Source organism: Stegodyphus dumicola, chromosome 1 (assembly GCF_044657685.1).
Source record: "Stegodyphus dumicola isolate Sdum_Otavi_A_Nest chromosome 1, ASM4465768v1".
Classification (NCBI taxonomy): Eukaryota; Metazoa; Arthropoda; class Arachnida; order Araneae; family Eresidae; genus Stegodyphus; species Stegodyphus dumicola.
In genome coordinates, this window is record NC_140768.1 from 272989035 (window position 1) to 273110930 (window position 121896).

General features: G+C 34.7%; 1 protein-coding gene across 1 annotated transcript; it reads left to right on the top strand.

Annotated features, from left to right (window-relative positions):
- The first annotated feature begins 40601 nt into the window (after positions 1-40601).
- LOC118205160 (zinc finger C4H2 domain-containing protein) lies at positions 40602-121450 on the top strand. The gene is made up of 6 exons (XM_085806931.1): positions 40602-40994; positions 49525-49696; positions 53526-53698; positions 73845-74013; positions 84904-85021; positions 116944-121450. The coding sequence occupies exons 1-5, from the start codon at positions 40936-40938 to the stop codon at positions 85015-85017; spliced, it is 687 nt and encodes a 228-aa protein (XP_085663057.1). The 5' UTR covers positions 40602-40935; the 3' UTR covers positions 85018-85021; positions 116944-121450.
- Positions 121451-121896: the final 446 nt, after the last annotated feature.

Genomic DNA, 121896 nt, shown 5'->3' on the forward strand with positions numbered 1-121896 from the left:
CTCCAACCATCCATTAAAATCGAACCCACTTTTAGAATGTGATGGCTCTCCAACCCTCCATTAAAATCGAACCCACTTTTAGAAAACAATGGCTCTCCAACCCTCCATTAAAATCGAACCCACTTTTACAAACGCTACTTTTCCAAAACGCCGCTTTTACAAACGCCACTTTTCCTCTTCATCGCATGCTTCTTTTGCAAGGGGACATTCGTCCCCCACATAATCCACTGGCATGGTATATTTAGTGAGGGTATTAATTTATACCATCAGTGCACCATTATGTATGGCTTCTAGAGCGTCAAAGGAGAGACAATGGGTAATTGATTAATAATACCTAGTGAATAATAAAAGCATTTAAAGAGAAGGTTTGTAGTATATAGAAAGACAAAATGGATTTTCAATCAAAAACAGTTCGACAGTTACAAAATTACTGTCGAGAAAATGATATTCGAGGATACTCGAAACTTAAAAAGGTGGAACTGATCGCCCTCATTCAATACCACAACGGCTTTTCCAGGTTCCACAATGACTTGTTTATCAAGCGAAAGAAGAAGAGGGAGCTAAAAATCAGGTGTTGCGGAAAGTTAATAAAGGAATCTAGCATAAATAAGCACTTACAAACTAAAGCTCATCAAAACTATAAGCCTAAGAAGGCCAGCCAGGAGGTTCACAGAGATGATTTTGACAATATGCAGGGGCTGCATCATATGACCATTAACCAACTACGTGAATTTTGTCGATCGCGTGGCATCGCAGGCTATTCCAAACTACGGAGGAAGGCAGACATCAAAGCATACATAGAAAGCGTTTTGTTCAACCGTCACTTCGAATTTGATTCCGACCTGTTTTCAGATTCGCGAGAGAGAAGGCTATATACCCCCAATGAAATTGATACGGCTTTTGAAAACCGTTTGGTGACGTATGATGTCCAAAATGAGCACAATCTGATGCTTCCCAAAGACTTCTTGAACGATGTTTCATCACTGGTCCGGGGTCTTATTACAAAACATCTGAAGAGGCTGCATGGCTTGAAGGTTAATTTCCAATTTCTCTGTGACTATGAAAAAGGGAAAGATGAAACGATGACAGAAATGGAGAAAAACTTCAAAACAAAAAATGAAGTCATCTTAGAATCAACTGATTTGGTAGCTTATTACAGATCAGTTATCCAAAAATTATTGACGGAGATGGAGGAGTTTGTTGCAAGGGGTTCAGGTTGGACGCTTGCTAGAATCAAAAGTCTTGAGGTGAGGATCAATAAGTACACCCCACTGAGAGGATCATCCTACATTGATTTGTCAAAAGTGATTAAAGCTAAAAAAGCAGTCATAAACGTAAAAAATGAGAATGATAATGAGTGTTTTAAATGGGCGATACTGTCTGCACTACATCCAGCAGAAAAAGATGCCCAAAGAGTCACCAAATATAAGCCATATGAAAATGAGCTAAAGTTCGAAGGCATTGAATACCCAGTAAAGATGGAAGACAGAGTACTCGAAAGGTTCGAAAAATTGAATAACATATCAGTGAACATATACTCATACGATGAAAAGACTAACATATACCCCTTAAGAATAACTAAGCATAAAGTAGATAAGCATGTCAATTTACTTTACATAAGAAACGAGAAAGGGAACAGTCATTACTGTTGGATAAAAGACATGTCCAAATTAATATGTGGGCAATTAACCAAGCATAATGGAAGAGTATACCCATGTGAAAGGTGCCTGTTATTTTTTCACTCTGAGGAAGATCTTCAAACGCATGAAAAGGATTGTAAGAAAAATCAGGCTGTTAAAATAGTAATGCCTGAAAAAGATTCAAAATTAAAGTTCAAACATTACCATAAATCGCTACGAGCACCTTTTGTAATGTATGCAGATTTTGAAAGTTTAACAACTAAGATAGATACATGTCAGCCAGATCCCAAGAGCTCTTACATGCAGAAGTACCAAAAACATGAACCCATGAGTTTCTCACTTTACATTAAATATAAGCACGGAGACTACAAACCGCCTATCACATATAGAGGTCCAAATGCAACTAAAGTATTTTACGAAACGTTGAAAGCTGAGGCCTTAGAGATAAAGAAAATTTATGATAAGAAGCACCCAATCAAAATTACTGATGAAGATGACAGGCATTTCAAGAGAACCCATATATGTCATATCTGCGGGTTTAACATCAAAGAAGTACCATCACCATATTCGCCGAAAGACTCTGAGGACTTCCAAAAAGTAATGGATCATGACCATTTACTCGATCCATCCAAACATGAATCAAACTATAGAGGGCCAGCTCATAAATTATGTAACTTAATGTACCAATACCCTTCCCTCATTCCTGTCTTCATTCACAACTTATCTGGGTACGATTCTCATTTATTCATAAAAGAGCTAGGTGGTGATAATGGGAATATCGATGTCATTCCAAACACTGAGGAAAAATACATTTCATTCAGCAAAGAGGTTGGAGCGGAATGGGTAGATGCAGGTGATGGTAAAAAGGTCAAGCTACCCGGAATAAAGTTGAGGTTTCTGGATTCTTTTAAGTTCATGGCTAGCAGCATTGATAGTTTAGCCAAAAATGTGAAAGAATTCAGAGAAACAGCCAAATTCTTTCCCAAGGACAAATTGGACCTCGTTACCAGAAAAGGCGTGTATCCGTATGATTATATGGACTCGTGGGATAAATGTGACGAAACACGACTACCCAACAAAAAAGAATTTTACAACAAAATGACTGAGTCGGATATATCACACGAGGACTATGCACATGCCAAAACAGTATGGAAGACCTTCAACATTAAAAATTTAGGTGAGTATTCTGATTTGTATGTGAAGACTGATGTACTGATCTTAGCTGATATTATGGAACATTTTAGAGATGTCTGCATAAGGACTTACAAATTGGATCCTGCATGGTACTTCACTGCACCCGGTCTCTCTTGGGATGCTATGTTAAAAACCACTGGAAAGGAATTAGAATTATTGACTGATTATAACATGATTTTAATGTTAGAAAAAGGAACCAGAGGTGGGATTTCTCAGTGTTGTAATAGGTATGGGAAAGCTAATAATAAATATATGAAAGACTATGACAGAAGTAAAGAATCTAATTATTTAATCTACCTAGATGCCAATAACTTGTATGGATGGGCAATGAGCCAATTTCTACCATATGGCGGCTTCAAGTGGGGGGATACCGATATAGATGTAACAGCGATCCCCGACGATTCAGATGTGGGTTATATCTTAGAATGCGACTTGGAATATCCTGAATATTTGCATGATCTCCATTCAGACCTCCCACTAGGAGCTGAGAACAGAGTTCCTGATGGCTCAAAACATACAAAATTACTAACAACCTTATATGACAAAGATCATTATGTGGTTCATTACAGGGGTTTGAAACAATTTTTACAAATGGGCTTAAAATTGAAGAAAGTACACAGGGTATTAGAGTATAAGCAAGCACCTTGGCTGAAGACATATATCGACTTGAACACTGAAATGAGAACTAAAGCAACTAATGACTTTGAAAAAGATTTCTATAAACTCATGAACAACTCTGTGTTTGGTAAGACAATGGAAAATATTAGAAAAAGGCTTGATATCAAACTGTGCTGTGATGCGGAGAAAGCCGAAAAACTTATTGCTAAACCAAATTTTAAAGGAAGAACCATATTTGAAGAAAATTTAGCCGCTATACATATGCACAAAACTGCAGTACTCTTTGATAAACCTATCTATGTTGGAATGAGTATCTTAGATTTATCCAAAACTTTAATGTACGACTTCCACTATAATGTGATGGCACCTAAATATGGGAAAAACATTATACTGTTGTACATGGATACGGATAGTTTCATCTATGATATAAAAACTGATGATTTCTATGAAGATATGAAAGGAATGCTTGAACATTTTGACACGTTTGATTATCCGGAGGATAATAGGTATGGAATGCCGCGAGTTAATAAAAAGGTTTTGGGGAAGATGAAGGATGAAAATGCAGGGGGGATCTTGGAAGAGTACGTTGGCTTAATATCTAAGATGTATGCCTGTAAAACTGAAAAAGACTTAGTTAAAAAATCAAAAGGTATTAAGAAATGTGTAGTGAAAAATAGAATTACTTTCGAGGATTACAAAAACTGTCTATTCTCACATCAAAAACAGTACAGATCTATGAATCTCATTAGAAGCACAAAACATAATATTCATTCCATACAAGTAAATAAGATTGCCCTTTCAGGAGATGATGACAAGCGGCACATATTACCAGATGGTATCCATACCTTGGCTCACGGTCACTATGCGATAAAGAGCAACCTCAAAAAGTCACCTGTACAGACGCCAGGCGAAGGATCAGCATTTTGGTAAGGCCCCCAAGAAACCTCTCCTCTATAATAGCTCGGCTACGTACTGAACATTTCAAGGGTATCACCAACTGGTCCTATCCCAACTGCTGTCCTGAATCCCTCATGCCTCTTCGAACTCCGCCAATAGAGATCCGCCTCCAGAACTGGCAGCACCAAGACTTTTTGATTTTTGCACCTCATGCACTTATGTATAGACATGGCAACAACATTATCAATCAATTTAAAAGGGGTTAAAAGGAAGACTTATTAAAATAAATATGGACATGACGGAAGAAATGGAGGAAATAATGAGATTGTTTAGTCCAGACACAGAAGTTTCTTCAGACTTGAAAACTAAAGAGTGTGAACACAAATATGTAATTGGTGATGACTGGTACAATTGCCAAGCATGTGGTGAAGAACTGAGATATAATCCAAATAAACCCCCTATCAAATTAGAAGATTTATATTTCGAAAAGGCGCAGACAGCTAGAATGAAAAGCAGAATGACAAATCTTTATAAATGGATAAGTAAGTATAACTTTCCTTTCGAAGAAGAGCTTATGATTGATTTGTCATCTTTTATCTCTAAATACATAGAGTTGTATCCGAAGCGTAAGAACTTAATTAGCAAAGACTATATTTTATACCAAATGTTACGGAAAAGAGGTGGTTATGAGGTCCCACTTAAGCTACCTAAACTGATGACAACGCTAGCTCAGAATGAAGAAATCTGCAGAACCATCTTCGATGCATTAAATTGGAGCACAAATATGGGTGCGATGACCCCAATGAGTGAATTATAATTTTTAATAGCTTTCGTCGGCTATTAAAAATAAACTAAATCCTTCTTATCAATCCAGCTAGTCTCAGGATAGCCTAACCATTTTACTAGATATTTGTCCCCTTTCTTTTTGATGACTTTTTCAATCTTATATACGTTGTCTTTCTTATCATACTTTACCAATTCATTTTCATAAAAAGTACCTTTAACCTCTTCATTATTTAAATCCTGAACTCTATAAGTGATTGGATCAGTTTCTAATACTTCAGAAATGACAAATATTTCTTCTGTAAAAGTTGCTTGATAACCTCTTCTGAAGGCAGACTTATATATTGATATTCTTACTTTATCTCCTACTTGGTATTTAGGTTTATGTATGACCTTTTCTTTAAACAAATTGTGATACACATCACCACTGTTTTCTTTTAGACTGGCTTCAACAGGTGTCATTTTGATACTTCTGTGGTAGGAATTGTTATAATTTTTTACTAACTGACTCAATACATCTATGTATCTTTTTGTATTGTTTGCTGCTAAATATTTTCTAATTTTACCGTTTAAAGTTCTGTTGAACCTTTCCACTATGGAGCACTTGATTTCGACATTTTCAGTAGTAAACCAGTGAATATTATTCTCTTTAAACAGTTGTTGCGTCTCTTTGTTAATGAACTCGGTCCCCTTGTCTGTCTGAATTTTTTGAGGAATTCTTTCCTTAAAGATCTTTTTAAACGCTATAGTAACTTCTTCTCCCGTTTTTCTGCGAACTGGTATAGCCCAAGCATATTTGCTAAAAATGTCTATGACTGTTAGTAAGTAGTTGTTACCATCATTAGAACTTGATAATGGTTTTAAAAATAGCAAGTCTGCTTGCCATTGGTCGTCAATGTGTGATACGTAAGTTCTCCTTCTTTTGAATTTACGGATAAGTGGTTTGTGTTTGGTATAAACATCTTGCTGGTGTAAGAACTCTTCGATATCCTTTCTAGGAACATGCACCTTCCTCTGAAGCTCCTTGATGCCGCAATATCCAGTTTCAGGATCATAGTACACATCTCTCAGTCTAGGGGTGTTCTGAGTTACCCCGTCAACTTTAAAAAAGAACTTTTCCTTGATCCACACTTTTCACACTTTCCTTTCATAATAGGCCTTCCGTTGCTTGTTACCGAATTTTCAACATTTAGTGTACCTGTCTTCTTTTTACAAATCAAGCAATATGTCACAATAGCACCTAGTCCAAAAACTCTTTTGGTTTTTATGATAGGTCGGATGATAGCCCTAGCTTGTTTTTCTCCGAGTGGATAAAATCCGCTGTTTGGGTTTTCAATGGCATCTAAATCCTTTAAAAGCTCTTCATCTGCAACATGTCTCTGTCTAGTGTCTTTTGTTTGACTGTATGCTATGTCATGCTTCTTACATGCTTTATCTACTCTGTTAACTCCTGGATCCCCTCTAGTCAATCTTTTAGAAAGCTTTGTAAAAGGTCCACAGTACTGATAACCAGGAAGATGCATTTCTGGTGGATTGAGCTTATCTTGCATCCAACCGACTAAATCTCCACCTTTAATCTTTCTATCTTGTTTGCTCATTTATTAAGAATAGAAAATTATTTTTCGTACCCGTTCAAACCTTTCTCCTTTAAATATTTTTCCATGGGGAAGTACTTCAAGTCCTTAATAAATTCTTGCTCTTTAATCAAAGCTTCCTCCTCCGAAATAGTCTTTGCTCTCAAGCAATTTAGTAAAGACTTATAAAACTTGTAGGCAAACTTGTATTCTTCTTTCCTTTCTGCGACATGCAAGGATTTATCAATAATCTCTATGACACTGGCCACGATGCTCAAGGATGCTAAGGGAAGCAGAGCGAAAGCTGTCAAACTCGAAGTACCAAACAAGAACTTCGCAATTGTCAGAGACAGACTAACATCACTGTAGAATTTGTAGCTTTTTCTGTATGCGTACAAGCATGACTCTAATTTTTGTTCCATGTTTTATTTAAAGAAGAAAAACATTTCCTATACCTCATTTCAGGGTTAACTAAATCAAGCATGAAAAAATCATGAGGTTTCGTGACACACTTTTTGTACATACTATCGAACTCCTCGCTGGTGAGACTACCATCGATTTCCCTCAGGATTTGTTTAACCTCTCTTGGTTGGAGTCTAAAGAAGATAAAGTAGTTACAGTTCTTGCGTATGTTGATGGGTGTTGAGTAATATGATTGAGATATATAGATGATGGACGCATTTTTCTTCCTACCTCTTATGAATAGGTCCTCTATGACTTTTTGCTTCTTTTCTGTCACGCAGTCATCGAATACAACTAGATTCTTAACGTTAGGATCAAGTTCATCTACTGTTATAAAATCGCCCAACTCTGACGTGAATAATGTTTCCTTCTTGAATTTGTGAAACATTTCTAAAACTTTTTCTTTATCAACCTTCTTAACTTTTTTAAGGCTAAGAATATCATCTTCCTCTATATCATTAAACTGCGTGTATGTTTCTTGTAGAGATGAATACTTGGGCTCAAAGATGTCTTTAGCACATACGTAGAGATTGTCAAACTTCAACCAATCATAGATGAAGTTAAGAAGCAAGTTTGTCTTACCACACCCTGAAGGTCCGGTGATTAAAAGTCTGAAGGGATGTTTGGGTAGCAAAGGATGCTGATCAGCATATGCAAACTCTTCAGGTTGCGTGTAATTCTTTATTCGAATCATATCTTTATTTAAGGTGAAAATATTTGCTTTAAGGCAAAAAATATTTACTTTAAGGCAAAAACATTTACTTTAAGGCAAAACTTTATTTGCTAAGTAATAAAGATGAATCAATTAGAAAAGGAACGCATTGAAAAGATAAAGGGGCAGATACTAGCCCAAAAAAGATTGGGTGAGTTACAAAAAGATCTTAGAAGAAAAAACGAGCAGCAGCTTCAAGAAAAATTAGGTGTTCGAGAAATGTTAACAGAGTTTCATAAGCCTGTGACAGAAGAGATGACTAAGCAGGAAGTATCTAGAAACAAACACCTTAAAGCTGTTCAGGATGCAATACAGGAAATATCCTCTCCATCGTTAGAGTCCACAACAATTCCAGAATTGGATTATGGAATAAAAGATTTGGAGCGCAGGATTTATAATTTAAACTTAAATAAGGATATCGACGAGTCTTTCATTCGGGAAGAGGGTTTTGAACTACCATCGGAATTAGTGAACAAAAGTGAGGGCGAGCTGAATGAAATCATAAAACGCGCCAACGACAGAAATAAAGAATTCGGAACTAGAAAAGGGCCTATGAAAAAAGAATGGAAGAACAGTGCAGAAGATAATGAAGATAGGAAAAAATATTTAAGAAAAGAGTTGGACAAGTTCGACTACAAAATTCAAATGATGAGGAACTATACAAAAGCACTCAAAACACTCAGGGATGGAAATTATTATTCAGGCGAGGGTATCGATAGGGTGGAGCTGCTTTCGCGACTGACGGATAAAAGATGTGGAGGGAATAAAAGTAAAACGCTCTACAATAAAATCGTTACTCTGTTGGATGCGCTTTTGAAAAAGGGTGAGCTAACTAATGATTTTGTAAAAAGCTACTACGCAAAGTTTTTGAGCTAACTAAAATTTTCTCTACATATAATAAATGAGTAACTACATTAAAATAAAAGTGCATCTGACTGATCATCAGATCAACAAGTTAAAGACTGCACACAAGAAAAAAGAGGAGGTCACTCTACAGATCAATACCTCCAAGGCGCCAAATCATGATCTATATCTTACACAAACACAGATCGAGCAACTAAAGAAGGGCAAACGCATAAAGATCAGCAAAACACAACTGGAGACAAATGGTGGATTCTTGCCTTTTCTTCTTCCCATTCTTACTACTTTAGCTACCGGTGCTCTTTCGGGGGCAGCTGGATGGGGAGCCAAAAAGATTATGGATAAAGTGAGCGGATCCGGTTGCGGGGGAAAGAAAAAAAAGGGGAAAGGCGTTCTACAAAACTGGGAATCTCGAACAAAATGATTGAGGAATGCATGAATGGTGAGAGAGGATTTCGTGGCGTCTTCACATCAGACTTGCTACCCAAAAAGATGAGAAAGTTTGAAAGTGGAATTATTAATTTAGACTTGTCGACAGGGCCTGGAACACATTGGGTGGCTTACTACAACGATCCAAAAAATAATTTTGTAGAATATTTTGATTCATTCGGAGACTACAAATATAAAGGTACTACTTTAAAGGATGACACTATCCCGGCAAACATATTTCATTACCTGAGAACATCAAACAAAGAAGTTCGGTACAATTCAAGCTTCCTGCAGAAACCCACATCTGAGCGTTGTGGCTACTTCAGTATGACATACATAAAAAAGAGAAATAGAGGACACCCTCCTTGGGACATCTTATACTCCCTAACTCAAGAACCAAGTGATCATAATGAGAAGAAAGTGCTACTTTAATGAAACATGTGTGTTATTTTAATAGGTAAAAGCCCATTAAAATAAAAAAAAAATAAAATGCTTATAATAAAATGACTCTGCTTATATTAAACTCAAAAGACTACCCGAAGTCAGAAGACTTTACTGTCGAATACGCTACGCCTCTGAGAATCAAGAGGGTTGCTTTGCAATCATTTTCCTTATGGGTTTCATGGTACAACATTTGCAAGGCCTATGAGAACAACATGCTTTCATTCTATGATGGAAGCCTTTGGTATGATCTAACTATTCCGGATGGAAATTATACTCTGGGGGAGCTAAACAATTACATGATGCAGTACTTCAAGGACGAAAGTCCTCCCATACAGTTTGGCGTGATATTCGCTCGACAGAGATTTGTGATAAAACTGAAAGAACACTACAAGCTTGATTTATCAAAGAGTAAGCTTCATGAGATTTTAGGATTTGAACCAAAGATTTACGAAGAAGTGAAACAAGAAGCCAAGTATGTGGCTAATATTTCTCGAAGCATCGATGATATTCATATCCATTGTGATATAATAGAGGGAGCTTATTTGAACCAATTTGCATCAGAAGTTATCCATTCTTTCACACCGGCTCAAGAGCCAGGCAGTTTGCTCTCTAAAGATTTTGACAGACCTATCTTTTTTAAGACAAAGAGTAACCACATATATAGGATCAGGATGCGTCTGACCAATCAGGATGGTGAACCTATTGAGCTCAATAATCAAAGGGTACTTTACAGGTTGCTGGTGGAGTGAAGAAAATTTTTGTACTTACAATAAATGAACAGACATAGACTTTACGGAGCAAGCAAGAGGATACAAGGGCGAGGTTTCTTTGGGAGAAAGCTTTTGAACCTAGCTAAGAAAGAGGTTGAACAAGAGGTGCAGCAAGCAGTGAATAGTAAATTGGAGTCAATCCTTAATAAAACGATTAAAAGAGGCACAGGTTTAAAAGTAGTGAACGAAGCTAAATTAGAAGCTATCCTTGGAAAGAATATGAAGCGAAAATAATTTTACTGCATATAATAAAGATGAACAATATTTGGGAGTTGAAACAAACGTCAGAAGACGTCATCAGAGATATAGAAAGTTTTGAGTATAGAGAAATCAAAGAAACGCACAACACTCAAGATACGAGTGAAGATGCCACGTATAACTTTCACATACTCGATACAAACGCTAAAATTCTCTACTCCAAAGGATATATTCACCAAGAACTCAGAGTCCTAAAAGCAAATGGAGATTCTGTAGGGGAAGAGAACGTGACATTGGTGAATGGTGGAGGTTTACTCAGGAGAAGTATCATGACCATCGGTGCCTACGAGATAGATTCAGATGTGCATGACACATCCTTGATGTTACAGGTTATGGGTTTAATTAACTTCACACCTGATTATGCAACTTCGGAAGCGACCAATATGTTTTACTATATAGATACCTCCGATTCTACCGAGAGAGGATCGTTCAAGTTTAACGGTGCCCTTACCGACGCTACAACAATAACAAATTTTTTCGCTAACTTAAGAGTGAATGATGACCATAACGAAGGTTTTACCAAAAGATGGATGTATACCCGAGATAGTCAGTCTGTGAACATATTTATACCGCTCAAATACATTTTCGGCTTCCTCAATGATTATGAAAAAGTCATTACAGGCTTTGATGTAAAATTTCAGTTTCAAAGAAACAGTCACAGGAACATGTTGTATACAAATGTACCTAATCCTAAATATAAAGTACAAGTCAAGAAACTTTCGCTTTGGCTACCTTATGTTAAATTCAATTCTTCTGTTGATGGTCAGTTTACAAAACTGATTCTGTCGGACCAATCCATCGACATTAACTGGAGGCAACCTAGAGTAGTCAAGTCCAACATTTTAGAAAATAGCAGCGGATCATGCAACATACCCGCCACTACTGATGAAGTGATGAGCCTTTACGTTGTGCCCCAATATGATAAAAGAAACGAAAACTTTTCTCAAAACAACATGCTGTTCGATAACTTAAACATGATTGATTGCTGGCTTATGGTCAATAACGTGAGGGTGCCAAACATCAATTATACTATGGACTTTGAGAAAAAAGATTATTCGAGACTCTACACCGCTCTCTTAGATGCAGGGCTTAACAATATCACTTCCGAAGCCGGATGTCTGATCAACTATGAAACCTTTAGAAGTCTCTATCCAATCATATGCTTCAACTTATCTTTTCACGAGCCGTACGTAAATGTTAGCAACCTGATGATTGAATTTCACTGGAGACTGAAGAGCAGCCCTGATGATAAGTATGTATTTTACTTTGTTTTGAATGAGAGAAAGAGATGCAAACTCAATATGGTAGAAAAGAAGATCATAGTGTTGAATACTTTAAGGATGTAATATTTAGAGATTATTTTTAGATTTTAATAGATTACAATCTATTAAAAACTTATTTATATAATAATAAAGATGGCTTGGTATCCTTTTGGAATATACTATCCCAGAAAAGCGGTGGGTCTTCGCGGTCCACCTGGAATAGGGTTTAAACTCACAAACGATGGGAATTATGATATGGAAAACAAGGTGCTGAAAAACTGTAAAGATCCAGTAGACGCCAACGATGTCACCACGAAGTCCTTCGTTTCCGGAGAATTGGAGGATTTAAAGCTGGAAATTAGGACACTTTATGATGTTATGACCAACAGAATAGAGGAATTAAAGCTGGAAGCTAGGAGAAGTAATGATGCTATGGTAAACAGCTTTAAAAATTATTCGTCAGAGACTTCGAAGAAGCTTAAAAGCTTGGAAATAGGATTCAAGCATACTGAAGAAAAATTACAGGAATATACTCAAAGTGTTTATGTATGCGCAGATCCTCCTGAAAGCGGGTACAGCAGCTCAAAATTTCAGAAGGTGACATTTACTTCGTTCAGTAATAATTTACTGAATGGAGCACTCATGACATTGAATGAAAGTGTAAAGGCTAAAATAACCTTCTTCGCACTCATAGATAATAATGGTACTTATCTTGAAAGTGTGGTTGAAGCTCAAATTTTTAACGGTAATAAGATGCTGCGGGAGTTCAATTATAACACCGAACAGGTATCATTTATAAACTATATTAAGAAAGATAAAGAGATACAAGTATTCGTTAAGACTAAGGACCTAAAAACTTATGTATACTTGAAAGTAGAAATTCTTTTGTGTTTATAATAAATGGCTGACGTAAATTGGAACGATATTTCGAAGACCGGTTTGTTGGAAGGACAAATCAGGGCATTACAACAGAATATAAGTTGGTCGCTCGTGAGTCGATACTCGACTCTTTCGGAGGAGTTCATCGAAGAATTCTCAAATCAGGTGAACTGGAAGGTCATTTGTCAGTATCAGACGTTATCAGAACCATTTATAGAAAAACATGAAGGTTTAGTTGAATGGTATGAAATCTCCAAATACCAGAAATTGTCGGAACCCTTCATGGACAAATATGCCTATAGTTTAGACTGGGAACAAGCTTGCAGGTACCAAAAGATGACAGAACCTTTCCTCGATAAACATATAACAAAAGTGCATTGGATAACAGTTTCCCACTACCAAGTACTGAGCATAGACTTCATGCGGAAGCACAAAGACTATATCGATATGGTTCTTATCTCTTCCCAACAAACACTCACTGAAGATTTCATGAGGGAATTCGCAGAACAGCTGGAATGGGAACGAATTGTCAGATATCAAACCTTTAGCGAAGAGTTTATCTTAGAACACCAGGATAAGATAGACTTTTGTCATCTGATGACTTATAAACACCATTTACTATCGAATGCCTTTTACGAGATGCACTATAAAAAACTGATTTGCATCCTTCTAACTAACATATGCAACAGAAATTTATATAGATATAGCAGCGAAAATGAACCTTAAACCTAGTAATTTTTTAATGCTGTGTAGCATTAAAAATAAAATAACTACCCGCAATTTGTTATGATCGTGTTTCCGTTTTCAACGTCCCGCGTGGGGAAAAAAATCGAAGCGAACGCTGATGAAATGACCTTGGAGTGAAACGTGTTCCTAGCTTGAGGAAATGATAAGTGCTTTTTTTTTTTTTTTATTCTATCGTATACGTCACGACCTTGACTGCGTCTAAATGCGTAGTATTAGAAAGTGACAACAGATGGCAGCACTTCACAAAACATGTTTGATATGTTACATTTATAAGACAGTTAGCAATTATTGAATACGGGTACCCTGGCTGAACGGTTAGCGCGCAGGACTACTAACATCAAAGTCCCAAGTTCAAACCCCGACCTCTCCCGGATTGATGTCATTCAATCCGGATTGATGGTCTTAACCTAGCCAAAAAGACATGTCAGCTTACTCTCGCCGTTGAACCAATAGAGTAGCATTCACCGTTATCCCAGCTTACTCTCGCCGTTGAACCAATAGAGTAGCATTCACCGTTATCCCAGCTTACTCTCGCCGTTGAATCAATAGAGTAGCATTCACCGTTATTCATAAGTGGGATCCCCGACGCTAAAGCGTCAGAGTCTTACAGTGTATGTCCTCTATGTGTCTTATATATGTTGTGCGAGAGGTGGCCTGTGGAGGTGCAGCTGGCGCGCCTGTGAGCCCTGTGAGTCCAGTCAGACCACAACTCCAGGTGAAGGGCGCTGCGCCCTCCACTGAGAAAAAGTTGGAGGGCGCTGCGCCCTCCAACCTCTACATTGGGAAAAAGTATGATAGCTTATCTTATCATGATGGTAAGGCCGTCTATATTTACTGTGTATGTGCGTGTTGTAATGGCTGTTCGCTCAAAGTTTAGTTCAATGGGGGAGAGTGTCCGCGGGGTCCTTCGGTCATGCTTGCGGGGCCTTCCTGGCTTTCTTCTCGGTACCTCGGCGAGCGAGTCCTTGGTATCGTTGGTGAGTGTCATCATAGTTAAATACTACAGCTTATGAATATACTGATCTCAGAGTCATTTCAAACGAAGGTTTCGTAAAATTTCGAGGGGTCTGATGAAACCTAGTGAATAATAAAAGCATTTAAAGAGATGCATTCTATATGTAAAGATGGCAAATATTTATGACTTATTCGGTGATATTAGAGCTTTATATAGCTCAGGTAATAATAGCAGAATGTGCGGCCTTGCTAGAATGTGTCAGCATTTACTGACTGCTGTTGAAGAAGAAACAGATATGAATAATAATTATCCTGAAATTCATTCGCTAATTTTAAAATATATTATTCAAATGTATCAAATACTACACGAAGAAAAGAATAGTAAGGTACAGAATATGGGTTATGACACTCTATCAAAAATGACCAGATTTCTTTTGTGTAACTAAGCCTACTTTATTTTTTAATGATTCTAAAACCATTAAAAAAAAAGTTATTGCTCAAATTTAAACATGTTTCCAGGTTGGGCTTTCCCGACATCTTTACTTCCTAAATAAACAAAATAAAGAGGTTTAATGCCATTGAGCTTTAAATAATCAGATGCTTTGTTATCACATCGCTTCGGTAAAGATACAACACACTCAGGTAAATGGACTATTATTTTTTTTACCATACTTTGTGTTTATTTCTCTAATTTCTGTAACCGGATACTTTTCATTGATATTAAGTTCGCTCATTTTCTTGAACTCATTGAGAGAACTAAATGTGTTTAATTCTTGTAACAATTCCATCTTTACATATAGAATGCATCTCTTTAAATGCTTTTATTATTCACTAGGTATTATTAATCAATTACCCATTGTCTCTCCTTTGACGCTCTAGAAGCCATACATAATGGTGCACTGATGGTATAAATTAATACCCTCACTAAATATACCATGCCAGTGGATTATGTGGGGGACGAATGTCCCCTTGCAAAAGAAGCATGCGATGAAGAGGAAAAGTGGCGTTTGTAAAAGCGGCGTTTTGGAAAAGTAGCGTTTGTAAAAGTGGGTTCGATTTTAATGGAGGGTTGGAGAGCCATTGTTTTCTAAAAGTGGGTTCGATTTTAATGGAGGGTTGGAGAGCCATCACATTCTAAAAGTGGGTTCGATTTTAATGGAGGGTTGGAGAGCCATCACATTCTAAAAGTGGGTTCGATTTTAATGGAGGGTTGGAGAGCCATCACATTCTAAAAGTGGGTTCGATTTTAATGGAGGGTTGGAGAGCCATCACATTCTAAAAGTGGGTTCGATTTTAATGGAGGGTTGGAGAGCCATCACATTCTAAAAGTGGGTTCGATTTTAATGGAGGGTTGGAGAGCCATCACATTCTAAAAGTGGGTTCGATTTTAATGGACGGTTGGAGAGCCATCACATTCTAAAAGTGGGTTCGATTTTAATGGAGGGTTGGAGAGCCATCACATTCTAAAAGTGGGTTCGATTTTAATGGAGGGTTGGAGAGCCATCACATTCTAAAAGTGGGTTCGATTTTAATGGAGGGTTGGAGAGCCATCACATTCTAAAAGTGGGTTCGATTTTAATGGAGGGTTGGAGAGCCATCACATTCTAAAAGTGGGTTCGATTTTAATGGAGGGTTTCGCAGTCATTGTTTCGCCCCCAAAGGTCACTGCGCCAGCTCTCTCATTTGTACACTACTTCGGGGAGGGGTTTTAATTTTCGGTCTTCCCAGTAAGCTGAACGAGGATGCGTGACGAGAATTCTAAAAAACAATTTCATGTCGCGCTCGGTCCAAATTTCATAGACTGAGGTAAGGAGGGGGATACCTTCGGGATGCTGCGTCGCATCAAAAACAGCTTCTCGTCCATCTATTTTATATCGCGCTCCATGTTCCGGTACAATACGACTCAGCTCTTGAACTTCAAGTCGAAGGGTTAATCCAGCCGGTAAAATCCCTTCATAGGCTTCTTCTTTGGGTACGCATACGTGATACCCGTACAGAGTGGCTCGAATTCATTCTGTGGAGGAAATAGGACAAAAGACAAAAGGTTGACGCCAATTACAAGTGGCGTATAATACGGAATCAGGAATAAATCGTCCCGATCGTATGCGATGGCCTTCACGACACGTTTCGGGAACACTATAAGTCGAAGCCTGTTTCACGAATCGCTGCGACGAAAATTTCAAACCTTGCCGTCGAACGCGTTTCTTTCGAATTTTTCCCTTTTCGAAAAGACACATGTGAGGAGAAGTGGGTAAATAAATAGCCGTTTTCAATTGTTTGAGGAATGGGTACGGCGTGCAGTCGGGATGAGAACAAATATTATAGCCGGGAATATAAACTTCTTCGTTGGTTTCGTCACAAGAGGCACGAGGTTCATGATCAAGAGTCGTCCAAGGCCGAATCCAATTCGCAACGATCGATAAATGATCGAATTTAAACACATCGAGATGCCGATACTGAAACGCGCCGGGGATGCGCGGTCGACATTCATTTCCGTCAAAAAATGTTTGAGGAGGACACGTTTGAATTTCCCTCCGAGCGCAATCAAAATATCGATCGCTCGTATCGCCTATCGCGAGTTTCGACGATGACGACTTATCCTCACAAGCCCATTCAACCGTATATTGATCCGACACTCGATAGCCTGGTTCTAAAACCGTACGTTTTCGGGTTGGATCACACGTGTAAGCTACAGCTCGATCTAAGGATGTTGAAAATGGATAGGACGGGAGATGTTTCGTATACTCGTGAGCGGGAACGACAGTTTCTTTCGAGGTCGGTTGAACATTTTCACAGAAAAGAGGCGGTTGACATGTTTGGGACGTTTCGTCGTACACCATCGGTAAATGGAATAAGGCATCGCCGGTCCATGTGTCCCAGGAAAGAGGACAGAATATAGTGTCGCGAACCATTCCGTTTTCACAAACCGCGTAACCCGGAGAGTACAGAAAAGATCCTTTTTGGACGATGGGGAGAGGTCGTTGCGTATTATCCGGAAATCCGTCGCAGAGATCAGACACGCATCGCCGATAATGTGTCGAATATTTTTCTCCGGGCGAACATCGAATCATTTTCGGTCGATGGCCACGACACTCGATATACGTCACCTCGTCAATCGGAAAATGTTGACCGTCTTCACAGTAAGATACGAAATGTTTTCGCGAAGTGCAAGCGTCGTAGTAGAAAAATGTCTTGGGCGGACAGGCGATTCGAAGCGGTTGTTCGTTCTGGCATTCGTAATAAAAACGTCGATTGGTTGGATCGGGTAAAACCGATCCGTCATGCTGATCGATGCAGGGATTGACGGAAATGCAGGTAGAAGGAGAATGTTCTTCTTGACACATGACACGTCTAGAACACGACCGTGCCGACATCGATAATAATAATACATCATGGACTTTTCGCGGGGTACAAAACTCTGCGATCGTAATAAAAACAGGTAGAGGTTTTTCCCCGTTGCGGGGAGCTGAGTATCATCGGGCTGTCCAAAACATTCATCTTTTTCCCAAATCCGTCCTTCCGCGAAATAATATTCGGGTGGGAGAGGAAACGTCCATGTTTTTCCCGTGGAGGTGTGAAACGAAACCTCGTTGTCGTTTGAGGTCTCGATCTGATATTGGAAACGCGTCGTTGTCGTCGGAGGAGAAGAAGGATCTTTCGGGGATGGGACCGAAAAATTATAGAAATACAAGTAGCAGTAGTATAAACCCAAAACGAATAAAAGTATGACGAGCATCCAGCCTTTATTCATGAACGAGATGTGCCAATTATGGAAAGAGCAAAAAATTCCGAAAAAGGACGCAGCAGCGTGTTGTTCCAAACCGAATTATCGACATTTTTTAAAACAAGATCGCGCGTTGGATGAAATGCCGGCTCTGTATCGTGAATGTTTATCCTGTCAACAAAAAAGAAAGATCTTGGCGCGATAAAAAAGTAAGTCAGAATGGATTCGTATCGTCTAACCCGACGTTATTTTCGTCAATTGCAACGGCTTCACTTCCTCTCGCAAATGCGGCAACGCGATTGGTATCATCATATCGTCATCCAATACGTGATGGATCCCCAAAAAGGACGCCATTTCACACTTTTTCATCCGGCTATGGATACCCATACAGAAGAGTCGCTGGTTTTCTTTGGAAAACGTCGCTTGTTTCTTACGTTTATGTTGAAACGGATCGTTCACCAAGGTTTGAATGCCGAACAACGGTTACAACCGAACGTGTTATTACCTCTCAAATCGCTCGACGATCCCGTCTATGAAACACAACGCAAGGCTATTCAAAATATTTGGGAGGTCGATGCTCATTGGTATACTACGGAGAATAAAAACGATATTGCCGTGAAGAATACGGCTCCTTTCATCAAAACCGAACCTCAAGCTCTGTAATTTAAAATATCCATCGGATGGGTGAGATGATTCGTATACGACACGATTTCAATCGTATGAGGCCATTTTAGCATGTATTTATAATGTAAAAGATCGTGCCGCTTCAGCGTATCGAGCCGGATAGCTGAAATATAGGTTTTTTCTTAACAGATAACAAATACCTTGATCGACGAACACGTAAACATATTGAGGAAACAGTTGCAGAAGCGACTTGTCCTTGGAAAAGTGTCGAATCACAGTATAATGAGAACTCGTAGGGATCGGAACCGGTTCTAATTTATAAAGGAGGAAAGAAAGAAAAATGATACACCCGAGCGCGATCATTCTATGCATTGTATTTCTAGTGACTCTCTTGAATCTTTTTTATAAACCCGATCTCCGGATGCCTTCTATTCCTCCCTCATCATCATTAGCCTTACCAGAAATTTCAACCGAGACGTATTGCCCTTTCCAAATCTTTCAGTGTCCCGATAGCCATTGCGATTGTTCTCAGCTCTGTGAAACAAATCCCACGTTTTACGAAAAACTCACTCTTTCTGATAAAACATGGAATCATCTCGAACCGGGTACTTATTGTATTCCCCAAGGAATCCGGACCGCTTGTCTTTCTTCCTCGGAAATTCCTATTTTTTCGGCCTCGGGATGGCTTTGTGCTCCTCGTTCCTCTTTCACCCATCCCTGTCAACATCCAGAAGCCCGTGATCCTTCTCTCAATGTTTTAATAGATCGTCGAACCCAACAACCCGCTCAAGAAGTAGCCGATTATTACGAAACGTTAGAAGATGGATCGTTCCGATACCAATGTCAATGCCATTCTTTAGATCGACGAGGTAATCGAATGATTCAAACATCTCCGTGGGTCTGTTCTGTCGATTACTGCGTTCGAGATTTGTGGAACGTGCCCGGACTAGGATGGGACGCCGAACGACACGTCTGTGAATGTGGACCCTACGTGCATCGAGTCCTGGGCGATCTATCTTCCCCCTGTGTTTTGGAATATACACACATAGACGAAAAGCATAGGTTAACGGGAAAACGAGAATGTATGACCGACCAATCTGTTGAATTCCGACCGATTTATTGTCCAGAGAATCAGTCGGTGTTACGGTTCACAAAACGGGTCTTGCGAGGCAACACAGCGTACGATTATGTCATTGTACATGGAACAAGTGTTCCTAAAATTTCGAGAGGTCAAGAATGACATCTCATTTCAAACGAATCGAGAAAAACTTTCAAACGGACCAAGAATTGAGTCGGTTTGAAAAGGAAGACGAAAGCCCCAAAGAGGAAAGATGGTCGAAGAGACAAACGTTCGCCATTCATTTACTACTGGTAACGGCGGGTCCTACGATTCTTTTCGCTTTACTGGGCAACGTATTGAAGATTCATTATTATGTCGTCTGTTTAATTCTATTATTTTACTTTGGAGCTCTGGCCTACTTGATACGATACCGATTTCAGTGGCTATTGCAAGCTTTTAAAGAAAGCCAGAAATATATTCGTTGAATATGGGACTTGAAGAGTGGATTATATAAAAAAACTTTGAAAAAAAATGAAGAGGGAGAAGAGGAATAAAAAAGGAAGAAGCAATAATTTAACCATGGCGATGGATCCTGTACTTATTCATCTATCTCCCAAAAATTCTGAAGGTAAAGAGTTAGATTTGGAAATATGGATAAACCCCGATGATACGGATGACAAGATTATAGAAATACATCGTCATGATCGCAAAGACAAAACGAAAGAATTTGAACCCTGTTGTCAAAATCCTTTTTTAACTCCCGCTATCCTCCAACGTAGAGAAAATGAAAAGAATAAAACGATAAATAAAACATTAGAATTGACCAAAGAAGCCATCCACATGTTGAAAGAAGTCTTTTCGGGAAATGGAGAATTCAGTACAATGGAATTTGATGCATCGTCCACTGAGGTAAGAGCTGATTTTAGACAGCCGACCAAAAAACCTGAAGTTGAGAAAGCAACAAGTTGTCAAGGTCGTAAACATAAGAAAAGAGTTAATAAAAAGAAATAATACATTTAAAAAGACCTCCCCATCCTTCTATGAATTTCTTGAACAATGAAGTGTTTTCACGAGACTCAATCCACATCTTTGCTGGATCTAAAGAGAATCTTGAGAGAAGACATGGCTTAAACTGTTTCCAGGAGAGTTGAAGTGCAGGCTTTTTCAACAGCACAGAGGGATCTGAAGCAACAGTTGAAATGCTGAAATATATAGAACAGAAATTCCATTCTTAAAAAAAAACTGGGATGTCTTGTCAATCGAATCGGGTAGAAAAAATTCTTGGCTGAAAAAAAAAAAAAAAAAAAAAAAAAAAACTTTTTGTTAATTTTTATCATGTCTTTAGACATAGTCTTTAGACGAGCTCGCAGTCGATAGGGAATCATACGATACCCGTCGGCTTCTGATTCCATTTCCCATCCATAAAGACGGATAGAAGCTTCTCCGGTTTGAAGAATATGAACCCACTCGGGTGAAACGTAAAACAGTTTTAAAAAGGTTCCAGCATCGACGGCGATCACATTTTACCATCGCAGATAAGCGTGTAAGCGAAAGGTTCCTGCCTCCATCATCGATTGGAAAGCAAAATGCTTGAAAGCTTCGATGGACGAAAAATAATGCAGGATTTTTATATCGTAACAGGATAAATAGCACATGGTTTCTTGGACGATTTGTTCCATACGCTCCGGGTCCCGAAACCATTCCTCGAAACGGGAGAGAGGTTCCCATTGATGAGCTCGTTCCGGATGACAGACGGGCGTGATTTCCACCAGGGTAGGTAGAACTGCAACAGCATCAGTCGACATTTTAGTTTTGCTCGGTTGGGAAGGAAGAACGAGAATGAACCCTGTAGGCAGAAAAACTTGGATCTATATAAATACTAGTGGAAAAAAGGCGGGGGGAAGGGAAGTTCTTCCTTCCTCCCAAAGAATAAGAAAAGTGGGTGGAAAGAAAAAAATCAGTTTGCTCTCAGGAAAAACAAAGAATTTTTTTCTTGTCAACATGTTGTCTAGACATGTTTCTAAAAATAGATTTCCAACAGAGGTTCATTCTTTTCTTAGAAATCTATTTTTAGAAAAGAATTGACATATCCTTCACAACAAATTTCTTTTTTTTTCCTCCCTCCAGCCAACTGGATGGGCAAGCGTTTCGGGTCAGATCAGTCCGTGCTGACATTATTTTTTTTAAATACAATGGAATTAGTATAGGAATGTACTAGAAACTGACCCAAGGTTGAAAAAAAAATATCAAAATCAATACTCACTTTTTGACGATTTCTTTTTCCAAAAACCTGTCGAAGAATTCTTGATGGGTTATCCAATCTCTAGACCTGTCTGAAGGGAATTCAATCTAAGGTGAGCGCGCATTTACCTGACGCGAAACTCGGAATATCTGCATAAATAACAAAACGTCCATTCTTAAAAACTTATCGTCTAGTCCATTGAGTTGGTTGGGGGGGGAGAAAAAAATTCTCAGAGCTCTGGAAAAAATTTCTGAGTAATAAAAAAAAAAAACTTTTTGTTAATTTTTATCATGTCTTCTAGACATGATAAAAATTAACTTATCCCCCTTTTTTCTGGGTATGTTGTCTCACAGTTTCTAAAAATAGACCAGAACCCAGTCTTTTCTTAGAATTCTATTCTTTAAAAGGATGAGTCATGGTCTATTTTTAGAAAGTGGGAGACAACATTCCCAGACAAAAGGGGGGGTGAGTTAATTTTTATCATGTCTAGAAAACATGATAAAAATTAACAAAAAGTTTTTTTTTTTTTTTTTTTTTTTTTTTTTACATCTCAGAATTTTTTTCTGAGCTCTGAAAAATTTTTCCTAGCCGATCCCATTTCGTTTTTCGACTTTCACTTTCAACTCTTCACTTTTCCTATCCACTGTCGTTGGAATTGTGTTCACTGGAGGCTATTTCTTTTTTTGCAATCTCGCTTTTAGTTTTCTCTGAGATTCTTTAGAAATGGCTATACAAATTTCACCATCTATATAGAGATGATGTCCAAACAAAGTCGTCCCCGGACCATCTTGATGACCGAATATGTATAGAAATAGTCTGAAAATGGGCTTGAGGGCTGGTTTCTGGACGATTCATCTACAAATTCGGCCGCATCCAAAAAAACAAAAATACATCGTTTCTTTTTGGGTGGACAGGAGATGATAAATTTCTTTTCTCTCTCTCCCAATATTGGAGGAGAGAGTGGCCCAAAAAAATGGGTCTCGGAAGGAATCGAATGCATTTTGAAATGCACTCATTCCTTCCAAGACCCATTTTTTTGGTCTCCTGATTCAACTCTCCAGTCTACGGTATAGGGAAAGCGGAGAACGTTTCCCCTTCCTTAAGCGACTGGAGACCATAGCGCATCATCATCATCATCATCATCATCACCATCATCCTCTTTCTGATACTTTTCAACGAAGGCTTGATGTCTCTGGATGATTTTGGGGAGATGATGGATCCCGAATTGAGTGATGAAAAAGAGAGGACTCTTTTTCCTTTCTTGTTCGTCTTGCACAGTCTCTCGGAGGGTGATATACGTTTCCCCGTCCTCCTCAATTTTCGTCAGAGGTCTCATGAATATTTTACACATCCAAGGGAAGAGCGACTTGGTATGCAGGGATTTCGAAGCGACGAAGGCCGCTTCATTCGAAGTGAGGACAATCTGGTTCGGTTGACCCCATTCTTTGGAGTAGTTGTCCAAATCGCCTAGTCGAAGAATATGGTGTCGATTAGGAAAAACGACTTGGAGAACACTCGTCGTATGCGAGACGTTCGTAGGCAAGAGAGTCAAGATATCTTTGACATTCCAGTACAGGAATCCTAGATCCACATACGCGTGCACGTAATAGTCATCGTTGTATTCCAGTTTGAGCAGCATGGCTTTTGTATTTTTTTTCCGTTCTCAAGGCGAAACACTCGTCTGATATGAACAAGAGCTCGCTGGCGATCCGTTTATATAGACTCCTCAGAGAGAGAGAGAGAGGGGGGGAGGAGGAACAAGGTTGATGAATTCTAAAATAAAAAAAAATGATAAAACATGAGTCTTTGTGAAGGTCATAGAGAGATGATTATAAAGTTGTTTTATTTTTTATTTCCTCAAAAGAAAAAACCAAAAGGGTCCCATTCCATACGACATAACCTTTGAGAAGGTGACGGGGTCATGTGTCTACAAAGTTGATAAACTCTAGAATAAAAAAAAAGCTTTCATCACGTAGCTCTCGAGAAGAAAATGACAGGGGTCTCTAGGAGAAGGTCATAGGTAGTATACAAAGGATGGTTGTTTTTTTTCTTTCGTTCCTCTCAATCCCATGACCTTTGAAAAGATGCCGGGGTGTCCTTTAGGAAAAAAAATAGAAGGTCATAGAGAGAGATAGGTAGACAAAGTTGATTTTTTTTTTCTAGAAGTCAACCGTCACGTCGCCCATCACGTGGTCTTCTCGTATATATAGAGAGGCGAGTGGAAGACAGACTCTATTTCCCAGAGAGAGAGAGAGAGAGAGACTGCTGTGCGTATCCGTATTTCTACTCAAGATGATGATCCGCGTCTTATATAATGAGTTTGTGAGCATTCGCTGTTATGTGGATGACGGAAGATTGTTTTGGAACGCTACGGACATTTTGCCTTTGATTCATACTTCCAGTAAAAGAACCTGGGACATTGTCTCCGTGTTTTTCGACGAACACCACGTCTTCAGGAAAATAAAAGATCTTGAGAGTCTCGGCAGTTCTCAAGAGGGATATGTCCTCTCCAGCGAAGAAATGTTACATCTGGCCGAAAAGAATCCTAAAAATAATCAGCTTCTGGCCTGGGTGTATAGCATTTTAACTCAGCCGCTGGTTCGAGTTGTACCCAATCAACCCGTTTACCGACTGCTCTATCCGGGGGAGAGATTTCCCTTCATCACCCTCTTTAATCTGGGAGTGCGCTACATACCGCCTCATCCAGGCATGACGGACTCTTCTACTTACCCTAAACAATATGCCAGCGCTTATTGCCAGACAGACCCCCGTCAAGAAAAGGTCGTCGAGACTCAAACGGATCCTCTGGTGGTCTCTTTAAATGTCACTAAAGTCATCACCTTCTAAAAAAAAACCACCACCACCACCCAAAAAAAATTCGCTCCTCCTCCAAATTTTTTTTTATCTTCTCGAAAGAAAAAAAAAAGAAACTTTTCCATCTAGCCTCTTTCTTTCAATCCCTCTTAAGAGAGAGAGGGAGGAGAAAAGAAAGAGAGTTCTGAGGAGGCAAAAGAAATGGGTCTGGAAGGAAACGGGTGCATTGCGAGAAAAAGAGGGTCCTCTTTTCTTTTCTCGAAATGCACTCTTTTCCTTCCAGACCCATTTTTTTTATCACTTCTTCAAGCCAATCTTGCAAAGGGGGGACACAATAAATTGTGCGTAAAGTCCATTTCGATCAAGACTGGATTTTGTTTTTGAAAAGAAAACATAATGTTATATATAGATAGCTAAATCTTTATCATGATATTCTTTAAGAATTTCTTAGCCATTTGTCAAAGAAGGGGACTATAATTGAAGAAATTATGAATTTGGGAACATGTCACCCATGGAAAATCTAAAATCTTGGAAGTGGATACTGGAAAGCCTCGCTCTGATTATAATTCTGAGTTCTAGCATGGGACATTTTTTAGATCAATAAGCTAAACTATTTTTCTAGTCTCATATTCTCTCGTGACTAGGGTTTCAGATTTGGGTAGAGAGAGACACTGTTCTGAACAGAAACGTGGAATGCTTTTAGCTTTTATAGAAAAGTGAAGAGTTGAAAGTGAAAGTCGAAAAACGAAATGGGATCGGCTAGGAAAAATTTCTCAGAGCTCAGAAAAAAATTCTGAAATGTAAAAAAAAAAAAAAAAAAAAAACTTTTTGTTAATTTTTATCATGTCTTCTAGACATGATAAAAATTAACTCACCCCCCTTTTGTCTGGGAATGTTGTCTCCCACTTTCTAAAAATAGACCATGACTCATCCTTTTAAAGAATAGAATTCCAAGAAAAGACTGGGTTCTGGTCTAGTTTTAGAAACGGTGAGACAACATACCCAGACAAAAGGGGGATAAGTTAATTTTTATCATGTCTAGAAGACATGATAAAAATTAACAAAAAGTTTTTTTTTTTTTTTTTTCATCTCAGAATCGTTTTTCGACTTTCACTTTCAACTCTTCTCTTTTCTATAAAAGCATTCCACGTTTCTGTTCAGAACACTGTGGGCTGTTGAAAAGGCAACACGCCTCCCTCTCTACCCTAATCGGGAATCTTCATCCAGGTGTCCCCCGCTTCACGCTACCCATCTTCACCCATTTCTAAAGAATCTCAGAGAAAACTAAAAGCGAGATTGCAAAAAAAGAAATAGCCTCCAGTGAACACAATTCCAACGACAGTGGATAGCTTTTTGGGGTCCTTCCAGATATATTACCGGTGACCGATAGGTTGTTCAGGGTCTACAGCACAGACTCAATGTACGCCCTTTTGTCTGGGAATGTTGTCTCACCGTTTCTAAAAATAGACCAGAACCCATTCTTTTCTTGTAATTCTATTCTTTAGAAAGAATGAGTCATGGTCTATTTTTAGAAACGGTAAAACAACATTCCTAGACAAAAGGGATTAGTTAATTTTTATCATGTCTTCTAGACATGATAAAAATTAACAAAAAGTATTTATAATATATATATTATATAATATATATATTATATATTTTTTCTTTTTTTTCTGACTCAGAATTTTTTCTCGGCTCTCAGAAATTTTTCCCAGCCGATCCCATTTTGCTTTTTGACTTTCACTTTCAATTCTTCTCTTTTCTATAAAAGTATTCCACGTTTTTGTTCAGAATAATACGGGCTGTTGAAAAGGCAATATGTCTGGTCATCAAGATGGTCCGGGGACGACTTTGTTTGGACATCATTTCTATATAGATGGTGGAATTTGTATAGGAAGAGTTTAGAAACCGACTCGAACGCCTGTTTTCAGTATATTGCAATACAAATAGGACTGTCCACACAATAAAAAAAGACATCATTTTTTCGTAAATAGAGCTCCATTTGTATAGAAATAGTCTAGAAATTGACTCGAAAGCCCGTTTTCAGTATATTACAATACAAATAGGAGGCACTCTCTCATCCAATCTTGGGAGAGAGAGAGATCCGGTTTCCATAGTCATCCTGTCCATTCAAAAAGACATTCTTTTTGTTTCTGAATGCAACCGAATGTATATAGGAATATACTATAAAGCGCCCTCCCCTCCAAGCCCATTTTAAGTATATCTCTATACAAATTCGGTATAAAATTGTCCGGGGACGACTTTGTCCGGAGACGACTCTGTCCGGGGACGACTCTGTTTGGACTCAACCATGACGTCATTTTAATATAGTGGAATGTGTGTAGAAATAGTCGGAAAAAGGACTCGAACGCCCGTTTTCAGTATATTCCAATACAAAATTGATTGTCCACAACATAAAAAAGACATCATTTTTTTCTTGGATAGAGCTCCATTTGTATTGGAATATACTGAAAACCGACTCGAACGCCCGTTTTCAGTATATTCCAATACAAAATAGGGCAGTCCACAACATAAAAAAAAGACATCATTTTTTTCTTGGATGGAGCTCCATTTGTATTGAAATATACTGAAAACCAACGTGAACGCCCGTTTTCAGTATATTCCAATACAAAATTGGCTGTCCACAAAATAAAAAAAAGACATCATTTTTTTCTTGGATCGAGCTCCACTTGTATTGTAATATACTGAAAACCGACGTGAACGCCCGTTTTCAGTATATTCCAATACAAAATAGGGCAGTCCACAACATAAAAAAAGACATCATTTTTTTCTTGGATGGAGCTCCATTTGTATTGAAATATACTGAAAACCGACGTGAACGCCCGTTTTCAGTATATTCCAATACAAAATTGGCTGTCCACAAAATAAAAAAAAGACATCATTTTTTTCTTGGATCGAGCTCCACTTGTATTGGAATATACTGAAAACCGACGTGAACACCCGTTTTCAATATATTTCAATACAAATAGGGCAGTCCACAAAATAAAAAAAAGACATCATTTCTTTCTTGGATCGAGCTCCATTTGTATTGGAATATACTGAAAACCGACTCAAACGCCCGTTTTCAGTATATTTCAATACAAATAGGGCAGTCCACAAAATAAAAAAAAGACATCATTTCTTTCTTGGATCGAGCTCCATTTGTATTGGAATATACTGAAAACCGACTCAAACACCCGTTTTCAGTATATTCCAATACAAATTGACAGTCCACAAAATAAAAAAAAGACATCATTTCTTTCTTGGATCGAGCTCTATTTGTATTGAAATATACTGAAAACCGACTCAAACACCCGTTTTCAGTATATTCCAATACAAATTGGCAGTCCACAAAATAAAAAAAAAGACATCATTTCTTTCTTGGATCGAGCTCCATTTGTATTGAAATATACTGAAAACCGACTCAAACACCCGTTTTCAGTATATTCCAATACAAATTGGCAGTCCACACAATTAAAAAAAAGACATCATTTCTTTCTTGGATCGAGCTCCATTTGTATAGAAATAGCCTAGAAATCAGTTCGAACGCCCGTATTCAGTATATTGTAATACAAATGAAATGACATGAAAAATGCAAAAAGAGGAAAAGTAGCCTACCTTGACGGAAATTCTATTCCAAAAGGGGGAAACCTGTATCCAGGTGGGCCCACAGCACGGGCGGAACTCAAGCGAAACTCGATAGGTTGAAGTCGATCCATTAAATAACATTCTTAACAAACAGTAAAGTTTTATTCACATCGAGTCGGCTGGGAAAAGTTTCTGAAAAATAAATTACCTCCCTTTTTAGTCTGAAAATTTTCAGACTAAAAGGGGGGTATTTTTTTTTTTTTTTTTTTTTTTTTTCAGCCAGAGAAATTTTTCTCCGGCTCTCAGAAATTTTTCCGCACTCCACTGGATGAATAAAACATCCCCGTTTCTTTAAGAATGGGCTCACTGTTAACTATTTCAGCATTCGACGTTTCGCGTCCAATAATAACTGCCGGGTGTTCAAGAATGCAGATGCACCTACTAGAGTTTCTACAGAGAAGCTTGACTGGATGGAGAGAGTGGATGACTTTTTCCAAGATTCTCGACTTTGGACCGTCAAGAGGTAAAGGATCTTTTTGTTTTTTCTTTTAAGAAAATTTATGATTAGATTCATTTCTTTTTGAATGGACCTAGAAAAATAGGACAAAGTTCTTTTCCAAGATTGGATGAGAGAGGGACCCCAAAAAAATGGGTCTCGGAAGGAATCGAATGCATTTGCACTTATTCCTTCCAAGACCCATTTTTTTTGGTCTCCTGATTCGTCTCTCTCTCTCTTCTTAGTCCATTTCCATAAATATAGGGAAAGCGGAGAACCTTTCCCTACTTATTTCTAAAAATCTTTTCTTTTTTTTTCTCCTGAGTTTATGTATATATCAATTCAAATACTTTTGAGAACGGTCATCCCAATTCTCTGTCGTCTTTTCGGTTTCATCGTCCCAACATTCAGTGGACATAGTCTCAGTCGATTTTGGAGCATAGGTCGTCAGTTCATTGTCCCAACATTCAGTGGACATAGTCTCAGTAGATTTTGGAGCATGAGTCGTCTGTTCATTGTCCCAACACTCAGTGGACATAGTCTTAGTGGATTTTGGAGCATGAGTCGTCCGTTCATTGTCCCAACACTCAGTGGATTTTGTCTTTGGATCCTCTGAAGTTGGGGTTCTCATGAGATTCTTTGGAAGGTTCGTCCCAACAGGCTTCTGGATCGTAATGGGGAATATTTTCAGGTATGTCTCCCCAACCCTCCGTCTTCCTCGAGTTATTGGAGGAAGTTGACGACAAAGAAGAAGTAGAAGAGCCCATCAAGTTTAAAGGCGTATGCTCATCCGGATGTTCCATCACTTGGAAACAGGACAGATTATCCCATTTCTGGATGAGGTTATCGTACGCTTTTGGGGAGGGATCCTTCTCTAACTGATCGTAGGCCTTATCAAAAGCTTGCAGAGGATTGTCTGCTTCCTTCTGAATCCTTTCCTCTTTCTCCGTTCCGTCTGGATAGACGTGATTGATATGAAAATCTCCTTCCGTAATATGCCATCGATATTTGCGCACTTTGTTTTCGGCACAATGGAAATATTTCCTCCTTTGATGATGTCGGGCACATTTTTCCCGATACTTCCAAATGATTCCATCTGGCACATAAATTTCCGTCACGGGTTTTTGATAATCCAAGGCTTTAGCAAAGAAGTTAGCTTTCTGGCATCCCACCACATAAATCGTGGAGAAGCTGTGAGTGAGCGATTGGAGAATGCGTCCTAAATGGTTGTAGGGAATATGACCCTCGTTCCAACGAAGTCCGTGCCGGTTTCTCGTCAGCTAGGCATTCGTCTTTTGGTTTTTTTCACTCAGTTGGTGGAAGGGGTGAGGAGGAGCAAACGTCAACGATCCCACGGTCAAAAAATCTTTTGTCGCATAGCCCAATTCTTTTAAAACGTAGGTAAATTCACCCTTCTTGTGGTTGTAGGACTGGAAACCCTCTAGATCGAGCACGATAAAGTTTTCTGAATACGCCATGGCGATGAATACGGTGATGTCTCCCACAAACAGGAGCAAAAAAAGAGTCGAAAAGGTATATATGTATAACAGGGAAGATCTAGAAAGGAAAAAAAACAAAAAAAAACAATAAAACGTTTTAGAGTCGTCGTCTTGAAAGAGACATTTTTCTTTTCAAAGGGTTAAGAAGTTTCAAAGTTTCAAAGGTCTTTTTAAATGAAGTTATGATTAAACCATATTCATAGGACCAAAGGGACTTACCAGCTCAGTTCACGTCTTCTTCTGTTCTCTGAAGAAATCTCGCGGACGATACACACTTTTATACTCGCGCGACATCTGTCGGGATCGCGACCCCATCTAAATGTCAGGGTCATTCCAACCTCTTAAAAGGATCGGAATGAAAGAAACACTTTGATAAAAAAATATATTTATGAAAAGATATCTGAGGGTCGTGAGAACATTTTCTCTCCCCACCCCCCGCCTATTTCAAAAAAAAATAAAAAGTCTTTCTTGGATCGCGTCAAGATTACAAAACAACTCACAGGACTTGTTTATCTCGATCTCGTCAGGGTCACCGTTTCACATAAGAAGATGGATGGACCCTGAACTTTAGACATGATAAAAATTAACTCTACCCGCCTTTTGTCTGGGAATAGGGTCTCACCGTTTCTAAAAATAGACCAGATCCCATTCTTGGAATTCTATTCTTTAGGAAAGGAGTGATGGTCTATTTTTAGAAAGTGTGAGACAACATTCCCAGACAAAAGGGGGGTAGAGTTAATTTTTATCATGTCTAAGACATGATAAAAATTAACAATTTTTTTTTTTTTTTTTTTTTTTTTTTTTTTTTTTTTTTAAGGCTGAAAAATTTTTCTGAGAGAGCTGAGAAAGATTTTTCTCCCAATCTTTTTCGACGATGAAAAGGGAAAAACTACTGATCCGATCTCCCTACGCTTTAGGGAAAAAAACAAAAAAATACTTATGAAATATTCATGTGTTGAAATTGGCTATTCAAATAAGTGACATTTTGTTTCTCATTGGAACTGTTCAACGGCGAGTCCACTCGTCTCATTCTTTGGGGTAGAGGATGAAAGTACAGCGGTTTGTTGAAATCGATGATAGTTTCCTCTTTAGTCGGCGGAACTGTAAATCTATCCCGTCTCAACTCTTCTAATCTCTTTGAAAGTCTTTCCACTTGCTCTGCTAAGGTTTCCTCGGTACTCATGGTCTCTCTTAGTTTAGGGAAGTCTTGACGTATTGGCTAGAGAACAGAGGGTCTTTTTCTCTCTATACATATATCATGTGGGAGCGTGTGATTTATAAATCCTTGTGAAATCTTTCTACGTCTTGTGTAACTTGGAAGATTCGTCTTGTGTAACTTGGAAAATTCTTCTTCTTCTCGTCGATTGGGCTGGAGTTATGGAAAAGAAATGGGATTGGAAAGAAATCAACACATTACAAAAAAAAGGAACTTTTTTTTTCTATTTTTTTCTCTAGGGATTTACATACCATTTCATTCATGAACATTCAAGGGTTCTCTCCAAGACCAAATTTTAGAAGAGGACCACAAAGAGTACACTTGAGGATCCTCTTTCAGGTCTAGGTGAGATAAGGGTTGAGACCAATATTCTTGGGTCTCTAAAGCATCCCAACTTAGACATTTATTATTATTATTATTAGAAAGTTCATCCTCCTCCTCCTCCTCCTCCTCATCGTCGCACGAGTTCTCCTGGGGAGATTTTTCCGCCTCCTCTTCGTCTTCGACAGCTTTGCTCTCGGAGGGGTAACAATGTAATTTCCGGAAAACGTAACTACCCTCCATCAAATGGTATCGAAAATTTCTCACCTTGTTCTCGGCACAATGAATCATCTTTTGGAAATATTGGTGTCGCGTGCATTTCGACTTGTTCCGCCACTCGGTTTTCCCTGGGATGTAAAACTCGTAAACGGATCGCTGGCAGAGCTTGCTGAAAAATTCGGCTTTATCGTATCCATTGACGTAGATCATCTCCACATTTTCGGTCAGTATTTTCAGGATCGTAGGAAGATGCTCGTAGGAAAGACGACCCTCGGTCCATTGCAGGCCGTGTCGATTATTTGTAGTCTGGTTGACCACAGCTTGATTGCGGGACGATAAGTCATCGTAATGGACAGGAGGGAGAAAAATCATGGATCCGCATAAGGTTAAATCGCAAGTGATGTAGCCCAGTTCTTTCAAGATGAAACATATATCTCCCGTCTTTGGATCATAACAGTGAAAGTATTCCATGTCCAGAACAATGTAGGAATCTTTGAGAGGTTTGGCACTCAAAATGTCCATCTTCTTCAATTGAGGAAAAAAAGAAAACAAAATTCTCTCTCTCTCTCGCTGTGTGTCCTGAAGGAAAAAATGGATAGCGTTCTCTCGCCGTCTCCTCTTTTATATATATATAGAGAGAGAAGGTTGCACGTGACAGGTCGTATGAATTCTGGGAAAGGTCACATTCGTATATATATTTGTTTTTTGAATAATATCGTGCGTATCTCAATACACATCCATCATAATAATAATAAAGGTCACCTTGGAAAGAAAAAGAAATAAAAATCATGGAACTCGTGCTCGACTTTGAAGGTTTCTACGATTCTCAAGGAGCCTTTATTGTGAAAGAATTGGCTTACGTCACATTGGACGGTACTTCTCGAGGGGTATTTGTTTTTAAACCCCCGTTTCCATGGCAAATGCTCACCGAGAAAGAAAAACGAACCGCTGTGTGGGCGAGTGATTATTATCACGGCTTGTCGTGGTACGAAGGAGAAATTCCGTACAGTTATTTTCCATGGGTGTTAACGATGTTGACGGAACCTTTTTCCATGATTTGGGTGCGAGGAGAAATGAAACGGCAGTTTTTAGAGAAATGGTTGCAAAGATCCATTTATTGCATTTCGGGATCGACGCAAGAGATTCTCAAATACAATGGGATCGAACACATGAATTGTCCTAACCATACAAAAGGTTTTTTCCATTGCGCTCTACAAAAAGCGGTTCGGTATCATTATTATTTAAAGACACAGAGAAGAAATTCGCAAGGTCGATCCTGCACAATTCAATCTTGACAGAATTCGTTAAAAAAAATACATATATCACGTTACTTCTTCAACAGCACAGATGGTTCTGAAGCGAAACTTGGAATTTTGAAATAATAGATCAGGGAGAAATCATTCTTAAAAACAAATGGTAAAGTCTCGAATCGGCTGGGAGAAAAAAAATTTCTCAGAGGTGAGATAAAAATTCTCTAATGAAAAAAAAAAAAAAAAAAACTTTTGGTTAATTTTTATCATGTCTTTAGACATGATAAAAATTAATGACCCTCCCTTTTTGTCTGGGAAGGATGTCTCACCCTTTCTAAAAATAGACCATGACTCATCCTTTCGCTAATGGCAATCATTCCATGAATGAATCACGATTTGTTTTTCAAAAGAGTGAGACAACATTCCCAGACGAAAAGGGAAGGGGGTCGTTAATTTTTATCATGTCTAAGACATGATAAAAATTAACAAAAGTTTTTTTTTTTTTTTTTTTGAGTTGGAGAATTTTTCTCAGCTCAGAAAATTTTTTTCCAGCCGACTCGAGACTTTACCATTTATATTTACGAATAGTCTTTGGATTATTTATTTATTTTCTTTTAAAAAGAAAAATTCTGAGCTAGACCTATCTATTGGCTTAACATTCTGGTCATAGAAACAGTCTACAATCTCATTTTTTTTTCGAGGCTAATGCACGGGTTCTCCAATCAAAAGAGTTACTATAAAGGGATTGGTTTGAATGCAATGTTGTAGGATTCTGTTGTTGAGAAGGGGGTATATTATTATTATTATGATGATGATGATTGTGGCAGATTCGTTTTCTACATGGAAGTCTAATCTCCTCCGAAGACCTTTTCTGGGGATCGTCGATAGATGGTTTTTCAATAGGAATCGTTTCCCTCGGATCCTCAAGAGATAGAAAGGGGTCCTGTCTTGAGACATGAAGCGGTCTCTCCTCCTCCTCCTCCTCGAGAAGTCTTGAGAAAGGGAGAGGATTTTCGGTTCCCTTATTTTCGAGGGGTCTTGACAAATTGAGAGGTCCCTCCTCTTCGAAAGAGAGAGAAGTTTTGGTTCCCTTATCCTCGAGGGGTTTTGACAAATCGAGAAGTCCCTCATTTTCGAGGGGTCTTGATAAATGGAGAGGTTTTTCATCTTCGAGGGGGTTTGATAAAGGAAGAGGTCCCTCCTTCTCGAGGGGTCTTGAGAAAGGGAGAGGTTTTTCATCTTCGAGGAGGTTTGACAATGGGAGAGATCTCTCCTTCTCGAGGGGTCTCTCTTCCTCAAGGGGTTTTGAGGAAGGGAGAGGTTTTTCATCCTCGACGGGTTTTGACAAACGGAGAGGAATCTGAACAGGCTTCTCCTCATCCCCATCATTATCGAGGAGGATGAGGATAGGCTTTTGGAAAGGTTTTTTCTTTTTCTTCTGAACAGGCTCCTCTTGATGCTCGGGGAGAGGGATGGGGTAGTTGTTCCACCATTCTATTTTTTCTTGCTCGAGGATTTTTTCAAAAGTCGTGGCCTCTTTAAGATGAGACGAAGGAGGAGAGTCCTCGAGAAGAATATAATAGGTATTCTTCCCAGTCTTCTCGATCGAGAGAGGTTCGTGCAAACATTTGTGCAACCATTCACTAAAATGAACGAGAATCCCTTTTGTCTTCTCAAGACGATCCATAATCCTATTCATTTGCGAGACGGTTAGAAAGTGGGACGTGTAAAAATATTTGGCTCGTTTCATTAACAAAATTTGTGCATCCAAAGGTGGAATGTCACGAGCCATCAACACGTTTTCGTCGGATAAAAATTCGTCCCGCATCTTTTGATAACTCCCCACGGTATGACAACCCGCACACTTTGAAAAATCGGAGGCTTTCAAGTAAACGACTCCTTGGATGATATAAAAGGAAAGATCAACATATTTATATTTGAAAGGAATACACGTAGTGAGCTGGGGATGCCTCCTCATGATCCACTTGGACAAAAATACGACTTTGGGGCTCTCCCCTTTTATTTATAAAGAGAAAGAGAGTGTGACCTTCCCTTCCCTCCTCCTCTCTCCCTGCTTCCTCTATCTCTGGACGTCTTTGGATTGGAAAGGGTGACTTTGAAAAAAAAAGAAGGTCATGGTTGGATAATTTTTTGTTTATTAAATTATTACTTTCACTTCCTCATTCCCACACACATTCATCTTTTTAGAAAAGAAAAAGAGGTCATGGAGATAAGATTTCTTGGAAAGAAGAGAGAGAAACAAAAAAAAACAAATAAAACGGCCGTCATAGAGCCTCTATGTGTGTCTGTGTGTGTCTATATATATAAAAAGACGAGAGTACTGGGCGAGATCATTTCTTTTCCATTGGGAGCCATGTCGCTATTAGACGTTTTTCCAACTCAACGGATTTCGAACGGGGAGGATTTGAAGACGCTAAAGCAAATCTCCAACTTGAAAATTTTTTTGGCGTGTCATTGTGCGACATTTATTCCGCATTTACCACCTCATCAAGCGATCGTTTCTTTCAACCAAGATGTCGAATCCTCCAACCTGCTCGTTCAGAATATATACAGAAATTTATTCGAATCGCAACAAACGAAAGAGGAATCTCCCTTCTCTTGGAATCGGATGGATCGAGCTTTGAGACGGCCCATTCAAACAGACCGGCGATATACGGATCCGCGCACGAGTTTTCGGTGGAAGAATATTTTTCTCACGAAACGATATTTTACGTTTGGAGTGAGAACGACGGCTGAGGACGAAGTTCATATTGTTCAAACCACAGCCGCTCCTCTCGCCTATTACGAATCATCGTCCCCCAATCTGAAGGAAAGAAGTTTTAAAGTCAGCGACAGGATGAAATATAAGAAATATATTCTAAGACCTTTTCAAAACTATGTCGTTCCCCGAAAACGCAATATCTCATCGTCACAACCCAGAAGAATCTCTTTCTCGTCGATCGGTGCTCGTACTCGCTTTGGAAACAATTGAAAGAGGAGATTTCTTTCCAATTGCCGATGGTGTTTCAAGAAAAAGAAGAAAACCCTCCGCCACCTTTACCCATCCCTTCCTTAGATGATAAGAGGAGCTGGACCAAACCGTTATTTCCCGAAACAAAATTGACCCGGCAACGGAATGAAATTGAAGTCATCACAATTGAAGATGAGGAGGAAGAAAAAAAATTACCTCTTAAAAAACGGTCGACTTACCGGAACCTACCTGGCGTGCAAGATCCGCTTCAGAATCCAGAAGCTTCTTCTTCTTCTTCTTCCCCGACTTGTTCAAACAGGCAGCCTTTTTCGGACTCCTCACAGACAGAACCTCTTCCATTATCATCTTCTTCTTCTTCTCCTCCAACCTGTCCCGACATCGTAGAGGTAGAATGTCAGACGGGTCCACAAGTTCCAACGGGTCCAGAAATCATGGAGGCAGAATCACAGCCGGGTTCACAAGTTCCAACGGGTCCAGAAATCGTAGAGGTAGAATTTCAGCCGGGTTCACAAGTTCCAACGGGTCCAGAAATCATGGAGGTAGAATCGCAGCCGGGTCCACACATCCTAGATCCCTCCACTCATCCCAAAGAGACTCCAAGTGTTTCAAGACAGCCTTGTGAGGATCCAGCCCTTCCCGTATGGAATGATTATATGGACTTACAAAATTTGGTGCAACAGGAAGGAGAAGAAAATAATCATACGGATGGGTGGGTCAAAGACTGTTTAGATCATTTAACCTCGAATGAAATTGAACTGTTATGGAATTGCATTTCTGAAATCACATCGGAAATGGGATAAAAACCAAAAAAAAAAATTTTTTTAATAACAAATTGGAGGAGGGTCATGATGTCAATTAAAAAAAAATACTATATAGAGTCCAATCTTGGTGGTTCACTTCAGTTTTCCAGCATGAGGTGATCCACGTTTCCCGAAATATGGATCCCATTCCAAGAGAGATTGTGTAGAGCCTTCACTTCAGTTCTTTCTTTTTCCTACCAAGAGGAGAGGGTCCCCAAAGGGCTACCCATGTCCAAAGAGAGAAAGTGTAGAGCGTTCATATCAGTTTTTTTTTCCAAGTTTAGGGGAGGGAGGTCTCAAAATGACACCCCCCATTTTCAAAGAGAGATGGTGTAGAGCGTTTATTTCTGTTTTTTTCCAAAGTTAAGGAGTTTTCAAATGGCTACCCATTTCAGAGAAAGAGAGAGAGAGAGAGGTGTAGAGCGTTCATTTCAGTTTTCCAACATTAGAAGGTCCCAAAATACCTTCTGAATTCAAAGAGAGATCGTGTAGAGCGTTCATTTCCAGTTCTCCAAGATCAGAAGAAGAGGGTCCGCTTTTCCCAAAAGGGCTTTCCGCATTCAGAGACAGCGAAATGCAGACTTCAGTTTTCTCCCCCTCCAAGAATAGAGGGTTCCAAAATGGCTTCCCATTTTAAAGAGAGAGGGAGAGGCGTTCATTTCCATTCTCCAAGATAGGGTCGTCTGCTTTTTCCCAAAATGGCTTCCCAATTCAAAGAGAGAGAGAGAGAGTAAAAGGGTATGTAGAGCGGTCATGTTCATTCTCCAAGATAGGGTCGTCAGCTTTTTCTCAAAATGGCATCTCCCCATTCAAAAAGAGATCGTGACCAATTTTTTCCAGTTTTTTCCAAGATGGGGGGGAAGAAAACCTAGGATGGAATAACACGACACACAGAGAGAAAGAGAAAAAAAAACGCCATCTTGTCATTTTCTGATAGGGTACCGGTGTTCGAATACTTTTCTGACCGACTGTTCATATAACCTATGCGTTTGATTTTGAATACTTCCTTATTTTGTTCTGATTTTGGTATATGTACTAAGAAAAGCGGCATTGGTTTGTTTTCTTTTCTGTTTCTTAATAGTGTTATAAAGCTAACCTTAAATCCTTTGTCAAGAAGTTCTTGAGTGATGGTTTGGGGATCTGTGGTGATGGGTAAGCCTCTTATTATGACTTTTAAACCTTTATATTTGGGCAGTAAGTAGGTGTGGGCTTTAAGCTTAGTTTCTTCGACTATTCTGCGAATGAATCGATGTGAGTCAGAGGCTACAGGCTGTATTTCAAGGCGGCGTCCTTCTAAGGTGCCAGTTATCTCTTTTCCGGTTTGCTTGTTTAAGTTTTTTAAGAATTCATCCGCTTTCGGTACGTCATCTACGACAATAATTGGCACTTTATCAATTCTGCTTGTTTTGGGGCTGGAGTTTGGTTTTCTATTTGCGGGACTGGTGTCGCTTTTGTTTGGTTGGTCTTTTGGGGTGGTAGTGAGCTGAGTGGCTGATTCATTTTCGTTGTCCAAATGCATGTCGTCTATTTGGTTCTCTAATTGTTTATATCGATTGCTGGTTTTGAGGGAAGTCTCCTCATCGGAGTCAGAATTCGTTTGTCTATGGCGCAATTTTCTTTTTCTTTGAAACCACTAGTGGATTGAAGTATGTCGCAGAAGTTTTTAATCTCTTCAAATTGCTTAGCGAGCTTTTCGTTAGAGGTTTGTAATTCGTTTATTTTTGCATTGGCCATCTCGTTTTCCTGCATACGCAGTTGATTAATGGCTTTAACAAGGAGAAAGTTTAGTTCTTTTTGATCACTAGCGGACAAAATCACAATTGTGTCGTTACGGATATCTTGGATATCTTCCACCAAGGATTGGTAGTTTCGACGTCATTGGATAAAGTAATTTTGTGACTTAATATTTGGGGAACGTTGGGTTCATCGAGATGTCTCATGTGAGGATTTTCTGAGTTTGGAGGTGAGTTTTCCATGTTTATGTTATTATTAGTTACAGTTATGTTTGTTGTGTCATATTGATTAATCATGTGAGGTAAATAAGTTGGAAAAAGGCCTAACTAGAGACCGTACCCGAAGGTACCCTTATCAGCACGGTAAATAAAGAAAATCAGAAGAAAGAATAAAATACGACCTGTTTTATCCAGCGAAGGGTGCAGCAGTGGAGTTAAGGCAGGCGAAAGCCGAAGAAGAAACAACCCAGAGCCCGTGAGGCGAGGTCGATGAACTCGGTACAGTAGCGGGGGTGGTAGCAAAGCAAGGAAACGGAGAGCGAAGCGATAAGACGTCTATCTCGAACGCTGTCCCACCTCGGAATGTTGTACGAAGTCAGATCACAAATACTAGCGTCTACATCCCAAAACGGCAGCCTATGAGAGAGGCGATTCTATTATTTTCATCGGGGAGTATTGAATTTAGAATGGTTTTCTGAGGAACGACAGCGGCAGTGCGCGATGTTTGCTTACATTAGGAAGTTCAGAAAATTGCAAAGGTGGATTGCCTTAGTTTCTGCGGTTACTTTCAGGGAAATATTAGGCAGTTTTTTTGGTTTGCTGATAGATGGCAAATAGATAATTTACCTTTATAAATCCGTGTTTATCTATTTAAACTTCAGAAGATTTAAGATCAAGTGAATATATTTAACACAACAGAACCAAGCTTAAGACTTGTAAATCTTTTAAAAAAAGAATACATTGATAATTAAAAATATTATTTATAGTTCATCACTAAAAACTTTTTATAAATGCATAGTTATCATATAATTAACAATTCATCCATGCATTATCTCATTATTTATTATAATTAAAAGAGAAGATAATTTTTACAGTAATGTTTAAAAATTTGCTGTTGTCTTTTAAAAGATTTTCAAGTCTTAAGATTGCGTTCTGTTGTGTTAAATATATTCTCTTCATCTTAAATCTTCTGAAGTTTAAATAGATAAAAGCGGATTATAAAGGAAAATTGTCTACTTGCCCTCTATCAGCAAACCGAAAAAAACTGCCTAATATTTTCCTGTAAGTAACCGTAGAAACTAAGACAATCCACTTTAGCAATTTTTTGAACTTCCAAATGTAAGCAAACATATAGTCCACTGCCGTTGCATTCCTCAGAAAACCATTCTAACTCTCCTACTCCCCGATGAAAATAATAGAATCGCCTCTCTCATAGGCTGCCGTTTTGGGATGTAGACGCTAGTGATCACAAATCAAAATACCGATTTTAATCGCCATACTAATGCGTGAAAGCGCCACCTATAAGTGAATTGAATCGCGGATAATAATGATCCAAGGAACTTTAATTTTTTCTGCCAGTGTACTAATATGGGGAAATAAATATTCTACTAAAGTATAAAATTTCATACATTTTTAAAATCTTTTTATAAAATAATACTTATAAGAACATAGATAGATGAACTTCCCCCCCCCCTCAAAAAAAAAAAAAAAAAAAAAAAAACCTTCACTGCAAGAGAAAAGCCATCTTTTGTTATTCAGTGAGTTACTCAATAAACTTCTCGACTTCATTCAGTTGTCTGACATTTAATTCTTTTGTTTGTCTATCTCCGGTATTGATTTGTTTACGTTGCGGTTATTAAACCACTTCTAAACTAAGATGAAAATGGAGGAGGATGCTACGATAATGGGTAAATTGGAATGTTTGAAAGAAATAAGGTAAACTATGTGTTAATTATTAATATATGCGAGTAGCATATGATCAAACATGTAAATTACCCAAGCCATACTAGCCAAAATAAAAGACAAATTTTGCTAGGTGTTAAAATTCATGTATTAAATTCGTGTATTTTACACTTCATTAACATGATGCTTTTGGCTTCTGAAACTTCCTTAATCCTTCCACTGTATTAAGAATTCCTGAATAATTTTCTTTTTAACCTTTTTGTTGAGCATATTTATGGACGTTCAAAATCGCTTATTCTTATGTAAATAATTTTATTAAATTTTTTTTTTTTTTTGTTATTGCAAGTTTTTATGTCGTTTTTAGCCATTCTATTATTATTGCTTAATTATTTCTCACTATTTTCTGTAAAATCCTAGTATACGGTGCAGCCTTGGCGCGATTTTGAAAATTATCGCCAACACCAAACATGACCCAAAGAACGTCTATATATACACTATATACTATGTGTGTATATACATAGTATATACTATGTATAACTATATATATTCTTTGAATGACCCGTTTACTACTCATCGTATATGTCGCGTTTTTACTGCTCATCATAAAGTAGCCAAATCCCGTGTGTACCGGATACTAGAATTAAACCCTATCTATTTTCAGTTAATAAATTCCATATCATCTGTTAGTTTAGTTGATTATTCTATACATTAGTAAGAACTACACGCTAATAAGAACTGGAAATTTTATCATTCTTTTACATTCAAACAGCATTTATTGAGTAATATGCATTTGTAACAAGTGATTTATTTAGAGCTTTTCTCTTTTATTTGTCTGTGTTTGATTGCCATAATATTTATAAATAAGTAAATTAGGTACTATTCCGTTTTGAGGACCGTAAAAAATTGCAGCGAAAATGTATGGGCAAAAGCGCCAAATCTAGCAAACGCGCCCCGCCAAATCTAGCGTACGCGCTGATTTCAGATTGCGTAAGTTTATGTAGTTCTATATTTCTTAAGACGACATGGAAATACTAGTTTAATTTTTAAATCCTTTTTTAATATCCTATGGATTTAACAATTTACAAATTGACCATGACGAAAAGTCGCCAATAGAATTTTAGGTAAAGTGCAGAATCACCCACTGTTTGAAGCGTTTTTAAGAATTGCACATACTCGGCATCCATGTGCACATCGACCTATTTTCACTTAAAAAAAAATCCCAGAATTGCACAAAAATAGCAGTGCGCACACCCTTGGCTTTATCTATGTACACATCGACCTATTTTCACTTAAAAAGTAAAATAAAATTGACAAAAATCCAATTGTTTTTATGATTGGAAAAAGCGGCAAACAAATAAGTGAGTGATTCTGCACTGTACCGAGAATATTTTCAAAGAAAAGGCATCATTCATTATAGAAAATTACGTTTGAACAACCAACGAGATGAAATTATGCTTTAGCGATAAGTCGGTAGTGAAATAGCGATGCAGGCATCCATTCAGTTATGTTTTTATATAAATTTTTCAGTTTTTATATAAATTATAATAATGATCTGAAATAGTTATTTACTCTTATGCTTCCATTCAGTCACGTTTAGCCTTTTTCATATAAATTATAATAATAAAAATGTATTATATGAAATTAACCTTTCATCTAGATTAAAACATCAATCTTAAATAGTTATTTACTATTATACTTCCGTTCTTGCTGCAATTATTAGGGTTGCCGCAATTATTTTTGGCAGCATTGGCATCAACAACAGTTTGGCGATTTTTTACGGCCCTCGAAACCGAATAGTACCGTAAATTAAAACCCCTTAAGTATTTTTTTTTCTTCTAGCCCAATTATTGTTCATGGCTAATCTTTTGAATATGGTAACAGGTAGTTTGGCGACATTTTGGTAAGGCGATAAAGGTTACTAGCTAGGACTTTAGCAGTATACATGGAAGTCAAGAGTGTGCGCAATGCCATTTTTGTGCAATTCTGGGATTTTTTTTAAGTGAAAATAGGACGACGTGTACATGGATGATACCGTATATGCCATTCTTAAAAATGCGGCAAGCAGTGGGCGATTCTGCACTTTTTCCCAATTTTGCACCTAATCTTCATCATGATTAAGCTCTTTTGTTCCATAAAAGTTCTAGCACAAGCGTAATTCGGCTAGCAGATTGTTGGAAAAAAATGTTGAGTAAAAAAAAAACATGCCTTTACTTCATGAAAACAAAATGGTGTCCAAAACAAAATTATCAGGTTGCTGTAGCAGGGTTGGTTGCCAAAGTTTTCGCCAAAAAATCGCCAAGTTACCATAATGTAAAGATTCACCACAGTTAATGTTGATCATTTTTTATTTTGGTAAAAATATATTTACAGGTATCTCTTGGCGAAAATTGACAATTGAAGCGGTGATTTTGGCACCAGAAATCACTGCTACACAAAGCCAAAATAACAAGACAAAGAATTGCATAAACTTGGTATCCATGTACACATCGACCTATTTTCACTTAAAAAAAATCCCAGAATTGCAAAAACTTGGCATTGCGCACTTCCTTGAGTTTATCCATGTACACATCGACTTATACTCACTTAAAAAGTCAAAGGAGCAGCCAATAAAAAAATATATAATCTCAATAAACTGCATTTAAATTAAACAATGAAATAACATAAAAAAGGATATTCATCTTTGCACTACACAAAGGAAATATCCACTTACCTTATTTACGAATTAACAGGTCTTCGGTCAAAGAAAATTCCTTAATAGTATCCAAGGTTATCTTTGAATTATGGTAACTTGGCGATTTTTGGCGAAAATTTGGCAACCAACCCTGCAACAGCAACCTTCTACTTTTTTTTTTCGCCACCATTTTGTATTCACGAAGTAAGGACAGGTTTCTTTTTTTTTATTTACTCAACATTTTTCCCAACAATCTGCTAGCCGAATTACACTTATGCTAGAAATTTTATGGAACAAAAGTGCTTAATCATGACGAATATTAACTGCACAATTGGGAGAAAGTGCAGAATCGCAAACTTCTTGCCGCGTTTTTCAGAATGGCACTTACACAGTAACTATGTACACGTCGACCTATATTTACTTAAAAAAACATCCCAGAATTGCACAAAAATCACATTGCGCACACTCTTGACATTATCCATGTACACTGCTTTTTTCTCATAAATTAGAAAAATTTGCACGAAAATGCAGGAAAATTTTGTGAATCTTTAAAGTCGGTAAAAAGGACATATATGAAATTACATGATCGCAAAAAAGTATATACCCTTTCGAAGGATGAACATTTGCACGTATAAAGTAAATAAAATATTCAAAAACTTTTTCCTCTAAATTACCTATTATAAACGTCACCTGCGAATTTATGACGCAAACATTAAAAATGGTTGCAAATACTTAGTGCCAAATATTTAAATTATTTCCAAGCACGTTTACTTCTACTGAAACATATTCCAAAATGCTACAAATATATAATTCACAAAATAACTATCATTTAATTAAAATATAATTAAATTAAAAGAAAGTGCAGAATCGCAAACTCCTTGCCGTGTTTTTAAGAATGGCACATGCACAGTAACCATTTACACATCGATCTATTTTCACTTAAAAAAACATCCCAGAATTGCACAAAAATGGCATTGCGCACACTCTTGACTTTATCCATGTACACTACATTTTCTGATAAATTAGAAAAATTTGTATGAAAATGCAGGAAAATTTTGTGAATCTTTAAAGTCCATAAAAAGGACATATATGAAATTACCTTATTGCGAAAAAGTATATACCCTTTCCAAGCTATCATTTAATTAAGATATAATTAAATTAAAAAACACTAAATTAAAATATAAGCCGAATTACGCTTATGCTAGAAATTTTATAGAACAAAAGTGCTTAATCATGGCGAATATTAACTGCAAAATTGGGAGAAAGTGCAGAATCGCAAACTCCTCGCTGCATTTTTCAGAATGGCACATACACAGTAACCATGTACACGTCGACCTATTTTTACTTCAAAAAACATCCCAGAATTGCATAAAAATGGCATTGCGCACACTCTTGACTTTATCCATGTACTCTGCTTTTTTCTCATAAATTAGAAAAATGTGCACGAAAATGCAGGAAAATTTTGTGAATCTTTAAAGTCGGTAAAAAAGACATATATGAAATTACCTGATCGCGAAAAAGTATATACCCTTTCAAAGGATGAACATTTGCACGTATAAAATAACTAAAATATCCAAAAACTTTTCCCTCTAAATTATCTATTATAAACGTCACCTGCGAATTTATAACGCAAACATTAAAAATCGTTGCAAATACTTAGTGTCAAATATTTAAATTATTGCCATGCACGTTTACTTCTACTGAAATGTATTCCAAAATGGTATAAACATATAATTTACAAAATCGCTATCATTTAATTAAAATATAATTAAATTAAAAAACACTACTTAAAATATAAATAAACACATACATTAATAAAAATTAGCTTAAAATCTTAATTACTTTAAACTAATTCATTGCTAATAACAATTTTCCAATAATAGCATATTAATTTATTTATTCCTTGTATTTAGAACAATGCATAAAACTACTATCCTCAAATGATTAAAAATACTAACTTACCTAATCTTCTTCAGAATCTCAATCGTATTCTTATGTGCGGCTGTTTCAGGATCTTTAAAATGATACTTATGGTTAATAGCAAGATGTTGAAAACCTTCATCCTCCAAACAGACATATGACTTCCAGCAATCAGATATTATTATTATTGTACCCGGTAGAATATACTGTTTAATAAAACTTAAAAAGCAATCTTTACTTCTATCTCGCACAACCTTAAAAAAACACTTATTACTACCCCTTTCAATTCCACTAAATACCCATTTCGAATTCACTTTACACAGGGCCATTGGATCCAAAAATTAATCAACACTGTTTCACACAACACAGAATGAAGCTAAATACAAAATGCTTAAGTACTGCAGATAGTTTTCCAGATTTCCCCCCTTTTCCAATTAAAAGAACTGTAATTCTTCCATATATGTCACATGACATATATCATGATCTCTCATTTCTCTCAGACAAAATAATCCATATTTGGAACTGTGTACTTCTCACATTATTGCCAAAGTCCTAGGTAGTAACCTTTATCGCCTACCAAAATGTCGCCAAACTGCCTGTTACCATATTCCAAAGATTAGCCGCATCCAAAAACTTCCTAAAATTATCTGATCTAGAATCTGTGTACTGGCGTCACCACGTAAATTCACAAAATAGAGTAAAAAATATCCTTCGTAGCGACGTTCGACCGTACGCGTTTCAGACATTCGATCATACGCATATCCTTCCTACAAACAAGACATCTAATAATGGCTACTAAGTAAACCTTCATTTACACACCAGTCAAGTAATGCTTTTTTCCCATTTCTTTCCAAATCGTACAGAAACTTCAAATTTACCATACCACATTCAGCCATTCTACTGTCTAAACCAGAAAACAAGCAATGTACTTCCTAAACAACACACGCGATGAGCCCTTACAAATTCACCGCAATCTTGCGACCGATTACATCATAATAGGGTTTCTATAACATTAAACTACTCAGGCTACCATAAGTAAACTATCACTTGGCGATAAATGAAACAGCAACTTCCTGATTATACTTCTCTCTACTCTAACCTTTATTTTCTTTCCCTCAGTAAATATTCGTTATGATTATAACTAAAGTAACACATCAAAGAACCAATGTTGCACCAAGTATCAGCACAAGCTGCCTAAATTTGCAATGCTATAATTTTGAAGGTTAAATAGAATTTTCTTTATCAACATTAAATAGAACCGTTTTTTGTTGTATAGGAAAACCTTTCAAGTTATTTCTTACAATTATATAACGTAATTTTCCAGCACTAGAATTTTACACTTTTATTGAAACTTTTGTTTTTTAAAAGTGTATTGCTTTAGTTTACATGTTCGCTGCTGCATCAACTATAAGTGATTAATGCCAGTAGCCAGTCAGGTTTTGTTTGTGTTATGTACAAATTTCTTTTACAGTAACATTCTTGTATAATTAGTGCAATTTTTGTCCCTAATAGTAAAATGTTAGCTCTGATATGTGTCAATGCCATTGATGACAGCATTTGATGATTTTCTGTTGCTTTTATCTCCCCCTATCTTAATTACTATTGAATTAAGATAATTTATGAAATTTTAAATCAGGTTTTTATTGGCATAATATAGCATAATTTATTAAACAACAAAAACTTTACTTATCATAAGTACATTCGCAAAAAGAATGGAAAATTTTCATAAGAAAACGGACAGAAGTATAAGAAAATTGCCTTTCAGCTGCAATAAAGAAGGGTATTTGTCAAAATATTCTGCACAGAGTTCTCTCTCCACAATCTTTGCATTTGGGATAAGTTATTTGCTTTATTCTTTTGTAAAAAAAGTGACATCTTTTTCTTTTGATTGTTTGACAGCTGTCTTTATTCTGAATTTTTTACTTATAAGAGAAATACGTTTTGGTCACAAAGGTGTAACAACTTATCCTAGCAATGTTTTAGATTTTAGATTTTAAGGGGAAAAAAAAAAAAAAAAAGCTTTTGTTTGGTGTAGATCTTGAATAAAACTATGAATTTCAAGGCCTTTTCTCTTCTTTTTATTTTCTTTTACAGAAGAGAGAAATATCCTACCTACATAGAGCATGATTTCTTAATTTTTTTTCACAAGGCAGTTTCCTTTGATCTGATGGAAATTTTTTATAAATCCTTCTTTCTGTTTGTAAACCTTTCATTTTTGTAAAAATATAATTTGTCTAAAACTGTAATATACTATTATTAAAATTTATGTACTGCTTGATAAAAAAATAAAGAAATGTCTATTAAAGTAAATTATTTTTACGTAATCAAACATTAAGTTGAAAAAAATAGTTTCTTAACATGCATTTCGCAAAAGAATTAAAAAATTTCCTAATTATTAATAATTCATAAATATTGTATAAATTTTTTGCATTTATTTTACTAATTTTTTATGCATCTACGTTCACATAATTTGCATATTCTTACATTTGTTTAAAAAAAAAAAAACTTGAGATTTTATTAGTTGGAACGAACTTACTTTCAGTTTTCTGTATTTTTCCATTATGTATCTGCCACACATTTGGTGGTTAATTGTAAAATTTGTGGTAATTGTAAAAAAATTCTGGTCACAAGTGGGGGGGGGGGAAGTATCAAGTGCATAATGTAAAAGCTCCCAGTTTTCAAAGTGGAAGTCACTGTGCTGCTTTGAAAGCTCCTAGAGAAAAAGAGAAAGGAAATTTCAGGTATGTCTATTTGTTGATTCAATAGTTCCTTTTTAAATCTGCCACTGCAAGTGCTTTGGTGACAATAAAACTAATTTGGCAAAAAGCAGAAAAATGTTATTGCAAACTTCAAAAAAGGAAAAACTGCAGTGAATGGAAAAAATAATGTTTATTTATATTTTATAGAGGCTATAATTTGGTAGCTGCTGTTATTATAGTATAAAGTATTGGTATTTTCACCCCTCTGTATTGCACAATCTGATGAAAGTTAGTATTTCAGCCTGAACATATGTGAAGTGCAAAGCAGTAAGGAAAGAAATCCTGGAACCATGAAGTAAATTATCAGCACAAAGACTCCCCTCCCTCTGCAGTTTTTCACTTGCATCTCCTAATACTTCACCTTTGAACAAATTGGTAGCCGGTTTTGTACTTTCATCAGTATACAAAATTCTGTGCTGTTGAAGAAAAAAAAAATCTCTGCTTCTTTTCTAGTTGATGCTAAGTTAAATAGGGACAACAATTTAAAGTGGAAAAATAACAAAAAATTTATTTTCCACTTGATAGTATGGTAAAAATGGTCAACATTTTAGAAGGGGAAAAGTAGCAGAGGAGTGATATCACATGGTCTAAAGAGAGCATAAAATCAAATACGTTGCTGGTTTTAAATTTTGGGGGGGGGGGGGAAACTGTTTTTTTTTCAACTGATTATATAAATTAAAAATGTTAAAGGTTTTAGGAAAGGAAATATATTGAATTAATAATATCACATGAACGACTTCATAATCCAAACAGTCTGGAAATTAAACATGTTGCACATTGAATGTCCATCAATTAAGTTTGCTATTCTGGGGAGTGATCTCTTAGTTTTGGTGACTAACCTGAGGCAACTGCTTTAAGAAGGAAGTATCACTCATTTTGCATGTATGGATGGAATTTTATATTTTAATTCATAAAAGTTTATCTTATTAATATTTTCAGATGTTCAGATGTCACTTTGCACACACAGTGACTGCAAAACTTTTTGTGAAAAAATACCTCTAGAGAATTTTTTAGTCATTTGTACCTGCCCATTAAGTAGATATTTTCATGCAGCAGTGCATATTTGTTATATATTTTATTTTTTATTAATTTTAATCAATGACTATATTTCTTTTTTGAATATTGTAATTATTTTATTTACATCTGCTTGATGAGCTGACATTTTTATGAAACAGTGCATATATGTGATATAACTTATGATTTATTAATGTAGGACTCGAACAATTCATTTAGAAAAGCTAAAATCTCGTTTGAGACAAGAAGTTGAGGCAACTGAAGGAGAGGAAAAGTGTTTGATTGAATACAGACAAGAAATGGAATCATTGCTGCAAGAGAAAATGGCTCATGTTGAAGAACTTCGTCAAATTCATGCTGACATAAATATTGTAAGTTTTGTTTTATATATTTTCTGCCACCATGATGCATAAAAACTCGGAAATCTAGTAGTGACTTTAAAATAATTTCAATGCTATAAATTTAATAGTTTTTTTTAATTTTTTTTAAGGTAACTCTCTCTCTCTCTCTTTTTTTTTTACTTTCAACCTTTCTTTGCTTTTTTTTATACAGAATGAAAGCATTCAAAATATTTTTTGGCCAGTTTACTCAAAAATCAAATAATGATTTAACTTGATTATGTATCAGTTATAAAATTAGTTTTTGAATCACATATTTCAGCTTTAAAAGCTACATGAAGGAGTTATTTTATAGCAATGGTAGTCTATTGAAATGCATATTTTCTCTTTTTTTAACCTTCTAAAACCGGGCCGAAATTCTCATAATATAGCCTTTAGACCGGCGCGATCCGAAACAGTTTTGCCCCCTCTTTGATATTTTCCTAATGAGAAAAGTCGTTAGTTCTCCTCCATGGATGAAGTAAAATTTACATATTTATCGGACGCTTACGTCCCATAGTAGAGGGGTTGCTAGATTTGCAATTTTTTCGATGATTATTTTGCTTTCATTTAAATGAAGTTCTAAATAAATAGTGCATAAATAAACATGCAGTACTGGATATATATCCAGTGCACACTTTATTTAGAACAAAATGTATGCAATGTTTATATTTCACTCACTATTTCTAATCAATCTCGTAAATAATTTGTGAGTTTTTTAACTTTGTTTTCACTCTTCATTTATATTCGCGTATTTTCGTATTAGAAATTAGAAAGCGAGAACAAAATTTAACAAAATATACTAAATACGGACTAGATTTGTAAGTCTGCAGGCTGGAATGCGATTTTTAATAACATATTTTCATTAATAAAATAATGGTAATGATTAATTTAATGAAATAATAATAATAATATTTATTACCATTAGATGATTAGAATGAGATTCAATACAATTAGATTTTGAGATGAACTTACAGCAATAATAAAGCTTTACATAACAATAACAGAGATTTAAATCTGCTTTTTTCGATAATTTTGTTATTATAATGTAAAAATCAAAATCCGAGATACATTGGTTGCGTTTAATCATTTAACTTTAACAAATATTACATTGGACTATCAGGCAAAGAAGGTATATCTTTAACGAGAATTTTTCTTTGTAAAATTGGCTTTTGTTTATGTTAGCAGAGAAAAAAATCCGTGACTTATACATGCAATCATCAAAAAAATTTTGAGAACAGTTTTAAATGTTCATGAAGAATTAATTATACGTCAATTTCTTTTCATAGGTAGAAATTTCGTCTAAAACCATCGTTATATTCAAAAGTTGAAGTCTATTTCATTTTCCACGAATATTCTATTTGCACACAATATGTTTTCTAATTTATTTTAGAAAGAGTAATCTTTCACGTTTTCAAAAGAATAAGGAAATATTGGATGTTGACACAATGTAGTAAATCTGTTTTTCATATTTCTTCCAGTAATGAAAACAATTACCCTGGAATATTTTCAAAGCAAAATTAAGAAAACCGTTTACGCCAAATTTTGCATAAAGTATCTTCTTGTGTATTTTTTTTATTTTAAGTGTGGAATTTTCTCTTTGAAAATATCAAAAATCATGAAGAGCAAACTTAATTCATGAGAAATAACTTTGAAATGCAATAATTCCATCGTAATATGAAATAGTGGAGAAAAGTGCAATACAGTTTATTTATTCACAAATAATCCCCCCTCATATGCGTAATTTATGTACTGTCATTTGAGAAATATAAGTTAGTAAATTAAACCGGTTATTTCAATACTTTTCCTTTATCAATATTTTTACGAGCTTTCAGTAGAGCGGTAAAGGTGACTGAACACTTGTAGCTCGCTTGGGTTTGAATTCCGGATAAATAGTTGGATTCACGGTTTTTGTGTAACATAAATGCAAGCCAGCTTCTCTTAGAAAGTATCTCTTAGTAAAGTAGTTCGAAGGCATAACTCCCTTTATACAGGTAATTGTTGTGTGCTTTGGTGTAATTCAGTAAGCGAACAAAATTAATCCAATCAATACCGAAGAACGAGTTGATTACATGTGGAGTTTTCCACCAGGAACGTAAATGCGAGCAATTTTCTCTTAAAAAGGTTTACACGAAAGCATCCATCCCCTTAAGCAGATAGCGTTCGCGTGCTTTTCCGTAATCCAATCCTAATTTTCATATATTTAATAGTAAGTTGACATACACCATATTACAGACAAAATAACAACCTTTTTTAAAGATATTTTTTTATCAACTTGTCTGAATTCCCTTTATCTCTTGAGGAGTATAAGAATTTCAGCAAATAAAACTGCCCGAAATTTTATAAAATGTAACTGTTGTTTTGATTCAATTTAGAAGTAATGTGAGCTTTACTGATATTTAAATACTTTTTGGCAGATCTCATCCTAAAATAGGATCTAAAGATAAATTGATTTTATTTAATTTACAATCAATGAAAATCATTGAAAGCAATCACTGAATGAATGAAAATCACAAAACTATTATGCATACAATTGTCTCTTATTCCTGATAAATCAGACAAAATTGCCTGCATAATAGAAGCACTTTGAAAGAGTTAACAGTTCTTAAGGGTTTTATGCACTCCACAAAAAAATGTCAAAATAAAATCTTATTATTCATAAGTATGAAAAGGAAGTAAACGATAAAAGCGGTTTTACCTATTTTCTAGAAGGGCATTAAATCTAAAATATTAATCTATTCTTATTTGTTATGATTAAAAACATTAAATATGGTAAGCTTAAAGAGCGTGCAAAATCGCTGACGTTTTAATCATAGCAAAAGTCAGTACTAAAAAAAATTAGCATTAAAATTATGAGACAGATTGAGAAAGAGATGGCCTCTATTTAATTTTCAAGTATATTGGCGCGAGACGAAACCTGCGGTTTTTGCCAAAATGTAGCCAAACTGATAAGAAGAAGGAAATAATGCATAGCCAGTGGCTACTCTGGAGCAGCGACAATGGACCACCCAAAGATCTACAGATAGGCGATTCTCTAAAATGGGGACAGCATGGATGGTACGACAGTTGTACCAATGCCGGCGTCTGAGAAAGTCATTCTCCTGGTACAACTGCTGTACCAGCCGGCTTCGAGAGGTTAATTAGCCTTAGTGTTTTAATCTGTTCTTTTTATTTAATAATAAAATTTTTAGAATAGTGTAATCATCTTGAAATTCATCACAAATATTATTTTATTTTTATGTATAGAAGAAGCTATTTTAGAGAATATTTATAGTAATAAATTTTATACTAGTAAAGTAGCAGGATATAATGGCATGAATATCTGTTTATTCAAAAAAAATTAAATTCCTGTCTGATCAGTTACACATTGATTGTTGTACATTATCTTTTAAGTTTCATGATTTCACATTTATATTACTTGTTTTAGTATTAGTGTTCATAATTTTCCGAAAGCTAAGTTTAACATCTTCAATCTTTATTCATATTTTCTTAGTTGTAAAATTTCATGCAGTTGATTTAATGTCTTCATAACTAATACATTAAAAAAAATGTGGAAATAAAATATCTTAAATTGGAGCATATCCAAATTTTGTCTTGAAATTTTTCTACACCTGATAAAGTTTTCTATAAAATAGCAAATTTTAGTGCAATATACTTCTCTTTGAGATCTTATCTTGAACTATTATTTAAATAATTAAAAAATATGTAGTACAAAATTAATTTAAGTAATTAAAAAATAAATTTCAATATATATCTATTATAATTTAGTTTTTAAACTAAACATATGTTTAATTTTGAAAGGCTTTATATTCATCTTATTTAGATGGAAAATGTTATAAAGCAGTCTGAGGAAGATCGCAACAAGCACTTGGAGAATGCAAAGCAGCTGCATCATGAATTCAAGCCTCTTAAAGAGCTTGTTGATTCACTGAGACACGAAATCGGACTCACTAAATTGCCTGAACTTCATGAAGAAGATGAAAACTTTAAGCCAGAGTATAAAATTAATTTGTTTCTCTATGGTGAAATTGTTTCTAAATTTTTATTTGTTGTTTGTTATAAAAATCTCAGTTTAAATCAAATTAAGAATAGTTTCATTCCTTCAAATTAGATGCATTTATTAGATTTTCAGCTCACCGTATATTTTTATTGCAGTGATATTCTTAGCAGTTCATTTCTTTTTACTTCCTTGTACATAATGGAGTAAGTATTGTAATCACGAACATTTTCGGACATCATATTTCAATGAAAATATCCATTTTGACTGCTATCGAATGCAATTTAACGATGTTTTTGCATGACATCTGCATACAGAGGCGTAGCTAGGATTTTCAGCACATAGGAACAACTGAAAATCTTTCGCACCTTTCAATGTGCCAAGAATGAAAAATGTTTCATTCTAGAATTTCGTAACATCAATTTGGCGCTCTTGGATGCTGCGCCCGGGGACAGGTGTCCCTCCTTGCCCTACCCTAGCTACACCACTATCTGCATGTAAGAACAGAGTAAAGGACTCTTTTTCCCAAAACTAGTTGTAAAAAGGATTTAAAATGGATTCAGAAGAGATTCTTTTCATGATGTCTGTAGTACATACATGCGTGCACATGCATATTGTTACAAAATGTACAGGCGCGGTAAGATGGCTTCCCCGCAAAGCAGTTTTAGGGTTGTCATAAAATAGAAAGGAAGGCAGGGTTGCCATATTTGGCGAAAAATTGCCGATATGCCATGGACAGTTGGAGAACCTTCTGGAACGAATTATTACCGGTTTAGCCCAGAATGTTCTCAAACTCAAGCCGAAAGCTATATAAACCCTGCTGGCCTGCAGTCAGTTAGAGAGTGCCTTGCATAGAGTGCGAGAGTGTGTGCCTCGTCTAGCGAGCTGATAGTCAGTCATTGAGTGAGTGTCTCGAATTCTAGTGCCGAGTGCATCGAGAGAGTCTTTTTAGTGTATTGTGAATTAGTGCATTGTCGAGTTTTGTCTTAGACTGTGCTGAGTAGAGAGCTATACTCTTGTGTGTCGTCGAGTGCATCGCGAGTTGTAGTGTCGAGAGTACATGGAGTTCCGAGAACAACCAAGCAGAGTTGGGATCTGTACTCTGGTGCTTTGTAGTGAAACTGTCTCTACTGTTATTGCCTGACAGTCTGAAGGTTGTGTCGCTGAATGTGTCAGCATGTTTATAACAGTTCGACGACTGTGAAAGTGATTTTGGAGCTATCAGTTTAATATTGGTAAATAAAGTGTGTTTCGATGCTTCATCAAGTGTTGTCGTTATTCACTCCAAATCTACGAACCCCATATGAATATGAAGAAAGGAAAAATGCAACAATATGTACATACCCGTCTGTACATACATATGTACGCATGCATTTTGTATAACTTGAAAATGAGTAGCCTCAGAACATTGAAATTTTGTATATAGGACTGCTATAAGATGTAGTTATGCCCTTCCCTGTTTGGTTGTAAACGGCCGCACCAAAAGTATATAAATTTATATATACCCACTCTATTAATATTATAAGAATTATAAGAATTATAAGAATGTAATGTCTTATGCACCATGGTGTGCATATTCACTGTGCACACTGTCGTATGTTAAACGTTACTTAGAACTGTATTTTTTTTTTTTTTAACTGTTACCAGAATTATTGTCATATGTATGATGAACTTAGGTGTGCATATATAGTGTGCTGAACATTACTTGAACTATTTTTGGGAACTGTTACTAGAATCATGAGTATTATATTATACAGGGTTCGTACAGTCCTTAAGAGTCCTTAAAAGTCCTTAGATTTTTTTGAATCGATTTTTGGTCCTTAAAAGTCCTTAATTTTCGCCAGAATTGGTAGAAGGTCCTTAATTTTAATCATCTGAAATTTCTGTTTGTTTTTACGACTGCCATTTCGAGTGTGAATTAGCATTTTGGAGGAATATTTTTGGCGATTCACAGACACATATGGTTATCTTTTGAATGGGTTCATGGTTTATAATTTGTCTCTATTTCTAATATAAATGATGGAATACTTGAATTTCTAAGCAAGAAGTGAAACATAAGCATTTCGAAATTCAATTTTTCTAATAAAGAGCTCTTAAACAACTTTTCGCTTTGGGGATGTGAATTCTTTTATTGAATGGTTCTAAATTTCGCGACTTATCAACAGTTTGGCGATTTTAAGATCAGCTTCTATAGAAAATTTTTAATTCCGAGATTTTTTTTGACAATTTTTTTAAACATCGTATCATTGATAAATTTCATTAAAATAATGTAATATATTGAAATTATATTTAAAAAATAAGATTAAAATAAAACATTATTATTTTTTGCTGTCATATTATAAAGTTTCATTTTGGCAACTTATACAATATTTTTAATCAGAAAAATAAATGAGGTATAATGCTATAAAGCACAATTTACGAAACAGCTCTTAGCAAAAGCAAAATTAGCTATGTAATAATTTTAAAATGTATTCTTTTTAATTTTTCATAGTAAAGGGTTTTTCCCATGTGATTGTCTCAGAATATTCAAAATTCTTAGAATATGCACCAGTTTTCTCTATAAAATTAATTTTACAATTTTTCCCTCCCTTTTTTTTTTCCAAAATATTTCTGGCTTTTTGCTGTTGCAGAATTGGTAGGTATAATTTTTCTTTAGGATTTTAGACATTGCAGCTTGGAAAGTTTAGAAGGATTTGAAGGCAAGATTTATGGACCCACGATTCGAGAAATATGTGACAAAATGAAAAATGTCTCCATGGTATCAACATATAATGGTTGTATTTTACAGAAAGTTTGCAACGAATTTCTTACTTTTTTTGAGTATGTCTGGAAGAACAATGAAAACATAATATTTGAATGTTTTACTTCTGATTCTAGAATCTTAACATGTTTATTTTGCCTTTATTTTCTCTACTTTTCACTAGACACAAGCATGGAAAATATCAAAAACACTTCTAATCTTATCACATGGGCAGGCATTATAGATAGAGATATTTTTATTAATAAATAAATTGAAAACTTACAATTTAAAAGATTCATCTAATATGTCTTAATGCATCATACACAGAGCTGGTACACATTTTCCCACCTGATGCAATCTCTGTGGATCCTAAATTCTGCTGCCTAGTGCCCTTCTAATTTATGCTTCCAATGTCTGCTCTAAATTCTAAAAGTTTTGCCATTTCTAGATTTTGTTGTTCGGTGTGTTACTAAATTCTAAAAATTCTGCCACATCAGCTCTGTAACCTGCCTTTACCATATATATTTCATATTTCTTCTGAATGTTCATATTACTAAAGAAATAAAATTAGCCGCTTTTTGTATAAATTCTAAATGCATTTAGTGTTTTTTAGAATAACAGAAATCCTTAATTAAATCCAAAAATTCTAAAATGAAAAGGAAATGTGTTGAAGAAAGAAACTGAATACGTAAAGAAAATTATTCTTCAAAAATATGTACAGTTATTATTATGTTAATTACCCAATTGTTTATGATATGAGCCTTTACTATAATTTCCCATTTCTATTTCCTCATATGATAGAGTTACTGAGCCAAATTAAATTGTGTAATCTTTGACCGCTAGTCCACATTTTTAGTTTGAATTAGACTGTTCTTGTTTAATTACGTCACCGTGAGCTGTAATTGATTTTGTCAGCATTAGAAAATGTCTACGTTCCTTTTAAATAAGAAGCTTATTTAAACTTTTGTCTGATATTGTAAATACTTTTAGACATAGCGATAATATTCTTCACGTCTGTCGGGGGATTTAGGCCTATTTAACTTTTACCAGATCAATTAAACCCTCATATGTACATTGTGGAGAGGTTGACAACTTAGGAGATAGTGTACGCAGAAACTAGTCAGAATATTGGTTTGTGTATTCACACAGATTTTTAATTGGAAAGATGTTTAAAGAGAAGAAAATTGATATAAATTAAGCCAAAATGTCTGGGAAGGCTTCAAATTAAAAAGATGCATAAATATTTTGTTGAGTGTTGTTGCTACAAGACATAAATGTTTTGTAGCTTTTAATGTATAATTATCCTAATATCGTTTAAGAATCAGTGGCATAAATTGCATGTATTTTAAAGTGTGAAATTTTATTAGATTGTGATTTTAATAGGGACTTTTAACAATATTGTTAAAAAATAAGTAAATTATTTATTATTAATAATATTTTAATTGAATTTATTAATTTGCTATTTGCTCATAGGTCCTTAATTTTTTTTCAGTAATGGTCCTTAAAAGTACTTAATTTCCATGTGCAGAAATGTATACGAACCCTGTTATAAAACCGACTACAGAACTCTAATCTTTGTTAATATGCGGAACCTTGTAATCTTGTACAGACTGTTACACTCTGCAAAATATTAACACTGCTGTGGCTACTTGGGGTATAAGAACAGCGTGGAGCATGCACTCGGCGCTGGGCTTCCAAGAAGTGAGCTGACTGTGTGACTGTGTTAACATCTGAGGGGTTCTCTTGATTATAGTGGACGTGATTCTATACTGATTAACCATTATGGCAAAGGGATAGTGCCCATGTCCTACATTCCTTATCCCTATAGAACTGTTAATTTATGAAGATATATTGTTTTTCACAATATGGAGTTTTATGTATAGACCAATTTATTTATTATTTGCTGTTTCAGCCACCAGAGCTCTCTGCCTGTCTGTTAGATATTATTTCGCAATGCGCAGATTGTATGCGTAGTTCGCATTTTGTTCTTGCATTCTTAAAACCGATCATTGTAACTCTGTCGTTTTTACTTTGTGCTGTGTTGTGTTCGAAAGTTCAAACCGCCGAATAAAGGTTAAATTTTACAGTCCACTCGCAGTGATGTATTCTTAGGTTTATTAATTTAAAGTTAAGATACCGCTTCGCGACATTATTTGGTCGTCATACGCCGGAGCTTCGAGTAAAACCCGCGCTTGTGAATAAGAATTCTACGTGTCCGTAATGGAGTTGATAATGCAATTTCGGTTTAGAATTCTCAAGACTTTCGGAATGCATACAATGTTCGAGGTGAGTGAAATAGCTAACGCATTTTAATTGCATTTGAGATTTCCTTATTGCTACTATTGTTGTGTTTAAAGTATTAGTAAAATCGAGAATTTAGAATATTTTCAAAATGTCAGATATAGAAAAAAAGCGAAAGAAAATTTTGAAAACACAGTTAACTAAATTTATTGAGAGAATAGATTATGATAACTTAGATAATGCTGAAGCTGAATTAATCTTAGAAAAATGTAAAATTTTTAAGGAAGATTTTAAATCTCTATTTAGAGAAATTTATACAAATTGTGATGATGAAAAAATAGACACTTTCGTTGACGAAGAACAGTCGATTTTAGAGAAAATTGAGGAGGTTCACTTAAAAATTATTCGTAAGTTACAGGTTTACAAGGTCGTAAATGCAAATGGCGACAAACCTGTCGTACCTGAATCAATCTCTGAAAGTTTAAAGTTTTCAAAATTATCTTTACCCACATTTAGCGGAAATTTAACTGAATGGATAACATTTAAAGATTTATTTAACGCTAGTGTTCGCAACAATTCAAATCTTTCTGGAGCTCAAAAATTACAATATTTAAAGAGTTCTTTGAAAAATGATGCTTATCGCATTATTCAGTCAATTCCCATAGCTGATCAAAATTTCAGTATTGCTTGGAATTTACTAGAAGAGAGATTTTCTAATAAGAGAGAACAGATATTTGCTTTTATTAAAAGAATTCTTAACGTTTCACAAATACAAAAGGAATCTGCATCCTTGATATTAAGTTTAGTAGATAACGTAAACGAAATAACTCGCTCATTGGAAATATTAGATCAAAGGATAGATAATTTTAGTGATACTTTGTTGTTGTATATTATTTTGCAAAAACTTGACGTTTCGACAAAGTTGTGGTGGAGCGTCAATTAAAAAAAGATGAAATACCAAAGTTGAATGACTTGATAGAATTTTTGAAGAATTACGCTAGAACATTACAGAACAGTAAACCTTTAGTTAGTAAAACGCATAAATCAGATAAACCAGTGTATAATAGGGTTACTTCTCTGATTACTAATTCTACCTGCTTATTTTGTAAAGAAGATCATTTTTTATACAGGTGTTCTAATTTTTTAAATTTACCAGTGCAAAAATGAATAGAGTTTGTTAAGACTAATAAACTTTGTTTTAATTGCTTGTCTAATGTCCATAAAGTTAAAATGTGTAAGAGTGCAAACACCTGCAAGCATTGTTTTAAGCATCATCATAGCATTTTGCATTTAGAAAATAATTTCAAACCAAAAAATGCATCTAGATTCCCTTCATCGGAAGCACAAGTGTTTGTTCCGAAATCGCAAATTAAACCAGAAAACAACTTGAGTGAGGGTTCTCCAACTGTTTGTGCAAACAACTATGAAAATAAACATTTTGGAGCTCATGCTAATGGTAAATGTAGTCATGTACTTTTGTGTACTGCTTTAATTAAGGTTCAAAACTCAAACCAGGAATTCATAAATTGTAGATGTTTACTAGATTCAGGCAGTGAAAAATCATTCATTCGTCGGAAAACAGCTATCAATTTAGGATTGAGCATAAAGGATTCGAAGATATTAGTGTCATGCTTAGGTACTTTCAATACAACTACTACTGGAGAAGTTGAGTTGTTGTTTACACCTCATTTTAATACTAATTACAGAATTTCAACATCCGCTTACATAATAGACAAAATTACAGGAAACATTCCAAGTGTAACTTTACCTTTGAATTTATATGAAAATTTCCAAGATTTAACTTTAGCAGATCCTACATTTCATGAATCGGGAGAAATTGATATTTTACTTGGAGTTAATGTATTCCTTACTTTAATAAATGGCGAGGTAATTAAAAGGGGCAAAAATCTTCCATTTGCATGTTGTTCTAAGTTAGGATGGATAATTGCTGGAACTACACATTTTGAATTCCCAAACCGTAAGCAGGTTTCAGTCAATACGCTAAACGTAAACACGGAGGAATTAGTTAAATCATTTTGGGATTTGGAACAAATTCCCACATCGAAACCTTTAACTAAAGAGGAAAGATTGTGTGAAAATCATTTCGTGGAAAATCACGTGCGTAGTGAAAAGGGTCGTTACTCAGTAAAACTGCCATTCAAGCCTAAAAGAAATGAGTTGGGTAATTCCAGACCATCAGCCTTTCGCAACTTTCTTAGTCTGGAACAAAAATTAATAAAAACTCCTGAAGTATATCAACAGTATAAAGACTTCATGTCCGAATATTTATCACTTGGACACATGGAAGAATTATCCGATGATAATCCAGATAAAGTAAATTTTCATTATTATATACCTCATCATCACGTGCTAAAAGAATCCAGTCTTACCACAAAATTACGCGTCGTTTTCAATGCTAGTGCCAAAACTACATCAGGGATATCACTTAATGACACTCTAATGAATGGTCCCAAGGTACAAGACGACTTATTTACTATTCTTTTGAGGTTTAGATGCTATCCCATAGCCATTACTAGCGACTTATTGAAAATATATCGACAAGTTCAAATTCATGAAGATCGCGAATTCCAAAAAATATTTTGGAGAGATGATCCATCGAAGCCGATTAAAACTTACAGGTTGTGCACAGTTACGTACGGCACTACTTCCGCTTCATACCTGGCTACTCGCGTACTCAAACAACTAACAATTGAGGAAGGAACTAAATTCCCAAAGGCAGCTGAAATAATATTACACAATTGTTATATTGATGATGTCCTATTTGGTTCAGACACAGTAGAAGACGCAGTAGAGTTAATTTCACAACTGAAAGAACTTTTACAAAAAGGTGGCTTTCAATTGCATAAATGGTGTACTAATGATCGCTCGATTTTGGAAACTGCTTTGAGTGCTCGGAACTCAAATTCTTCATGTGCAGTAGTTGATACTAAATCAATAAAATTATTGGGTTTGGAGTGGTATCCAACGCAAGACGAGTTTACTTGCCACCTTGGAAATCTCGAAAACAGAGAGTGTTCTACTAAAAGAATAATTTTATCTTCTATTTCGAAAATCTTTGATCCACTTGGTTGGTTAGCACCTTTTATAGTTGCAGCAAAAATCTTGCTTCAAGACATATGGAAATTACAAATCTCGTGGGATGATCCCTTGCCAGATGAAATCAATCAAAGATGGAAAATCTATTGTGAAGATATCGCAAATCTTGAATGCATTCATATTCCTAGGAGAGTATTATTGCCCAAATCTACAAATGTAGAACTTCATTGTTTCTGTGACGCATCAGAGAAAGCTCACGCCGCAGTGATTTATTTAAAGTCTTCAAATCATTCTTCAATTTCGGTTCAGCTACTAACATCAAAAACTCGCGTAGCTCCCCTGAAAGTAATCTCTATTCCTCATTTAGAACTCTGCTCTGCAGTTCTATTAGTGCATTTGGTTCAAGCTGTGCAGAATTCATTGCAAATTCATGTTGACAGTATTTACGCATGGAGTGATTCAATGATAGTTTTGTCCTGGATACAATCAGAACCAACACGCTGGCAAACCTTCGTAGCCAACCGCGTTTCAGAAATTCAATCAGTCTTACCTTCATCGCATTGGAATCACATAAAAGGAAAGGAGAATCCAGCTGATTGCGCATCAAGAGGTCTTTTGCCTTCAGAGCTTTCTACTCATGACTTGTTGTGGACAGGTCCTCAGTGGCTTAATTCAAATAATATTCCGTTCTCTATCAACTTACCATTTTCAGAAGAGTCTTTAAGGGAACAACGGAAAAATATTTCTTGTTCAATTGTAACAGTCGCTTCGCAAATTCCAGTCCTTAATGAAGTTTCATCATTTTTGAAACTTAAAGGAATCATCACATGGTGTTTTCGGTTTGCGAATAATTCAGCTAAATCTACCGCAACAAGGATTAAGGGTTGCCTTAAAACCGAAGAATTGCAATACGCTAGAAATGCAATTGTTAGAGTAGTTCAAATGGATGAGTTTTTTAATGAATATAATCTTCTGAAAAAGAATCAACCGTTAAACTCAAATAGTAAGATCCTTTCTTTGAACCCGTTTATCGATAAGAATGGACTTATACGCGTTGGAGGAAGATTAAGACAATCCAACATCGCGCAGGACAGAAAATATCCTATTTTGTTGCCCAAGAAACATCACATAACACAGATTATAGTGAATCATTTTCATGAATCCCATCTTCATGCAGGCCCCCTGCTATTGCTATCAGTAATTAGAAGAGAATATTGGATAATCCACGCTAGGTCAGTTGTAAGACAACAGATTTGGAAATGCGTGAAATGTCATCGTGTACGAGCTAAAACATCTACCCAGATAATGTCTGATTTACCATCGTCTAGAGTCGTTCCATCAAAGGTTTTCTCCAAAGTTGGAATTGACTACGCCGGGCCATTTCAAGTGAAGCCCAGGCAAGGTCGAGGAGTAAAACCAATGAAATGCTACATTTGTGTTTTCGTGTGTTTTACTACAAGAGCTATACATATTGAATTAGTAGGTAATCTTACATCAGAATCATTTATTGCCGCTTTAATGCGCTTTGTGTCTCGAAGAGGAAAACCAGGAACTTTTTCCTAGCTCAGATAATATTGTGCGTATCGTGAAGATCAAAACCGCTAACGGAGTTTTCAAAAGGCCAATTCACAAACTTAGTGTTTTGCCTATCAATGATTAAGTTTTTTTCCTAAAGCATTATAACTTTGTACTTTGCTTTAGTTATATAAGTTCCTGAATTGTATCAAGGCTTCTGTGCATCTGTTTTGAGAATAATTTAGTTTCATTGCATAATTTCATATTATGTTTTCTTGTGAATATTTTAATGATACATTTTTGCATAATTTAATATTGTTATGATAATTTCATTTTGTAAAAGCTATTTATTTTGAAACGATGTTTCAACGCCGGGCGGAATGTTTCAGCCACCAGAGCTCTCTGCCTGTCTGTTAGATATTATTTCGCAATGCGCAGATTGTATGCGTAGTTCGCATTTTGTTCTTGCATTCTTAAAACCGATCATTGTAACTCTGTCGTTTTTACTTTGTGCTGTGTTGTGTTCGAAAGTTCAAACCGCCGAATAAAGGTTAAATTTTACAGTCCACTCGCAGTGATGTATTCTTAGGTTTATTAATTTAAAGTTAAGATACCGCTTCGCTACATTTGCCTTTGATATCAGAGTGGTGTCAGTATCCAAGATGATGGAATATATATGAATGTGCATCTGAAATCAGTATGTTACAAATATTACCATTGCAGATGCTCTGGGAAATTATTAAACAATGAAATGTAGCTCATTAAACTAACAAATTATATTTTTCATTTTATTCATATATTTGTGGAAGGTACTCTGGCATCCCAATGCACCCAGCTTCACAGGTCGAAACAAAAGTAAACACTCTTTCATTAACAGTAGCGATGGCAGCACTGCCTCACTTCAAAGGGATTTAACACTTCCCAGGATTGAAATTATATAATTTCAATAAACTATACAAAAACATTCATTCTTAAAGCAAAAGTAGTATACTTGATTGTGGTACACTTACAAACAACATAAATTATAATGGCATTAACAGTACTGGAAATAAATACAATTTTTTCTTTTACACATACAGAAGTTTAGTTTTCTATAGGAAGCATTGCAATCTTTGTGATCATCTTTTTCAATATCCTGATTTTGTTTTCATTTTAACAGTTCTTACTTTGTTATCCATGATGGACTGCAACAACATGCATTAAAATCAATTTGCAAACTGGTAGGTTTAAATTGGTAGGTTCAAACAAAACTCTAGACAGTTTCCATGGTACCAATAGAAATATTGTTTTTCTCTACTGTCCACTTGGTGCTACTAGAGTTCCTAAATAATCTGTTGGCCATTTTTTCCAGATTATCCGAACAACCTTTGTTTTTCTCTGTCAGTGACTTAAGCAATTCTCGTTTACGTCTATTATCATCAGCTCTGGAATCCCTGATATTATTCCCATTAAAAAAATGACCTGGTCAAATCCTCATATTGCCATAATCATTTGAAATGGGTGTGCTTTGTGTACATGGAGTGCAGTGCTCTTACTCTTGCTTAATAAGTGTTTTCTAAGCCCCTCTTCTAGTTTAAGAGGTCCTGCCATCTTAGATTTGTTCCTGCAATTATAAATAAATCTAAAAATATGAGAAAGAGCATTAATGATTTCATTATAATCATTAGTGTATAATAATTCAGTACTTAATTTAAATCGGTGGTACCCAAACTTTTTTTACCTTTTATATAATCAAAACTTGCCCACAGACCCCTAAAAGAAAAAACTACATAAATGCATACTATAAAAATGACAAATTAAAAAAAACATTTTATTGAAGAAATATTTATTGAAATTGTAACTTTTGTTTAAAGTAAATAATAATAATAATAATAATAATAATGACTTGGTTGAATTTGATGAGATGTTATGAGTGTATTTATGTCCAGCTGAATGTTTGTTAGTAGTAACTGCAGATCCCCATGAGCTCTAATTTCTACTCGGTTTCTTTTTTTGTTTCTTTGTGATGAGTTTTTTGTGTTTTTTTTTTTTTTTTTTTTTTTTTTTTAAATTTTTTGCCTGAGTAGCATCTCTTTGTAACATTATACTAGCTCAATTATAGCATGATACGGTTCCTGCATGCAGCAATGCATGCAAATTTGCTAAAACTTTTCATAAAATAATAATATTGAATTTAAATCACTTTAAAAATCTTTTCACCCTTTTACATAAGTATATTCAGCTGAGTGGCATCATCAAAGTGCGAAAAACATAAATTTTATTTTCTAATGCTAAATTTAAAATTTTTTTGCCTTCAGACTTATATAACTGTACTCATGTACCCATTTCTATAGATGCAAATCAGAAGTTTGCAAAAAAAGCTGAAAAAAAAAATAAAAATTAACAATTGGCAGGTACGTGGGAAAAAATGTTGTAGAGGGGCACCGGTTTAAAATATATACCGGCCCTCAAAATTCAGGATTTCACTCTAGGTTTTTTTTGAAGTCTAAATTTTGTGTTCTAAGGGTCTATAAGTTACAATTCATTCAAAATTTTACCACAATTTAAATTATTTTATATATCTGGTTAATAAACCGATATCATATGAAGAAGCAAGTCGAATAATAAGAAACGTATCTTTTCACATTTTTTTATTGAAACTTAACAACACGTGCACAACATTACAACGGCATCCATAGCTCGCACGCAGAGAAGAGACTTGGTGTTGCCAACATGGTAAATATAAATGTACCAAACTAACACACCTCCTTACATTTATATTTACTAATTACAAATAAACATAGATATAAGCAAGCTTTTCATCTTTACCATTTACAATTAAGCATAGATATAAACAATAACATTCAACACTTAACACAAATTATTTAAAAAAAAAAGGTTTCTTTCATTAACTTAAATGTTAAAATCAAAGTTTGATTTAAACACAATTTAGCTTACATAAGGACATTACCAAAATCTATTTCATTTCAAGCAAAAATATTTAAATAAACATCACTTAAATAAACAGTATACACAATTTATTTCAATTTCAAACCTTCTCTGAATTTCATAAATTTAATCTTTCCTAAAGACTTAGTAAAGATATCTGTAATATTAAAGACTTAGTAAAGATATCTGCAATATTTGATTTTGAATCAATCTTTACAATTTCAATTACTCCATTTTGAACATTTTCGTGAACATAATGATATTGAACTTTTATGTGTTTTGAATTTTTAGTGAAGTTCCCATAATTAGCAATAGCCAAAGCTCCTGAATTATCTTCATAAATTTTAATGGGGGGAGTTATATCAGCAAAAACATCATTCACAACATTTTTTAAGAAATTAATTTTTGTGACAGCCTCGGATAGAGCAATATATTCAGCAAAAGTGGAAGATTTTGTCACACAATTTTGCTTTTTGGATTTCCAGTAAATTGGATTACTAAATAATTCAATAACAAACCCAGTTATTGACTTTCTGTCAACAATATCACCTGCCCAATCAGCATCAACATAACAATTCATAATATCAGTTTTAAGATTTTTACTATAGGTTAATTTTAGATGTTTTGTTAAGTACAAATACTTTAAAACTCTCAAAGCATATTTGAAATGTGTCTCATCATAACAATTTTGAAATCTACTTAAATAATTTACGCTGAAAGATATGTCTGGTCTAATACCATGACTAATATGCAAGAGTGCTCCTATTAGATTTCTATATTTGACATTTTGATTTAAATTAGACTGGCTTATTTTAAGATTAGTCCCCATTGGTGTATCATAAAGTTTTGAATTTTCAATACCATACAGTTTAGTTAAAGATTCAATATAATTTTCCTGACTCGGTGTTAAGATATTACTTTTCTCATTATCATATTCAATATCAATTCCAATGTAGCTTTTTACTTTATTTAAATCCTTCATTTTAAATTTATTATGTAATTGTTCCTTAATATCATTAATTACCTGAGTATCTTTGCAACATATCAACAAATAAAAAAATATATACAAATACATCATTTTCAGATTTTACATAAAGACAATAATCATATTTACTTCTACGAAATCCTAGACTCTCAATATACTCGTTAAAACACTCATACCAAGCATGAGGGCTTTCTTTCAACCCGTATAGTGCTTTCTTTAATTTATACACTCTATTCGAATTATCATTGTAGCCTTGTGGTTGTTTAACATAAACCTCAGACACAACATAGCCATTTAAAAAAGCAGTCTCAACATCCATTTGATGAATATTTAAATTATACTGACAGGAATATGAAAGTAACAATTTTAAGGTTTGCATCTTGATGACAGGGAAGTAAGTATCCTCAATACTATCTTTTTGCTAAAAACCTCGAACCACTAATCTAGCTTTAAAAACATTACCTGGTTTTCTTTTGAATATCCACTTCACATCTAGAATTGCTTTATCCTCTGGTTTAGTCACTAGTGTGCAAGTGATATTTTTAACAAGACTGTTCATTTCACTGTCCATTGCCTCTTTCCAATGTCCAGCCTCACTGCATGTTGTCGCCTCCTCAAAGTTACCTGGAACTGTAGCATCACAAAAATTTGCACTAACACAGTAGTACCCGAATTCTTCATGAAATCGAACTGGTGGTTTGATTTGCCTTCTTGGTCTCATTCCATTTTTTTGTTTCATCTTCATTTATCACACTGTCCTTGGAGTTATCATTACTCGATTCCCATGACACTTCTTGAGGTTCATTCTTATTTGTATCATCATTCTTATCTTCATCATCACAACCTACACACATTATGTCTTCTTCAATAATATCAACATGCCTGGCAACTATTATTCTGTTATTCATCAAAACTCTATATCCAACTTCTGTATATCCAAGTAAAATTCCAAATTCAGCCTTTTTATCCCACTTAGACTTTCTCTTTTCTTCTGGTATTCTTACATACACTCTACTTCCGTATAATTTCAATTCATTAGCAGATGGTTTCCTATTCAAAAATATTTCATATGGTGTCTTTTTTACAACAGTATTTGTTAATGTCTTGTTTTTCAAATAAGCAGCAGCTTTAACCCCTTAACTGCCGCGGGCGTATATATACGCCTTGCTCAGCCGATGCGTTAACTGCCCCAGATGCGCAGCCGATGCGTTAACTTTGCGAATAATTTTAGGTGTAGCAGCGCAAAGCAAATGATAGCAGTTTGGAAGGACGTATATATACGCCTGGGGCAGTTAACGCATCGGCTGAGCAAGGCGTATACATACGCCCGCGGCAGTTAAGGGGTTAATTACTTCAGGCCAGTAACGTCTGTCAACTTTTGCTTCGGCTAAAAGACATTTTGCCATATCCATTATAGTTCTGTTGTAACACTCAGCAGTACCATTTAATTCATGTACATATGGTGGGCATGACTTTATCTTGAAACCTTTTTCTCTTGCAAATTTGTATATCTTGCTATTCATATATTCACTACCGTTATCACATCTTAGTTCTTTGATAGTCTTCTCTGTTAAATTTTGAATTTCATTTACATATTCAATTAAGCAATCAGAGACTTGATCCTTAGATTTGATACAATAAATTTTTGCCAACTTGCTATAATCATCAATAAAACTCACAAAGTATTTCTCACCATTACATCCACTTGTTCTGTGAGGTCCATTTACATCTGTATGTATAATATCCAGAATATCTTCTGCTTTTCTTATATTATTCTTGAATGGTAAATTGTGCATTTTATTTTCAATACATATGGCACACTTCATATATTCGGTTTCTCTTTCTTTAGGGATTCTTTTTAATAGCTGATCTTTGCACATAATATCCAGATATTTAAAATTTAGATGTCCAAATGAACGGTGCAATTTTTCTTTTAACGTTAACTTACTGTTGGTTAAATTTGCAAATATTTTACTATTTTTAACATAACTCTTTACTTTATATAATCTTTTTTCTTTCTTTGCTATTGCTACTAATGAACCATTGACATCATATATTTTAGAGAACTTTTCTTTTGAAACTATTTTATGATTATCAGTAATCTTCGAATAACTTAATAAATTTGCTTTCATTTCTTTTACATAAAATACATTCTTCAATGTTACGATAGATTCAGAGTTATATACAGGAAAATAAACTATTATATTGCCAACTTTTGTAGCTTTAAAAATCCTTCCGTCACCGACTTTCACTTGAATAGGATCCTTCAAAATGACTTGCTCTTTGAAACATTCATCACTGTTTATAATGTGGTCTGTGCATCCGCTATCCAGTAACCAATTGATTTCATTTTTATTCGTCACAGTATTTGCACTGGAACTTGTCATGTTACTTTCGATAACAGTGGTGTGAAAACTATTGCCTTGATGACTGTTTATTCGATGATTAGAGTATGTTCCACGTTCACAATGTCCACTAAAAGCACGACTACATCCTTAATTGTTTGAAGAACTTTGACCGCGATAATTAGTGGAGCCATGACCACGATAGTTCCTTTGATGGACATGCCAACAATTCTTCTTAATGTGATCAAGTTTTCCACAATTACAGCAGACATTCCCTTGTGGACCCGATTTGCTTGTTTCAATTTTGAAAGCATTTGATTTTTCTGCTGGTGCACAATCTTCATAATCATTTTTCTCTTCAAGTAATTTAGATTTGATTTTGCTCTTTAGGTAATCGACTGTTCTGTCCTTCTCTGGTAATACATCTATTAAGTCACCAATGTGACTGTGATTTGAAGGTAATGCTCTTAGCATATAGTTCAATTTTTCTTGTTCTGTTACGGTGGCGCTGGCATGTTTCAGTTCGTTCACATACATCTCAAAATCATCGCAAAATATATTTACATCAGGATAATTTTTCAGTTTCACACATTCTAAGTTATTTTGACAAACAATTTGTAGAGATGTTGAAGTTTTTAAATACATTGCATCAAATTTCGTAATTATATCAATTGCAGTCTCACACTTGTGAGTATATTTCAATTGCTTGTTTGTTATGGCGCCGTAAAATGTAATTTGTAGCTTGTATATCCTTTTCTTCCCATTTTTCCACGTCATTGTTTTCACTGACTTTTCGCTGAACCACATCTTTACACTTTTTAAATTGAAGAAATTTCATCATACGCACTTTCCAATTAAAATAGTCCGAACCATCAAATAGCGGTATGCCGATATCACTGCTTCTTGTACATGCCATTTTTACGCTAGTACCGGTAACTTTTAAAACAAATTATAACTACTAAATTCTTCATTCATATTCACAAACCACGAGAACTGCTACCATGTTAAATAAACCGATATCATATGAAGAAGCAAGTCAAAAAATAAGAAACATATCTTTTCACATTTTTTTATTGAAACTTAACAACACATGCACAACATTACAATGGCACCCATAGCTCACACGCAGAGAAGAGACTTGGTGTTGCCAACATGGTAAATATAAATGTACCAAACTAACAATACTGCCCCCAAAAGGGTTAAGGAAATTACGTTTTAGTTTTCTTGTTTCATCAATAGATAGCACCAGTAGATTAACTTTTGTCCAGCCATTCTTATCTTATAACCATATCTCATCTCATTCATTTGCAGTTTGGCAGCTGAGGAAGATGGTTAGGTAGTTAAACCATTGAAACCAGTCCTCAAAAATTTACTAATATAATGCTGATTCTTGTTGTTTGACTTCTTCCAATAATCCTACTGATATATTTGTTTACATTTTCCCTTTGTAAATGAAACTTTTCAGCTAATTCTGATAAACAAAGATGGATCATGCTTCCATTGCCTGGGTTTCAAGCCGAGTTCTGGATGAAAATATTTTCCCTTCATTTTCCTTAATGTAAACAATTACTGTTGATTAGAAGAATCTGTTTCCTCTATCACAATGTTTATTTACAGCTGTCATAAAACACTCATTATCCTAATTTATGAATGGCTTGGCATGAACGTTGAGTTCAGTTAGAGTGATTGGCTTTTGACCTTTGACCCAGTGTGTATGCAATTTCACAATTATTCTTATTTTGGAGAAACAAAACTTTTTCTAACTCATAACAAAATAATGAATTGTACTGTTTTTTGCACAGACGATAAGAATAATTCAAAGGGCAGTTTCTTAGTGCATGATTTCCGAAACAGCAAAAACATAAGTTTTGTTTTTTGACATACTTGACTCTAATTATATAATTAAATATTTATTTTCTGCATTGCACAGATTACAAATATATACATGTTTCTCGGTCACTATTGAAGAAACCTTTGGTTGATTTCATGTATGCATTATTGAAATTCTGGATGCATTTAATGTCCTCAGATGTTCTTTCAGAAATATTATAAATCCGTGATGATGGGTATTTTTCCTTTCTTTAAATTTCTTTCCCACCGTAATTTAGTATTCTGATCAAGTTTCTGGCTAAGAAAAAAGGCAAATAAAGTGAGCAAAAACCCATCTAATTTTTGTTCTAGACTTTCTAACAATCTTACAATTTCACTTGTAACATCAATTAAATTTAGAATTGCAGAAGCCGACTCATTTTGAATAATAAGAGTGCTCACAAATGTCTTTAAATATGTTTGCATTTGTTCTGTAGTGTTTTAATATCTCTCCTCAAACCAGCCCAGTGTCGCATATATGTAACTTTGAAACGGAACGATTTATTTGAATTTTTAAAAGCCAGTAGATGGAGGTAAGTGGTAACTGTTTTCGCATGGGTTGATTCCTAAGTCATTTGACCTTTATGTACTGGCATTAGTTTTTGTTTTGTGCTTCTGGTTTTGACAGATTTATTGAAATAGTCAAACTGGGAATCATGGCTCTTTATAAGTGTGCCTGTGAATTAAAGGAGGCTCAGGTGTTTTTGTTTATTTCATTAGGATTTTTTGTTTGTTTGTTTTTCTATTTATTTTGAAACTTAACATAAGCTTTCTTGGTTAATTAAAAAGTAATATTACAAACAATATTACAGAAGGGGAAAGACTATCAGTTTCTTCGACATGTAATGCATCTTACTCGCTCGCTGAGTTGGTCATCGAGTGCACCGAGAGAGTCTTTTAGTGCATCGTTGAGTTGTCTTAGACTGTGCTGAGTCGAGAGCTATACTCTTATATCATCGAGTGCATTGCTTGGAGAGTCTCGAGAGTATGTGGAGTTCCGAGAATGACCGAGCAGAGTCGGGAGCTGTACTCTGGTGCTTTGCAGTGAAGTTGTCTCCACCATTATAGCCTGATAAACTGAAGGCTGTATCGCTGACCATATCAGCGTGTTTATAGTAGATCTTTGACGACTGTAAAGTGTGTTTTGGAGCTGTCCTGACAATACTGGCCAATAAAGTGTGTTTCGATACTTTATCAAGTAGTGTCATCGTTATTCACTCCAAATCCACTCGAACCCTGTACAAACGTGAAGGAAGAAAATAATGTAACAACTGGTGTCAGAAAAGAAAAACATAACAATTGGTGACTGAAGTACGATTAGCGAGTGAATGCCATTGACCCGCCTGCAGAGGAAAGCTATGGTGGAAGAAACGAAGACTTTGATGGACCTTTTAGCCGAGTTGAAAGCCAGACAGGAGGAGATAAAGGCTGAAATCAAAGCCACGATGAAAGAGATGAAAGCGGGACTGGAAGAAAAGAAAGCCGGGTGGAAGAAATAAATGTCGCCAAGAAAAGGTGCGAAAGCAACTCCAACAATTGAAAGTGGAGCTTGCAGAAGAAACTGGAGCTATAAAAGAAGATGTGAAAATGACAGTAGTGGCATCTGGAGAATCCAAGGATGAAGAAATGAATGAAATAGCTAACAACCTGCCTAAGAAAGATCCAGAAATGATCAATGAAATATCTAACGGGATTAAAAAAAAAGAACGAAAACAGAAAACATGAAGAAATAAAGGACGGGAAGGAAGATTTTGATTCTCACGTGCTTGAAGTAGAGATAGAAGAAAGTGAAAATGCAACTGTCAAGTTCGTAGAAACTGATAGTGAAGTTATGAAAATGCAGTCAGCAAGTGTTGAACCATCTAAAAGTGTATGTGATGCAGAGATGGGAGAAGCTGATGTACAGCTTAAGCAGTGCACTCCAGTATGGCAAGAAAATTCACCCACTTTGCAAACTATGTGTGCATCTCATACCGTGATTTTGCAGACAAGGACTTGATTCTAAACCTGGATACTTGTGTTTGTGAAGAATTGGGTTCCATTCATGACTCTGATGCAGAATTTCGAGCTGGTCCCCAGGAAATGAAGGAAAATAAGCATGTACCATCTGCTAAAAATACCGAGGTGAATTGTATACATGATGCGAATAAACCACAGAGTGGTGAACGAACTGTTTTAGATCTTCCAATAGATGAAAAGTCTGAAAGGACTGAATTTTCAGACTGTGACATGAAAAATAGAAATGCATTTGAGAACTGCAGTAGTAAAGTATTTGACCCGGGTATAAATTAAGGAAAAGACCAAGACTGAAATTCATTCAGAACCTTTAATTTTGTAGAAATGTAAAATTGTTGTGTTTAATTAATTAACATGAAAAATGAAAAGGAATTAAATCCATGTAAAGTATTTGAAAATGAGAAAATGCTTTCACAAATTAGATTATTCAGAGTCCTATTATTTTTCAGATTTTTTGAAAAACAGAAAACTGAATGGCAGACTGAAATTCCAGAACAAGCTTTACCATCATCATTGTCTGCTAGTGCTTCAAGTCAGCAACTTCAAGCTGGTCGTAGTAAACCTCTGCAAGATCGACCACAACCTGCTGCTTTTCGACAGCAACCTCCACCAATGAAGGTATGACATTAGTAATCACAATTATGTATTATAAATTTAATGCAATATTTTTTGACTGTATATTGCATAATAAGCATGAAAGATTTTTGACTGTATATTGCATAATAAGCATGAATGCATCCTTTTTTTAATATAGGATGATTAAAAAATATCTGGCAAAAATATAAATGCAGATAGAGTGATAAGAAGATTTTGTAATGGAGTTTGTGTGTGAGAATGGTGTATTGAGATAATACATGCATCATTAAACAGTAGGTAAAAGTGCTGGCATGAATCATCATTTCTCATCTGAATTTCAAGTGATAAGCATCTTGATATAAATGCAGAACTCATTTGACATGCATTTTATGCATGGAGTTGCGACTAAAATTGAGCGATTATTCAAAACAGAGAACAATTTTGGAATATCTCCTTTGAGCAGCAGCTGCTTCATTTCCATCCTCATAGGTAAAATGCAGTTTGCTGAGCTGCATTCATGTTGCAATACATACCATTGAAAATTTGCAAGGAAATGAGGATTTATACAAGCAGAATACGTTTACCTACTATTCAGTAGTGCTCATTACTATTTCTACATACGATTTCCACACACCAGCATTTCATTATAAAAATCTGCTTATTTTGCTTTCCTTACCTGCCTTTAATATTTGTAATTTTTTTTACCCCTTTATATAAATATACTGTATATCTTAGTTAAATGTATTTAATCTAAATTTTCACATAAAATTTTCATTTTGAGAGGAAACTTAGAAAATTTTTTCTTTCTGGCAATTGATAAGAGCATGTGCATTTCAGTCTTGGATACATTGTACAGCTTTTATAATGCCATCCACTAATAATTCACTAATTAGTTTCTAGCGTTCTCGTATTTTTTTATAATAGGAAAATAATTTTTGACTCAGGATTTCAAAAGAACTTGTTATATGGCAACATTACAACGTTTTTGATCATATGATTTGAAATGGAATTTATGCCTGACATAGATTCTCCAGTGCTTCTTGTTTTGCCAAAACAATTGTCATCTTATTTTGACAAAGAGTCGATCAGATCACACTTGGATTCAATTGATATTGTCATGCATTGTGGGTTTAGATGAAGGCATTTGCTAGTATGTTGTGTGTGCGTTCCCCATTCAGAACCTTTAATTTTGTAAAAATGTAAAATTGTAATGTGTTTAATTAATTAACATGAAACATGAAAAGGAATTAAATCCGTGTAAAGTATTTGAAAATGAGAAAATGCTTTCACAAATTAGATTATTCAGAGTCCTATTATTTTTCAGATTTTTTGAAAAACAGAAAACTGAATGGCAGACTGAAATTCCAGAACAAGCTTTATTTCATTAAATCTCCATCTAAAATAAGGGAAGAACAGAATAATGAGCAAATATTTAATTCTTATATTTTTGGGGTGTGATAATTTGAAAATAAATTAGAGAAGAATATTTTGCCTTAAATTTCATTTCTGTTTTAAAATACTTACTTTATTGGCCAAATCTGTGTAAAACTTTTGGAGAAAAGTAGTTTTGAGGTTTGATGAGTGTATATCAGTGAAACTATAATTTAATCAAGAATATTATTTATAAAAGCATGATCAGTAATCTGTATTCTTTCAAGAGCTGTATCCAAATAACCAAAAAAGAAGCACAATTTGCTTAAGCTCATGTGAAGTAGCTTTCTTTCTTGTAAATGTAGCCAGTAGGTATAATAAAAGTGTTAAGTGAGCCACTTCGGTGTCAATTAGCGTTGTTTCAATTAAAGGGTTCTTAGGCAAAACCACATCATCAAAGATTTAAAATTTACTGACAAAGATGAGCATCGCAAACAGGTTGAATGAAAAAAATGCCAAAAGAGTTAAAATGAAATGTCAAAAATTTATTTCATAATATTAGTGTCCTCCGTAGGGAAATATGCCAGAGATACATGTAAACAATAGTGGACTCTTAAGTATTATATTTTAGATTTTGGTCAAATATCTAAGGGCCGGAATCAGGTTTGAGGTGGAAGAATGGGTTTCATCAGTCATTGTACTTTGCAGTGGGGGCACGACAATAGGGAATGAGTAGTAATGAGAAAGATTGATTCACCTGGGGCACAGAGTTCCCACGACAATGTCTCTTAGAATATAGGCAGTCATTATAATGGTTAATTCAAGACTACTTGGGGGAGTTTCTCTGAAGATGCAATGGCTACATCATTAAAAGGCACTTCATGTAAAACTGAGTTTCCTACAAGGTGATTTTTTTTTAAATTTTTATTAAAAGTTGCTGTATAAAGTGACATACGGGAAGAATTTGGGTATCATTATGAATGTCTTCATTCCTCATGAACCAAGGAGATTTCAGTATTTGCAGAAGAATGATATCTTGAAAGTTTTTGGGTGTGTTTTCTGTTAGTCAGTGCAGCTGAGCTCCAAACAGGACTAGCATTAATAATTTATTCCTTAGCATTATCTTGTAGAGCAAAATCCTTCTATCAATGGTCATTATTTCTAGTGAAGAAGGGATGCAGTTCAGCTTTGAGAGCCTTCCCATTGAGGATTATTTCCTCAGCATGAAGTTGTTAAGCTAATTTTGAATCAAAAATTACTCTTGAGATATTATTTATAATTTTGAATCCAAGCGAACAAGTCACCAAAAAGTAAAAGATTATCTAAAGCAGGAATATTTCTTCAGATGAACAAAGTGGCAGCACATTTTGTGAGATTAATTTTAATTTGGCAGAGTTCTAGGCTTGAAAGGTAACTCTGTGATACAGAAATTACCATGGATATGATAACTGTATTATCTGCATATAAGGCGAGATTGACACTTGATGCTTTGGGAATATGATTTAAATAAATGTGGAACAGTAGAAGTTCGAGTAATGAACCTTGAGGCACTCCTGCATATATTAAGTGAGGGGGGATTAATTTTTAATTCTTAAATAGAATAATTGTCCAGTCAAGTACGAGTGAGTTAATTTAATAGATTGTGCCAAAAGGGAGAGTCATATGAACTTGTAAATAAGTCCCCTATGCTGAGTCCTTTCACAATGTCTAAATAACAATTCTAGTTTTCCTGCGCTTATCTTTCATAAGACAGGAAGAATAAATTTGATTACTTGAAGCAGTTGATGAACCATGGAGTAGGCAGATTTTGATTATGGCTGAATTCATTCAGGAGTTTAAATAACACAAGCTGATAAATTTTAGAGCGATGAGAGTAAGCTAATAAACATATAAGGGATACATAAATTGTCCTCGTTTTGGAACTAATAGATAAATTGAAATTTTGTCTTGGCTTTTGGAGTATATATGGCTGCTACAATTTTCTAACAGTCAGGAAAATAACTCTTTTCAATCATTAAAATGATAAGATCTGTAATCTAAACTATAAACATTACAACGTTTTTGATCATATGATTTGAAATGGAATTTATGCCTGGCATAGATTCTCCAGTGCTTCTTGTTTTGCCAAAACAATTGTCATCTTATTTTGACAAAGAGTCGATCAGATCACACTTGGATTCAATTGATATTGTCACGCATTGTGGGTTTAGATGAAGGCATTTGCTAGTATGTTGTGTGTGCGTTCCCTCCTCTCTACACTGCACAACTTTTTATTTTGTGTGGTCATTAATGCCAAAAAAAATTTTTTTTTAAAAGGTGCATTATGTGCATAACAAATACAGTTAAAAGTCTTTAATCCGGACACGTCTGCGATTCCGGATTATAGGTCATCAGTTTAAATCTGGTAAGATGGCATGCAGAAATTATAAAATTAAAAATATGAAACCGTAATTTATGAAATAAAGAGCAATTATGATCTAAAGGGTATCAAAATTTACAAACAAACAAAAAATAAGCTTAATATTTATTTATTTACTTTATTAAACATTTCTTTCAACGCACGCATGCATAAAGCCTACATTACGCATAGTCGAAATTAGAAAATTGCAACCAGAAAACTATTTGATGTGTATTCATGATATTTATAATGATGAGGAATTTGATTTAAATCATATCAAAGAGGAATACATCAAGATGAAATACTATATTTTGTAAGGAATTATAAACCGAATAAAATAAAAAAACATCTGCCCTGAAGATAAGGATAGTGCTGACAGATCAGCTTCCAGTTCATTGCGCACCGCAACGTCCCCCCCCCCCTGCAGAGCAGTGTGAAATTGATAAACAGATTTCAGAATGGTTACAGAAACAAAGGATATGCCTTTATCCATTTTTGGCAGCAAATCCACATTTTGTTTGATGGACATCAGAATATGCTTTCTCTTTGTAGATCCTTTGGCAGCTCCAGAATCGAAAATTCTTTTTGACATAATCGAAAGTTCAAGCTTACTTTTATAAAATTGCTCTAACAGTCTGCAAAAAATAATAAGCCGAATCCAATTAGAAGATTAAGGAACAATGCAATCTGCAACATTAACTGAAATAGATAATTTTAGCTCAGCTTATACCGTTCGTTATACATTAAACATGCGCATGCGTAAATGCATATGCGCATGCATAAAAGTATTATGCACTTGCATAAATGCATCTCTGCGCATGCGTAAATGGTATGCATGTGCAGAAAGTTTGTAGCTTTGAGGTCCGGATTATAGATCATTCCGGATTAAAGACTTTTGACTGTAAAACTTGAAATTGACACCTGGTCAGCAAAAGTGTTAAGTAGCTTAAACAATCAATACAAAAACAAGGATAACAGAAATACAGATTCATTAATCTTATTTCAACTCTTTATTTTGTACAGCATAATATGAAATAGATTTGAAGCTGTCTGGAAGTTAAACTAACTAAAGTAGGTATAAGTTGACAAGAATACACTGTTTTCACATTCACAGTGTAGGCTCGTTATTGTCTCTTAAGTAACAATTTTAACCTTAGTTTAACACATTTAAGACTAAAACATTATTTCTATTTTTAAAAAATTGTGAATTACCTCTTATTAATTATTTTTCAGATATTGAGATTACGAATATTTTGCTTTAGGTTCTTATATTAACATTGTGCTGCAACTTATCTGCTAAGGTTCGTAACAGTTCTTAAAAATGCTTAAAAGTCCTTAGATTCTTTTGGAAGTGATTTTAGTCTTTTAGAGTCCTTAACTTTGCCCAAACTATTCAAAAACTCTCTAATTTTATTCATCTGACATTCTGTCAAATTTTTATAACTGCCATTCTGAGTGTGAATTAACATTTTGGAAGAATATGTTTTGGTCATTCATTGACAAATATGTATTTAATGGATTATCGTTTGATTCTTTTGTGTTTCTTAATATTGTTTTGTATGCACGGGTTAGCAATAGATTGAATACACACAGGTTCAATCATAGGTTGATGCAATTTATTTTATCAAAAGAAACACTTCAGAATTCTGGAACTTTTCACAGAAATAATTGTGCAGGTGTTCATAGTATTACAGAGTACAATCAGTAGTTGCACTTCAAACTTCTAAGAAAATTAAAAACAATGCAAAGCACATCTAAAAAGCAAAGAGAGCAGATGATGAGTCTGACCTTATATAGTTTTCACTCGGCTGCTGAGATATTTCTAGTGCTTTCTGCTTCTTGAAATGACTGAAAGGCATATGAGGGCTAAATTATGGTTACAACTACACAGAACATCGATTACATTTATTCAGTTACAATACAGTACAAAGTCTGAAATCTGGACTCATTGGGACTTTGGCGATTCTGGATTAGGTATTTTTCCGGATACTAGATCATTAGTTTAAACCTAGTAAAATGGCATGTAGAAATTATAAAAGTAAAAATGTGAAATCGTGATTTCTGAAATAATGAAGTATTTTTGATCTAAAGGGTATCAAAATTTGCAAAAAAAAAAAGCTTAGTATTTATTTGTTTGCCTTATTAAACATTTCTTTCAATGTAAGTTAAGTTGCTTCATTTTTTGTGCTAATAATTTCTCTTTAATTCTGTAAACAGACATAATATTTTGTTGGTTAAGTTACATTGTTGAAGTCCTGTAATTGCTGTTTCGAGAATTCCGACTAACTTGTCAATTGAAATTTTCTCGTTTTCAGTAACTTCTCTGTCACTTTCTTCACTAACGGTAGCGGTATTTTCTGGATCTAGAACCATACTACAGATTTCACCATTCGTTGATTGATTGATGATTAAGAAGCATTGTCATCACAATGAAAAACTTCTTCTATATCATCTTCATTCATTACCACTTCTCCACATTTCTTTAAAAAATTTGTTAATTGGAAAATTTCACTTTTGTTTTGCGATATCCGAAAACCTTTAAAATTAGCGGCTATCATCATCGAATTTGGTTATCCTTCACTATACATATTTGGCTATGCATCATGAGCTTAGCGACTGATGACAAGTTGTTCCATTAAATTTTATCTTGCTTCTATCGCACACTCAGACGATTAAGGCCTGAATTGTATTAGTTCATTATTTATTTTTATACATATGTCTATTTCTTGCACGTGCTTAAGGCTTATCAGAGTTCTGAATAAATAAATTCCCACGTATATTTCAGCCTAGATATCTTACTGCCTGATGCAGTCTCTGTCTGTCCTAAATTCTGTGACTCACTGCGGCCATACGAGCCCTGGTGCTGGTTCTGGGTTTATGTGAATAACAAATCTGTTATTCTTAATTCAAATAGCCCTGAATGTAATCTTTGGGTCTATGAGTATCATCAAAAAAATCTATATCTAGCAAATGGAAAGAAATTTTGGTAAAATTTTTCTTGTCAACATATTTTAATGCATTTAACTTATGTCTGTAATCATTGCTAAGCATAATGTCAACATAAAAGGTTACCATACTTCTTTATTATTCAATTACCAACATAAAAAATTGTTTAGGCATCGCTACATGAATCATTACTCAAGATTTCATGTTTTTATGAACATGCAGCGATGAAAGGAAAGTATAATAAATAATGTTTCACCAGGTTGGTGTCTGATCAACGATGTATCTAAGTGGAATATTTCGGTTTGAGGTGTGTGCCAAGCAAATACGCAGCAACAGAGCCAAATTAGTGATCGTAGAAATTTATGCTAAAATGATTGGTTCTTCATAACAAGGGATTTTATTTAGTGTCAAAGTAAAATTAAGAATTGGGACTCTCTAGATGTTTTATTATGCATGGAGCGGGGGGAATCAAATGCACATGCATAAAACCTACGAGAAAAAAACGTTGTTGGTGGTTTTGAGATCCGGATTTTAGATCACTTCCGTTTAACTGCCGAATGGCTGCAGGTATAGTCATGAAAGTGGTGTCTAGGTATAGTAAAGTGGGTATGCGTTACTAGATGAGATAGCTTTCAGAACCACTTGGTGGAAAACAATGAAGTTAGCGTCTTTATCTCAAAAGTGATACGAGATAGGAAGAAAAAGTTATTTACAATGTTGTAGAGCATCGTCAATATAGTATAAAAAGACACATTGTGGACATGAATGTTAAGAACCGAATGTTTTAAATCAGCATTTCTTTAATTAAGACACAATAACATGCCGAATAAATACTAATTCAGAAGTCAAACAACAAAAATCAGCGTTATATTTACAAAATTTTCACAGGACTAGTTTCGATGGTTTTACCGAACCACCATCCTCAGCTGCAAAACCGCAAATGGATTTCGGTCATACACAGGGCTCGCATTAGGCATTTTCCCACCTGATGCTACCTCTATGGATCTTAAGTTCTGCTGCCTAGTGCCTTCCTAAATTCTGCTCTCAATGTGTGTACTAAATTCTAAAAGTTTTGTCATCTCTATATTTTTGTTGCTTGGTGTGTCACTAAATTCTAACTATTCTGCCACACTGACTGTGTAACCAGCCCATAACATATATAATTTCATATTTTTCTGAATGTTCATATTACTAAAGAAATAAAATAAAAAGCTTTTTCTATACATTCTAAATACATTTAGTTTTTTAGAAAAACAGAAATCTTTAATTAAATCCGAAAATTCTAAAATGAGGAGGAAACGTATTGAAAAAAGTAATTCGTACATAAAAGAGAAAGAAAATTATTCTTCAAAGATATGTGCAATTATTATTATTTAAATTAACCAGTTGTTTATAATTTCATCCTTTATTATAACTTCCCCTTTCCTTTTCCCCACCAGAATGCAAATCATTTAGATAGCTTTTTAAAGAGGTTTTGGGATTGTAAGACAGGGTTTCTGACCTCCACTTGCATGCTACATTAGTTCCTGCCAGCTGTGATAATTTGTAATTATTCATCTTTGCATTATCACTGTTGACATTTGAATTTGTTACAATGGTAGAGTTACTGAGTCAACTTAGATTAAAATTAAATTGTATAAGTCTTTAACTATTAGTTAACATTTTTAGTTTGAATTTGACTGTTTCTGTTTAAACATTAAAATGTTTCTGTTTAAACATTAAAATGTTCCTGTTTAATTAGTTACTTTCAGACATGATGATAATTTGCTTTATATCTGTCGGGTGTTTTGGACTGTTTAACTTTTACCAGATCAAGGAAAACCTGGGAACACTGGTTTGCGTATTGAAATAAATTTCTAATTGTTAGAAAAGATGCTTAGAGAGAAGGAAGTTAATATAAATTAGCCAAAATATCTAGGAAGACTTCAAATAAAAAAGACTCATAAATATTTTGTTGAGCAATAAAGCCAGAGCGGAGGCTTTATTTCCTTCCAAGAAATCCAAGAAAGGAGTCATCTGTTAACTTTATTCAGAATAATAAAGGGTATTTAATCCTTCTCACAATTTTTTCTCTGTCTCATGAACTCAAGCGATCATTTGCTTATCAGTGTTGGAAAAAAGGCAAAAAGGGGGAAAAAAGAAGATTGGCAAGGAAAATTCTCAGTGTTACCTAGGGAGATTATTTGGAAGAGAAGCTATAGTAAAAATTAAATTAATTAGAAGATTTATTAGCTGGATTATTTAAGTGAAAAATCATTAACCCTGCTTCTCCCCTCTTTCCCAAAAAAGTAAAAAGGATAAACTAAAGGAATTATTTGAATTGATATAAAAATTTAACATTTCTATCAGTCCTTTTATTGGTGATAAATCAAGAAAAAATGTTTAAATGCAAGATATCTAATATTTTTAATCCCTTGCCAACCTGTATACGTAGGTAAGGGAGGTAATGTTCTCAGTCTAAAAACTTCATATTGATTTTTCTGTGAATGAACACAAATATGATTCCCTTAACATGTTTTACTGTTTTTAGAATGATATTTGTCTGTCTGTATATATATGTGTGTGTGAAGATTTTTTTGTCCATGATAACTCTTTCGGTTTTGGGTAAATTTGAACAGTTAAGAAGTGATATTTTACTTGAACCTCATAATAGTTTGTACTAAAAAACTGTATTCAAAACTTTTCAGTTTTAATATTTAAGATATTTATATCAGTGAAAATAACAGATTAGATTTTATCTTAACCCCCTTAAGTGGCATAACTGCCTTTATCCAGTCATGAGATTTTTATCTCTCTATAATTTAAAATATTTTGCTTTCTTACTTTCTATAATGATGTGAATATCATTTTCATGAATGACAGTTTATGAAAACAAAGACTAAAATAAGTAATTATAAAAATAATCTGTTAAATACTGTTTAATAAAGGTCTTGAACAGATCCCAGAACCTGTGCAACTCAGAGGGCTAAACTTATGAACTGGAAATGACATTTAAAGCTCTGAACAGATTTTGAAAAGAGGGAAAATATATTATGAAATAATCCAGAACTTCTCACATTTGTTATTTAAAATTTGTATGTGAATGAGAATAACATATTACATTCATATATATTAAATATATTCTTGGAATAATGCCAAATGCAACAAGAATAAACTCATTATGAAGATGAACTCTCTTGTTAAGTGGCAATTAAATGTATTATCCTTAGTCCTCAACTTTGTGTCTGCTTCACTCTTTTGTTGAATCTTTTTTCAAGTAAAAGGATGCTACTACCAAATGTTATCAATGTGTTATTATTTTCAGTCCTACAAGGGTTGTGAATATAAAAGTCTGTATAGAAAGATGACTTTCCAATTCAGTACATACAAAAATTTTTGCCTACTCTTCATCTGTTTTATTTTGAGTTTCATGTATATTGGAAGAAAAGGTTAATGCACAAAGTGAGAGAATTATTATACCAAGAATTATAACCAAGAAAATATCACTTATTTATGGCATTTCAGGGAACTTATGAAATTTCAGGGACAATCATATAATGCTTGGAGGGTCAAAGAAATAATATAGAAAATACAAAAAGTGTATAGCAGCACTTAACACTCTATTAGGAATTCTAAAAATATGCTGCTTTAAGAAAAATATTTTTAGTGTAAATCTTTTGTGCCATAAGTGTGAAGAAAGTGATATTTAATAAAGCTAAGAGAAATAATAAGAAGTTGTCATCTTATTAAAAAACTGAGAAAAAACTGGAAAAAATTGTATGGGGAAACAACATGAAACACTGTATTGGAAACTAAAGATATGCTGCTGTAAAAAATTTTGTGATTGTTAAGTCTTTGATTTATGAATCCAAAACACTATGTGACTAGAGGATCTACAATGATTGATGTGGTGTTTTTTGAGAACATATGTGTATATCTGTCACATCTGCACATTTAGTTATAATTTTCCATTGTATGGGAGAATAGAATCATAAAAAAATGTGCAGTGTTATAATTAACATTGAGCAATAAAGTTTGTAAATATGCTAACTTTTATTTACAAATGATCAGCCAATTCCATGTTTTAAATAGCAACAGCATTAAGTATATCACTTGATACTTTATTTAGAGCACACTGTTATTTAAAACATGAAATTGGTTGGAGGTCAATGTGCTGGCTACATTAAATTTTTTAATTTGGTAAACGTAAAATTTTGAACTGAAATTTTTATTTTCAGTCGTGTTTGTCATGTCATCAGCAAATTCATCGAAATGCACCCATCTGTCCATTATGCAAAGCCAAGAGCAGATCTCGGAACCCTAAGAAACCAAAAAGGAAGTTGGATGATTAAATAGGTATATTTATAGTTTGGGTTTTAGCTACTAGGAAATTTTAGTTACTGTGAAAGAGAAATAACTTTCATATTATGTAATTTAATATTTTTATGATGTCATCATCAAAGTACCAATCATAAACCAATTCTGTAAAATTTCATTAATTTATATTTATGTAAACACATCTAGAAATATCTGCTTTATTAAGGATGATTATCTTTGCTTTTAAGTTATGTTTTATTTAATGTCATTAAAAATTATTAATTGTATATGTTTTATATTTTTGTAATTAAGAATCTGAATTTCAGAAAATAAATGTCATTGAATTTGTTAGGTGTTTCTAAATATGTTAAATGGAAAAATTACCTAAAATAACTTCTTGCATCGTATGTATTACAAAATTCTGAAACATTTTTATTTGCCAGTTATTCAACATTTTTATGTTTTAAATGAATATGCTACAAAAATATTATTTAAAAAAAGTCTTTGATGCCTTGATGTAGGATTGATACTCTTGATGTGAGACATTTTGGGTCAGACCAGTGAACACAGTTATTAAATTAGATTTGAACTATACATAAAAATCTTGAATTATACTTGAAATGTCATATTTGAAATTTTCATTTTCTGTAGACGGAGTTTTAAAATAACGTAGTGGTCTTAATTCTCAGCTGTAGTTTTTCTTAATGTCATGTTTGTGTTGTACGTAGAAAATTCAGTACAATCTGTGTTATAGGAGATTTCATTTCTAAACATAATTTACTTTTTCTTTCATACTTTTCAACATATTTGTGAACTAATGTAGCTTCACATATTTCTAAACATTGTAAAATGCTATAAGCATTAAAACCTACATGTTAAATTTAGATACCATAATTTTAAGTAGATAAGTCACCCTGCCATATATGACACACACATGGTAATTGACTAAAAAAAATTGAAAGTTCATCGGATGAACTGCACCACCATATATGCCACAACAAAACGTTCTGAAACACGGCACTTAATATTCATTTATTCTGTAATTCCCTGCCATATTGATGTAATCATCATCCATAACATTTTATAACATTTACAACATAAACATAATCAATAATATATAAATAAATAAGGAACAAACATCTTACCTTGAACTTGCCGAAAATGAACTCTGATGATTTCTAATACACATTTGGTAAACTTTGTGTGTCACCATAAATTACTGTATTATGAAAAAATAATGTATACATTAGGTAATAGAACAGAATTTTATAATTGAACTACATTTATTTATACAAAACCTTCAAAATCAGACTCGTCAGTGTCAGAATTAGATAAATTTAACACATAACCATCAAGGTCAATTACATCATTCTGTTCTAAATAATTTTTTCAACATCACTAGCTTAACCTGTCATTTTCTTTTTTGATTTTTTCTGATTAATGAAAGCTCATATGAATGTATCAGTTCGGACTGATTGCCATGCTTTATCGACTCATAAGGCAGCCTCCTCATACAAAGCTTTTCTCATTCATCCAGAATTTGAGAGGGAATGGAGTCCGCTTTGCATCCATCCCTCCCACTTCTTTCATAGTTTGTGCTTAAAAATTCTATTGATGGTGAAATCCAGCGGCTGTAAATTTTTTGTAAGTCCACCTGATATGGGAGACATCAGTCCTAGTTTTTTTTTTTTTTTTTTTTTCTTCAGATTTTTACCGTATCCTTTAAATGGGATCGCATTGAATCCAGAACGATGAGTCCTTGGGACTGGAAAAAAGCACCTTTCCTTTTTCGATAAATTTCTCTCAACCAAAACATTACTTCTTCGCATTCTTTTTTATTGGCACAAATAAATAACTTCTTTAGAGAAGTTTTTTTTTTTTTTTTTTTTTTTTAAATTATCAAAGGGGTTAACTTCTCTCCATTGTTTGCACAACCCAAAACACAAGTTAAAGAAGTCTTGTTTATTCCCAGTTGTTAACACAGAAATTGTTTCTTCACTTGTTGAGTGAACAGTTCTGCTTTGATAACAGTTGAAAGTAATGGGCACTTCATCCATATTAATTATTTGCCCTCTATTCAAATTTCGATCTTTGTTCTTCTAAGATGTGTACTCCAAACAAGCTATCTTTTTTTCAAGCCAGTATACAAGAAGCTTTTGTGTAACTGTTATTTTGGTCCTGATGAATAATTTCTTTGCTTCATGAATCTGAAGCACCAATTAGGTTCTCCAATAAAAATTTTAATACCCATTTGTTGAGCACTTACTTTTGCTTGAAGGCACATTTTAACTGTTGACCGTGATAATCTACTTTCTGTCTGCTCTGTTATCCATTTCTCTAAATTGTCTTCCAAAATAAGCTAGGCTATGACAGTTCAATGAGATATTTTATTCTTAGGTATTTTCTCTAATTCTTGTTTGGATTTCACCGCCAAATGCATCACTTGTCAACTTGAAATTCTTTAGCAGCAATGCATTCCAAATTCCACCAGTTTTTTTCACTGCCAGAAGCTTAAAAGCAGCTGTATAACCTTTTCCACAAGCAATAATGATAATAGTAATTTTAAAGCATGAATGATAAGGTAAGCAATAAGCAAGATAACGAAGCAGTTAAAACATGTAACAAACATGAAGCCACAGCACTTGCAAGTAAATGTTGCTGTTGCCATTTAAAAAAAGAAAGAATAGTCATCGGAAAATGTAGGCAAAACCACGGAGTTCAGCAGAAAGTACATGCATTGTGATGTCTTTACACAGAGTGCCACCTACCATAGTTAGGTGAGTTTGAACTTATTGCATTGCCTTAGCGCAATCTAAGCGCTATTATCAAGCTAAAATGCTGCAGTGAATTCTACATTAACCGTTTCACGTGTGCATAACTTACGATCTAAACTAGTCAAAGACAGAGAAGAATAAGATTCCTTTAGATATGCCGCAGACCTAAATTTTCAACTTTTAAACACATATAAGCCGTAGCTTATCTACCCAAAATTATGGTACATGTAACTGTATGTTTTTAATACATATATAACATTTATATATTATATGCATTTTTCTATGTGAATGGCTATTTCTTTTTTACGGTATATCCTTGGGCAGATATATTAGTAGCAGTATTGTACCTGATCAAGTAAGCTCACATAATAGTATGTTTACCTGGATAAAATATGATGCCAGTAGGATAAAGATCCACTTTTTGTTATTTTTGCTATGTTATCCTTCCTTCTCATCATCTTTTGGTTTAGTATCTCTGCATTTCCATTCCTCAATCAATGCAGTGATCAGCTGTTTGATATTTTAGCAATCTGGTCTGGATTTTTGACCTTCACTCTAAATTATCCTAAAGCTATTCAGGGAGTTGAGATCCAAATCTTGCCCTGCCAACTGAATTCTTCCACCTCCATTTTTAAAAATTTTAGGGTTGTGGTTTTTTTGCTTCAGGAACTGCAGTACTGGTTTGCTGAAAGTGAAACACAGGATTTCTAAATTGTTGCAGTCTGAGTAGTGTTTGAATTGTCAAAAATTGTTAAACTTTTATGAATTCAGGAAACAAAAAAAAAAAACAAAAAAAAAAAACAAAAAAGCAGAAGGACCATGCCACAAAAAAGCATACTTCCCAAGGCAAATAATTCCAGGTTCTTTGAACTTCACAGTAGGCACAATATACGAGGGTTGGAACTTTAATAGTGGCAACTATTTATTTACAAGGAATACAAAAGTGATTCATGTGTACCATGTTTTACAGTCCTTCAGTATAGTCGCCAGCATTGTGTACAACTCGTTTCCAACGATGTGGAAGTCGCAGAATACCTGTAGCAGGGCCAATTTTGTTGATAGTTTGAATGGACCGGTCTACTGCTGCAAGAATCTCAGGAACAGTTGGAAGCGAGTGCCACGAAGTGGTTCCTTCATCTTAGGAATTAAGTCATAGTCACAAGGGCTTAGATCTGGGGAGTATGGTGGATGGTAAAGCACTTCCCAGCCCCATCGCTTGAACAAATCAGTCACAGCTTGAGCTGCATGCGGCGGAGCGTTGTCATGCAAAATGAGAGGAGCGTTTTGCGGAAAGTGTCGCCGTTTTTTTCTCAAAGCTGGTCGGAGATTGTGCTCCAAAAATGAGTAGTAATACTGCGCAGTGACGGTCTGCTGTGGGGGAACAGTATGCGCTATGATGACACCATCACAGTCGTACATGAGAATCACCATAACTTTCACATTGCTAGGGTTCTGACGAAATTTTAAACGTTGTGGTGACCCGTGATGACGCCATTCGTTTGATTGGCGTTTCAGTTCTGGCTGGTACGATCGGGCCCAAGTCTCATCCAGTGTAATGATATGGCGTAAAAAAGTGTTGGAAAATATAACTTATTGTAAACCTTTTACTGCATCATCTCTCCTCCTTGAAATGTTTATTTAGTTTAGTTCTTATTTTAATGTAATATAGTAGTTACTTCTACTTCTTTTTATTACTGCCACTGTTTGCGTTGAGAACGGACTGTTTCAACCTAATTAAGATGCAAAAACGAAACGTGATGTTACGTGATCTGGAAAGCCGATTCCTGCCGATAGCTGATTGGTTGCCGTGAGATGACATCATTCCTACTTCTGCTATAAGTATTTCGCATCGCTCTGGCTCAACCTTTCTAGTTCCTGCTTTCCTGGCACTTGGGTGTGCGGTTTCCAGCCCCTTTTGAAGGATGTGTGCACTCCGGTGAATAAGTTCCTTGGTTCCTGTCCACAAGATGATTGTTCCAGAATAAATTCCTTGGTTCCAGAGGCTACCATGTGAGTGACTGCCGTGGGCGGCATCCATGTTCTTCAATGAAGGCGGCATTTAGAATACGTGAGTGGCGATTCCTCGTGTCAAACTAATGCAAACGGAGTTAGGCCGGTTTTGAATGCTTTCAAGAACTTGATTTAAATTTCAGGTGTTTTCTCGACCATTGATCATGGATTTTTTAAATGTGTAACCAACTTCATTTTGAGGCCGCTTAATTACTGTTTAGGACATTTTATTTGTATTGAATGCCAGTGTTTTTGGAAACCAGGTAAAAATATTATTTGATGAATGATGGTTATATTATATTTTTCCTAAGAATCTGATATTGTTGAAATTTATTTTCTGTGTTTTTATTCTTTATTATATTGTTAATAAATTGGTTAAGTTCAAAACCTTTTATTGTCTTCAATGTCTGCACAACATAGTATCTCAGGGAGCTTTTATTGCTACTACTGCTAAATGTTTAATTTTATAAACATTAAACTTTGCTTTAGCATCATTTTGGTTATGGGCCACAGCCCCTGAGTTATTTTTAGTGCAGAATTTTGAAGTTTAAAGTTAATTTAGGACTTAAGAGATTGGGGGGTGGTTTTTTTGTTAAAATTCAAATATGGCTACTGTTAGTGTCATGCATAATATTGCTAAACTTGAGGCATGTAATTACTTTACATGGTCCAAAGATATGAAATTTGTTTTAAATGAAAAAAATGCTTGGCTTTTGGTCAAAGGTATAGAAAAATGTCCTGATTTAAATGATGTTAAGGGTATTACTAAAGAAATTATTGCCGACTATCAAAATAGAAGTCGATTGGCATTATCGTTAATTTATATGAATGTAAGCCCTGAATATAGAAGCTTGATAAGTGAAATTGATGACCCAGTAGTGGCATGGAATACGCTTGCCAAATACTTCCAGCCAGATTATCGGTCTAGACCCTGTTTTCAGAGTTCTTAAATTGTAAAATTAAGCCAAATGAAAGTATTAGTTTCTTTTCTTCTAGATTAAAACGCGTAACTGAACAGTTAGCTGATATTAATCAGGCTGTAAGAGACGTATATATATGTGTCCAGTTTCTTAGGTTCCTTCCAGATAAATTTGATCAAGTAGTTCAGAATGTTTTGAGTTGGCCAGATGAAAAGTTCATATTTAAAAATGTTGAACTTGAAATACTAGCAGAGGAAACGCGTCTTAACTTAAGAGAAATAGATAGGGAAAACTCCAATAAGACTATACAAGTTCAAAGTACTCACTGTGAACACAAATTTAACCCGCGAGCACACGCAACGGGTATGTCATACCCATGTGCATTTTTTGTTTTGTATATTTCTCACCCATTCTTTCATAAAAGGACGAAACTTGGTGTAGCTGAGTGCAAGGTCACATACGAGGGCTATCCAGAAAGTAGATTACGTTTTGGAATAAAAAAATAAACAAAGTATAGGAAACAAATTTTATTATATACAGATGAAAGCCACACTCAAATACTACTTTTCTACATAGTCACCATACAAATTAAGGCATTTATCGTAGCGATGTACGAGCTTGGAAATTCCTTCGTCGAAAAATTCGGCCGCCTGCGCCTTCAACCACTTCGTTACCTCTTCTTGCTTTTCGCTGATGATTTCGTGCAACAAACTTCGCGAAATTTGTGGAAAACTCAAAGAAAGTTCCGTTATTGTGAAATTTCGATTTTCACGGACTTTAGCATCGACTTTTTCGAGAAGTTCGGCGGTCACTATGCTGGGTCTCCCACTTCGATCTTCGTCGTGAACATTGGTTCGGCCATTTTGAAATCTTATGACCCACTGACGCACTCCACCTTCAGTGATAATGTTGTCCCCATACACTTCACGAAGCTGCCGATAGATTTCTATCGGTTTACAGTTTTTTGCAGTCAGAAACCTTATTACTGAGCGCACCTCGCAGCTCGCGGGATTTTCAATTAACGCAGACATTTCAAACCGTCACAGTATCTGAACGGAGCACAGCACGAACCTCTCACTAGCACGGCTAGATGCAGACTGAGCTGCGCAACGCTCTGACCCCAAGATGGTCGCGCTAGCCCCGCCCCTAGCGGACACAGACGGAAACGTAATCTACTTCCTGGATGGCCCTCGTACTTAAATGGGGGAAATTCCTGAGGTGACAGGTGCAATGGTTTTTTAGCAACAGCGTTGTTCGGGGACGTCATACCCGTGCGTGTGCTCGCGTTTCTTAGTGAGTCACTTCGCACTTCTCGTTGATGACGAAGAATATAATAGTAATCATGATTCATCCATAGAGATAGTGATTCAGATACAGAAACAGAAAATGAAAGTTTGGAATGTAGCAATGAGTTTTATGTTGGAAAAAATGGAGTAAAAACGAACAAAAATAAATTCCGGACTAATGTTAGAATTGGCGCCAAAAATATTATAACTAAACTCCCGGGAAATACGAAGTATTCTAAAGATGTCTCAACACCTTTAGATTCCTGGTCACTGCTTATCGATGAAGATATTTTAAAACATGTAGTCGACAAAACAAATATTTATATTGATTCAGTATGTGGAAATTTCACTCGTGAACGGGATGCGAAAGCTACAAATAAGTTGGAAATCAAAGCTTTAATTGGATTGCTGTATTTATGTGGAGTTTATAAATCATCCCATGTGAACGTGGCCTATGGTGATTTTCTTTTTAGTGTTAAACATGGCTGCCATTAATGCAAGAATAATTCTACTATCAAAGAAGGAACCATCAACGGAATACCGTACCAGGCGTACGTTTCTCAAAGCCTTAGGGATGCAGCTAATAGAAAGTGTTCAAAATGAACGACGACAAGCATCTGTAGTTCCTGATTCTAGACAAACACTGACCACCGATGAGCATGTTAACAATAAACACCCCCCAAAAAACCTAAAATTACTTACAAGAGGTGTACAGAGTGCCCAAAAAAAAAAAAAAAGATAGTGTAAGGATCTTAAGTTTTACTAACGTTTATTTTATTTTAAATCTTTACTATCACTTCTTATTTTCTACTTCCGGCCAGAATTATAAGCGTTAAGGTTTTTATGCAAAGTTTGTCTGGCGAACGCCAAGTATTTAAGTTGTGGCTTTTTGCCAAGCGAGAGAGAGGAAGCAGTGAGTCGAAGCAGGCCGCTTACCTTAGAAGTTACGCAGTTGCTGGTTGCCTTCCAGGCCAGAGGTTTTAATCCTCTTGATAAATTTTAAACGTATTGTAGTGTTCACAGTTCTCTGTACTACATACGGCTTCCTGTTAATATAAGGCCAATCTTACACGTTTATTATTTTAAAGTTAAATTAGAGTTTAGTTTCTATTTTTATATTTTTACGTTAGACCCCAAGTAGCGGGTCTGTGTATTCCGAAGTACGGAAGTTATTGTAAATAGAGAAAAATAAAGGGTTTTGTATACCCTTCTTGTGTATCCTGTCTACTTCCCACAGTTTTGAACATAGCTTTAGTAAGCTCTCTGTTCCGAGTCAGGTCCTTGCATGTTCCCGAAGAAGGTTAGAAGGAACATTGAACCTGATAGTGGCACCCAACGAAGAAGAATAACCATGGCCGAGTTTCAAGAACCTGTGCTGCATGCAGAAACGGCTCAGAATCCAGAAATGCCAGCTGCCGCCCTGGAAGGATTTGGTTACATCGTCCAGACCATGCGCGCTTCGATGAAACCAGAAGCAACATTTAATGAAAACTCACCGGTAACCAGTTTTTTGGAAAAATTGGATGACCACTTCATGCTCTACCCCGTGCACGAGTTTCAAAAAGTTACCTTAGCTACCAGCGCTTTGAGGGGCCAAGCGCTTAACTGGTTCAAATGTATAGGCAGAAGTCTCTTGGGTCAAGCAGAAAGTCCCACCTATACTTACGAGAATTTCAAGACTGCCCTACTAAAAGCCTTCCCTGTCGTAAGGGATCCTGCGAAATTAGAAACGGAACTTTTCAGCATATATCAACAAAGAATCGAAAATCTCTCAAGCTTTATTTTAAGAAAAATTCACGTCTTCAAACTCTTGTATGGAAACCGTCCGGATCCTGAAATAATTCAAGTGATTTTGCCGACGTTACTGCCCCAAGTGCAAGACTTTATTGAATTAAGAAATCCGACTACACTGGAAAAGTTATTTGAGCTAGCAATCCAGTTTGAAAGTAGAAGAACGGCGGACGTCGAAAGAAGACGCCAATATCAACAGCGAAACCAATTTGGTGCGTCAAGACTACAGCAAACTCAAGCACACAGCTACGGAGGCAAAGCGAATCAGTGGGCAAGGAAACCCGAGCATTCAAAAACAGCCGGCGAACGTCGACAGTTCAATAGCAATCCAGGAAAAAAGTCTCAAGGCCAGTGGAAAAAGAAGGAAAGCACAGAAAAGAAAAATAATTTAAACTAAAACGGATTTCTGCTGACGGGAGGGTGCGGAAATCCGAAGGCCAAGAAAACCCCTCTTCCTACAAGTTAAATACAGTAATGGTGAAAAATTTGACTCTTCCGAAGATTGAAGTGTTGATGAATAATATCCCAGCCACCGCACTCCTGGATACAGGCGCGCAGTGTTCCTGTGTGGCAGAAGATTTTTTTAGGAAGTATTTTCGTAAATATCGCATATATAATTCGGATAATACGACAGTGTTAGCTGCGCAAGGAGAAAGATGTAAGTGCATAGGTAAATTACCACTATACATCCGTATCAAGGACGAACAAGTAAAGGTGATGTTTTTTATAGTAAAGAATCTGCAAGCACATATAATCTTAGGAATAGATTTTCTTTCAGACGCACAAGCAACACTGGATTTTAATGAAGCGTCCCTTAAGCTGACAATGAAACTAGTTCGTGCAGAAAAGGCTGAACCGCCAATGTTAAATCTTGACCGCCTGCCTAATGACGAGCAAGGAAGAATCCGACAAGTGGTAAGTGAATTTGCTTCGTTATTTAGTGATATTCCAGGATTTACTCAGGTTACTAACCATAGTATTGACACCGGAGATTCAATGCCAGTTCGTCAAAAACCATACCGGTATGATAAGAATAAGGAAAAAATTATAGAATGGCATATTACCGATATGCTACGTAAAAAGATCATAACGCCCATCTCAAGTAGTTATGCTAGCCCGGTGGTTTTATGTAAGAAAAATAATGACTATCCTTTGACGCATCCAAAAAGGTGGAGATTCGCTATTGATTACCGTAAATTAAACTCCATAACTAAATATCCGGTATATCCGTTACCGATCATTGAAGAAATTCTAAGGAACATAAAATCAACCAAATTTATGACGACTTTAGACTTAACGACTGGTTATTTTCAAATAGGGGTTAGGCCTGAGGACGTGCCTAAGACTGCTTTTATAACCAAGTCTCGCACTTATGCATTTTTGAGTATGCCGTTTGGCCTTTCAGGGGCCCCGGCAACATTTCAGCGATGCATGGACATTGTGTTAAGACCTGTTCTTGGAAAGTCCACATTTATCAATTTAGACGATATCATTATTACTAGTGATAATCTCGACCAACATGTACAGGATTTAAGACAAGTGTTTTCTTTATTAAATGAGGCCGGTCTAAAAGTTAATGTCGAAAAGTGCAAATTTGCAGCCCCTGAATTAAAATATTTAGGTTACAAGATATCTCAAAAAGGGATCGAGACAGATGAATCAAAAATAATTGCTGTACAAAAGGATCCGACTCCAAACACGGCAAAGAAGCTCTCTTCTTTTCTAGGACTTTGTTCATATTATAGGTCCTTTATAAAAGATTTTGCGGCTATCGCTGAGCCATTATTAAAATTAAAAAGGAAAAAGGCAAGATTCTCGTGGACGGCTGAAGCCAATAGTGCTTTCGAAAAATTAAAACAAGCATTAACGCAAGCCCCTGTGTTGAAATTTCCTGAAAAGGATGAGAATTTAGAAATTTCAGCGGATGCTTCGGATTATGCGGTAGGAGCGGTACTTTCGCAAAATCAGCAGCCCGTGGCATTTTTTAGCCGAACTTTAAATCAAACACAAAGAAACTATTCCGCGACCGAGAGAGAGGCACTTGCAGTTCTGTTAGCAGTGCAAAAGTTCCGAGTCTATTTTGGAAAGGCGCCAATAACAGTGTACTCTGATCATGCTGCGGTAACTAGATTGTACTCAGGGAAAAATTTATCCCCAAGGTTAATAAGATGGGCACTCAAGCTGCAAGAATATAATCTGGTAATCAAGCATACCCCCGGAAAGGAAAATATCGTAGCAGATGCCCTATCAAGAATTAAAATAGATGAACAAGGTAATACCGTAAAGGTGGTAATGGTCACAGCATGTACAATAAATTCCCGAGAAACTGTAATAACCGAACTGGGTAAGGATCCTGAGTTTGGAAGCATTTATGAGTATTTAAAGGATCCTGAAAATTTTAGCCACCAAGATATTGTGGCGATAAGAAATAGGGCGGCCCATTACGAACTAATAGATGGTCTATTATTCTATACAAAAACTACGAATTCCAACAACGAATTTCGACCTGTTATCCCAGCTAGTCTTAGATTAAATATCCTGCAGGAGCTCCATGACAGCCCTTTAGCTTCTCATGCTGGTATTCGAAAAACTATCCAACGCGTACGCGAGGCAGTCTACTTTCCTGAACTGCAAAAGTTAACAAGGGCATATGTCCAGTCCTGCCCAACATGTCAAGCAGTTAATTATATTAATTTCCGCCCGGCCGGGTTTCTAAATAGTATTAAATCCGAATTTCCAAATGAAATAATTGGCATCGATTTATTGGGCCCTTTCCCAAAAAGTCAGTTAAATAAAAGTCACTATCTCCTTGTTATGGTTGATCATTTTAGTAAATGGACCGAAATTGTTCCCTTAAAACGAGCCTCCGCGAAATTAGTTACGGATTCTATTTTAAATAAATATATTTTAAAATACGGGGCGCCCCTAAAAGTTATATTGGATAATGGTCCTCAATTTGTAAGTAATATATTTGAAGACATGTGCCAAAAACTGGGCATACGTCATTTAAAAATGGTCCCGTATCGGCCGCAATCAAATATAGCGGAACGGGTCAATAGAAATATAGTGAAAATTATCCGTAATTATGTTAAAAATTTTCATAAAAGCTGGGATAACTATGTCAATGAATTTGCTTTCGTCCTTAGGACCGCAAAACATGATACAACGGGCAAAACTCCTGCTGAGTTATTTCTAGGCAGAAAGATTATAACGCTGTTAGATAAATTATTTTATGTGCAACAAAGAGCCCCAGAATTTAAAATGGGTGATATAGAAAAACTAATTAAGGAAGCAAAGAAGAATACTGAAGTAGCACAGAGAAAACAAAAATTATATTACGACTTGAAACGATGGGGAATAACTTATAAAGTAGGGGATGAAGTTTTAAAAATTAATCATTCACTTTCTTCAGCACCAGAAGATAAGACTGCCAAATTTTTTCCACGATTTGAAGGACCATATGTTATAGAAAAAATAACTCACGCTGTAGTAGTGTTAAAAGCCAGAAATGGTGAAACCTGCTCCGCAAACATTGATCAAATCAAACCCTACTTCGATTGTAATAAAATGCAAATATTTTCAGATCTTTTGCAGGATCCGGCACGGCAGACACCGCAGGCACAAGCTCCAGAGGTGGAAAAACGACAAGTACAAGGGCAAGCCATTAAGAGGCAGGGCAAGTGAAAAGAAAATTTCCCCGCGGAAAAATTGAAGGTAGCAAGAAAAAGAAGCCGTTCCACCGTCCAGAAAAGAGAATTCACGAACACCCCCAGAATGAAGAAGGGAGAAGGACAACGTATGTGAAGAGAACCAGGAGAAATCACGGCAACTATAACCCTGCTCTAAAACGGAAGATCTACTCATCCGACAGGACTCTTCGCAGCAAATGTCGCCGAACTGCGGAAGGGCCATCAGCGGCGGAGGAAAAGTTACAAGGAAAATTTGAACGGCCAGCAACGAGGTCCAAGCAGGAACACGAAAGAAATTTCCCGGTTCCGCCAAGACCAGCTGCCATCAAACGGCCAAGACCACAAGCAGAGGAGAAAAAGAAGGTATTCAAGGGTGACCGAACTGGTGAAAAAAGGAAGTTTCCAGAGGAAGGCACTGAAGGGCGAGCCCGTACAAGAAGGAGGATAAATCAAACAACTATCTGCAATACCTTTAAGGACTGGGCCCAGAAAAGGATGTCCGAATATCACAAAGATAAGTAAAATTTTATGTTACTTTGCAAACTTAAGTTAATCTTTCATTCTTACTGCAAGTGGCAGATTTCAAGAAGTTTTACCTCATGCGAGGTCTACCTTTATCGCCAAAAGGGCGAGAAATGAGTTGTTACCGATTTTGGTACAGTCAAAAGTCGTTAATCCGGACTCGTCGGGACTTTGGCGATTCCGGATTATCGATTTTTCCGGATTATAGATCATCAGTTTAAATCTCGTAAGATGGCATGCAGAAATTCTAAAATTAAAAATATGAAACCGTAATTTATGAAATAAAGAACAATTTTGATCTAAAGGGTATCAAAAGTTGCAAAAAGAAAAGCAAAAAGAAAAAGCTTAATATTTATTTTTTACTTTATTAAACATTTCTTTCAATGTAAGTTGTTTAAGTTTTGCTTCGTTTCATGTGATAATACTTTCTCTTTAATTCTATTAAACAGACATAATTTCTTGTTCAGTTACAAAGTTCCGCTGTTCAAGTCCTATAATTGCTGTGTCGAGAACACCGACTAATTTGTCAATCGAAATTTTTTCGCTTTCAATAACCTCTGTCACTTTCTTCGCTATCGAAAGCGAATTATAATGACGAGGAACTTGTTTTAAATCATATCAAAGACGGAGCATATCGAGATGAAATACTACATTTGGTAAGGAATTATAAGCCAAATAAAATAAAAACATTTGCGCTGAAGATAAGGATAGCAGCGTGAAATTGATAAACAGATTTCGGATTTCAAAACATACTTTCGCTTTAGATCCTTTACACATTAACAAATATATATCGGAAATTCTATTTGATATAATCGAAAGTTTAAGCTTACTTTTATAAAATTGCTCTTACAGTATGCAAAAAATAATAAGCCGGATCCAATTCGAAAATTAAGGAACCACGCAATCATCAACATTAACTGAAATAGATAATTAGATAATTTTAATACGTCCATTATACATAAAACGCGCACGCGAAAACGTATTCTGCACTTGCGCCCACTCATATGCGCGGTCGTAAAAGGTCTTACGCGCACGCGTAAATGCCTATGCGCATGTGTCAACGCGGCGCATGCGCAGAAAGTTTTTAGTTTTGAGGTCCGGATTATAGATCATTCCGAATTATGGGTGTCCGAATTAACGACTTTTGACTGTATTATGTTTTTCAATTACTCGCGCGTAAAACTAAAGTTGATGTATAATAGCGTTGTGTAAAGACTTAAATATTGTAAAAAGTTTTTGTATAAATTTTATTTAAAACATTCTAGCAAGAAAGAAGTTTTAGTCTGAAAGACTTTTTGAAATGTAGTATTTCAATGTAGAAAGAATTGGCACTTGCTTTGAAAAGAATAGAAGTTAACAATGTACTAGTAATGTATGTTTTCAAATGTGTAAAATTAACGGCATGTTGATATGTTCTTATATACAATGTGAACTGTTATTTTAAATGTTAAGATATACCGTGATATGGTAAAAGTGAATGTTAAATTTTTTTTTTTTTATTCGTGTGACTGTAAAAAGACTAAATCATGGTGAATATGTGTTAAAGGTTGAATGATGTAGTTAGGCTCTCTGACGCTACACTTCAGAGTTAGACACTTTCAAAATAGTACCTCGGGGTTTAGAGTTGAAATTAGGGTGTGTTACGAGGTCTTGTTATGTTGAATTTTAACACGTTAGTGTTTTGATTGTAGGAGGAAGTGTGGAACACGTAGACAGAAACACATTCGTGTTTGGTGTTCTTTTATAACACATGTCAGAGAGCACGGGGAGAGATAATTAAAATAGTCATGAATGAAATAAGAATGTTAAGAGAAATATAATTATACATGTTACTTGCCATTTCATTGTGTAACATTTCATTAAACTAGTTTTCCTTCCAGATCTCTGGAAGGAACCAGATTTGAATAAGAGCTCCTGTTTGGATGCAGTACAGATGAAAAAAAATTGTGTATCCTGGGAGCTGCTATTGTAAAAACAAATTTCTTTCTTTTAAATTTCTAGTTTCTAGCGAAAAATATTTGTAAAAGATTGGCCTCGCGTTAGATTCTAGAGCTAAAAGTTTTCAACAAGGTCGTTTTAGACCTCAGTTTCAAACTAATTAACTCTGGCGGGAAGTATGTAAGGATCTTAAGTTTTACTAACGTTTATTTTATTTTAAATCTTTACTATCACTTCTTATTTTCTACTTCCAGCCAGAATTATAAGCGTTAAGGTTTTTATGCAAAGTTTGTCTGGCGAACGCCAAGTATTTAAGTTGTGGCTTTTTGCCAAGCGAGAGAGAGGAAGCAGTGAGTCGAAGCAGGCCGCTTATCTTAGAAGTTACGCAGTTGCTGGTTGCCTTCCACGCCAGAGGTTTTAATCCTCTTGATAAATTTTAAATGTATTGTAGTGTTCACAGTTCTCTGTACTACATACGGCTTCCTGTTAATATAAGGCCAATCTTACACGTTTATTATTTTAAAGTTAAATTAGAGTTTAGTTTCTATTTTTATATTTTTACGTTAGACCCCAAGTAGCGGGTCTGTGTATTCCGAAGTACGGAAGTCATTGTAAATAGAGAAAAATAAAGGGTTTTGTATACCCTTCTTGTGTATCCTGTCTACTTCCCACAGTTTTGAACATAGCTTTAGTAAGCTCTCTGTTCCGAGTCAGGTCCTTGCATGTTCCCGAAGAAGGTTAGAAGGAACATTGACCCTGATAATAGAAAGACTAGATTCATTTGTGAAAATTGTAGCAAAAGTATATGTATGGAACATATGACCTCATTTTGTAAACAATGTTCAAAAAATTGTAAGTAAATAATTTTACCTCTCCTTATTCTTTCGTATTTTGTCTAAAATGAAGTATTAACTTGGTTTTACATTTTAATTTCTTTTAAAAACCGATTAATTTTATTCGGCAAATTTTTAATTACAAACTTTTTATTCGGGTATGACATACCCGGCGCGTGTTCTCGTGTTCGTCGGATCGGTGCGTGTGCTCGCGGGTTAAGCAGATTAAAGGGCTCAAGTGTTAAAAACATGTGGCCGTCCAGGTCATATTCAAAAATACTGTAGAATGAAAGGTAATTTTTCCAGATTATCCTCACCTGCTTCTTCTGTTTCCTCAGCTGTATCTAGTAGTAATAAAGCATCTCCTAAGTGTAAGAATAAACCCAAGTTGAGTAAAGGTAAAAATAATTCCCATGCTCAGTCCCATTTTATAGCTCAAGCTAATGTTAACAATTTGGAGGAAAATGATGATAGTTGGATATTTGATACTGCTGCATCTCATCATTTTTGTAAAAATCGTGAATTGTTTGATACTTTTCTCCTGTGAAAAATGAGAATATGCTAGTAGCTATTGATGGGGTAACTTTTCCAATTCATGGGAAGAGTACTGTTAAAATGAAATTTGGGGATACGGTTATTTTGCTTAAAGATGTGTTATACTCACCTGAACTGAGACGAAATTTAATATCTGGACCTAGGGTGGATATCAATGGAGCAAGATTTTATGGTAAAAATGGGCAAATTAAAGTTACTGATGATGAAAATGAAACTTTGTACAAAGCTAAGTTGATAGGAAGTAACTATCATGTATTCCCGAAAATAGTGAAAAAGGGGGGGGGCAAATCTGTAAAATTTGAGGCATCCACATTTCAGCGTAACAATAGTGAATTATGGCATGGTCGGTTTGGTCATATAAATTATGGTGCTATTGTCAGGACTAGTAAGAGACATTCAGTTTGAGGTCTTCCTGTGTTAAAGTACTCACCTAATTTGTTTTGTGAACATTGCCAAATCAATAAGCAAAGATGAATCTCCTATAGGCTCTTAGAAGGTATTCAAGTAAAGAGGCCGCTTGAAAGGGTTTTTTCTGATGTATGGGGACCTATTAACATTCCATGTAAGAATGGTGAACGTTATTTCGTTTCCTTTATTGACGAATATTCTCATTATGTGGTAGTGTACCCTATTGTGGAGAAAAGTCAGGTGTTTAAAGTATTTGAAAGGCATATAGCACGTGCGGAAAGATCTTTGAACCTTAGGTTGAAATACTTTAGGACTGACAATGGGCGAGAATATGATAACAGAGTTGCCAACTCTCCCGATTTAGGCGTGAGACTCCCGATTTTCAACCGCTCTCCCGCCAACCCGATTTACAATATATTTCTCCCGACTTTTTCTTCTTAAAATTTCTCACGATTTTTATGGAACTTGGCTTAATGCTTTGTTATATGAACAAAAAAAAAAAAAAAAGTGATTTTGGACGTCTGAAAGCAATTGAATTTTCTCTAGCTTATATCTAATGTGAGTGAGAGCATATATGTATCCAGAAAGGTTGTTCTCCAGTTCTCCAATGGGCATCGTGCTCCACTGCGTGTCATCTGGCATATGTTAGCCAATGAGGACAACGCAAACTGTTATTTGGATGTTCTTTAGTTATTTCGGTCATTTTGTCCTGAGTTGTGTGAGTACACATGCCTTCGGGAAATAGCTTTAGAAATTATCATCTTTTGTTATGTCTGTGAGAAAGGTGAAATACTCGTGAACGTTTCAAAAATCCTACACAGTTGATTTTCCTTCCATTATTTCCTCAAGGAAATGTAATAAATTTGCGATGTGTACCGCCTGTCGTTGCGATTTTTTTATTTCGCATGGTGGAAGGGCAGATGTTCTCAAACATCTGCGTACACAAAAACACAAGGACAACATGAGTTGTTTTGAAAAAAAAAAAAAAAAAAATTTTTCTTCAGAAACAGAGGACCAAAAAGTTATTAATGTAGAATGTCTGTTCTCTGCTTTTTTGCAGGAGTACAACCTGCCACTGAATGCATCGGATCACGCTGCAGCTTTATTTAGAAAAATGTTTCCCGATAGTGAGATCGCTAAGAAATATTCAAGTGCAAGAACCAAAACAGGTGCAATTGTTAAAGAAATGGGTTTGAAAAATAAATCATCAGTTATTGATTGCAATGAAACAGCTCCGTTCTGCCTCTCTATGGATGGAAGCAATAATACCAATTCAAAACTGTATCCAATTGTTGTTTCTTTTTATAATCCAGAGTCTTCAGAAACTGAGTGCAGTTTACTTTCTGTCCCCACTTTAGAAGGACATTTGACAGGCTTTAATATACCACAGCTAATTATTAAAACTTTAAAAGAAAATGTAGTCCCTCTGTATAATTGCTTAGCACTTGGTGCTGATAATACACCAGTATTGGTAGGCTTTAATACTGGTGTTGCAGCCATCTTAGGAAAATTCAGATTTGCAGATTATGAGGTGCACCTGTCACCCCTTAAATTTAGCAGCTGAAAAAAGGGCAGCTTCTTTACCAATAAATGTGGATGAACACATTGTTGATATTTATTATTATCTTGAAAGGAGTTCTAAAAAGAAGGAAAAATTGAAACAGTTCCAACAGCTGCATAACAGCAGTTTACAAGTAGAGAACTTGGATGAAGATATAAAATCAGCTAAGATTGACACCCAGTGGAGTTTAATTAGAAAACTGAAAGATGCTGATGGAATTTTGAAATATAGTGAAATCTCTAGAATTATGTTGGCCATCTTGACAGTTCCCCATAGTAATGCAGAGTGTGAGAGGATTTTCAGTGTTGTTGCGAAAACGAGGACTAAATTTAGATCTAATATTCGTGATGACACATTAAAAAAAAACTTTTATTAGCGAAAGCAGGCCTACGTGGCAATTGCTATGAACAAAATTATGACGTTTCTTTCTTAAAGAAAGCAAAATCTGCCACTATTTATAACATTTGTACGAAAACTGATTAAAGTTTTTTTTTTTTTTTTCGTTTTCTTAAACGATGCAAGTAATAAAAATGTTTTTTATGTATAAGGTATTTTTGTGTTGCTTGTATTTAAGAATTAGTTACTATTTAAGTCTTTTTAACATTGTGAAAAATCTCCTGATTTTTGAGTGTCATAGGTTGGCAAGTATGTGATAATGATCAATTCAGGTCATATTGTAATAAAAATGGTGTAAAGCACGAATTTACAGATGTATACACTCCAGAACAGAATGGAGTTTGTGAGAGATTTAATCAGACAGCTCTCAACAATGTACGTGCAATCTTGCATGATAGTGGAATGAGTTCTGAATTTTGGTCAGATGCAGTAATGTATTTTGCATATTCATTTAATAGAATTTGTCATAAGGGCCAAGATAGAACCCCATTCGAATTGTACACTAAGCGGAAACCATCAGAACGTCACCTTAAGGCATTTGGAACGATTGCCTATGTGGGAATTCCAAAGGCTAAAAGGAATTCTAAGCTTGATCCAAAGGCAACGAAGGGCCGATTGATTGGGTACAGTGTACGAACAAAAGGGTACAAGATTTGGTTGGAAAATGAGCAAAAGGTAGTAGAAACCCTAAATGCTACTTTTAAAGAGTCAATTGGAATGCAGAAAAGTGGCAGTGGAGCTGCACTGGTCACCCTTCCTGATTTGGAATCTGAAGAAAGGGTAGAGTTCCAATCTACTAATACTCCAGTTGGCTATTTTCCTGAAAAAGAGGAAAGAACTGATACCAATGTACCTTCTTCTACAATTGGCACTGACACTCAATCTACATTGAGACCAGTAACTTGGCTTCGTAAATCTGTTCCAAGGCCAGTATGGCACTCGTACAGATGTGTATTATTTTGAGAGGGGGTCTAATCAAAGACTACGATCGCCAAATGATGTAGAAAGGTATTGCACTGAACATAATATTCAGTATGATCCTACCTTGTTTGATTTCAAGGGAAGCAATACTTATAGTGGTGAAATCGACGCAACTGGCACTCCTTCAACGTCATATACCCGAGGTAGCTGACTAGAGGTTTCAATTCCAAACACTTATAACCAGGCAATGAAATCCACAGAAAAGCTTAAATGGATAGAGGCAATGGAAGAGGAAATGGCCAACATGCGAAAGCATAAGTTATGGCATCTTGTTCCACTTCCTAAAGACAAGATTCCACTAGGTTGCAGGTGGATTTTCAACATTAAACGTGACGAATTTGGAAACATTGTTCGTTTTAAAGCTTGTTTAGTGGCTCAGGGTTATCGGCAAATTAAATACAATACCTATGATGAAACCTACTCTCCTGTAGTTAACTTTTCAGTAATAAGGCTCTTTTTCTCTCTTTTAGTTTACACCTTGGATGGGCAAATATACCATGCGACGTAAAAAGTGCCTATCTCTATGCTCAGAGGAAAATCACATCAGAGGAAATTTACATGTCCCAACCTCAGGGTTTTGTAGAGCGAGATAAAGAAACTTTTTTGTGTCATTTAGATAGAGCCTTGTATGGTTTGCATCAGAGTGGGCGATTATGGTACTACGAGTTGGATAGAACACTATGTAACCTAGGATTTATCAAGTTTGACTGGTGTAATTGTGTCTTTCGTTTTAAAGATTTTGTCACTCTGTTGGTTTATATTGATAATATAGTTGTGTTTGAAAAAGTGAAGTTCAGGCCAAAAGGATATTAAAAGTTCTGAATTCACATTTTGATTTGAAAATTTTAGGTAAAACAAGAAAGCTTTTGGGTGTGGAATTTGAATATGAGAACAATAGTGTTTTAATTCATCAGCAATTATATATAGAAGACATAGTTATAGTTGATTGATTCAAGTCTTTTAAAATACAATTTACTTCCCTTCCAATAGTTAAAGGTGTGAAATACTCAAAGTCTCAAAGTCCCAGTACACAAGAAGAAATGACTGAAATGGTGAATTATCCTTATAGAAATGTTCTGGGATGTCTCTCATTTCTTTGCAATTGTACTCGTCCGGATATAGCTTATGCTGTTAATATATTTTCTCAGTTCCAAAGCAATCCTGGTAAGTTTCACTGGGAAGGATTACTTAAACTTTTAGGATACGTTTCCAATACCAGACAGCAGAAACTTAAACTGGTATGCAAGGAACTGAAGCTCAATATATATTCAGATTCGGATTTTGCTTCAAGCAGAGATGATATGGTATCTATTGGGGGACAAATAGCTTTGTTGGGAGAATCACCTGTATCTTGGTGTACGTTTAAAGAAAGGGGAGTGAGTTTGTCTACTATGGAGGCTGAATTTATCTCCATGACTGAATCAGCAAAAGAATTAGTTTGGTTTAAAAATATTTTGGATGAATGCATTCAGTTTAAGATTGCAAGTAAGTATGTTTCAAAACCAATATTGTTTGCTGATAACATGGCTGTTATATGTTTTACAAAATCACCCACTGAAAACTCAAGGACAAAACATATAGATGTGAATTTTTCATTCGTGATCTATTGAACAGGGAAATCTTTGATTTAAAATATGTTCCAAGTAAAGATAATCTGGCTGATCCCATGACAAAACCGCTGACTAAGCATAACCTGATAAGATTTTGTTGAACAATTTTCTTATGAATTTTGTTTTTGTGTGTATTTAAATTAAGAGTTTTGTTTATTTGAAAATAATATGTTATAAGTCATATTATGATGGATATTAGGTAAATGTAAAACTGTATAGTGTAGAATGTTGTATGATTGACCAGGGCCCTGGGTAAAAGTATTGAGTGTATGATCATACATATGTCTTTGTATTGTTTTGTAACATGTTGGACTTTCTTGTTATGGTAAAATTTTGAATAATGAATAAGATGTTCCCAAAGGGAAAATTTTTTCTTAAAAATTTCTGAATTGAATGAAATTGTGATATTTATTTATTCTTGTTTTGAATTTTGTAAAGATACTGGCGTTCAGTTTTATTTCAGGTCGGAGATGATGATGTGGGGGGGGCATTTGTTGGAAAAATATGATTTATTGTAACCCTTTTAATGCATCATCTCTCCTCCTTGAAATGTTTATTAGGTTTATTTCTTATTTTAGTGTAATATAGTAGTTACTTCTACTTCTTTTTCTTATTGCCACTGTTTGTGTTGAGAACGGACTGTTTCAACCTAATTAAGATGCAAAAACAAAACGTGATGTTACATGATCTGGAAAGCCAAATCGTGCCGATAGCTGATTGGTTGCTGGGAGATGACGTCATGCCTACTTTTGGTATAAGTATCTTGCGTCGCTCTGGCTCACCCCTTCTAGTTCCTGCTTTCCTGGCACTTGAGTGTGCGGTTTCCAGCCCCTTTTGAAGGATGTGTGCACTCCGGTGGATAAGTTCCTTGGTTCCTGTCCACAAGATGACTGTTCCTGAATAAGTTCCTTGGTTCCTATATACAAGATGACCTTTCCAGAATACGTTCCTTGGTTCCAGAGGTTACAATGTGAGTGACTGCCGTGGGCGGCATCCATGTTCATCATGAAGGTAGCATTTAAAATAAGTTAGCGGCGATTCCTCATGTTGAACTAATGTAAGCGGAGTTAGGTCGGATTTAAGTGTTTTCAAGAACTTAATTTAAATTTCAGGTGCTTTCTTGACCATTGATCATGGACTTATTGAATGTGTAGCCAATTTCATTTGAGACCGCATAATTACTGTTTAAGACATTTTGTTTGTATTGAATGCCAGTATTTTTGGAGACCAGGTAAAAATATTATTTGATGTATGATGGTTATAATATATTCTTTCTAAGACTCTGATATTGTTTAAATTTACTTTTTGTGTTTTTATTCTTTTTTATATTGTTAATAAATTGGTTAAGTTTGAAACCTCTTTATTATCTTCAATGTCTGCACAACATGTTATCTCAGGGAGCTTTTATTGCTACTATTGCTAAAATGTTTAATTTTATAAACTTTAAACTTTGCTTTAACATCACGTTGTTCCTCAATCTTTGAATTTGATCCAGCTTATTATTTTTTGCAGACTGTTAAAGCAATTTTATAAAAGTAAGCTTGAACTTTCGATTATGTCAAATAGAATTTCTGATATATATTTACTAATATGTAAAGGATCTACAAAGCGAAAGTATGTTTCGAAGTCCATTAAAAAAAAGCGGAATTGCTGCAAAAAATGGATAAAGGCATATCCTTTGTTTATCTAACCATTCCGAAATCTGTTTATCAATTTCACGCTGCTCTGCGGCAGGGGGCAATGGATTGGAAGTTGATCTGTCAGCACTATCCTTATCTTCAGGGCAGATGTTTTTATTTATATTCGGCTTATAACTGCTTACTAAATGTAGTATTTCATCTCGATGTACTCCGTCTTTGATATGATTTAAATCAAATTCCTCGTCATTATAATTCGCTTCCGATAGTGAAGAAAGTGACACAGAGGTTATTGAAAACGAAAAAATTTCGATTGACAAATTAGTCGGTATTCTCGACACAGCAATTATAGGTTTTGAACAGCGGAACTTTGTAACTGAACAAGAAATTATGTCTGTTTATAGAATGAAAGAGAAAGTATTATCACATAAAAAACGAAGCAACTTAAACAACTTACATTGAAAGAAATGTTTAATAAAGTAAACAAATAAATATTAAGCTTTTTTTTTTTTTTTGTAAATTTTGATACCCTTTAGATCATAATTGTTCTTTATTTCATAAATTATGGTTTCATATTTTAAATTTTATAATTTCTGCGTGCCATCTTACCAGATTTAAACTGATGATCTATAATCCGGAATCGCCGAAGTCCCGACGAGTCTGGATTAACGACTTTTGACTGTATTTAACTGTTATCATAAGTTTCACGAGAATAAATGCTATTATTAAGAGAAATAAATTATTGTGATGAAAAATGAAAATGTTGTTGTTATTTATAAAAATTGCCATACATAAAAAATCAAGGACTAATATTAATTGATTAAAAAATTTGGTAACAAAAAGATAATAACATTTAATTTCATGAAACTTATGATAACAGTTAAATATACATAAACCTTAGTTTTATGTTGGCAATTTTTCGTGGTGTAGGCCTACTGGGGATACCACCACATTTAATAATGGGTGTGCATCCCAATGCACAATACCTTATGCGTGATGTGAAAATCTGTGTGTGACAGATTCACTGACTGGTATTATATTTTCCAACTTTAAATTAAAGAAAATTACATTAATTATCAATTCAAAATTAGACATTCTGTCCATATAAGAAGTCTAGGTTCACATTCAAATAGATAGTGTGCCCAGCAAAACGGACGGGTCAGCTAGTAATACAGTACAAAGTCCGTAATCCTGACGTCCATTATCCGGAATGATCTATAATTCGGACCTCAAAGCCATAAACTTATGCATGAGCATTTGATGCTCGTTTCCACTACGCATGCGTGTAAAGCCAGTAAAGCGTTTACACGTGCGCGCTTCCAATATTGAAGAAAGTGACACAGAGGTTATTGAAAACGAAAAATTTTGATTGACAAGTTAGTCGGTATTCTCAACACAGCAGTTGCAGGATTTGAACAGTGGAACTTTGTAACTGAACAAGAAATTATGTCTGTTTATAGAAGAGAGAATTAAAGAAAAAGTATTAGCACAAAAAACAAAGCAACTTAAACAACTCACATTGAAAGAAATGTTTAATAAACAAAAAATATTAAGCTTTTTTTACTTCCTTGTACGAAGTAAAAAGGAAGTATTATAATTGCGAAAAGTTCAGGCAGCATATTTCAACGAAAATATCCATTTTGACCGCTATCGAATGCAATTTAATGATGTTTTTGCATGATATCTGTACGTAAGGACAGAATAAAATACTCTTTTCCTTAATTTAATATTCCAAATTAAGGAAGTCATGTGGTGTACACATCTGATTTTTTTTTTTTTTTTTTTTTTGTAAATTTTGATACCCTTTAGATCATAATTGCTCTTTATTTCATAAATTACGGTTTCATATTTTAAATTTTATAATTTCTGCGTGCCATCTTACCAGATTTAAACTGATGACCTATAATCCGGAATCGCCGAAGTCCCGACGAGTCTGGATTAACGACTTTTGATTGTATTTAACTGCTATCATAAGTTTCACGAGAATAAATGCTATTATTAAGAGAAATAAATTATTGTGATGAAAAATGAAAATGTTGTTGTTATTTATAAAAATTGCCATACATAAAAAATCAAGGACTAATATTAATTGATTAAAAAATTTGGTAACAAAAATATAATAACATTTAATTTCATGAAACTTATAATAACAGTTAAATATACATAAACCTTAGTTTTATGTTGGCAATTTTTCGTGGTGTAGGCCTACTGGGGATACCACCACGTTTAATAATGGGTGTGCATCTCAATGCACAATACCTTATGCGTGATGTGGAAATCTGTGTGTGACAGATTCTCTGACTGGTATTATATTTTCCAACTTTAAATTAAAGAAAATTACATTAATTATCAATTCAAAATTAGACATTCTGTCTATATAAGAAGTCTAGGTTCACATTCAAATAGATAGTGTGCCCAGCAAAATGGACGGGTCAGCTAGTAATACAGTACAAAGTCCGTAATCCTGACGTCCATTATCCGGAATGATCTATAATTCGGACCTCAAAGCCATAAACTTATGCATGAGCATTTGATGCTCGTTTCCACTACGCATGCGTGTAAAGCCAGTAAAGCGTTTACACATGCGCGCTTCCAATAGTGAAGAAAGTGACACAGAGGTTATTGAAAACGACAAATTTTGAGTGACAAGTTAGTCGGTATTCTCGACACAGCAATTGCAGGATTTGAACAGTGGAACTTTATAACTGAACAAGAAATTATGTCTGTTTATAGAAGAGAGAATTAAAGAGAAAGTATTAGCACAAAAACAAAGCAACTTAAACAACTTACATTGAAAGAAATGTTTAATAAACAAAAAATATTAAGCTTTTTTTACTTCCTTGTACGAAGTAAAAAGGAAGTATTATAATTGCGAAAAGTTTCGGGCAGCATATTTCAACGAAAATATCCATTTTGACCGCTATCGAATGCAATTTAATGATGTTTTTGCATGATATCTGTATGTAAGGACAGAATAAAATACTCTTTTCCTTAATTTAATATTCCAAATCGAGGAAGTCAAGTGGTGTACACATCTGATTTTTTTTTTTTTTTTTTTTTGTAAATTTTGATACCCTTTAGATCATAATTGCTCTTTATTTCATACATTACGGTTTCATATTTTTAATTGTATAATTTCTGCATGCCATCTTGCCAAATTTAAATTGATGATCTGGAAAAAACCCGAATCCGGAATCGCCGGATTCGGGATTAAAGTCTCGACGAGTCTGAATTACAGACTTTGTACTGTACAGTCAAAAGTCGTTAATTCGGACACCCATAATCCGGACCTCAAAGCTACAAACTTTCTGCGCATGCGTCGCCTTCACGCATGCGCACAGGCATTTACGAGAGCGCGTAAGACCCTTACGGCTGCGAATATGTTTGTGCGCATGCGCAATTAAATTGTAACGGAGTTATACGCTAAGCTAAAGTTATCTAATTCAGTTAATATTGCCGATTGCGTTGTTCCTTAATTTTCGAATTGGATCCAGCTTATTATTTTTTGCAGACTGTTAGAGCAATTTTATAAAAGTAAGCTTGAACTTTCGATTATGTCAAATAGAATTTCCGATATATATTTACTACAAAGCGAAAGTATGTTTTGAAATCTGAAATCTGTTTATCAATTTCACGCTGCTCTGCGGCAGAGGGGGGGGGCAGAAACGTCATTTTTAGATTATGATAGATTATAAAGATTATGTCAAATAGAATTTCCGATATATATTTACTAATATGTAATTTGTATCTACAAAGCGAAAGTATGTTTTGAAATCCGAAATCTGTTTATCAATTTCACGCGGGGGATTGGAAGTTGATCTGTCAGCACTATCCTTATCTTCAGGGCAGATGTTTTTTATTTGGTTTATAATTCCATACTAAGTGTAGTATTTCATTCTGTCTTTGATATGATTTAAATCAAGTTCATCGTCATTATAATTCGCTTCCGATAGTGAAGAAAGTGACCCAGAGGTTATTGAAAACGAAAACATTTCGATTGACAAATTAGTCGGTATTCTCAACACAGCAATTATAGGACTTGAACAGCGGAACTTTGTAACTAAAGAAGAAATTATGTCTGTTTAATAGAATTAAAGAGAAAGTATTATCACATGAAACGAAGCAACTTACATTGAAGGAAATGTTTAATAAAGTAAACAAATAAATATTAAGCTTTTTCTTTTTGTAAATTTTGATACCCTTTAGATCATAATTGTTCTTTATTTCATAAATTACGGTTTCATATTTTTAATTTTGTAATTTCTGCATGCCATCTTACCATATTTAAACTGATGATCTATAATCCGGAAAAAATCGATAATCCGGAATCGCCGAAGTCCCGACGAGTCCGGATTATAACGACTTTTGACTGTATAATGTAATACACGCAAACCAACTCCCAGATCACCAAACATTTAAACAACGTAAGTAAAATGAATGAAGATACGAGCTACTAGTGTTAAAAGATAAGTGCACATGTGATTCAATCATAGGATTTTCAATTGCCGACTTTAAATTGAAGGGCGGGTATTTTTGTTTCTACAGCTTACTATCGTGGCAATGCTAATTTCAGAACAGTGTACAGAATTTAAATATGAGTCGTGAGGATTGTAGAAGCAATTAATATAAAAGCAACACATTCATTATATTATATTTCAAATCTTATTGAATATTATTTTAATTTGTATATTTATACATTAGACACTTGATTAATTGTGGTAGTATTGGGAATTACATCCACAGTTAATCCAAAATAATGGTTGAATCAGCATTAGTTATAAGAACACAAAAAAGGGGAATAACCAAAATTGTAATTAACAGAAAAATCCACATAACAGAATAGCAGAATTATTTAAGCAGTTTGCTTAAATTAGAGAATAAGTTTATTTGTTACATTAATTAAATCAGCCCAAAATACAAGAACACATTTAAAACCAGAAAGAACAGTGTTTGTATTACTCTTGTATTTTGGTAGATGTCAGTGGGAAACAGAACATCAGTAGCTGTACACTTAATTTATTTTTATTATGTAGCAATTTATTTTTTATAGTTAACAATGTTTATACATTCCAAATTATGTACAATTAAATTATGGACTGTTGTAAATAAATACAAAAATACAAAATACTGTGACATCTTTGATGTTATCTTATCTATTTTCTTCTCATTGTATTTCCTGTTGATATTTTTTGCTTTATTTGTGGTACAGCAGGTGCCACTTAATGTAATCACACTTGTTCAAGACTATTTTGATAACATTAACCGAAGGATAATATTAAATGCCCCCCCCCAAAGAATGTCCTACAAAACAGCAAAGGAATTTAACTAATTTAATACAAATATAATGAGAAACACTGACAAATACTTTCACAGTATTTTAATTAGGGATATGCAAAAGTTCATTTACAGACTGTTCATAATGCTTCTGGAAATTATTTGACGAGTTCTGTACCTCTAAAACTTCATATTTGGAGAGGATTCCTCGTTCATTGCAAAACTGAATTTACCCATAGATACCTTCTTAAAATGGAAAGATAAAATTCTTTAAGGCATATCCACTGAAATCAGTCACCTCAAGTTTAAAAGTACACTGAATTGGTCACAACTTACATCAGATATTAAAAAATTAAAACAGCTTTTTACTATTACAAAAATAGATAAAGCAAACAATAACTTTAGCATTATATGAAAACAATTCTACTCAGAAATTATTCATAAAGAACTTCTCAACGCAACTACTTATCAATTAGCCAACCTTACAGAAACATCTATAATAAACAGGATTAAAACTTTTCATAAAAAACTCAATATTACTTTCAGTACAAACTACAACAGATTTACTAACCTTTATGCAATTCCCAAATTCCATAAAACACCATTAAAATTCAGATTTATAGCTAATGGAACTAATAATTACAAGAAAAATGTGGACTATTATTTTTCAATTCAACTTAAAAGAATCTGTAAATTTATTTTCAACGATTGTAACACTAATCATAACTATTGCTGGATCATCCATAATAACACTCCTGTCATTAATGTCATTCAAACAATTAACATCCAAAACATTAACTGCTATGACTTATATACCTCACTTCCTCTAGAAGAAATCTATACTAGTCTACAAGATCTGCCTAAATTCTTCCCTGATATGTTCATAATTATGACTCTTAATAAATGGAAAACCTACCTAAAATGCACACTTTTTCATAACTACATCAGGTTTCAAATTCAACTTTTTAAACAAGTCAGAGGTTTGCCAATGGGCTTACATTCCAGCACCTCAATCTGTAATATCTTTTTATTTATCAAAGAATTTAACTTCCAAAAAAATCTACAACCACAAGAGTTAAATTACTACAAGCACATTTACGGATATATTGATGACCTTATTACAATTAATAATTTTGGTAAAATTGAACACTCCGAGATTTATCCAAATTGTCTTACACTTAATAAAACTAATAATTCACAAAATAGCATAGACTATCTAGATCTTCAAATCATTAACTGCAAAAAATTTTACTTTTTGACTAAACAAGAAACTTCAATTTCAAAAATAACAAATTAATAAATTGGAATTCCAACATATCCAAAAAAGTAATTAACAATACAATAATGAATCAAATACAACGAATTAAAATTATCTGCACAGATACAATAGATTTACAACGCAAAATTTTGCTCGTTATTAAAATTCTCAAAAATAATGTAATACCCATTCAATTTATTAACCATTGCCTTAAAAGAGCAGGCGTTAAATACTCACTCTAAATCATTTAACTGATAGGGATATGATAATTTGTTCCTGAACCTAAGAAGGCAGTAAGTATAAGTTGGATGACTATCAGTTGAAGGATTTGTATATAGTGTAATTACTCAGTTGTATATATTGTAAAAAGCTAATTGTCTGCAGACTTATGCTGTTACTAAAAAAATGGGCCTATTTCATAATCTTTAGTCTGTCTAATAGCTCTTAGACAGTGAAAATTCCTTTTTTTTTTCCTTAAATTCTTAATCATTTCGACACGACAATTAGCCAGAAATTAGTTAATTTCCATTCACTAGTATTTTCAAAAAAATCTTAACAGACAGTTTCACTCAAATAAGAACTCCACATATTACATCTCTCAAGAATTCCGAGTCCCACCCACTACCATAAATTACTTCACCCAAGTCTTACCGACTGATATTATTCAAAGCCCCCGCTGCCGCTAAGAATTTTTCGGACACCCTACATTTCTGAGTCAGACGCGAAGAGAACACTTTACCGACTCCTCACTAGAAAGAATGTAAGTTAATTAATACTCTTTCTGGCCTTTATATCTTCATGTACATTCACTATTCTTATTTTTTATTTTTATATTATTTTTGATTTGTTTTTACAAAGTTTGCATTATTTATCTTATTTTGTAATATTCTATGTTTATTTCAACTTTATACTTTGAATTCTATTTCATAATGACAATTTCCAATGTTTAATTTTTACAAATAATATAGAACTCAAATGCATAAACACGAGGGTGTCGGGGGACGGTTAATCGAGTTTTTTCGGAATTCCCTACAGAAATTGCTTTTCACTCAAAATTGAATTGGCTAAAATGCTTCATAGGAATAAGTTCTTTGAGTATCAGCATTGGTTCATAATCCCTTCTATTCCCGGAAATATTTGGCCTGACTAGAATTGCCAGTTTGGCTTAACCTTGTTTCTCGAGTAAAGACGAAATACCTTCGTATTTACATATTTATTTATTAATTAATTACTGTTCATTGAACAGGAGTTGGTTTGTTCCCCTTGAAAAGTCAACTAATTTCCGATCAATGACAATGATTATACGCATTTAATTTAATTTTCCTTTTACAATTGAAATTTTGTTCATCATGATGATTTAATTCCAGTCACCATTAAAACATTATTAACATTTTACTTTCAAGTTACTTCAAAACATCTTTCAAAATATAACTTACTAGTATGAATTCACTCTTTTAAAATAATTCTACTTTAATTAAACTTAGGAGATAATATAATCAATTAATCAATATTGTTTAGGAAATAATTATTATTAACTTACTTTGCAGCATTTGCGCAATTAGTAGTAACTTGTTTTCGCACTAAATGAATTTAAGATCATACAACATTTTTATATATATATATATATATATGTAATAGGCGTGAATGTTCTAGAAGGTACTGGTCTAGGGGAAGATCCTGAATTGCAGAAAATTAATTAAAGGTTGCTGGTTCGCAAAGAGCAAATATTTGACATCTTGTGCCTATTACATATATTTGTAGTTTTTTTTAGGGCTGTTGAGTTGTTAGTGGCAGATAGGCTATTTCTGTTTTAAGTCTTTGTTATAAAGTTGCATTTAAAGTTTCTTTCTTCATCACAACTTAAAACTTCTTAAACTATTTTTTAGAAAAACTGAAATGTTCAAAAAAAAATGAATTATTATTATTTGAGAAAAATATAGTTGTCATTTTATGTTTAATCCTGAGTGGCATGACTGACTGTAATCCAGTCATGAGATTTTTTGTCATTTGGTAGATATTATTTTATTATTTAAAATCATTTTTTTTTTTTTTTTTTTTTTTTTTTTAATGACCCAGATATTATCTTGATGAAAACAGGAACTAAAATAATGAATTATACAAAAGGAGATAAATACTGTTCAAGTCCAATTCTTGATAAGCAGATCCAAAAGGTTGTTCCACTCAGAGGGTTAACAATTTTAATTGTGATTAATATAATCAAGTTGAACTTGATTTAATCTGGTATTATAAATGAGCTATAGGCTGTTAAGTGTTGTGAATAATTTTTCTATATATATTTTTTTTTTCTTTCTTTTTGTTCCATTCAAAATTAAAGTTTTCTTTAAACTTGAGCTTTAAAATGTGATGAAAAGAATTCTTAGATTTTGTAACATTTTTAAATATGTGAAATGTCATTTTTATTTCTCAGTTGAAAACTCTTAAATTCTACCAGCTTCTTTCAATAGCATAAAAAAGCGTAATATTTTCCCAATTTCATACAGAATTTTTTTTTTTTCAGGTGTCTGTTGCTGTTTGTTTTTAAAATGTTGAATTGTATTTTGGAACATCATTCCTTGTATATAATTCTCTTTCCTGAATGTGCCAAATATTGTCTTGCTAAAACTTATGAATCTTCTCTGTTATGAGACAATATGGTAGTAAAGTTTTTCTAAACATTAAAAAGGTGAAACATAACATGTCCGTTAGGTTAGTTATTTCAATAAATAAAGAACTACAATTGAATAATTGGCATACTGAATTTGAAAAAGGTGACATTTTTATAAGAGGTAAGAATAACACAATGTAAATGTGATGAAAAGGCAATAGTGTGAGCCAAGATCATTGCAAATGAATTCTTATCCTAGCATCATCACATGGATTCAGATAAATAAGAAACAAATAGATTATTATCTGCAGAAACATATACTGGCCTGTATATGTTTCTGTAAAATTTTTTCCCATAATGCCAGGCTCTAGCCATTTACAGGCATTGACCACTTCTAAGGTCGGAAATGGTGACCTCTTTATTATGAGGGCACCTAATAGGTGGGCCACTGTTGCCTCCTAAGAAGAGATATATAAATTACATCTGTGCCTTCTCTGAAAATTCAAACACAAGCCCTTCGGTACGGCAGTCACTGTCACTGATCATCAGCGCAGCTTCTGTAAAATATTGTTTAGCCCATTTTTTCTATAATGGAAAAGAATCAAATTTTACTAAAGAATGCTGTACCATCATTTAATGGAACTCTTTTATGGCATTTAATGGAACTCTTTTATGGTATCAGAAATCAAAAGATTTCCGCTATTAAAGAAATCAGAGTAAATCAAAGTGGTGTTTCTTTTTTTAATGCTTAAAAATATCTAATCATTATCTTTAATGAAGTGGCAAATTTTCTTATTTCATTTTTGTTAATATTAAATTATAATTTCCAATACAAAAGTTTTGGCTAAGCTATAAAATTTGTGAAAATTTACAATTCTTTATCTAGCAGCTATTTTGATCATTTTCTGTTTTAATAAATAGGAATAAAATTATAAGGTCTAAGGAATTCACTATTACATATATATTAAACAAAAGTGGGTGTTATTGTTAGTATTGTGAGTCTGTTGTAGTTGTATTTACCATGGGCCTTTTAACTGTGAGATTAGAATTATATATAATCATGAAGGTGTTAATTCAATATTGCTCATGTGAAAGAAATGATTAGCTACTGATATTTTTTATATTCATTTCCTTTATTTTTGTTATATAACCCAATATTGAAGATTAATCATTTTTTGGTTTTTTGTTTGTTTTGGTTTAGTGTTTTTGAATCTAGTGAAAATTAAAATATTTAGCATTGATTGACTTTTTAAGCATGCCATTATTAAAAGGAGTTATTTAGTATTGTATTTATAACAACCTTTTCCTTATTATGAGATTAAGTTTTTCATTTAGTGATTGTAGAAAGCTATAATTTGCCCAGTTTTTCTTTAGAAAATTGAAAAATGTGTGTATATGAAATATATTATTTTTTTATGTATACTTTATTATTGTATATAGTTATCAAGCATTCATACTTTTATTTTTCATAAAAAATTCCAGATATTAATTAATTAAGTTAAAGTTAATTTGGAAAAAGATGTTTTGTAAGTTTTCATATTTAGAAAATGGGAAAACTTAAATATATATTTAGGAATGTATGAAAAATTTAAATATATTTAGGAAATATCCATTTATATAAATGGAAATTGTCATATTTAGGAAAAGCACCAAAATAGTTTCAAAATTAAAATTACCAAATTATGCAAAACATTTTAATTAAATTATTACAGAAATGTGTTTCTCAAAATATCCATGTCTTTCTCCAAAAAAAGTTGGATGTTCTTTTTTATATATAGCCTGGGTAACTGCAGTAGTGTCAGAGATTAAATGTTTGAATATTAGAGAACATTTTCATACAGAATGATTATAATGATTTAGGTTGTTAAAGATTATACCCCTCTGCTGTCATATAATGTAGTTTGTGCAGTTACTTTTGGAAATATTAGCAGTTTATCCCTAATATATGTATTAATGATGCTAACATCTTGGATGTTTCTTGGGGGAAAAAAATAAGCATGTGTTTTTTTTACTGCTGAGGAGCCCCAACCCCACAAAAATATAAACAAAATAATCATATATATTGGTTTATGTATGTAATCTTTACCTTCATCTATCATAACATGTAAAAAATCTGAAATATGAATTTAGCTGGCAAAGCATTCAGAAACTGAAACTTCTGATGAAAAATATACAATGAACTTCAGTTAAACTGAATGTCTGATGAAAAATATACAGTGAACTTCAGTTAATTTTTGCATTTTTTCTGAGATACAGTGAAAAGTTTAGTGGTTTTCTTTTAATATTTTTTGTTAATTTATGCTGTTTCCTCTCCCTAATCTATGCTTTAATATTTTGCTTTTAGAATTTTAAAATGCATAAAAATACATGATGTTTCATATTGATGAGACAAAAAGAAAGCATACTTGTGAATGCTGTAATTACTTTATTTTGATAAATCAAGTTTACAATGAAATTATAGTTATCCAAGTTTCTATAGATATTCTTTCTACATATGCCTCTCCGGTTACATGGCAAGTTAATGATTTGTTAATGATTTGAGCACTTTATCCACAACCCCCACAGGGGGAAAAAAAGAAGGAAAAAAAAAAACAGAAAAGGTTAGAACTGGAGATCGTGGTGGTCAACAAAGCAATAGCATATTGTTTGACCCAACACAACCAATCCAGCGATGGAGTAAACTATCATACAGGTACTTGCGCACATTTTTATGCCAATGTGGTGGAGCACCGTCTTGCTGTAGCATGAAACTGGCAACTGCTTCCTCCAGCTGAGGCAAAAACCACCGTGATAGCATATCTTGCTAAATGCACCTGTTAATGGATTTTTTTTTTTTTTTTTTTTTTTCATGAAGAAAAAAGATCCAAAAACACGACTGTTTGAAATGGTGCAGTAAATGTTCACTTTTCGAGAATCACGCTCATGTTCCATTACACCATGTTAATTTTCCATCCCCCCAGAATAGTAAATTACAGCCAGAAATGTGAAAAGTAGCTTCATCCTTAAGCACAAGTCTGTTTGTGAAACCATTTACCTCCAGCTAATCTTGCAAATTCTCACAGAAAGCAGTAGTTTATTGGAAGGTTTTAATACCTGCGCCATCTTAAAGATGTATGGCTGGAACTGCAGACGTTTCCATTAATATGCTATACATTGAGTTCAGAAATCACACGATACGTTTATTTTGTGGTACTTCATAAAAATGTTTCTTCACAATTTTTTTCAGCCCCGTCTGTTTTGGCTGCTGTTCGTTCTGAGCTGCTTTTCTTACGCAAGCAGCCCATGTACTGAAACTGCTTCACCAAACATTCAATGTTGTGATGGCGAGGTGGTTTTTTTTTACCAAATTTCATGCGAAAATGTCTTTGAATAACAATAAATAATGATGATTTTATGTATTCCAGAACACAGTACGCTTTCTCCTTCATAGATGGCACTATTTTGATTAGCAGTGCCTCAAGCGGTGATTTCGTAACTGGAAGATTTTTTTGCTATTCCCAGATAAAACTTATATAATTGTAGTTTCAGAATAAATTTGTTTTGCCTTAATAAATCAATTATAGAATTTGTATTATGCTGTTCTTTGATATGAAGCACCCTGCATATTTTAATATTTCTTCTTCAAAAGCTTCTTCAAAAAAGGGTCTCTAAATTTGTCTCTAAATAAAATAAAGGGACTTGCACTTTATTTTTAAATAAATAAAGTGCAAGTCCCTTTATTTTATTTTCCTTTTTAATGTGTATTTTATGCAATACCAGAGATCTTATCCAAAATGTGGGAGCATTTTATGTAGCAAATTTAAAACATAGCAGAACATTTATGTTGCTGTTTTTTATAACACAGTAGATCAGTTAATACAAAAAGTAATTTTTTTATTGGAAAATAAATTACTAATTACTTTTAAAATTCGCTTGGGGGGAAAAAAATTGATGCAATTTACACTTACCTAACAATCATATAAAATTGTAATTTAATTGTTTTATATAATGACTCAATGGTTTATTATTATTATTATTATATGTGTATATGTGTTCTGTATGAGACTATAAAATTTTTTTCAGCAATAATACTTAATTTCTATTTCTGTTTACTATTTGGTTTTTATGCTGTAAAAACAAAGAACCAAAAGATGAAGAATCAAATGGGTAATGTGTAGTATTACTGTAAAAGGATCATTTTGCATTTTATGTATTTCAAGTGAAAAATGTGCTTATACATTATATATAAATGATTGTGTACTGTAATGAAAATTTATAGATGATATGTCTCAATGTATGTAAAACTTTGGAATTTATAAAATATAGATTTAGCTTATATTTAAAAACTATTTCCACATAATATAATAGTGTGTCATATTATGCCCTTATTTATAATCATATGTACATTGTCAATGCAATAAATTAGATAATACCTGTTTTATATCTTCTCCTATTTATATTTATAGGAAAATAAATAATTACACAATTCATTTAACTGAGTAGACTTTTAAGTTTTAGAATCAGAAAGTTAATTCTTTAATATTATTCTAGCTTTAAATTTATAACACATATAGATTATTTATGAGAGAACTGAATGAACTTGAATCCATCTCATTTAATTTGCTTAGTAGAATTATAGTGTAAACACAACAGTCTGTGTGCACTTTCTGATAAAAATCCATCATAAGAATAAAGTATTTTTGTTTAATATGGATCCAACAATGATCAGATTTTCGTGACTATATAATTTCTTCTAAAACTGTAACACAGTTTTAAGAGTCTAAAGGTGGTTTCGAGCCCACCAGTGGGCCGAACAGTAAAATCGTTGAATACTGGTAGTTCAGTCCAGGGTTCGAATCCTGGCTGCATGGGCGTTTTCATGGTTTT

What these genes read in the sequence shown, in the direction of transcription:
- LOC118205160 (XM_085806931.1), top strand. Translation starts at nt 40,936, where the DNA reads ATGAAAATGGAGGAGGATGCTACGATAATGGGTAAATTGGAATGTTTG. An exon ending in TTCATGCTGACATAAATATT is followed by an intron (nt 49,697 to 53,525) that starts GTAAGTTTTGTT and finishes CATCTTATTTAG; the next exon opens with ATGGAAAATGTTATAAAGCA. An exon ending in AGCAACCTCCACCAATGAAG is followed by an intron (nt 74,014 to 84,903) that starts GTATGACATTAG and finishes TTTTATTTTCAG; the next exon opens with TCGTGTTTGTCATGTCATCA.